The 112,846-nt window shown below is 40.7% G+C and overlaps 4 protein-coding genes across 5 annotated transcripts; all 4 read right to left on the reverse strand.

The window, feature by feature from the left end:
* Positions 1 to 10,508: 10,508 nt before the first annotated feature.
* On the reverse strand, positions 10,509 to 29,357 carry CD200 (CD200 molecule). Its single transcript, XM_064644104.1, has 8 exons — positions 23,024 to 29,357; positions 22,036 to 22,206; positions 21,274 to 21,312; positions 18,364 to 21,030; positions 16,532 to 16,867; positions 12,387 to 12,698; positions 11,721 to 11,866; positions 10,509 to 10,805 (listed from the first exon to the last, which is right to left on the reverse strand). The coding sequence occupies exons 4-8, from the start codon at positions 18,413 to 18,415 to the stop codon at positions 10,701 to 10,703; spliced, it is 951 nt and encodes a 316-aa protein (XP_064500174.1). The 5' UTR covers positions 18,416 to 21,030; positions 21,274 to 21,312; positions 22,036 to 22,206; positions 23,024 to 29,357; the 3' UTR covers positions 10,509 to 10,700.
* Positions 29,358 to 35,132: 5,775 nt separating this feature from the next.
* C2H3orf52 (chromosome 2 C3orf52 homolog) lies at positions 35,133 to 44,660 on the reverse strand. The gene is made up of 6 exons (XM_064644105.1): positions 44,209 to 44,660; positions 41,277 to 41,400; positions 39,739 to 39,872; positions 38,842 to 38,912; positions 37,254 to 37,447; positions 35,133 to 36,412 (listed from the first exon to the last, which is right to left on the reverse strand). Coding segments are annotated over exons 1-6 (690 nt in total). The 5' UTR covers positions 44,374 to 44,660; the 3' UTR covers positions 35,133 to 36,410.
* A 6,102-nt stretch (positions 44,661 to 50,762) lies between these two features.
* LOC135409067 (suppressor of tumorigenicity 14 protein-like) lies at positions 50,763 to 72,501 on the reverse strand. Of its 2 annotated transcripts, XM_064644098.1 has the most exons (16): positions 70,734 to 72,501; positions 70,237 to 70,405; positions 69,452 to 69,576; positions 68,501 to 68,568; positions 67,331 to 67,512; positions 67,196 to 67,234; positions 66,220 to 66,436; positions 63,539 to 63,678; positions 61,992 to 62,089; positions 60,940 to 61,052; positions 59,976 to 60,109; positions 55,396 to 55,503; positions 54,245 to 54,364; positions 53,447 to 53,630; positions 52,549 to 52,729; positions 50,763 to 50,893 (listed from the first exon to the last, which is right to left on the reverse strand). In XM_064644098.1, the coding sequence occupies exons 1-16, from the start codon at positions 70,809 to 70,811 to the stop codon at positions 50,858 to 50,860; spliced, it is 1,992 nt and encodes a 663-aa protein (XP_064500168.1). In that variant the 5' UTR covers positions 70,812 to 72,501; the 3' UTR covers positions 50,763 to 50,857. The 2 variants fall into 2 exon arrangements, with proteins under 2 accessions (XP_064500168.1, XP_064500169.1); XM_064644099.1 differs by lacking the exon at positions 52,549 to 52,729.
* A 3-nt stretch (positions 72,502 to 72,504) lies between these two features.
* On the reverse strand, positions 72,505 to 102,625 carry TMPRSS7 (transmembrane serine protease 7). The gene is made up of 18 exons (XM_064644106.1): positions 102,487 to 102,625; positions 100,063 to 100,255; positions 99,237 to 99,367; positions 96,987 to 97,054; positions 95,776 to 95,969; positions 94,855 to 94,893; positions 91,032 to 91,260; positions 89,566 to 89,696; positions 88,228 to 88,340; positions 86,522 to 86,628; positions 82,308 to 82,444; positions 81,374 to 81,481; positions 80,619 to 80,729; positions 79,374 to 79,490; positions 77,241 to 77,418; positions 76,797 to 77,065; positions 74,886 to 75,022; positions 72,505 to 72,748 (listed from the first exon to the last, which is right to left on the reverse strand). The coding sequence occupies exons 1-18, from the start codon at positions 102,535 to 102,537 to the stop codon at positions 72,578 to 72,580; spliced, it is 2,484 nt and encodes an 827-aa protein (XP_064500176.1). The 5' UTR covers positions 102,538 to 102,625; the 3' UTR covers positions 72,505 to 72,577.
* Positions 102,626 to 112,846: the final 10,221 nt, after the last annotated feature.

Raw genomic sequence — 112,846 nt, forward strand, 5'->3', positions numbered from 1 at the left:
TGCAAGGCATGGAGGTGGTTGGCAGAGAAGGTAAGTCTGCTTGCCACTGTTACAGTTCCATTTGGGTTCTGGATGTGTTGTATTTCAGGGGACTCATCCAGGCCTCTGTCATCCAGCCAAGTGATGGTGGGAGCAGGCTTTCCTGTTGCTGAGCAAACTGCAGCAAGGAGACCCTTGGTGGGCAGGTGTGAATCAAATTCAACAGTGAGCTCAGAAATCGCTGAGAGCAAAAAGAGAAGGTACTTTTTACAATCTGTGGTGAGTTTATGGTCAAAGCTGGATGGATCACCTCTCTGTGCAGGGTTTCTTATCCAAAAGCATCTCCTGGCTTACTTACCTTCACCTTCTCTGAGGAATGGTGTCAGTCTGGAGACTATCCACCGAGGAGATGCTGCAGCATGGAATGTCTCCATGCAGCACTGGAGGGGATAATGACCCACCCACCTCCTGACTACACCAGACCTGTGCTGAGTGCCAGAGAGTAAGAAGATATTAGTGTAAAACTTACTTTGGATGTTGAGGCGTATGTCTTTGCTGAAAGAGCCATGACGGAACACATTGAAAATGCATCTGTAATAGGACTCATCCTCAAATGTGAGATTTTGGAGGGTGATAGCTGAGGCCTTTGAGGTTGCTCCTGTGAAACGCACCTTCTTCTGAAATGACCCTATCAGCCTCAGACCGTGTACTGAGCTGTAGGTGGCTATGTTCTGAAAGAAAGACCCATTTGTCTTCTGCCAGGTGACTTGCAAAACCTCCATCGAGAGCGAGAAGTTGCAATATAAATTTGCCTCTCCACCAAAGGCTGCTAGGATGACACTATCAGATTTGATGACTTCCTCGAAACCTAGGAACAAAGCAAATCCCAAATCAGAGCAAGAGGAAAAACAATTCACTCACAGAATCATCAGAGTTGGAGGATACCTTCAATATCATCTTGTCAAACTGTCAGTGTAGCACCACCATAATCCCCTTAAACCATATCCACAAGTGCCACCCACATCCAGATGCCTCCTGAACAATTCCAGGGCACCACCGCCCTGGGCAATTTATTGCAATGTCTAACCCCTCTTTCATTCAATTTTGTTTTCTAATGTCTAATCTGAAACCCCCATGGTAAAACTTGAGATCAGTTCTTCTTGTTCTTTCACTTGGGACAGGGCAGAAGAGACCAACTCCCACCTCACTACAACCTCCCTTCAAGTAGTTGTAGAAAGCAATGAGGTTTCCCTTCAGCCTCCCTTACTCCAGGCTAAACACCCCCAGATCCCTCACACACTCTGCACGTGACTTACTCTCTGAACCCTTCATCAGCTTTGTTGCTCTTCTCTGAACACGCTCCAGCACTTCAATGTCTTTCTTGAAGTGAGTGGCTCAAAACTGAACAGAGTACTTGAGGTGTGGCCTCACCAGTGCTGAGTACAGAGGGACAATCATTTCCCTAGTCCTGCTGGCCACACTGTTCTTGATACAGGCCGGGATGCCATTGGCCTTCTTTGCCACACAGCCAGATCCTATCCAGCTGACTGTCAACCAGCACCCACAAGGCCCTTTCTGCTGAGCATCCTTCAAGCCACTCCTCACCTAGCCTGTAGCACTTCTCCTATTAACCAGGACTCCTGGTGAATGATTTCAAGTGGCTTGTCAAGCTCTCTCACCAGCTCCCTCATCATTCTCATCCAGGTCCATAGACTCGTGGTTGTCTAATTAGCATAGCAGGTCACTGACCATTTCCTCCTGGATTATGAGGGCTTCATTCAGCTCCCTGTCACTAACTTTCAGCTCTGGGTGCTGGGTATCTTGAGGACAACTGGTTTTGGTATTAAAGACATAGGAAAAAAGGCATTAAGTAACTCAGCCTTTTCCTCATCTCCTGACAGACACTATGCTACTCTACTGGGAAAGCTATAGTGCCTTGCAGCATCCCTTCACAGAGCTCTTATCTTGCAGAGCTCTGGAGCAAGGAACTCCACCACGTGGCTGTGTGGCACACTGTGAGGACTCAGACAGCTTGGTCTCACAAGTGGCTGTCGCATCTTTAGCCTGTGCTGTACATATCCTGCAGAGAGAGGAAGGCAGCATGGGAATGGAGGGTGGGCAGGCTCCTTAGGAAGCACAGCAACCACCCAGAGAAAACATCTGTCACTCCCAAGAGCATCTCTGCTCCCCTGTTGCAGGCACCTGCAGGGCTGTGGGGGGAGGCAGAGCAGCCCCGTGCACCCCGCAGACAAAGGGCTGTGCAAAGGGCTGCAGGGGGTTATCCCCCTGCTCCAGCCTGTCCCCAGAGAAGTGTGCACCACCCAGACATGTACATTAGAGATGCGAACCTGCACTATCCTTTGTACTGAAGAGCTGAGCAACAATTAGAAAGAAGGGGAATATATAGGCAGAAAATACAGCTTGAGTGCAAAGATTATCTGAGGTTCCCTCTCTGACCTGCATTTCTCAACCTGAACAACCCCGAGGTTTTGTAGCTGTTATTCCAGACACCAATTAGTATTTTTTAGTCAGGATGGGGTCTGGATCTCTCTGCTCACCAGAAAAGGCTGGTGTTGCTCTAGAGTTAACCTGGTATGGGTAAAAGACACTCCACTCACCCATCGCTGGTTCCTCTGGCTGGCAGCCTCCACAGAGCAGCAGGTGGCAGCTTTCAGCCCAGAAAAGCAGGGAGGAAAGCACCGTGGGACAAAGCAATTGCCTGAGAAAGCTCATCTCTTTCCTCATATCCATGAGGGCGGCTGGTGCGCCCAGGGGTAAAGTTGAAGATTTTCGCGCCTTTTTCAGCACGCTCCTCGGAGGCCAACAGGCAGCACCAGGCAGCAACTGTTTCAGGACCCTGGTGAATCATTAATCATTGTCTTCTGGCAGCACTGGCTCCAGAGCTGGAAACAAACAGCACCCACTTTTTTTTCTCCCCCAACAGCAAAGCTTGGTGTTGTCCCTCGCTAGCCCACTGCATCTGGGCTCTGCCACGAGCCATCTGACGGGCTTGCGCCTCACGGGGTGTAATTGTGGGATCTTCCTGGTAAGCAGGAGTGGTGGCTGGTGGGGAGGAAAGAAATGAGGGACCACAGGCCCTGACAAGCCCTGACAGCCCCTCCTCTGTTTCTCTTTGGCAGGAAAGGAAGTGTGGGCAGGGAGATGCTGCCTGTGGACCACTGCCTCTGCTGCTTGCTGGACACCACGCTGAGTGCCAATACCAGACTCCTGAGCAAGATCACTTTACTCCCCTGGATCTGGCAGAGAGAAATCACAAGCAAGAACAGATCCTTCCCCACCAAGAGGGCAGTGTGGAGACACCTGCAGATGCCACCACTTTGCTCCAACCCACAAGCAAACCAAACCCACCAACTGGATTAGGAGATGAGTCACTGCAGGGGGCAGGTTTGCCTGAAGCCTCCTCACCCCAAATGTGTTTGTGTATAATTCCAGAAAGGGAAAGCTGGGGTGTGATTGTGCTCCTGGGCTCCGAGGTGATGTCTTGTGCCCAAGGGTTTTGCTGTAAAACCACACAGCACAGCTCCCTGCCACGTGGTAACTTGGCATTGTGAAGTTCCTAATTGTACTTGCAGAAGGATGCCCACCATGCTCAGCACATGTTTTCAGTAAGAAAGGGAGAAAGCTGTCTTACAGGAAAATATGAGAAGCAAATACCATGTACACTCTCTGTTTGTCTTTGCTGTTTATAAATTTGACTCTTCCATCCATCAGGAGCAGCATCATTAAGTTCTCTAATGCTCATCAGTTCTGTGATTTCTTGCAGGTCTACATGAGTTTGCATCCTCCCACTACCACTCCCTGCCCCATCTTGTAGACTAAGTCATAACAAGGTGAGATGGACTCCAGAACACCCCTCCTGGAACCTCCACTAGTGGAAGGGGCTCCATCCAGCCTCTCCTTTAGCCTCACAACACCAGCTTGCACTGCAGGCAAAGAGCAGGGAAGTGAAACCAGTGCACACCAAACACTGTGTCAGAGCCTTTCCAGAGGATCCCTCAGGAATTTTCAGGTTCTGTTCCCTTTCTTGGTCCATTCATCTCTCTCCTCCCGTGCAGGCTCCAATCTCAGCCTCCTGTTTCCCAGACTTCTGCTCTGTGCAGAAGTGGTGGCCCTACTGCCAGCCATGCAGAAGCATTTGGGGCTTGGAGAGAGCTCCCAGGGGCTGGCTAAGTAATGCTCCACAGCAAACTCTATGACAGAGAAAGTCAAGACAACTCACTTGTTTTCCCCTTCCCAGGGGCAGAATTGCCAACCAAATTCACTACACTGACAAACTCAAAAACCTCAACAAAAACAAACATCAGAGATTTTTGCAGAAGCAGCTCAAGGCAAGAAATGATGGGAAAGGACAAGAGAGGATGCAACTATTGCTGCAGAGGTCACACAGGGAGCATTCCTGGCTCAGAGGGGCCAAAGAGCATGTGAAGGTGAATATGCTCAATGCACATGGCACTTGCACCTCTAGAGGGGCCTGGTAACAGGTCAGATTATTGAAACAGAATCTGTCCAACTTCTCACATGGTTTCCCACATCCTCCTTCCCTAACTTTTACTTTTTTCTGTATAGTTCCTAAACTTTGTACACAGAAAGGAGCTTTTTTTCACTTTTCAGTAATTTATCAAAGTTTCTAGAAGATGCAGTTCTTTGTTTCTTTAAACAGAACTATCCCAGAGGACTGCTTGTCCAAGCCTGACCTCAATGCTTTCAACTTTTCAGATAAAGCAGCGTACTCAGACTGTGAATACCGAAGGCTGTGACCTTAATTACTTAATTCTTATTTTCTGAAGAAAAAAAAAGTTTTAAAGTCTGCCTAAGTGTGCTAGGTTTGAGTTGAAAAGACAATGTCCTGAGGGCTTATTCCTTTTTCAGGCTTTAGTTTTGCTATTTGTGCTGGTGCCAAACAGGAGAATTACTAGTAAAGAGAAAGACAGTTCATCAGCAGTTTTATGACACTGTACTTCCCTCCACTCTTTGTGTTGGTTCATGTTTATTGTTCTCAGTTATGCCACAGGCCAAGGGACACCCTGCTCCTGCTTACAGCCTGGGTGAAAGGGAGAGGGGAAAAGGAAATGTTGGCTCTCTCCTGGCTGCAAGCCCAGACACACTGCTGAGCTGAGAGGGTCAGACATCAGCCTGGCAAACATCATGAGAGTAGCTTATCATCCAAAAGGTTCAGCCCCCTGGTTTCCTGCTGGTAACAGATTTTCTTCAGTTCGGAAGTTATGGGGATTTTACTCTTTTGATCACAAGCCAATTGAGGAACATGGAGTTTTGCAATACCCACTGCCAGTTCCCCAGTTGTGTGTCATCTCCCAGCTGCATCATCCTTATCTTCCAACCCTTATCTTCCCTGGCTGCATCATCCATACCCACTCTTATGTCACATGCTGGTCATCAAGGGTCAAAAAGAGACCATCCATCGCTAATTAACTCTGCAGACTTTGCAAAATAGGACACTTGCTCGTGCTCTTAAGTAGTATGCTTTCCAAGCCCTCCTCAATTCTTTTGCCAAGCCCTTGGCACATGCGGTTTGGTTGCAAAACTGGGCAAACTCCTCAAGCCAATTAGTCTGCTAATGCCTACAGAAGAGGCCACAGAGAGGTACAGATCCCAGGTAATGGTCTCAATGCGAAGCTAATCTTGTGAGAAGTGTCACTCCTGGAAGTAGCCAAAGGCCTAATCATCCATTTTCTAACAAATTGCCAACTTGAGAGATTTCCTGTGAAAATTATTCCTGCATTTGACTCCATTTAGAGAGTCAAACCCTTCCCCCATCTTCAGGCTCTGCGTGTGCCCTTTTGCTCTGATCTTTCCTTCCCTCCTCCCTCCCTAGCTCCCACTTGCCAGATCAGCCCTATGACAACACTAGATGGAGAAGAACAAGAGGTGCCCAGCAGGGTAGAGGTGATCCAGGCAGGAGGACAGTATCTTCAAAGGTATGATAAGACAGAATAACATCAGGGAGAGGAAACAACCTCAAACCAACCAGGAGAGACAAATGAGGTGGCTGGGTCAAAGCAACAGCAAAGCAAAGGACAGACTTGTTGTTTGTGGCAGAGGTATTGCACTGATTGATAGTTCATCAGGTCTGGATCCTATGGACAAGAAGAAGAGCAAAGGAGGAATAAATGTGAGAAGGGAATGAAGTAAGCTGTAGAGAATCAAATAGAGGGTCCCAGACCTTCTCACTTACCTGTCAGGAAAAACATCTGTCCCCCTACTGATGACTGGTGGCCTCTGGCTTCGGTTTTTCCAAGCTGGCCTCCCAACCCATGTCTGCCAGTTCCACAGCAGAATGATACAGAGCCACAAATCTGAGACCAGAGGAGTTAGAACTACACAATGACCACAAGATCCTTCTGCTGGGCCAGAGCCTACTGGAGAGCCTGGTACCTCACACCCCTTCAGTTTGGGATGTTATTACCTGTGACCCAGGATTTCACCTGCTTTTGTTTTGCATCCAAGTCAGAAGGTTTCCACCCCAGAGGAGCCTGCAGGGAGCTCAGCACTTTCTCTTGGTGATGCAGCAAAGTCTTGGTTTCCCTATGCAGCCTTGAGCTAGACTCCAAGGAATGTTTTCTGATTGTCTTGATGTGGTCAGAAATTGTTATAATTCAGATTTTCAGAAAGAAATGTTGAATTTATATACATAAGTACTGAAGTACTGAATAGAGAACTGACGCCTTGTTTCTACTGATAAATCCTAGAAAGTAGACAGCTTACATTTAATACCCTTAAAATGAAACCATTCTAAAGTAGGTATGCAAAGATTTTCATTCCCCCTTTTCTCCTCTTTGTGTATAGGTTCTGGTATTTAGAGAAAAACCTGCAGCAAACAATGATATTTCTTGTTACTGAAATCCACCACAATCTCACTTATGAAAATAGCTACATTCCTGTAGACAAGGAAGGCTCAGGGCACACTGATTTCTTTAAATCTAAAGTGTAAGCCTGGGTGTTTATGATGAAACACTGGACTTTCTGTAATTTATTTGAGGGAAAATATCAAATAAAATATGCTGATTGAAAAAAAATAACTTTTTTTGACTAAAAGTTTAGGGTTTTTTTTTCTGCTAACTTTTCATTGCATCTTAGTCCTTCATGTATAATTTCAAGTGCTGTTTTACTAGAAAAGCTTCCTTTTCCTCCTTTTTCTTTAGGGTGGTTAAAGACCACAGCTTCTGACAAGGTAGAGAACTCAGAACTCTGTTTATATTGTGTATGGGTTTTAGGCTGAGGATTCCCTCAGTCTTCCCAGAAATTTCAGGTAGCTTTTTTCAAAGCTGAGCAGACTACGACAGAGTCCACAAACAAAACTCTTGTCCACAAACACTTGGACAAGAGTTCAGCGCTCCTTTCACACACAGCTTTGTATGTGCAAAGATGAAAGGAGCAGAGATATGAAAAAGCCCTTTGTATGGCTTCCAAAATGTGAGTAATTACTGGTATACTGAGAGTGAAAACAAAAATATACTTAATTTGTGTCTGCCTGGTTTGATAGTCTTATTTATGAAAGAGAAAAATGTACTCAATTAGTGCAATTCTCTTATTTCAGCTATTTCCAGGGCTCAAGTGTTGAAAACTGAATGAAAAACAATAGGTCATATTTTCTTCCATTTGAGTTCATAGGAAAATTTAGTGGTGTGGTATTTAGATGAATCGTTCCCCTGGGGTCATGCAATAGAGAATTGATGAATGATGCTTTCAAGCTTCTATCATCAAAATAAGGTTTGTTTTCACTATATGAATTTAGTCCCAAAACAAAGTTCCTTTTCACTGTATGAATTTAGTCTCAGCCCACTGCGAGTAGTGGTTTCAGAAGAAGAATATTCCTCCTATTTCAACCATGACTTGTAAAATACCTAAGGCCAGCATTTCAACTACATTTCAAAGTCACATCTTCAGCCAGAGCTGTTGGGGCAATTCATTTGGACCTTACTGCTCTCTTAGAACCAGGAACCCAGTACCTGGGCAGAGAAAAATACCAACACAATAAATTTTTGAAATAGCCTGACATGCCAAAACAGGAACATGGGCATTTTATACAGCCTGAGGACCCTTCATTATATATCAACATATATATATAGATAGATAGATATAGTATACCATCAGTTAAAAAGGACACTCCTTACATGAGTTAAAACCTTAACCTAAACTGGTTAATGTCAAGATCAAAGGATCCCAGAGCTGAGAGGTGCAGGCTAAATTTGCTTTATGAAGAGAAACATGTTACCCAGAGCCAATTTTACCCATGTAAGAGGCAAGCAGGAGGGCAACGTTCTCACTTCCCTTCTTTCCATCTGTTAGGAGAAATTATGCCCTGCATCGACACCACTGTTGCCCTGGGTTGGACAAGTGGCAGTGACAAGAGGTGGCCAAAGGCAGAGTTAGGTGAGATCAACAACTGTCCAGTCCCAAAAGAGACAAACTCCTGATCTCCTCAGTCACGTGCTTGTTTGTCTTTATTTCATACTCTTCCCCCCCCCCCCAGCTAAGAGCTAGTTAATTATCCATAGTCTGTATGCTTGCATTCAATTTGTTGCTATGTGAAGCCAAACTCCACTGCACTAGCATAGAGCATCTTATGGCACTGCATCTTAGCAGGTGGCTTTGTATAGCATGAAGGTAAATACATGTATTGGTTTTAAGTGTTCTGCCTTTGGATGTCATTTGCTGTTCTCATTCCAGTATTGTGAAAGAAAAATAAATCTTGTACAGAATTTTGCTTATGGGTAAACTGCCTCATCCCTCTCTTTTGCTCAGTCTCTGGACCTATCATGCCACAAAAACTTCTCACAATTCAGCATTCAGCTAAAAAGCAAAAGAAATTGCAATCCCACAGATAAACAGATACTTTCATGACTCCAAACCCTCCTTTCCCCCACTCCAGGTGATCAGCTTGTAGAAAAGAATAGTAGGTAATCTGTGCTGTCTTCCTGGGTTTGAAAAGGTTTCTTTGCAACTTTGTTCCTTTCTTTCTTCCCTCAGAAATTCGTTTTAATTACCTATGTCCAGACTCCCTGTTTCTGTGAGAGAATACTTTCTCTCTTTTTTTTTCTTTTTTTTTTTAAGGACCCCTTAGTCTAAACAGTAGCAGAAACCCTATGTTCAAACTCAAGTAAGCCTCTCTAAATTGCAAGTGCAGACTGTGCAGAATGCAGGCTGAGGCTGCACAGCCTGCTCAGGAGGGGTGCCAGGGGCTCTCACCCCCTTCTTTTTCTCCACGAATCCAGGGGAAAAATCTGCTTCTCCCCTGGCCTCATCCCTCGCAGAGGAAGAAATAAAGCTGCAATGATGGAAAAATTTGGAAAAAACATTGCTTCCTCCTTTGAAAATTAGGGAGCTGAGGAGAAAAAAATCCCAATTGTGACAGCTGCAACCAGTTCCCCTTTCCCCTCAGTCACCAGCTGCTCTATTACTAAGTGTTAGGGAGCCTAAAAAAGCATTTTATGGCAAGGACCAGATTTATTCATTCTCGACTCACCCACTTGGTTTCATTTTAGGTTACTTGGCTTTTCGACTACAACTCAGTCTGATTCATCTGGGATGCCCATTTGAAATAGATGGATGAGGAAAAACCAGATGACATGCACTTGCTCCAGGAAGCCAGAAAGAGAGAAAAAATCCTGCACTTGCAGTCTTCATGCTCCCCACAAGCCCAACATCAGCCAGGTGGTCTCATTTCTCCTTCCCTGGGTCTATAAGGTTTCATGAGCATATGGTGCAACTCAGAGAATTACAGGAGATTACAGCTCAGAACTGACCTACAGGCTAGGAGCAAAGAATTTTCACCACAGGTAACACTTGTTGCCCTGTCATTGTGTATATCTGCCCATATGCAGCACCCACCTCCTTATGCCTAGCAGCCACCTGCATCCCACTGCACTCACTGCTACACCAGAACAAAAACAAACCACACCAAGCAGCCCTACTACCCCTCCAACTGCTCTTTTATTGCCCTGCTTCCTCCTGCAGGTGGGTGGGCTGCCCGGAAACACAAGGCAGCTGTGATGGATCAGGGAAATTACGAAGGGGGCTGTGGAAACCACTGAAGAAGAGGGGAGAAGAAAACATATTTGTGCCTTTTGCTTTTGCTTTACTTTCCAGGAAAGGCTGGTGGAAGTCAGAGTTGGCACTTCCACGTGCCTGATGACTCTTGGCTTAAAGCCTGTTGCTCCTGGCGCCTGGGTTGCAAGTTCAGGCCGGCTGCAGTCTTGGCCTGATCTCTTGTGCCCTTTGGGGAACAAGTCCAACACTTGAAGCTCACAGCAGTGTGCTGGGCTGCTCCATGGGTTTTCTGCAGCCCAGCTCCTTGCAGAGGTCTCCTTTGGCCCATCAGCAGCACTTCCCAGGCCAACAGCCCTACAAAATGCTGCTCTGTTTCAGACAATTCCCCCACCTCCTTTTGAGCTTGCAATGTTAAAATATCGAAAAGGAATAAATGTAATGTTCAAACTCCCAGAAAATATGAAGAACAAGTTTCATTAAGTGGATCCACACATCCAGCCTGAATCTCAAATAAATACTTTACATCTTTTTTCCTACAAAACGGAATATTACAGTGTAACAAAATAAATAAATATCTATTATAAATTGTCCTTTTCTGTATTACTCTTGGAAAGAGTCACAGCAGGTTTGCCTGGAAGCTTGAGGTGCCGTTGTAAGAGTTTCCCTCTTGCATGTGTAGTGTGGGTAGTTTCTCAGGTGTTCAGTGGTGCACTGGGGCTGGGGGACACCACAGGATCCCACCTGCCTGCAGCTCCATACTGCCTGCACTTCTTGGCCTTGCTACAGGCAGGAAGTACCTGATGGAAGAGAGGTTGTTTTGTTTATTTCTTAAAAATACATGGATGTTTGAAGTGCAGGGGTAAAGATCCTGGCTATATGTATTGTCAAATGGGTCCTTGCATCTCTCTGTGTGAGGGGAGCCTCAAGTTTTCCCCTTGCAATCCCACCAGCAGTCTTTAGCTTGGACCTACGGGCATAATGCCCATGGAAGACATGTATTGTATTTCCTCCACTGCTTCTTTTTGTCCAAAATGCTTATCAAAAGTCAGGGTGTACAGGCTAGGCATATCCTGCAAGGAAGAGGAGGAACCTTCTCAAAACCGGGCTGTGATTTTCTGAAACGATGCCACCTCACTCAGTGGACCCCTCACCTCAAGCTTGCACCCATCATCATCAGGATGGCCTCGGTGGACAACCAGCAGCGCCTCAGCCCCTACCACAGCATGGCACCCTGGGCTTTCCTCATAGAGGCACAGTTTTCCTCTAAGACCCCATTTTATTTGACACACGTCCTCAAAGCTGCTGCCTTTGTGAGCCGCGCTAGGAGCGCTGAGGGGGGTTATTTTAGGAGCTGCAGAAGAATGGCCCAAGGGTCTGGCCACTGCTTGCACAACTATTTTGTGCATAAATAGTAGTAGAGTGACTCTTCTGCCACAGTGTGCCTTGTCATTGACACAGTGAATATTTTCTAGCTGCCAGTGCTGTCAGGTGCATATGGCCTGGCCACGCAGAATCAGGTTTCACCTTCCCAGTGTGCTGCTGCCCAGCTCTGTGGCTGGGGGCTGCTCCCTGTGTCCCTCTCCAGCCCAGGAGCAGCCTGGCTGAGCAGTGTGTAGGCAGCCCTGGTATGGCTCGGCAGAGCTGGATCATGGTACTGAGCCCTGTGACGGTGGGGTTGAGCCCTGCTGCACCCTGGGGAAAGGCAGACCTACCCAGCATGGCCAGGCTGGGTTTCTCTCCAGGTCATGTGAGTGCCTGAGGCAGTGGCAGAGGAGACAGGTGAGAAGGAGGAGGGAAGTCAGGGGGACCAGTACTCCCACTGCAATGGCAATAGTGGGTGCCACGGTGCTGTCCGGACCTGTGGGGAAGGCAGCAGGTACTCAGTAAAAAAAAGTAAAAAACCAGCTCAAACCCCATTTCAAATATCTCTTGGCTATTCCCTGGGGTGAGATGGGGTGGATAGGGGCACTGGGACCACATGCCAGCATGACACACACACAGGTAGAAGTGCCAGCAGACCTGTGCTCGGGGTCTGATGTCATGATCAGGTGTGAGGAACCCAGCCCTCCAAGCTACCCAACACTGGCATGTCTTGTTGGTGTGTCAGGCTATGTGACAGGGAAACCCGTCAGAGAGGAAGGGAGCCTGGGGCACATCATGGCATATAGGGGGACCTAGGGAGGAGTAAGACATTGTATGCCATAGCTCAGGGCATCTGGATGTTCCCAGGCACCTCCTCCATCACTCCCAAGCCCAGTCCCAGCTGCTCTTCAGGATGCCTTCCCCACCTGTCCCCAACCCTCTGAGTAGTTTTGTGGTCTATCCCAGGGAGTGTTTCTCCACCCCACTTCAGAGCAGGAGCAGAGTTACACACTTACCTTGCTCCAGGCTGTCCGTGGGCAGGACCAGGGTCGCATTTAGAGAAGGGTGTTGGATCACACAGGCAATGGGGTACTCATGGAGGATTTTGGAGGGAGTGTGGGTGAAATTGCTGATGACAGTCACGGTCTGGTTGCTGAACTTGATGTGATATTCCCTTGGCTTCTGCTGCAGGATGCTGGGAAGGTGCCAGGTTATTTTTGGAGCTGGTTTCCCTGTTGCTGAGCAGCTTATCCCCACCACTTTCTCAGAGTCCTCAGCTTTATCTGGATTGGGTATAAGTTTAGCTTCCACTTTGGGGTCCAAGATGGCTGTAAACAACAAAATGACAAAATGCGTTAGTTTCTGCCCACATTTGAGCAAAGAGCATCTTGGAGGACAAGCTTGATATCTCATCTTACTTCCCCCCCCCCCCCCCCCCCAAAGCCCCAGCAGTGACAAATAAACATGAAAGTGATCAGGCAGCAGTGTAGAAGTGAAGAGCTAGACAAAAATGAAGGGCAAGGGGCAGAAACATCTGTGCTTCAATTCTGTTATTAACAGCTGCACTGCAGCATCCCAGCTGAGAAGTGGTGATTATGGATGGGTTAAAATCAGTAGGTAGTGAAACTATGAAACTATAAGTCTTCCTCTCTCTGGAAGAGCTGATCTGCTTGAATGAGTTAAAATTCTTGTTCTTTTCCCTTAAACTTACCTGCAGGATTAGCTTTACTGCTGTTTGAGGTGTGTAGAGTTGTGGATCACAGGACTAAATAAAGCCCGACCTCATTCATTTACTATGGTTGCGGCTGCCTAGGAAAAATAAGTGTGTATTTCTCATTTTTTGTATGACCAATAGATAGAAACTCAAACCCCACAGGGCTGCTGAAACCTCTGAGAGCAACAAGGAAAGTGTGTAGGGGGATTTCAGCTGGAACTTCTCAAAATCTCCTATGTATGAAAAGACTAGTGTCACAAACAGTTTATGTTTCAACTAATAAACGATCTCTGAACTTCTTCTTTCACTCACGAGATGCATAAAAATAACATATCCACCCCCAGCATTAGCACAGCATTCAAACATTAGGTTGCAAAATTCAAAAGCAGTCAAAGAGAGTAGTCACAGATGTTTCCATAGAGGATGAGCAAAATTGCTTAGTATCTTGCCAGAAACACGCGCACTCCATGCCTGCTCTTCTCCAGACTAAGCAGTTTTCTTTCTTCTCATGTTGGACCCCAAAGTATTTTCCTGCAGGGCCAAATTTCTCGCTAGCAAATGTCTGTAATAGATGCACTCTCAAAACCTGTAAGTGCTTGCTTTTGCATTAAAGTCTCGCTATACTGTTTGCTACTGTGTGCCCGCTGTTGATGTTTGATAACACACTTAAATTAACTGCTTCTTTTGCCTTTCATTAAAATATTTGTTTCCAGTGAAAAAGTCTTTGCAAAAAAGGTTGTGTGCAAGTACTTGCTTTAGTTGCTCTTGAAGAGAAGTAATGCAGATGTTCCCAAATTCGAGCTCTGTCAGCATTCCCAAATATTTGAAAAAGGGGGTTTCTGATGAGGTACATCACTTTGATTATCTGTAATGGCTTCTGTAATTAGAGGGAGACTATCAGGTCATGATTTGCTTTTTATGTTTAAAAACTCTTGACAGTGGTGTCATAGAGACACTATAGGCATTATAGTATGCCTCATGATGACATCAAGCCTTTTCCAACCCTATGGGTGTTCACCAGCAGCCCTGTGCCTCAGTTTCCCTGTCTAAGAAAGAGTGATGGCATTTCTCCAGTATGCTCAAGACTTCCAGGCAAATGGTGGTGTCTATGATAAAGGCAAGTCTCTGAAGACGGCCCAGCAAATGCCCAGGGAATTTTCTGACCCAGCAAGTCTTGCCCATTCTCGTGTGTCACATGCCTCTTTCTCCACACCTGCTCCCTCAATCCTCTTCCTGGATTTCATTCTAATACTCTTTGACAATGAAGGTTGACAAAACATTTCCAAAGTAAAGTGGAAGTGGAAGGGGAACAGACTGTTCAAAAGAGACCAATCAAGCATGATTGAAACTGTTCTATTCCAAAATGGATTATGATAAAGGGTTAAGAAATTTCTGCTTTTTCCTGGGTTTGCTGTTCCCAACAGGCAAGTCTGAGGTCCCTCTAGTCATACCTGTTTCTTTTTTCACAGTGTTATATCCAGTTCTTACAGGGTTTCACTTCCCCACTTCCCCTTACCACACAGCGATGGTGCCCATCCCGGAACAGTCTCTCTTGTGAGGGCTGTGTAATAGGGCAATTACCAGCTTGTAAACTCCCTGGCAGTCCCCTCTTGAGGGCAAAGACATGGCAGCGTTTCATTTTCAGCTGGTGACTCTGGCTTGCTTACTTTGCCCTGTGTCCCTGAGCCTTGGGAGATTCCTGCTGGCTTCACACTCCATCATGGGGCACCCTCTGGACTTGTTCAGACAAGTTGTTTCCATCATTATGAGTAAGGGGATAAGGGAGCAAGACCATAGCTTTTAAGTAGCATCACATGCATTAGCTTCAATGAAAGATACCATATATGAACCAAAATCTTCTGTCACAGTGCCAAATACTCAGATTGTTCGTGCTGACCTCTCCAGGACAAGTTTGATGCAGCACGTTCCAGGAAGGCCACCACGATCCCCATCAGGCAGCCCCTGGCAGTGGCCCACAAGCCATGAGAGAACTGAAACCCTTCTCAGTTGATACATTTTCATCTGAGATGCAGGAAAAGACGCTTGCATGAGTGTGTGTGTGGCAGCAGAAAAACAACTTCTTTTTTTAGAAGTAGTACTCTGGTGAAGGATGAACCAGAGCCACAAGGCTGGTGGTTTTGGTAAGAAATTCCCCCACTTGGATAAAAAAAAACAAACCAAACCAAACCAAAAACAGAAACAAAAGAAATCTAACTTTGTTTTCAATTTACATGATAAAGAAGAATGGGATTCCGCTGCAAGGCACTTCCATGTTTTTCCTGTAATGTATAGCCAATGTTTATCCTCCAAGTGACTCAGAGCTGGGTGTCTTTAAGAAACACCTTCCTCTTCATGTATGAAATATTGTATGAATTTATTGTCATTTGTCTTTTCTGGTCTAGGAGTTTTCCCAAAAGAAGGGAAAAAGCACTTTTGTTCCAGACTTGATTTTCCCCTGTATTTCCCTCCACCTTTCCCCTATAATCCAAGAGCGTCTTTTCTCCACACAGAGGACTCCAGACACATGTGTGTGGACACATGGATCTGTGTCTTTGTCAGCTGAAGGTACTAGGGATAAGCAAAATACTCTGCAGAGGTCATATCACCAGTGACAGGTCACAGACACAGATATTCTCCACATGGGACATGATCTTTGGCCAATGTCCTCACAGCAGAGTATTCCATGAGGAAGTCAGGAGCCAACAGGTTGGCCTCAGAGCACGTTTGATGTCTCAGCTTTCTCACAGGCAGCAAAGCAGCAGCCTCCTCAAAAGATAAGCAGCTTTTCACTTGTTTCAGTTGAGTTCATCTATTTGTCTTTATTTCAGCTTGTACTTGCTAGTTGATGATTAGGTACGAAGGTGACAAATATTGCCACCTTGACTCGTGATTTGTTTCAACTATCTTCTTTAAGGTAGTTAATGCTGACTTGCGCAAGATTCATGTGGCAAATCTCACGAGCCCTTTTCCTGACCCCAGCACAACTGCTGTCATTTTTACTATTGCTTCAGAATGATCTTTCAACTACTCTGGTCATGCATGTGCCTCTTTGCCTTTTGAATACTTTGCGATTTTTTTAAGACCAAGGAAACAATTGCCTGAGTTCCAGGCTTAAGATGTGAGAGCAGCAGTGAAATTAAGCAGAGGAGCACAGGGTTCATGGCTGTGGCCAGCCAGCTGTCACCACAGGACTAGAAAAACTTGGAGGAAGTTCATGGGTTGCACATCAGCTTTTGCATCTCACTGTTGCTGACTTGAAGGGGAAGAAAATTAAATAAATGTTGGACGCTGGTTTCTAGTCAGAGGTAAAACCAGAGAGGGAGAGAGAGCCAGAGAGGAAGCTGAGCCACTTTTCCCATAGCAATGTAGCAATGTCAGGGAAGGTTTTTCACGGGGAAAATTACTTGGTCCTCAGAAGAAAGTCTGTACACAATTACAATGCCTTACCGTAAACCTTGAGACACATCCTGCCAGTGACAGCCCCCGAGGGAAACGTGTTGAAGATGCATTTGTAGCATCCTTCATCTTGGAGGGTGACTCCATGGAGGGAGATGGCCGAGGCTTGTAACTCGCTGTGGGCGAAGCTCACGTGGCTGACATAGCCCTTGGCTATCTTCTGGCCGTTCATTGTACTGTAAGTCGCTATGTTGTCTTCAGGCCCATCCGTCTCCTTCTGCCAGGTCACCTGTATCACATCTTCTTTTGTGACTGACTGGCATGAAAAAGTAACGTTTCCTCCTGCCTGGACCGACTGGACTCTTCTGTTCATCACCTGCACAGAGGCTGTGAGAGAAGCAGGTGCCACACTCAGCATTTCTTACACTCATCTGCAGCCCACCCCCAGAAGAGGCCCCCACAGCCCTTCACCCTCACTTCCAACCAGAGCAACTCCAGAGGATTTCTCTGCCCCTCCATCCAGGGAAAAAAATTAAAATGCAGCTTGACAGAACTACTCCAAGAGTTTCACTGGACCTGCCACCTCTCACACCAGGCATCTCACCAGCCTGATACCTGTGCTGCAGAGAGCACCCCTGAGAAAGGCAGCTCTGGTGCTGGGAGCCACTGATTTCTTTCTGCTAGGACTGCTATGCCACGGGCACCCACAGAGAGGTTCCCTAAAGTTTCCGCTGTGCTAGTGACCAAACAGACATCAGGCCATTACCTCTCTCTTAGCCCTTCTGCGGTGCAGAGTGAAGGAAATCTGTAAAACTGCTAAAAATTATGTGTCTCACTTTACACCATGCATTCACACTTGTCAGAGACTGGCAAGAGAACAGAAAACGAGAAGGAAACAGCAAAGTAGGGAGATCAGAGGCAAACTGCATTTGTCCTGCTATCTCAGGCTTGAGGCCATGCAGCTGGAAAGCAGCTGCTGAAGAGACCTTACTGCAGGCCCACAGACAGAAAAATTCCACAGCATAAATGCCATGGTATTAAAGGTCTCCAGGGAAAAGAAAAAATAGTCTCCTCTTCCAATTTATAGACCCGTGAAAAAATTGTTAAGCGTACAGGCAAGGAAAAGGGATGCTCCCAGTCTGACAGCTCAGCTCCGCAGTCCTCTTAGGGTAATAGTTTTCAAAGTTTATTTGTGTACATCAGCAGGGAGAGGAAGATATCAGCAAGGACAGGTGCTTCACTGAAGACATATAATTCAATGTATTAGAACACTAAATATCTTTGCAGGCTTTAAAGAGAAGTGAGGTTGTCTGCAGTGCCCAGAGATACACTTGGCTAACCCACCCAACAAAGTGCTTTCAGGTTCTTGCTGTGGCCATGGCCAGGCAGATCTCCACCAGAGAGCAAGAACCCAGCTGTGAAGCTGTACCAGTCATTTTGCTGTGCCATAGGCAGAATACAAATCACGATCATGAAAGCTAGTTTGAAACTAAGTCAGCCTTTTATATATGATTTTTAAATACAAAACTAGCGTAACACAGACACACACTTTTGGTGGCCTAAGCAGATACCTACAAGCAATGTTTGGCCAGTTGCAATAAATATGTACATCTCTCTGGAGCTTATAAATGCCCTGGTGGTAAATTAAGCAGCAGATGCTGTCAATGCAACCAGCAGTGATATGCCTGAAACTCCAGGCATTGCAGACTGAGCATTGCAGTCGTGTGCCGTGCCACAATTGCTGTGTCACCTAGGGACTTGCCCCAGGGGGGTGAGAGATGAGGACTGTAGCATCCAGCAGTGCAAAAGGCTGGCAGGGCCACCGAGGTCCCTAAGGCCATTACAGTAATGACACAGACACACAGACAGACAGAAGGAGTTACCTGATGTAATGGTCCAGATGCTGGAGAGGAGCAGGCAAGCGACCATCATCATCTCAGCTGTACGCTCAGCGGGACGAAAGAGCGACTGATGCCTCGAGTGTGACTTCCCCCTTTTTATTCACTGCACTCTTACTCTAGGGACATTCCCACACCCTTCAACTACAGTAAGAGGGACCTCATAAAAACTTCCTGCCCCTCTGACAATCAGCTGAATAACAAAATTTTTGGGGGACATGACAACAAACGTCAGAGTCAGAAACTGACAATTTCCCGGCTGGGCTGCTAGACAGGCAGGGGGAATGGGTTTTTCACAAGCACCTCTTCCATAAGGTTGGGTTTTCACAAGTGCCTAAACGCAAACACAGATTTCTAAGCCAGCTGAGCAGTGCCTGTGAGTTGCAGGATGGAAGGCCACCCTGGTCCTGACCTGAGCTCTAGGAAAGGAGTTCAGGTCAGTAATCATGCTGAAATCAGAAGTGCAAATGTCCCCAACTCAGAGGACCCAGTTAGAGGTCTGCACCCTTCGTGTAAGTCAGTGGACATGCAGGAGCTGCTAATGTTGCTGTAACACAACTCTTTTTCTAAGTTAAGGAGACCAGAGCAAGCCAAGGGCCAGATCCAGGACCTAGGTCATATGTTGCCTCAGAGAAAAAGCAGAGCTTTGGTCTCCCCTTTCTTCCATTGAGGTTGCCCCCATCTCCAGAGGTCCATGATCCCTCCCCAGGCCTGTCCCTAGGAAAGACAGGGTTGCTGTCCCACAAGCACACGCCTTCCTCTCCACCTTCACTTGAGATGACATTAAAATAGGTGACACAGCTGGTTTGAGCCATTGTTTTTGTGCATTTTTGCTTTGTCATTGTTACTCCTGTGTTTCCCTTTTTTCTGTGGGTTGTGATCATATGGCCGAAACCAGCCAAACCCTCAGCCCAGGGGTGGCTCACACACCGCATAGTGGGGCAAACAGCCAGTGACACCTCATTTGCTAATCAAACTTCTACTGGTAAACTGTGCTTCGTGTTTCTGCTTCCTGATGAGGTGGCTTACATTTTTGCAAGTTCTTACTACTCCAAATGACCACGATTGCAATTAAAATGTTTTCTTTCAGTCGAATGGCTGCACAGATCAGCCTTGAATCATGCAAATAGTTTGGGGGAAGCCAGCGGGCCCAAGTCATAACTTTACACAAAAAATTCTCAGACGTGCTTACACATTTACAGTTCCTTTTCTCTTCCCAAGAGGTAATTAGTCTGAACACAGAAACAGCTCAGGTATCAATATGCCTCTAAAGAAACATTTTGGATGTGCTTTTGAGTAGGTTCAATAATTGATTCCTATCAGTCTTCAAAACTGCAGTTGCTTCATACTACTGTCTTTTTCATTTGAGGTATCTTGTTTTCCTTTCCTTATTTTCATAGTTGCATTTTCATGCAAAATTTCTGGAAGGGCATTCTGGCCTGATCAAAATGTGAAATCAACGTAAAAATGGTTCTTGTGGGGTTTGCCAGACCTTTTACAGCTATTAAGCAGCTCCAACAGACTCTGGACCAAGACTCAGGAACAAGCCAGACAGTAAACTGCCAGCTTGAAATGGAGATTCACAAGCAAATATTTAATTTCTGATTGTCAGCCTCTCAGAACTTTCAAAACTGAAAAGAAACCCCCCCGAAACCCACAACCCATTGAAGATTTGCTGCATGTCCTTTTGCAGCAGAGTCTCTTAGCAGGGTGCAAATGACCTCTGAAAAGATTCATTACAGTCTTTGCTGATGTCCTCCTCTTAGTTCTGCTACAATTTTAAAACAACAGTTTAACAGGAGAACTTCCCACGAGCTTGCAGACACTATCCTTGTAGCTGACACCACTTAGTGACCACAAAAGGAACTGCACTTGATTTTAAAAAGAATTGCAAACCCAGTTGATATATAGGAAATGTTCGTGTTGACTATAACCATCTTATTTTCTGCCAGAAACACTGTAATCTTCCAATACCCTGAAATCTGTGTGCTGCTAGAGCAAACACTTCTTGATAAAGATCAAACCTTCAGTCTTAGCAAAGGATGAAGAAAAACGGTGGGAAAAATTTCTTGGCTCCATTTGCAGCACCCCTGTATACCCAGCATAAGTGTTGATAAAAGCCATGTGTTCTGGCTGCTCTTTCCAAGCTCTGCCTTTTTCCACATTCCGAGCATGTGGAGACCTCCCTACCAGCCTACCTGGGAGGGTGTCTGCATGCACATCTGACTGCTGCAGCATCTCTGTCTGATCCCTTCCCTTTCTCCAGGGACTGGGCAACACCAGCTCTTGATTAATTACTTTAAACACAAGGCAGGCAGAAATATGAGATCCACTCATTAACCCCACCACTTATTTAAATTTTGTGAGTGTATCTTTAAGTGCATATATTCAGACAGTTCCTGCTCTGTTCATCTTTACATAGACTTTTGGTGGATTACAGACCTCTTCCTTCCTTGTCAGTCAAATCTCATGCTCCTCTGCTTCAGCATCTTCATTTCTGAGAACTGCACACCATGCCTGAGCTTCAGTCACATTTTAAAGTCAGTGAAAGCTTGGGAATAAATCAGGCAGAAGATTGTTCTGCAGCTACTGCTTGAAAAACCTGGTGGTTCACATTCATTTCTTCCTTTCTGCTTCACCAGGATGTTCTCTCTAGTTCCCAGTAAATCAAAAAAGGACATACAAGAATTAATTGCACAGTCATGAAATGCCAACTTTTCCCCACAGCCCAAATGACTAATGGAGTGACTCATATGGATGAACTTCCAGAAAATGTTCCCAATGGGAACCACTCGGGCACAATTGGAGTCTAAAACATTGTTTTGTCAACCATCAATCTAAACCACTGTTTTTTTAACCACCCAAACCCAGGTTAACAACTGGGCAGCTACCTACCTCATCAGCAGAATTCAGTGCCATCTCTCAAGGCATTGCCTGTAAAGAGAACAAAACAGGTGGGGATGGTTTCATCCACTCCTGATTTGCACTGACTTTTGGAGGGTGGTTCCCCAGTACTAGTAGTAGGTACTGCTGCTGGGAAGCAGCTTGTCAAATGCAATTGAACAGGCCTGGAACTTTATAACGTGTTTGTAGGTAATGCCTGCATCTGGCAAATCCCTCCACATCTCCACTGAGTTTGGAGAGCTGCAGCACTGGGGTAAAGACAGTATCTGCATCTACCATATGCTCCATCTAACATATGCTCCAGCCTATGTCACTGCACCAGGGTGAGCTGCAGCAGGACCTGCAATCCGCAGCCAAGGGATGCTGCAGGACTGAGTGGTGCTCATCTGGGCTGAGTTACAGACAAATTGTCAGGTTTGTGCACAAGTTTTAGATCAGAGAACATAGGGGTAGTTTATCCACAGACACAGCTGTTTATCATGTCACGTTTGGATTGGAGGTATTTGATCTGTGATCTCTCCCCAAACTGGACTTCCTCCCTCTGCTAACACACTGCTGTCAGCTAAAAGTTACAGCTGCTGCTGCTGAAATCCAGTGTGGGACTGCCTAGTAAAGTGCAAAAGAGAAGAAAAGGAGGTGGCTAATAAGCTGAGACCTAGCTTGTGGTGGTATACATCTATCTGCAAAACTACATGTTCCCAGGGGACAGCACATGCTGTCAAACTGTCCTGTTAAGTGCCCAACCCTTCTTACCTCTGAGTTTTGATGAAATTGTTGCAGACACCTAAAGTCTTACAGAGATTTGTTTTTCTTTTCCAGCAATGTACCACAATTAGAATGTGTGAACAAAAACTTGCTTATTCCCCAGACCACCAACCCTGTAAATAGTATTTCTGGTTCTTCTATTTTATTTCTTCCTTGTAGCTGAGGAGGAAGAGAAAGGGATAAAAATGATAATAATTAAAAAAAAAAGACAAAAAGGAGAGGAAGAAGCAAAAAAAGACTGCACTGGAAAGCTTCAGTAGGAAAGGCTGTGCTTCGTTGGGGTTTGAAGTGTTTGGTTTTTACCATTCAATGCGTCACACCATTTCTCAGAAGAGGGAGATGGCCAGGCATGTGGTTTCCTCTTGCCAAAAGCACCCTAAGTTACTATTTTTGGTCAAGGGAACCTAGAGGGAGTCCATGCTGCAGCCCCCTAATCACTTCATTAAGGCATTAAGGTCATCAGCACCAGCACACATGCCAGTGTCCCAGGAAACCACGTCACTCATCCATTCCACCCTTCTTCCTCTCCCACCCCCGCTCATAAGGTTTTCATGCAGTGGAGGCTTTGGGGTGGGGTTTTTTTTGTAGGTGAACAACATCTAGGTACTGCATATGTTTTACAGTGTGAGAGCTGCTTTAGCCACTGAGTTTCATTCTGTAACACAGACAGTATAGAAAACAATCTAGCCAGAAAGGAAACCACACCAAAATTGGCTACCCAAGGTGCAGAGATCCAGTGGAAGGATGGGAAACTGCCCACCAAAAATAAGGTAGGTCCAATACCATTTTGTATTTAATTACTAAACAAGAGGATTAAGAGAGCGATTCCATTAAAATTGGAGCAAATAATACCTTCAGTGTTTCAGACTTAAGAGACAATGTAAGGCACCAAGAGGAGCCTCTTGATTAAAGAAAGGTAATTTAGAAAGCAAATTAAGATGAACAATATAGTTCTTAGTATGTCAAAGAGTATTACCTCAGGATGATTCTTAGGAAGGTGACTTCATCTGTAGGCTCCCAGCATGGAGAGCATACTGAAGGGAGGATGGGTGTTCGTCCTGGTGAGGAACGCAAGGAACAGAAAGTACTTGTCATCTGCTCCAAGTTTCCAGGAAGGAAAATTACATGTAGAGGTTCACCTTGCCATCTCTTATCTGTTAGCACCACGTCTCGTAAAGACAAGCTTTTATATACACAATAAAAAAATAGATTAAACTGTACAATGTATTTAAATGCTGTACATGAGATATGTAAGTGTGCTACAGTTAAGGACAACAGTGGTTAGGAATAGATTGTCTCCTAAGGAGCTGTGAAGACAGAGGAGGATGCTCAGCAGGAGCCACCTAGGAGAGGTGGAAAATTCCCTTTCTTTTCCCTTGTTTTCTTGGTAAGTCAGAGAAAAGGTCCTGCAATCTTTGCATATTGTATCCTGACTGCTTACTTGGTCTTGCGGTGCTCAGATGAGGCACTCCATTGCCAAAATTAAATGTTCTGCTTGTTTCCAAAGAGAATCCACCCCTCATCTCCCCGCAGGTCTGTGTCCAGACATCTAAGTCATGACCGCTTTACCTGGCCTTGAGAGAAAGGGCAAAAGTCCCCAAAGCATGAAGCCTTACTCTCAAAAGCACTTTGAGTCAAGGCCAGCAAAATCCATGTGAAGCTGGTGGGTCCTCTCCTCTGGTAGCAAGGAGCAGAGATGAGCTCACACACCTTCAAGGTTTCAGCTCCAGGCTCTTTGCTCCCAGGCTGGCAGAATACCCACTGCTTTAAGTGGCTGTGTCACACTTACAGGTGGGACTTCTGATACTTTTGAAATCATTCCTGACTGCTTTTTGGGAGAAGGAATCAGAACTGTGAGCAAGGTTTGTGTAAAGCAGATTTTTCCTTCTAGCTTGACAAGGCTATCCCCATATCCCTCATGAGAGCAGAGGGGAGGAAGGACCACTGCTGTAAAAGGCAGCACCAGCATTGTGCTGTGTCCCAGCCTGTGCTCATCCACAGTCTGTTTTCCTCACTGTCAAAAACTCTAACAAATCACTGCCAGGAGAAGTAACTCAGGGAGAGCATTGACCAGCTGCCCTTGCAGGACAGAAACTGCAGTTCATCTCACTGCAGCTCCTGTCAATGAGCTGTGCCAGCCTGGTGTGACTTTTGTGTAGCATGTCACTCCTCTGTCATGAAGTCGCATCTTTCAAAAAAATCGTAGACCTCACGGAAGTTCAGAGGGATGGAGAAATAACAAGGGTAGGGTTTTTTTTGTCTGTTTGTGGCTTTTTTTTCAGTGAAATAGCCATTCCTATGCAGTGACTCAGCATCCTTGCAAAGCTCTGGTGCTGCAGAGCTTCAGTCCTAGCTGCTGCTGCTCACTAGGCAGCATGAGATGCAGAGACTGAGGGTTAACTGGGAAAGGCTCCTCTGCTCCACAGCACCGGGCAAGCTCAGAGTCAGCCTAAAGAGATAGCTCAGGTTGCAACATAAAATTTGCATGTAACTTGTGGAAGTCAGCCCATCCACACCAAATTCCTAAGGAATGAGGCTCATGCAGGTACATCATCCAGCTGTCAGTATCTCTCCTGAGTAACCTTAACCAGACCTGGAAAAAAAATTAAAGGAAAGGGGCACCTGCAGGTGGTGCAGTATCTACAAGGCTTGGGAAAATTGACAGTCGGGTGGAGGAAATAATCCCAAATTATCACTCCTGTGAGACTGGCAGGAAAAGTTCATCAGCTTCAGGTGAGTTAGTCTGTATGTTGGTGCTGAGCAGCCACAACCAGTGGGGTCCCAAGAAGGAGGGGTCAGAGCCAATTACAGGGGTGACAGGAATTAAAATGTACTGAAGTGATGTGGCATTGGGCCTTCTTTGCCAAGCAGCCAGACACAGAGCAAGAATGACACTTTTTCGCTTGGTTGGATGTGGGGATTTTTTTAGGTTTGGCAGTTTTGTGTCAGAGGTGGTGGGTTTAAGGAGTCAAGTGGGAACTGGATATTTCTGGAGGAAGGTCCAGCTATTTCTGGACCAGTAACCTCTTGTTGGGGGACACCAAGTTAGATGGAGACAAGAGCTGCAGCAGCTCCCCACTGAAGCCCTTGCTCCTTAAAGCTGGTGCTGTCAAGTCCCACAGCAGTTCAGAGGAGCATCGTATTTCTGGAAGAAGGGGGGGCTGGTGGCTTATGAAGGTGGCTCAGTGGGTCTCTGTGTGACCTTAGCAGCAGTGTCCCACCACCTCTGCCCAAGAAATCCTCCTTCAAGGACAGAAAGTGCACCCACTGCCTTGTTTGTTGGCCCTTTGGCAGTTGGATCGAAGTAAAGTCAGATTGAAAGCAATCTTAATTTCAGGTGTACAAAGCAGACCTAACACAAGCTCTTAATAGCAGGTGCTTAATGCTGCAGCTGCTGGGAGAAAACATTGCAGAGTTCAGACCCCACCATTTACCCATAGCCTCTGCTGCTTCCTCCAATTAGTTTTTTGACTTTCTTTCCTTCTTCCTATACATCCCCAAGTCTGCCATTTCATCCCTTCTGTTTGAAGAGTTCACTTTTAAGCAGCACTTCTATATTTGGGTTGACCACTTCCCGAGCATGACAGCTCATGCAGCTGCTCTGCAAAGAGCAAAGTGAAACTATAGAAAGAAAGAAAAGGAATTCTGCCTTTGTTTTCATTTTAATAGTTGAGTCACATTTCTCCTCTTTTGAGACTGCTGGTCAGAACTATTTCCCAGCAGTTTCACTGATAAGGCTATGCCTTTAACTGCCTCCAAAAAAACCCATCAAGAGCCAACCCCTAGAATCCCTCCAACCACAGGCAAGTTGGGCTCCCTTCCTCTAACTGCTGGGGACCTGCCTCAGAGAGTCACCATATCTGTGGCATGAATGCAGATGCTGAGAAATGCTTTCAATTCTCAGACCACACGACATATTTTCCCACAGGATTACATATGATTGACTAAATTAGAATTTATCTGAGAGCTGTGCAGCAATTTACAGGTCTAATTTGCTAGATCAACATATGCTATTTATCTTTTGACAGTCCTGGGGAAGAGCTACCCAAGCCCAACAGCCTTTCCCCCTGAGCCAGAGACTAAAAAATCAGAAGCCAACTCAATATAAACAAGAAAAAGTGGAATAAATAAAGATTAGAAAACAAAAATACTTAAACTCACGATGCTTGACAGTTACAATAGACTCCTAATGTGAATTACGTGTATTATAAATATACATACATATATTATTTTAAATGTATCTCATAGGAATTCTAGGACTGAATTACATGAAACAGTCCTCCTTGCATCTCCAACTAGGGTAGAGGAGTTTGTGCTCAGTGTAGGAAAACCACTACACATAATTCAGAGAAAATCAAGTAGGCAACCTGGAAGGAGGTAGGATTATAACTTTATTTTTATACACAGCTGTAATGAAAGCAATCTAAATCCTCCCACTAAACAGAAAGTTAGGAAGTTTACTAATATTTTCAAAACTTTCTGCTGGTCTTATAAAAGCACCAGAGGCATATATAGAAAGAAATTATTTCAGGCGAGTTGCCAAACGTAGATAGTATATAGAAGAAATGAGACCAAAGAGCACATATTTATCAGGGAAAGTATCAACAACAAAAGATCATGGCATCACCTATTTACCTCAGTACTGGGAAAGAAAGAGAATATGCAAATAAGCAATTAGAGACCCACTCATAATGTACCTCCTTCAGCAAGTTGGGTATATTTCTCAAGTTCATATGACTTGGCAGCTTCACACCCCTTAGTGCATTTTTATTATATATATAAAACTAAGATATAAATATTAACACTACATTGCAAAATGCTTGTACATTACAGGCATCGTACAAACACAACATTTTAAACCATAAGTGATAACATACAACCCAGCAAGCCTAGTTCTTATTACCAAGAAACACGGTAACAGCAATCTGAACATAATGTAAAGGCTCCAAATTTGCCAAATAATTTCAGTACCTAAACCTGGAAGTATAGTCTTCTGCTTGAAACAGCAAGGATTATTTCAGCTGCTGGAGACAGATGTCCCAGAAGCTGTCGTGTCTGCTAGCCTTGCACTCACCCGTGTGTTTGCAATTTGTGTGGCACAACTGCTGTGTTTTTCTTCCTTTTGCTTTTCACCAAGACACACTAAAGGTCAGATTGATGTAGATCATTTGTGGGAGCATGAGACTGGTTCTCTGCTATCTCTCTCCAATATTTACTGCTCACTCACTCATCTAGAGGTGTTTAATACAGACAAGCCCAGAAAGGCTGATTGCTCCTCAAATCCACAAACTTTGCAGAGGTACTGCCAGGCTCCCCACAGCGGGACACAGGCTGTACTTCCCACGAATAGCTACGTGCTGTAACACCTGCCAACAGCCACCAGCTTGTCCCTGCCATCCCTCCATCCTCGGACTGGTGATTTGTGCCTCTACCCCCCTGCGACAGCCCCTGCTCCTGCAGCTTCCAGGGCAGAACTGGATGCCTTGCCAGGGACTGCCTCCAGGGGAGAACAGCAGCAGAGAAGCTGAATAAAGTGCCTTATCCAAAAAGCCGGAGAAGGGGTCTCCCTATGGGAACACAGGTGCCCATGGATTGTCAGTGGGGATGAGGACTACAAAGTGCCAGACCTACCTGCTCACCTTTATTTTCATGCCCTAGGTGGAAAATACCCATCCCGATCAGGAGAAAAAGATATTCCCACAAGCAAAGTAAGTAAAGAGGCTCCTTGAGCACCTCGGGGGTGATGTGGCATCACATGGGTGGGGGCAAGGGGGAGCTCTCTGCCAGCATCCAGCATCGCTGCAGATGTGGTGGGCAGCAGCCATGACCAGGCATTTTGTACCCCAGCTGAGGGAAACCTCCTTGCATCCAGTGGGGGATATCTGTGCTCTTGATACCCCACTGTACTGGATTATTTGGGGCCTCTGGTCTATTTTGTTTCTGGAGAAGGCAGCATGAGGGGGCAGCTGTCCTCTCCAGCTACAAAACCATGCGTGCCTCAGCCACTGCTTTGCAGCTGCCTCCTGCAGTGGTGAACCTGGCCTTCCTACATCCCAAACAGGATTGCAAGCACTTGAACCAGAGCAGGGGAGCCTCTGCTATGCCTCTGCTTCATCCCCTGCAAATGAGGTGGAGGGCTGCTGAAGGAAGTGGGCTGCCAGCACAGCACAGCCTACATTTGGTCACACACCAGCCCGCATTCCCCATACACAAGCACAGTTTAGAACTTTCTCTAAACACACGTCAGTATGACATATTCTCCTAATAAAACAGTTTCTGCATATTGAATATGCAAATAGGGAAGACTCACATGATAGCCAGGATCGCATGTGTTCATGGTCTTGGTTTCGATTCAGACTGCTACATTTTTCCCCTGTGGGTAAAGCCATTCATGTAGCAAAGACATAATACTTTTACCATTTTCACGAGCTGCAGTATTTGCTTAGCAAAAAACAGCTTCTTGTTAGTCATTTACATCAGCAATTTCATGGCAGTCTTAAGGCAGCACAATAATGTTTGAAAACACCTCAAATTCTCTGAGATAGCAGCTTTAACACAATACTGAGAGACAGATGTCTCTCCTTCTGTCAGGTTGCAAAACAAGTATGCTTAAAAATCCCATTATCTTAGGCAAAAGTGAAAACGCAGCTCTAAAATTTTACAGGAGCAATCCATATTTCAATCAACCTCATAACAAGAATGAACTAGAGTGATAAAAACAAGGCTGAGAGCATGATGCAAATGACAGCCCTCTGCCATTTATACACTTATGGGACAGAGAGACAAATTTCCAGAAAGGCTCAATCCTGCCAGACCCATGCACACAGACACCCAGTGCACAGTCAGGCATGTGGCACATCATGTAGTGCCTCTGAGCCCCAGCGCCCAGCCAGTGATCCCAGGCACAATTCAGGCTCCATTGGCCTTAAAGCTAAAGCAGAGTCAGAGAATGAGCAAGCAAGATCATCCATTTCTAAGCAGACATGTACAACTGATTTCAGTTAATTAAACCCCCAAAAACAAAACAACAAAAAGAAAAACCCAATAAGGCTGCGAATCTAGGTTTTCTTGAGGTCGTTGAGCACTACTGCATGACACAAGTGTGTGTTGAACTAGAGAGAAGATAAATCATCAGATTTATCTAGCCCTCAGAGATTCAACTCTTTCCCCAACTAATGCCACATGAGCTCATGCTTTTGCACAGCCTGTGCTCCGTCTGTAGCTAAGTCCTGTGCTGCCGAAAATCCTTGTCTCATCTTGCTGCACCAAAGCATGACAATCACATGTGTTTTCTTCCTCTCTCCTCAGCAGAGACCTACAGCTATCCATCAAGTACCATCAAGGTAAAGACTAAAAGCAATTTTTTTTTTTTTGCTGCTCTCTGGGGTAACTGAATCAAAACATTAATGTATCAGAAAGACGTGGTGTCAGTCATGTTGCCATGGGAGAGAGAAAAGCCCATAATCAGTGTATTTGCTTGGGACACAGAAAAACATCAGTTTAAGCCTATGTACAAAATAAGTGTATGCATAGACAACTGTAGCATTGATACTCAGCCCCAGTCTTGGGCAGCCAGTGGCCAAACAGGCTGCAGCACTCACTCATAATTTCCAAGGCTGAGTGTAATGCTGCCTGGCCCAAATCAGACAATTCAGGAGGCTGAACCTTGGGATCACATCCTGGGTGAATGTCCCCAGCCACTGCACAAGTTACAGCTGAGGGGGTGCTTCTCTATCCTCTACCCTCCTCCCTTCTCCCTTCAGCTTTCTGGTAGCCAGTGTAGCCTCCCTTGACTACTGACATGTTTCCACAAAAAGTTTCAGTTTCAACATGACATTTTCTAAAAATCATTTAACTGGACTATGGCCAACCAGGTTTAGTAATAAAAGAAATCTTCAGCTGAAAAACAATGGGAATTTTAATGCTTTGAGGCTTAAAGGTTAATCTTTACACTGTAAATGTAATTTAAATGTAAATTTGTTGATGCCTCAACAAATGGCTAAGTCTCCGTTGGAACAGAATAAGGTTTCCCTTTCCAATGTCCCACTGACTGTAGAAGGAAGAAAAGAAAAAAAATAACCAAAAAAAATGCCCCTTCAGGTCATGCATTTAGCTTCTTATAAACCAGAATGGAGCAAATGGTTGCATTGCAGCACAGAAAAGACTGATAAACACTTTGCCCAGTCCTAATTGCCTCCCTGCTTTAGGGTTAGATTTAGGAATTCTGGCAATGCAACCCACAGTAATTTAAGAGGTAACTCTATAAGCTGGTATGTTCCCTGCTTCTGTACCCGAATTTATCATCCTGGAAGGCAGGGGTGGGGGAACAGCCACTTCTCAACTGCTGCACTCCTCAGTCTTGTGCGCTTGTTTGTCTGGGTTAATACACTGGGCTCCGAGAAGCAGCAGCTGAGTACCTGTGGTTTGCTACCTCTGCTTTGTAAATAGTTCATTTTAGCAGAGGGTTAGTGAAGTTGCCTCAAGCCCCTGATGACCAGCGATCACCAGGAGCCCTATGTACCGCAGAACAAAGCACTGCCATTTAGCAGCCTAACTGGGTTGTTTTAGGGGTTTTTTAATAAAGATGACATCAGTAAAACAAAAGTTGGTGTCCAGCAGACAAGTGGGTGTTTAGCAGAAAATTTTGAAGAAGGTGGGCAAGATGACAGAAAATGGTGTGATTAAATGAGTTCATCATTTGTACATGTAAGTGTGGGATGGATTGTGGGGGAAAAGAAGGGGGTGGAACTGTAATGGGGAACCTGCCAAGTAGCTGTCAAGTTTTGAGAGTTTTTGGTGTCCTGAGTAAAAGCTCTAGAGCATGGTTCAAAGACAGGAGCATTGTTAGTGCAGTAGGAGAGATGCCCCTTCTGAGGTTACACTTGGCCTGTGAATAATGAAGGTCTTCACTCTTGCTCCTCCTGCACCATTGGCATGCGGGAGAAATCACTCCACCTCTCCACTTTGATCTCCCCACTGAGAAGAGAAGGTTGATGATAACAGCCTTTTAAAACATGAAGACTGGGAGGATTCTGGAAAATGTGGCTATGAGCAAGTCTTGGTTAGAGACTTGTATGTTTGACAGACAAGAGGTGCTCCAGACTTCACTCAGTGGACTGGGAGCCAGTAACTCATGAAAATCAAGAGCCTTTTCTCATTTCATAGGCACATTAAGAGAAACACTGCTGTCCTCCCAATTCTTTGCAATCATAACTAGGTGAGAGAGCCATGCACTTGCAGACAGGTAGGAAATTCCTTTTCTTAGGCAAGTTTACCCTGACCGCTTTGGTCCTTAAAATTTCTGGAATTTCTAAATCTCCAAATGTTATAAAGCCCCAAATCAAAACTCAGGATTTACTTTTGGTGAAGTGTCCTCAAGGTCAGGAGATCTTTCACACAGAAATTCAAGCAGACAATACAGACAATACGATTTACATAAACTTGGAAAATCCAAGACAAATTCTGTAGGAATTTTGTTCTAAGAATTCTTTCCCACTTCTAGGTTTGAAAAATAGAATCTAACATTTTTGGGTTTTTAACCCATGAAGCAGAGACCACTGTTACACTCACAGAGTGTGAAAGGTAGCTATAAATGTCATCATGAACCCAGCAGCACTCACTTTAAAACACTACCACTACTGAGGACAATCACTATAAAGCCTGTACTTACCCACTGGCTTCATTAGCCAGTGGGTTCAAATCAAGAACACCAGAGCAAACAAATTTTTAACTTCTGGCTCCAAGTACTTAATCACTTCACATTGTCCCTTTAGATTTGATGAGTCATCCTGCTAGCTCTTTAGATGCACAATCACCCACGACCCATTAGCAAACACCTTCAAGAGGCAAAAGGAGGGACAAGTCTAAACAGAGTTGGGAAAGCATTTGCCCACACAGTCTTACCTCATCAGCTAATGGCTCTTACAGAAATTACAGCAGACAGGAGTTAGAGAATATTCTAAGTAGGAAGGGACTCTTTTTTCTCCTCCTTCTATCTTCACAGAGAGCATTAGATGAGGACTGCCAGGGAAGGGATTAGCCATCGCTCCATCTCCAGTGTGGCCAGGGCCCCTTCCAGGACAGCATGTCTCCTGCACAGACACACACAACACGCACACTTGGGGTCTTAGACCCTACAGTCTCTCTGCCAACTGGCTGTGACTCCTCTATCCCTCCCTTTATTCCTCTGTTTTCTTATGCACTTTACTTTGCAAATCACCCTGAACCCTCCCTTTAGTTCCTCCTCTAAACACCCCATGTTAAATCCTGTGCAAATCCCAAGTGCACTCCCTTCACACACATTGTATCAATGTCCCACATAATTCTCCCTCCACTCCAGTCAGCTCCCATTCATTGGTTGAGTGGATATCACCTTAGGCTCACCGGGATGATCTCCCTTATGGAACAGCCCTGGGGGGAGCTGGGGCAGGGCTGCTGGCTGCAATTGTGCTGCTGTGCTCCCTCATGTGGTGATGAGCTTTCACCATGCAAGCCACTGCTGGCAGTGGTGGTACCTCAGGACAAGAGTCAGGCCTTTGCCCTCCACCCACACCAGGTGTCCATGTGTTGTTGGGAGCTCCAGGTGTGCCACCATAGGCTGTGTAGTAGGGAAATGACTGTGGATTTACAAACCCTTCTTGGTACTGTGTATATTGGTCAATAGCACTGCGTGAGTGTATAGGCTATACTAGGCTCGTTCAGCTTCTTCAGGGTATAATCGTGTTGAACTTCACTCTTTCTCTCTTTCCTGCTTCCACCCTCAGGAACATGCTGCCAAAAGAGATTCTATGAATTCCAGTGAACTGTGGTACTCGACTCTCAGCCACAATGTAAAACATGAAGCCTCCGAGATTGATGGCAATAATCAGACAGAATACGCACTTGTCAAAGTGCCCAAGGCGAAGAAAACTATCACCAGCCCTGAAGAATATAGTGAATATGATGATGTCCTGGTAACTTAGAAGGCACTCTTTTACTTCAGTGTATGCAGCCGTGATAACCATCTTACCCCTGCTGTCAGGTCTTCAAACAAACAACTCTCTCTCTCTCTCTCTCTCTCTCTCTCTCTCTCTCTCTCGGCACCAAGCTTACATATTAGGATACATCTACCAGTCATTTCCTGTGAGACAAACCTGTCCATGAAAAGGTGATCAGAGAAAGAAACATGGACAGGGTACAGGACTTGACAACTAAACCAGGAGGAATCAGTAGCAACTGCTATCATAAAGACAACGTTCCTCTATAGAAAATGAGGAGCTTCAATGTTAGAAGCAACTGAGGCTGCACATTTTTCTGGACTTTTATAATACTTTTTAAGAGTGTGTTAAAGAACTACTGATACAAATCTCAAAAATGCAATAATAACAGGGTTATTTTGTTTGTTTGGGGGATCTTTTATGTTTTAAATGAGAGCATAAACCTTGTATTAGATGCACTTACACTTTTCCAAAGTTTTTCTGTCCTGCTTGATTAGTACTATTATACAATGCACAACTTTTATAAATAACTCATTTCTCAAATTCCCCCCTTCCCCTTTTAATGTACTACTTGTCTAAGAGTGAAGTCTTAATGAAGTTGGAATTAAATAAAAAAACCCAGTAAACTGCATGCAAAACAAATATTACACCCACTCAGAAGAGTGTGAGTACTGATGCTGCCCAGGTGACAACTACCTCTCAGTAGTGGAAGCCCAGGTGTTGTTTCCATGACACAACTCTTGCAGCTCACTCCTGCTGGAGTCTCAGGTTTGGCTTTCTGCAATGCTGGACTATAACCTCCTCAGAGCCCATCACCCCTCTTCAAGCAGTATTTCTGGACATGCGCAAAGGACTGAAACTGGTTATTCAACTGTTTACCAGAGCTCACAAAGTGATTATGTGCCTGTTTTCTTGCTTGAGCATGTTTTTTTGCTCCCTCCATTTTTGTAACAATGCAATTTGGAAGAAAATCTTGCACAGTTTTCCCGAATTTAAGTCTTCCTTTGTCTGTGATGGCTGGCTGCAGCCCTGACTTTGTGGTGTGGTGCCTTTGCCACTCCCACCTTTTCGGTGCCGGGGGCAGTCCCACGGGTCAATGGTTGCACGTAGCATGGAAGGACACAGACTGCCTGCAGGTACCACTGCTGTGACAGGCAGCTGAACCTGCCCAAAACTGGTACTGGCTGCTGTGACTGCACAGATGACTACCTGCTATGGGGTTTTAAAGGGCTGGTTGCACACTCCATAAGATGCTTTTTAACAGTGTCTCAGTTGCCTCAGTCATTAAAGTATTACCCACATTCCTTCTATTGAAATTCACATTAAGCATCCACACAAAATATCTAACTTGATGAAATAATGTGTTTTCATACTGCTGTGTCCCTAATGAACTGAATCATAATTAATACAATCTGACTGGATGTAAACTGTAGAGTTGGATATTTTCTGTTTAATATCACGTCTTACTACAACTCCACCTCCTTCTTTCCTTGGGGTTAAGGTACTGGGGCAGAGGAGGATGGCTGGCTAAAAAATGAATGCTTGTCTCCTTTTTTACCTCTCAACTCTTAATGTTCATAGGGGTATCACCATAAAGAAGTCTAATCATTACATTATTTTTCAGTTCTTAGAATTGAGATGAAGTGTTCAAGGATATGTTCAGGCGTCTTAGTAGGAGCAGTAAGTTTAAGCAGCATCTCAACAGTAACTTATTTCTTTGCTGCTGGTACTTTCATAGCCTGCTGCTTTTGGGACAAACCATACAGGCCATGAAGTTTATCCTTCCCCAGTGTAAGAATCAAGAGGAATACCTCTTCTAGCTCTATGCTGCATAGAAAATTGCAGCAAGAGAAATTATGGTTTTACAGCCAATGCTACATTTTACAACTCAAGATGGGATCAGAATTACCCACAAATAGGAGAGTTATGTGAACTACTAATTTGGTCCAGAATATTTCCCAAGTTCAGATAAAACTAACCTAAGAACAACTGTGGGTTTGAGTGTACAGCTCTGTCAGACAGAAGCTTCATACAGCTCTCAGCATTTAGAATTCCAGAGGTTATTTTCCAGTTCAAACACCTGAAAGAATGGAGCTTGAAAACAATCACTTTAAGACTAAAAATAATTTAATGCACAATAACATTGACAGATTACTCCTTAAATAAACTAGTAATATTAGAAAACACAATTTACCATAAGGTATTTCTTAAAATACAAAATGTTTCTTAAAATAAATGTGTCTGTCTATCCAACAGGCTATAAATAAACGACAAGAAGGTATACTTCACTAACATGGTAGTGAATACATTCCATTCTGCATAAAGTTAATGCTTCATTTTCAGGTCATAGTCAGGTACTGTTTATAACTCTCATGCCATGCTGATCTACATGGTCTGCTTCAGCATCTTCCTCTTGGCATTGATCCATCTCATCTGATCTTTCATCAACAAGAACAACTATTTGCTGCCTTATTAAGGCAAATGTCTTGCATCTGTTCATTTTTATCCCCAGTGCTGGGACAGGGACTACAGCTAAGGGAGTGGACTAGTTTGTCTTCAGATTTACAAATGTGGGTGAAATATCTGTCTACTCACTAATAGCAGTTAATAGTAGTTAATTATTAAAGCACACAGCTAATTTGACCCTTGATAGATTCCTGTGACATTCAGATGTGTTAGTGAACAAGACATGTTTCTTCACAATGTTTCTTCCTTCTTTTCTACTTCACACAGAAGAAGAGAAAAATAGAGCAGATATCACCTTATCCAGGAAGACTCTAGGATGAATAAGGAGAGTTAAAGCTTTCTTGAGAATCTAGTGCAAAGGTCTTTGATGTAATTAAAGAATACATATATATATATAATATACATATATATATATATATATATATGTTTTCAGGCTGTTTTACAAGAAAGGAGCAATGGGAAAACATGGCATATGAAGCTAGGAGAGAAAAAAGTAACGGTATGGGTGAAAGTGAGCATTAAAGGTGAAGCCGTGCAGATAATTTTGGATGAACTAAGAGAAGAAGAAAGCCATGTGCAAGACCACTTTTAAAGCTTGCACAGAGCATTCAGATTTAAACAAAAGGCAAGACAAAGTAGAGCTTTCAAAGTCAACAGAACATGCATCAGAGAAGATATATGATTTTCACAAGAGCAAAATGGATTATTGAGGTATCAGGACAATTAAGAAGGAGGTAGTGGTGGTGTAGGAGTGCAACACTGTTATAAATATGCCACATATTCCATTTACAATATTGCATCACAGGCAGTATTTAGAAGTGTTTCTACCTAATGAATAGCTCCCTGCCCTGGGATTACTAACAGATAGGAGATCTCATCTCTTCTCGGTGGTGATGAAGACGAGGAACTTTTCCATCATTTCTCTGAAAGTTAAAACAGTACAATATTAAAATTAAAATGAAACTTTAATATGAGTTAATCATGATATACACTGCATGCTGAAGCTTTGGCCTAGAATTATTCTGAAAGCACATAAGTTTGGCTTAGCAAACTGGGGGTGGGGGAAGAAGCTCCGTGCATTGTTTTCATTATAACTGCAAAGCCCATGGGACTTTTATACTGGCATTTCTATCAAGACAAATATAAATTTGTTGGAATCGCTGGCTAGTCACTGGTAGTCATCGGAATCACTGCTTAGAAAACCCAGGAGAATGAATATTTGGTGATTTTAAAAGGTATCTCTGTGCATAATAAATTTTCAAAAAAACCCAAACTTCCAAAAGACAAAAATCAGGAGTCTTTTTCACCCTTGATTGTGAAAAAGAAAATTGAGAAATTGAATCTCAAATTACCTATCCTGTTTTACTTGGATTAAAATTTGATTTGTAAACATTCAGAAATCAATATACAATAAGGATAAATATTTTTCATTTTTTGTCTCCCCGCTATGGTACACACACATATGAGGAGAATTTCTTTGTATAGAAAAAATGTAAGAATAGATTTAAGGAGTTTGGTTGGAGTCCATAGCTGATCAGTCTCATCACTATTCCCTTTCTCATCAGAGCACCTGACATTGAATCCTCGGTAAAAAGTTATGCATAGCAGGACTTTCTCAAAACTATTTTACAGTGTTCTTAATGTTGTTGTGCAAAATATATTTCCTAACAAATATCAACACTTTTTTAGAATTATTTCCCTTCTTTACCATAAAATGCTTCTGCTCTTTGTAAAGAAACAGTTTCTATAATATACAGCACTTACATGTGAGAGAAGTTCGGTCAAGCTTTAACTTGTCACATTCAGATGTCTCAGGATTAAAAGTATCATCTTCATCATAAATATTTTGACGTAAAATGTTCCTTATAAAATCTGGGTTCATAATGTTTTCCATAAATCCTTCTGTTGTTGGTGGTACAGAAAACACTAGCTGATAAATTACAGTGGAGCTTTCATTACTGAAAAACAAAGTCAGGTATGAATGCCTTCAAGCTCCCCCTGGATGTTTTATTTTTTTGAGAAGACTGTCTTTACATATCAATGTTGACATGTTTTTTTTTTTTTTAGAATGTTTTCTAAAGAAAAGCATTATAAAAGAAAACTGTCAACAAAGCTTCCAGTTTCCTCCTCCGACCTCCTCCCTTCTCAGAAGAGCTCTTGAAACTGGATATGTACTTGAAGCCAGCCAGGGACATGTTTTCAAATGCACAAAGGGCAGTTGGACATGTGTCCTAATCGGGTGTGGTTTTCAGCACCCCTGCTTCGCAAGTACACACTGATAAGAGATGTTGCAATAGCATGTACATAGCTTAGCTAGGAACCTGCAGAAAGGTCTGCTCTCCTGCCAGCAGTACCTGGGACCACCCAGCTGTGCTCCTAACTCAGCTCTGGAGTGGATTACACAAACCAGTGAATGGGAGACCACCTCTGGAGATTTTGTTCTACATCCACTGTCTACAATTCGACAGTTACATTTTGTGCTCACAGAACTTAAACATTACAAAAAGTAGTTGAATGTGAGAAAATAAAAGGAAACAAAGAGAGAGGCAGCAAGAGAGAGACACACAAAGAGGCAGAGAGGGAGAGATCAGCTGATCAATATATATGCAGAACTAGACCTTTGTACTTGATGGTCTAAATCATAATTTTTAGGCATAGAGGAAATAAGGCTTAGAAGCTACAGTTCACCATGGAACAGAGCTGGCACGCCCAAGGCTGGCAGTGCAAGGGAGCATATTCCCTCAAGTGAGAAAAGTGACCTCAGGACTGCCCCTTGCCACATCCCAGGGTAGTTCTTTCTCTGTCCTTGCTCTCTCAAGGGCCTTGGGACTTTGTGAATCTACTTTCCTTGATTTTCTCCCATCTTTCTAATTTCTTTTGTAATTGAGCTTTTCAGAACTCCTCGGGGAAGCTCTCTGACTGTCTTCCCTTGCCTCTATGCTATTTCTCCATGACAGGAGGCATGTATATTCCTGTTGCCTTTACCTCTTTTGGAAACAAAACAGTTCTCTCCTCCCCATGACCCCTGTTTTATTTATTTAAGACTATTTAAGCCACTTCATTTTTAAGTGTCTCTATCAATTAATTTTTCCTTTAATGAATATCCTTGAATATGTTTATTAAGGGCTGCAATTAGAACCAAAAATAACAGAGATGAATACTTTACAGCAACAAAATGCTACTGTCATATACTATTAGCAGCATTTTCCATTTACACCAGAGAAGCCTTTGACCAGTTTTGCCTACCTATAAACCTAACCTTCCCCTGAACAACCTATATATACACATGCTTATGTGTTTATTTCATCAAAAGCCTATAATTTTCAGATAATTTTGGTGACAAATTGCTTACCTGAAAGAAATCACTTGAGCTGACCTAAAGTAACGTCCTAAAGCTGGAGATGAACTGTAGACCTCTGTTAGCTGGGATAGAAAAAAAAAAAAAAGAAAAAAAGCAAAACATATTTCTTCTATTCAATCTCTCTTTTCTGCACAAAAGAAAGCACAGCAATTCATTCCTAGAAGGTATCTTATGGGCATAAACACAGCTACTGAAGGTCAAATTTCAGCAAATATCTGCCCTGGAAGAGGTACACGGTCCTGTTAAATTCGACAGAAAAGTTAATTGCACATTTGAGTGATTGCTATATAACCTTAACACAATAGAAGCATTCAGGGTGATGTAAAAGTGTATGCTCATGTTGCCATGTGCAATTCACATCGTTAGGTTTGTGATTTAATTAGTGCCAAAAAGCTGTTCTAACTTTTAAATGGTAGAGGGAAGGGTTTCTCTACTGATACTCCCTTTCCACAATGTCTAAATGAGCACTGTCATGCCTGCTGAGCTTATTTCAGCTGTAACTCAGAGCCATGATGGCTTGATGGAAATTGCAGCTATAAACCCAGGCTGTCATTGTGTACTCATGAAAGAATGCAGCAGCACACAGGATTTTGAGTGCCTATTGGCTTTAGATGACTTCCACCAGCCCCTCCTAAATTATTCAATGATTCTGTGAAAAAGGCAAAGACTGTGTCCTAACCATTAGTCAAATTTGGTGGAAAAAAATCAGATGCTCTTTTTGTGCTTAAAAGCAGACAACACTTTTTTTCTAGATCAGGACTTTAAGAAGTACAACTCAATTTTTTTGTGGACTTGCTACACAGAGAAACAGAAACTTCTTGAAAGGAAAAACACTGAAACTATGTTGTAAGCAGAATCAACTTTGCCAAGAACCACATCAAGACATACCCTCTTAGTAATGTCCTCAGAGAAAAAGTGTGGGAGACCACACATTAACTCCAATGTTCCCGAAAAATTGTGAAAATTTCCACTGTTTAGTAGTGCATCAGGATCCCAATAGTCATCCTCATCTGTGTAAACATCTAATAATAAAAGGAGATAGAAAGAAAAGGAAAAAGTTCCAGTTAGCTGAAGTATTGAAAAAAAACCTTCTTGGTTTGCTCCATGCTGGCTTTCTCACAAATTTCCTAGGTAAAGACTGGCTGGGAGTGACAGAAAGAAAGTGCAAGTGTTAGACACCAGGTCAGTTATTATTGGGTCAGAACCACCTTGTGGGAGTGTGTGTGTGTGTGTGTGTGTGGAGGGGGAACGGACGGCTCGAACCTCACGGAGTTGGGGTGGTGTCGTGTCCCTCATAGCAGGCCCCTGGAGCCCACAGGGGGAAGCTCTGGAGGAACTGTCAGTCACAACCAGCCCAGGAAAACTATAACACCCCAGAGCTCCTGCAGCCCCTCACCCAACTCAGATTGGCGGGGACAGTGAGAACACTGCCCCTCACCATGATCTGGAACCCCCAGAGTGGCTGGTGGGTCAGAGACCCTGCCTAGGGGGTTGTCCATGAGGTCCAGAGCAGATAAAACCAAGGGCATGTGTTTGCCTCATGTTGCAGCCCTGCCACTGGACTTGTGACAGCTGGTCTTCTACAAGGCTGCAGTGGTAGCTATATGATCTGTCTCTCCCTCTTTCTCCTCTCTTCTTGATCCCTCTGCTTCTCTTTCTCTGCTCCTTTCTTGATGCTTAGGGTGTTTTGGAGCTGGAGTGATTGTATTTTGATTTAAGTGTTGTTGATTTACTGGATTTTGACTTAAGTGTTGTGGATTAATAATATATGCTGAGTCAGTATTGTGGTGAAACATTTTTGTCTAGCTTGTGTGGTGTCCTTTTGAACTTTGGCCAAGTTCCCTTATTTGCTCCCCTAAATAAATAAAGAAATTCCTTGGGAACAAGCCCGTAGCTTATTCTCTTGACGCCATCTCGAGATATTAATGAACCCCTCCATCTATATATTAAAGCAAAATTCCTAGCCAAATCTGTGAGCCAGCAGCTCCCTGGGCTTGGAGTCTTACAGCAAGTCACCTGAAGAGAAGTGACAGCACGTGGAGGTCAAACACCCACCCCTATTACGAAAAGTCAGCTACTCTGGGAGCCTGAGTGACAATGACACCACTTGGGGGGATCTAAGCGATCCATGGCACTTGTTGCAACATGACAAACATAATTTCCATCCTCATCCCTGTATCTCTTATAACATTTTCTCACTTAGCTACAAACTGGAATTGCCACCTGATCAGGATACAAGTTGCTTGCTGCGTGCTAAGACAAAACCACTCACATCCACTACTCAACATACCAGCCTCTGCACTCAGTATCCCAGTCCCTTCAGCAGTTTAATGAAGGAGTTTAAAGGATGCTACTCTTGCATTTGTGTTATATTAGACTGTACATATTGTACACTGTATTACTGTAACCAAGAGTGAGATACTTACTAGAATAAAGAATTAGACTGATGAGAATGACGAGGAAGATTACTAGAAATATTGCAGTTATAACCATCCATAGTTTACACTTCCAGAAAACTACACTCCTGCAGGACTTCCAATGATCTCTCTCCTAGGTATAAAAGGGAAGGACATATTGATTAATGAAATAAGGCAAGAAAAAAATATTGAAGTGAGTCTCTACTGTCACATTTAGAAACAAAAACCCCACATAGATGGGAAAGCCACATTGGTAAGCAAATGCCCTACACCAGGGGTTCCCACCCTTGACTGCTGCTGCAGGTGGGAATGTGGACCTGCAGAAGGCAAAGGACTTTCACAGTCAGGTGATTACTTGAAAGAAAAACGTTTAATTCCCATTTGTGCAGAATTTCCAACTGAGTTGCCCTGAAAGTCAAAGTACTACAAAGGTGCATTCTTGGCTCCCTCTTTATTTTTAACTACAGGAATTTGAGTTGCATGTTCCACAAGCTGTCCTTTTAATGTTTGTCATCTCTCCCAACCAAAGGGGTGTTTATAGAGGTATTTCCAAAATCATTCACCTTTGCAATGTTGGTGATGTCAATCTGCATAGCTACTGGGTGCCAGCATCAAAGCAAAGGGGCTGCTATTCAATCCACAATAATATAACTGAGACCTTTATAGCTGACTGCCTTTTTCTGCAGAAGATGGGAAACTTGAAGGTTATTGAATATATTTAACAGAGTTTAATGGGAATCTCACCTATTCTAGGAGAGCACAAGAAAACTGTCTCCAAAGCGATTGTACACATATACATTCATATGGGAGAGAAAGGACAGTACTTGCCTGATGTTTAATTTTTAATACTATTTAAGACCATAGAAAAAATCTTTTAATTAGTTAACTTAGTGGTATGAATATTATAAAACAAACAAACAAAACCCCCAAAGCAACCAAACAATTAAAACCTCACTTAGGTGACATAGCAAAACAAAAAACTTCAACTGCTTTGTTCCACAGCCAGAAGACTGAAGGAAGGGCTTGAATTCATAAGTAGACCATGCTGCCTTTTTATTCCTTCTCCTTCCCCCTCTCCATCCATCATAAACCCAGTAGTAAACTCCACATCCTTTTTGACATTAGTACAAGTAAGGAAAAGGTTGTCTGGGACACAAGTGCAGATTGGTGGGAGACACTAATCCAGGCTACTGTCCTTTACTTTTTTAACTTTCTAAGAATCCAACATAACAGAAAGGCTTTCACTGAATTTTACTGAATCCACCAGCTGGCTAAAAGTTTTTGTGAGGGTGGCAAGGGGTCAGGGAGAGAAAACAAACACTTACAGAAAGATCTTACAAGAGTCATTTCTCCAGGAGCAGGGGCAGAAAAAGGGAAACACTCTCTGCAGACATCTCTGCACACAGAACTTTGCTTTGGTGGAGAACAAAGAGCAGAAACTGAATATGGTTTGACTTACAGCATACTTTCAGGTGTTATTATGTTTACCTATAAATTTTTTAATTTAATTTTTAAATGTGTTAGAAGACTGAAGCTTCAATTTAATACTTAACACTAGCATATCATTTTGTATTTAAAAAATTTTTAAAAGCCAGTAACTACTGCCTAGAGTGCAACTTTGAAATCAGACATAGTAGTATTGGTTGAGACAGACAGCTGTCAAGTCCAGGTTTCGATTGAGCTGCCACATATTTAGATTACCACAAAATGTAATTCTTAGAAAACCTTCAGCTCCACAACTAGTCCAAGAGCATCTGGACATTGTCCATAGGCATCACAAGACTGCTGGGGGGAAGCAACAGCAGCAGAGAAAAATCTCTCCCTGATGGGTAGGGCAGCTCTGATTAACCTACCACCTAAGCAGAAAGCAAAGCATGATAATTTTCCAGCAGTCGCTATAGGAAAGGAAGCCAATTGCCAGAATCAGCAGAAACAGAGCTTGAATGAAAACTCAGTTCTGGGAAGGGGAAGGATAAACTTAAGGGTAAAGTTTTGCAATATAGCCAAGCAGATCTAGCTCACCCCTGCCTCTCTTCCACCCTCTCCCGTTCCTCTTTGCACCTCCCTCAAATTTGTCTCACCCTGCAGCAAGCTGATTCAGCTTACCAGACCAGAGGAGAAGTAGCTGACCCCTGATATAGTAGAATAAATGGGGGTTTTGCCCAGCCAGTGGAATGGATCAGCACACAGAGATGATCAGTGGGGCTTGCACAAGGAAGCAGTTGCAGTTACTCCACTAGGAGCAGGAAGGGAGGGGTGGTGTGACTAATACAGACAGCTCTCGGGGGGCTCAGCCATGCCTAGAGAAAAGTGGGAAACATCTTTGCTCTGTCACAAATATTCCTTGAGTGAGTAATGTAAATCATTGTACAACAGTCACCCGTGAACATATATTATACCCCTGCCAGCATTAGTCTGCTCCATAGCTTTAAGCTAAGTACTGGAAGCTACCTTTCTCAGGACTCATAGTTGGTCTTGACTGAGGCTTTGGAGCATTCTATTAATACAAATTCATAATGGTTAGTAACTCTGAATTACTCAAAGATAAAAAGAAAGAGAATCCTGCATGCTCTGTTGGAGGACATTCTTGTTTTGGCAGCACTGTTTTCTGGTTAATTTGTACTGAAGGGAAGCCTGTGTTTAAAACCGATTTCAACTTTTCTGCTTTCTGATTTTGAGCCCAATCCCACTGATGGCACATGAAAATAGAAAGCAAAACTCATAGTATCAGTTGCAACTTTAGTTCCCAAGTTAAAACTTAAAATGCCACTCCAATATCAGAACATCTCACGGATAAGAAGAAAAAAAGTATGTTTTCAGCTCCTTTCCCTCTCCCTTGAACAATCAATTGAATCACCCCAGCAAGATGTTTCTGCAAAGTGTCATTTCTCTTTTTTTTCCCCCCAACAGCAAAGATCTAATGAGCAAGTAAAATTCTTACCTTTCTCGTTGGAGCATTTAGAGGCTTGTCGTGATCAGCCTCGCTTTCCTCCACATTTTCTTTTAATTCAATAATCTCATGCTCCTGAGCAGAGCTTTGCCTTTTTATTTCTTCTGTCTCTGTGCGAGGACCTCTGACTCTAAAGCAAGCACAGAGGCAACTCATTTCCTTCTGGTTTCAGGTCAGTAATAGCTCTGATACGAGGCTGGAGACACTAACAGGGAGAGTTGGGATAGTTTCCACAGAAGTGATCTCAAAACACTGATTATTAAGGGGAATTCCTTGGAAGAGCAAATGACGTCGGCTGCACTAGCTACATAGAAACAGGAGGTGGAGGAAGTATCAATTTGCCCAGCCGTGAGAACTACAGCTCTCTGCCGTGCAATACTAGGTTTTCCAGTTTGCCTGCCTTCCTGTACCAGCCCTTGACAAGCAAGTGACTAAACCTTCAGCAACGTTATCATTCGCTGAGGCAACTTTGAAAGGAACCAGAATGCTTTCCCTGCTGCTGTCAGCCAAAGCAATAAATTACTATTAATGTTTTCCATGCAGCTAAACAGATGTGGTTCTGAGCAGCACAAACTGAGTAAAGGATCATATAGATTGTGGTCTGCTTAGGCTGTGACTCTAGCAACGCTTGTAATTTTAGTCTCCCTGTATAGACAATAAAGAAATGAATGCTACTGATCTTTGGGCTGTGAATTGTCCTTTCCCTAAAATCACATCTGGTGTTAAAGAACCATTTCTGTCTATTAACATACTATCCAACTAAACCTGAGAAGCTGCTTTCAGGTAAAACAAGAAAAACCGCAAAACCACAAAGTACAGATCTGAGGAGAAGAGGAAGATGACCTTCAATTTCAACCTATGATCTACAGGGCATGTTTTTATGAAGCAGTCATGTTGATCTGGTTTGCATTAACTTCCCACGTGAACACTCTTGTGCACTTAAAGTCACTCACCGCTGCTTTCTGCAGCCAGGGCTGATTCCTCTCCCAACCTCCCCACTATCCGTCATCCTACCTCCTCTTATTTCTCCTGTTCTGACTCCACCCTCATGTTTCTCCTTCCTCCCCACAGAGCATCTCTCTCCCCTCTGGATCTAAAGGGCTGGGCAGATAGCTGTTTACTGCATTCTTGCTTACTCTTTTGTTCCAGCACAGGGAGGATCATGCATTAAGAGCCAAACAAAGCCTCTCTCAGCAACTCCCTTCTCTGCTGCCTGGGTATTCACTCAGAGCACTGCTACTTCTTTTTCCTACCAAAATCCTGGAACGCTGTCTCTCCCCATCCTGCCACTTTGATTTTTTTCTTTGTGCAACTCATCTGGCTACTGATGCCCAGGGTTCAGATTCCTGATGTGTCACAGCCACCCAGGTAAAGGCCCAACTCCACAAAATTGAGCACATGTCTTATGTTTATTCAGCAAGTAAAAAGAAATACAAATTGTATAACCCCACCTTTGGTTCTGAGAATCCTGAGGACTGAGGATGAAGCTGAGTAGTCATCAAGATTATAACATGTGTCTGGATCCACAAGATTTTACCTGGGACAGCTTCACTAGAAAAGCCTTTATGAGCTGTTTCTCAGTACTCTGGCTGGAGACCAGCTTCATTTATTTAATTTCCAATCACAGTAAAAGACATTACCTTCCTACAGAATTGTCTGAAACCAAAAAGGTTTTTCTAAGTCAAATGAGTTAATGATTATAGATCTCACCATGCACAGGCCAAAGTCCTTATTTTCTTTATATCTGTGAAGGAGCTCCCTAAAGTCTTGAGTTTCTTTCATCTGGGGCAATCTAACTTCCACACTTGGTGCCCTTCTTGCATGTGAAGTACTGGCCCTTCTGACATGTGTTGCTGAGAAATTCTTAAATAAAATGAGAAGTCGAGAACTGACCTGAACTTTCTGGGCTAAGCTTTTATCTAAAACAGAACAGCAGGAAAACTTTTCTTCTCTAGCCAAGACATCTCTGGTTTCAATATAAGGAAAAGAAACTTGTGCCTTTAAATGTGCACTTTAGTAATAGGGTTATGCTAGGCTCAGCTTTACAAAAAGAAGAAACTCCAAGGTACACATGTAGTCTGATTGCACCTGGGGATTAGGGTTTCAGAGGCACAAACAAATAAAACATATCCACTTGCAGTTTTAGCATGTGTTTATTGAAAAGGAAGATCTGAATGACTGACTAGCCATTAAAGATAGTAACCTAAAATACAGGCTTTGAGTATAGCTTATGCTGTAAGTTCGGCAGAAGCCAAGGTAAGGTGCCCAACACTAAAGTGAGAAAGGAAGGAAAAGCAATATCAGTGTTAGAAAGAAGTATCTCAGTGCATGCAGATTACAGTGGTAGCTCATTCCAGCATTTTCCCCACATGCTGCCAAGGTGGGTCTAAAACTAAAGATCACGTGTTTATGTGCTGCAGAGTAAGTGTGCTCTGTGGACAGCAATGACAGGCATTCAAATTGTCAACTTAATTTTTTTTTTTAAATACATTAAAGGTGAAAGCTAAACATTTCAAACATTGAGCACAATTTAAAGACCATCTGCATGGTCTTAAAGCCATCTAAATAAATATTTTATTAAGCTAAACACCAGTATTCTTAAGTCTCATAAGCAGTTTTGGAAATCTTAAATCAGCTAGATTTGGGATGATCCGCTCATCAGGAGATTGTAATTATCAAAACTAGAGTTACTGACAGGGTGAAAGGAATGTGGCTGCCATTTCCTTTTCTACTTTGGATGCAAGGATGCATCCAATCACATAAATCTATTTTCCTTTCATGTCCCTTTCAACAAAGTGTGGCCACATGGGCACAGGCCAGAAAGATACACAAAACAAAACTCCTGAACCTGAAACTCTGCTTGCTATGGACCAAGGAAATCAGGAAAAACAGTGAACCCATGCTTAAAATTCACAATGCATGCCATAGACAGAACTGGGGAAATACACCTGTAACAAACTAAAAACATTAAACCCTTCAGTTATGTTGAAATTGTAAAGAGAATGTAAGAAAAAGCATTAGAGTTTTTTAGTTTAATTAATTACGAGTGATTAATTCTTTCCATTTACCTAGACGTCATCCTCTTCCAGTTCTTTAAGAGAAATATCTTGCATCCTAACGTTTGTGAGCAATATATCTTATATTTTTAAGAAAACACAGTAGAGAACCTAAAAGTTACAGCCCAGAAAGTAATAGTCGGGCAGAGGGAGCATAACTGGAGGATGAATTAATCTAAGCTTTGTACACTATACACTATTTGTATTTTTGAGAAATATGAAATAATCATTTATGTTTAGAATTCTGTAACATCACTAAAGCAATATACATGAATTGAATATATATGGAATGTGGCTATGCATATGCAGATATATGTATGTGGAAACATTTAGATATATAGAGATAACAAGAGACATGGAAGAAGAGAAGACTTGCACAAGAGAGTTTTGGCTGGATTTTTGTTACAGGTTCTAATCCATTTTGTTTTGTTATTAAGGCAGTGCTGTTTCTGGTAATGGGGATAAAGAAGATGAATCCATAAGGAACCTGAAGTTGCTCTGGATCTGAACAGTTACTTCTAGGTGAACCACAAATTATAGTTTCTTCATTAAGAAAGTGTATTCTTTCACAAAGAAACAGTCAATGGCATTTTCCTGTTATGCCATCAGGTAGACTACAGGAGGAAGTGCCTTTCATATGGAGACGATGTGCATTTTCTCCTTGGCTGATCAGTTTGTGTTCTGATGGATCCAGTCGTAGAGTGCTGTCACCTTAGTGTACACACCAGGACGATTGCGCCGAGCACATCCTTCACCCCAGCTCACAATGCCAGCAAGATACCATCTATTTCCCTTTCCTGTGCAGGCCAAGGGACCTCCAGAATCTCCCTAAAATGAAGGGAGTCCGGCCATTAGTATACACACACACAAAGCACTGTAACAAAAGTTAGGTTATTTAAGAACAGTAAATACCTACCTTTCTGTTTCTCAAATTAAAACTTAATACTAGAGTCTAAATTCTCGATAGAATGTACCCAGCTAGACACCAAATTTTTTCAATTATCTTAACTTGTGGAGGTAGCACATAAAGCCATATAAATCACTGGCAAGAAGTAGTTTGTGAAAGTACCCCTTGCTAATTCCCACTACGGGATTCATAAAACAACTCAACACAGCCAACATGGGGAGAGATGATGACAGGGACAGAAATGGGGAATTCTACTACCATTTGACCATAAACTGTTCACAGGTTGAAGGCAGAATTCTCATGGTGTGTGTTAAACAGGAACAGAAAGATACCACACACCCTCAATTAAAAACAAACAAACAACGCCCCAAACAAACAACAACAACAAAACCCAACAAACTAAACCAAACCTCAAGACAAACCAGGCACAATTAAGGATTATCATTACTTTCATAGTCAAGACTGTGTCTACATTTGTAGATGGAAAGGAAGGAATAAAGACTAAGGAACACACACATAACAACCCAGTCCTCAAATGGAACATGCAGCTCTGCACAGCAATGTAGGAAAATAAAAAATTTGGTTCAGTTCACAGGATCTAAATGCATTCAGGCTCATCAACGCTTTTGTGCCCTTCATTGTTTTAACCTTGTATGTCTTCCGTGAACTGGTCTGTTCACAGAACTCTGAGCAGCTACAGTGCAGCTCCTCTCTGCAGCTGTTCCTTACGCACGCAAGGCAGTCAGCAGCCTCCGAAGTGACCCTGGGATTTGTTTGCTGCTCCCAGTTGGAGCTAAAACATGTAAAAGGTCAGAAGAAAGCCATGTACCAAGAAAAGAGTAATAACAGAAAAGCCTTCATCACCCAACCAAACAAAATTATCTAGAGATAAGAGAAAACGACAGAGCAGTTCTTCCACTCTCTCAGGCTGCTGTCCTATGAGCAATTTTAATGATCCAAGAGGCTGATCCCAAAGTGACTTGAGAAAGGAGGATACACAGTCCAGCTGATTACACAGCCTGTTCTGAAAGACCGAAAGGGTGGTATGATGGTGGCAGAGGAAGGATCCTACACAGATGAACTAAGACCAAAGAACATCCTGGAGTGATAAGAAAACAGTGTGAAAGAATAATTGTTTCATTTTTCACTGTAAGTATCAGATCCTCTAAAGATGAAAAGCGTTTGGAAGTTTCGCATAACTTGTGCAACGCATGCACAGCTTACATGTCCAGGAAGAAATGAACAAAACAGGATGACCACAAGTCTGGAACTATAGTAAGAGGGTTTCAGGGTGCTGTGGGGGTTTCCTGAACTCCCAATGTCATTCCTCTCTAGCACTGTACAGGAAATATACTAGTGACACAAAACAAAAAAATAGCAAAGATGCTACCCAGACCAAGAACTTAGAGGCCCAGAGGGCCAGCATGCTAGGATTCAAACACAGCATATTATATTGGAAACTAGCCAGTATGAGATATAGCTGAATTGCTTAAAAATGTCCATCTGAAAATTCAAGGGCATTTCTTAAGCAATACATCTTTGGAGGAACATCACACTCCTAAACCAACATGTTTTAACAAAACAACTCCAAGGTCTAAGGTTATAGACAAACTGTACGTAAAGTTAACAAAAATAATAGTTCATTGAATTAGAACTTAAGGACTGCAAGAAAACCCTGCAAATAGCCTATTCCATATAAAGAAGTTTGACCCATTTTGAGCTACAATCTTGCAAAAATTTTTCTATTACATTAAAATAGTAGAATTTGTATATTACACAAATATTATATCAAATTGCCACAGTTTAAAAATCAGTAACACATTTCTCTCCCTTTACACAGTAACTGGTATAAAAAACATGTTTGTGATTTTGAAAGTTGATATTTATCATAAGTTTAAATATTAAAAAAGTACACAACTAGTCTAATAACTGAGATGGAGGAAGAAAGCAGAGTCAGGACAATTGAAGTACATCCAAAGAGCAGTTTCTGATTGTGCGTATAAATAAGTGAGGTCATATAACTTATGATACAGTGATGTAGTCAAAAGTTGTATTAAAAGGGAACATTGCAGCTGCAGTTCCCAAACCTAGCTTAGCTTTTCTGTTTGTATTTCTTTGTAACTATAACAATACATCACTCATCATACTGTTACAGTATTTTAGCAATTACACACCCAGACACTAAAAAAGAAAAAAAGAAATTAATACAAATTAATGCAGATGGACCTAACTTCATTCCTTTTATCCTTATATTTTTCTTCTACAGTTATATTTCATATAAGAGAAGATGAAAAACAATTCTTGAAAAACATATGGCCCTTTGTCTTTGCAAAACAACATTTCTCAAGAGTCAGAGATTATCTATGCCAAATTTCCTTCCTTGTTTTGGAGAGCCTTTAGTTGTTATTTTAAGTTAACCGTACACTCACACTCAAGATCTCTCTCTCTATTACTAATAAAAACAAAAAGAAAAAAAAAAGGAAAAAAGAAAAACCACACAAACAACCCACAACTCTGAACAGCTTTCTAATGAAACCAAGTATTTCTTTGTAGTGTTTCTACAAGTTCCAGATTACCTGGCATGCATCAATGCCACCATTAAGATTCCCAGCACAGAGCATACGTGATGTAATAAGATCATCATACAGCTTGTTGCAAACACTTTGGTTAATTATTCTCACTCGAGCTTCTTGCAGTGTTTTGGCAAAATGACCTAGAAAAAAAAACAAATACAAAAACCCACAAATTTCTAATAGAGATATCACAAAAGAGAATTACTTCAAGCTCTAAGTCTATCCAGCTAATGACAGCAGAGTAATTCTGTTCCCTTCAAATGGTGCCTGACCTCAAATTTTAAAAGTTCTTGCCCACACTACCCTCTAGACACAGAGGTCCCAATGCACCACCTTTGCATTTCCCTAGTCTTTATCCTAATGAGCCTGTTCTGCCAGAAAGTAGTAAAAGCACCATGCAAACTGTAAAGTAAGATTCTACACAGAGTAACTATCTTTGAATGCCATTTCAAATTATGTCCAAAGACAATATGCTGTTATTCACACTATAGTTGTGCTCCAAAAAATGTCCAAGTCCTACAAAATGAAATTTATATGCTGTTTTCAATCCTCTCTAAACTGAGGAATAAAGTTAAAGGGGGAAAATCAAATAATTAAAAACAAAAAAAAAACCCAACAAAAAACAGCCTGCGAGTCTCACATTATGCTAAGAACTTAATTCTGTGCTATAGTATTGACATAAGTTGTCGTTGTGAACTAAAAATCCCGAGTCATGTTTTGGTCCAATAGTGTACATAAACTTTTTGATACTTGGATGATCAGAGGAAGTACAGAATTTTGGTTTGTTTGATTAGTCAGCTTTGAGGGTGGGTTTGGAGTGAAACAGATGGAAAAATATGTTTCTTTTACATATCATTATACTGAATTTGAATGTTACCCATGTAATTTTGATAAAAAGCAAGACGTATCAAGGCATCAATTGTAAAGCCATTTGCACTTCATTAGGTTTTTCTGTTATTAATGAGATTTAATTATTTTTTTAAGGCACATTAAGTAAGCCAGAACTACACAGCCTAGGGGCTTCTGACCAAACATGAGGAACTAGGTCTCAGCACAACTGTGGGGACCTCTGAAGTGCTGAGGGGCTGTCCAAGACCAGGTTTCAACACTGGCTCCTGTTTAATGCTGAGACAGGGCCATGATCCCATGGGCTCCCCCCCCTCACCTCTCCAATTCAATTTGTTTTTCTGCCTCCTTACTGCAGCATGCTATTTCAAGCACAGAGGCAAAACTCTTCATGGGGCCTACATTAAACTGCCTTTAGTTGAGACAGAGAAAACAAAAAATCCTCCACGATATTTTTGCAATTACTGCTGTTCATGGCCCCCTATTGTCACAAATGTAGATATAGAGACAAATTCTTTCTCTGCAATAGCTGCAAGTCACTGTTTACTTTACATGCAGAATACCTATTCACCAGATAAAATAAGCCATGAGCACAGGCACATTTTTGTAAATCTGTGGTCATTTGCTTTTCAATGATCTGTGACACCTGACTGTGCATTTTGTCACTTATCACCTGCCACCCAAGCAAACATTCAGAATTCACAGACTGTAGCTAAGGAGATTTTTTCTAGCTTTTTATAGACCCACTAAGTAAACCACAGAGTTGGGTTTTATTTTGCTTACAAGTATAAATATTTCATTGTTAGAGTTTAAAACTAAGCCAAACTTGTCAGAAGTATATCCAAGAAATGAACATACTATTTTCTTTTATGGCTCCCCAGCCAGTTACATAGCAGACAGTTCCATAAAGAAATACTCTAGAGGTGCTGGGTAAACAAATGGGCTGTACCAGCTCACTGAAGAATACAGGCATCTCCATTTCCAACAGGGCAATGTCATAATCTGAGATAGATTGGTCATACTGTGGGTGGACAATAATCCTTTTGATTGATCTCATAGCTACACGATTGCTCTTTCCATTAATAGTGTGTAAGCCCATATATGCTCTCCATCCCAAAGGAACAGAGTATCTGTAAAGAAAATGTTTTTAGAAGATCCCACTGGAAAGTAATGTAGTGTTAGTTCACTCCATTTTAACTACTTTTCAGTATTAGATGAGATTCATCAAAACCAAAGTGAACAGAGTAGAATAGTACTTCAGAAGATAGAAGTACTATAATCTCTGTCTCCTAAAACATTAAGTAATGTTTTTACTTGCTATTTTGAAAACAATTAATTTCCTAGAGCTCTAAGATCAATTCCATGCAATGCACCATGCTTTGGGAGTCAGAAAAGCATATTATTAAATTCTAATTCCTCCTTGTTGCGTGTAGGAGGAATGTCTTTTCAATTTGCACTGCCTAAACTGAACATCAGTGAGTTTTACACTCAATAAATAGGAACTTTTCCGGAGAAAAAAAGGCCACAGATTCTATTCAGAAAATCACTGCCTTAAGAAAAAAAAAAAAAAAGAAAGAATAAAAAAAAAGGGTGTTTACCCTAAATCTAACAAAACAGTGTTTTATCTTGCAGGATTGACTGACAATAGAAGCAAAGGAGTAACTTTGAACACTTCAGATTTTTGAAGCCAGCAGAATACAATACTGAGTGTTGATGTACTGATATGTCACAGAATTAAAACCTTAATCAGCTTCTCTAGACAAGGAATAGCTACTGCAGACTTTTGAAAGCAACACTGTCAGGTTATTAAACTGTACATACTCTGAGAAAATATAATTTCTTCATACCTCACAGAATCAGAGTCCAGGAAGCAGTGGGCAGCGGATATGAGCCACCTGTTGGAAATAATAGATGCACCACATACATGACCTTGTGCTCCCATCTGTAAACTTGCTTGCCAAGGCCACTTTCCAGATCTTGCATCTTCACCTCCAACGATTCTGTTTTTCTTAATCTGGTGTCTTCCACAAGCTAATAGAAATCATTGAATACAATAGTAACAAAGCCCACAAGGTCATTTCACTTTGCCATGCTTAACACAAAATTTTATCCGCAGACCACAAAGCTGTTGAAAAAAAAAGAGTATTTTCTTATTGTGCAATTTGTAAAAATTGTAAAATCGCTCCTCCTCACTCAATGGGCAGGTGAGATATAAGCCAATCATTGCTTATCCTCCCTTGTAGCTTTCTAAAGAGGTTAGAATTTCAAAAAGACATTTAGGCACAAACCTAAGCTGGGTTGTTTCTGAAAGTTCACTTGAATACATTCTCACATTTTTCCCTCCTTCCAAACACAGCACCTAAACTGCATTTTATTCAGCTGCAACAAGCGCTAAGACCTTCCTAATACTCCTGGAAGTGTTCATTGCTTGAAATAAGTTGTCACACACAGAATGGATGAGTGGATTTAAAAGAAACCATGCATAATTCAAGATGTACATTTTCATACCGATGTTGCTGGGAATTATTTTTTTTAACTTCCATTTGATTTAATCAATTCTTTATCCAATAGTGCTTGACCGTAACACAAATTCCTGACTCAGTTTCCCTAGTCATAAACTAATTTTTACATAAATGTTACCACACCACAGTTCATTTCATCAGATCCATCTGCACAGTCTCTCTTCCCATCACACTCAGGATTTGGTTTCAGCAAGCACTTTCCATTGAGACATTTGTATGCATAAGGGGAGCAACTTTTGTAGGCTGAAATAAGAGAGAGAAGATAGTGTCACAGGTTTGGAGTCAGGCTTTCAAATTATTAAAAAAACCCTTGCACTAGTTGTTCAAAACTACACATTCCAGTCTGCTGGAAGCCACAGCCTGTACTGGTGTAAACTGGTCCCTCTATGGAGAAGGTACAGTGGAATGTTTTACTCTGAATAACGATCATACTAATTTCGGTCTTCACTATCCATGAGGAAAAAGACATAAAAGCATTCAACTGTCTTCACTACCATTTTACTTAACTCTACACTGAATCAGCTAGGCTTGTTAGATCCGTTCTTTTACCTTCACCAGCACTATCGGCATTATTAATTATAAATCTTCACAGCACCTCTGCATTTTTAAGTGAAATAGAGAGAATTATGGAAGAACTTTATACCTCTCACCAATAATTTTTTTCTAAGGACTATCAAAGTTTACTATGTGAGAACCCTGACACATCTCAGCAATAGGCTTCCATCACTACTGTTCTTATTACCAATTGCTTACACCTCTAAACAGCGGGAAGGAGATTTTTTCAGCAAATGAAGACATACTCCTGGCTACCCCAAGGACCTAAGATCCAAAACAAGCCAAGAATTATAATGGAAAAATGCAGCAAGTCACTAAGGAGACGTTGGTAGCACTGGCAATGTCTGTAACCATTGTGGATCTACAGTAAAAAGACCATGACTGTGGCAACAGTCCCCAACCTACCATATCTCTCTCCCTTACATTATTTTGTACAGATCTGGCAGAACCTGGGGAAAAAGTGCTCTTCCAACAAGATTGCCAGCAAATGTGCTTTGTTAATCTTTCTAAAATGACTGTTATCTTGGATTTTGCTTCATTAATTGTCTAGACTCCCCCAAGAACTAGTTATACTCTGCATGTTTTATTTTCACAATTATGAAACTTTGTGCCATGAAAAAAGATTTATTTAGAAATAACACATTTATCCATTAAAATAAGCATATTCCCACTTCTGCCTTCCACCATCTTTCAGAAGGTAGCTAAAAATATATACTTACAGCAGTTGTTTTCATCACTGTCCTCCCCACAGCTGTCATCTTCTTTACAAGACTTATACTGATGCTTACACTTCCTGTCACCACAGTTCAACCATTCTGGATTACAACCTGAAGAAGAAAGGTCTGTAAATGCTTTATAATTCCAACAGCAGGCTATGAGCTATGAGCTACAAACCCTATCAGAGGTCAACTCGATGTTGCTGTGCTATCTCTGTCAGACGTTAATCTACCATGGTTTTGAGAACATCCAGTGACAGAGAGACTTGTTTCATTACCTAACTTGTGCTGTGCTCTCTGACCTTGTGTTACCTTCTGGTCAGTCTTTCCAGCATCTCTTCAGCGTTCCTTATCTTCTTTGATGTGCAGTACCCAATTTGGATACAATACTCCAGCTGAGGCCTTCCCGCCAGTGACTGGGAAGATATTTTCAAACTCCCACTTTATATCCTAGTGTGATGCTTAAAAACCCCCCCCAAAACAAAAGAAGACAACCAAAAAACAAACCACCAAGTACACACAAAACACACAAAGAATATTTTACGACTGACTCACAAGTCATCTTTTGAGCAACTATTATCCCCCCAGCCATTTTTAGCAAAAAAGCAACGTAGGCAATCCACTTGTCTATTTGATTCCCTGTGTTCAGATCTTGTCTTTATTTTTCTACATATATGTTCTCCAACTTCTCAGGAGCATTTATAAATACATCCCTCTTTCTCTTGTGTAGCACTTTCCCTATATCATAAGCATCTACTCTAGTCTATCATTTAGATCATGAACAAAAATTATGTGACATTCCATAACAGATATTGGCAGAATGACAATGAAAATATCCTTTCACTTTGGTAATTACTCTTGGCCATTTGTTCTCTGGAAACAGTTTTCTGTATTTTTTCCTCACTATGTTTTCTTCACTTACTGACAAGCTTGTCACACAAGACAGTGTGAAAGTACAGCTTCTCCTCTATTTATCCTCTCACAGTGGGGAATTAAAACAATATTTTAAAACTACATGCTGGTTTTTAATATTTTCACTGTTTACAAATAGTTTATTTGTTGTGCTATGTTTTTTTTTTTTTCCTTTGGAAGATTAACTTATAAAGGTTGGTGTAAAATTCCCTCTTCATTTTTTTGTTCTCCCACTCTTAAAAGAGTTGCATTACACAGCCTCTTCTCCAGACTTTTATATCTTCACCCACATCCCTCATGTGATCTTAAAGATCACCACCGGTATTTTAGAGAACTTCAGACAGCCTCTAAACTTCGTGGAACAAACTCTTTAAAGAAGACAACAAACAAGAAATAATTGCTCTACCACAATCTAGTTCATCACTACCATTTGAGCAGCCTTTCCAGCCTTCAGACAGATTGCTTGAAGGAATGCATGTTCTATCTGCATATCTAAGGACAAGCTAGAAAAATAAGAAGTCAATGGCACTAGAAATGCTTTTACAGTCTAAATGCATTAATGCAGGACTACACCATGCAGAAATACTAAAATGGCCGTTAAAAATTGAAGCTGGTGTCATTTATACAATAAATTGAATGTTAAAAAAGGAAACAATACCTTACTTGGCACAATCTGTCAAAGATTTTTGTCAATCAGTCTGGATCAAATTAATCAATATTCATCTAAATGGAAATTAGCAAATTAATGTCACATTAACTGCCTCACTCTGAGGGTTGAAAGTGATTCAGCACAGACATATAACAAGTACTGATAGCAAACACTTGTTTAATTTGTTAAGGGAATGTATTCTACACAGGAGCATCTAAAGAGAAGGAAAATAAAAAAAAAATCAAAACTAGGCATTCTCTTTAATATTATAGATAAATATTTCCTGATATTAAAATGTTGCAGAAACTAATCTGTGTTACTACATTCAACTGAAGGTCTTATGTGAATAAGTGCCTTATCAAACCTTTTCCAAATCCAATTTCATTATGAAACAGCCTTTCCCCAAGATTTTCTTTCACATTCACTTAAACTACCAACTAGTATAGATGGTCAGTTGTTCATTTGCAATAAATAAAAAAATGTTTGTTGTCTTCCACTTTTTCAGATGTGTCAGGGAAAAAAATTATCTGTGGAAGAACAAGTAGTCGAAAGTTCTCTTCTTTCTGCCCAAGTCAAATGAAACTTTTTTCTCATCTAGCACCATAAGCAAATTAAGAGCTACATCAGATTGAAGGACCAAACATATTTGTCCCACAGTTGTCTTATCAGTTCCAATCTGGGGTAATTTAGTCCTCTTCATTGCCTTGCATGTGATGTCAGTGGGAGGAAAGCACACACTAGGTAGCCAGCAGCGTTTCCATTTTCTCTTCACCACTCCCAAAGTTATTCAGATGATGGCTGGCATTTGCTTTCCAGGTCAACTCAGAGCAGTGCCTGTGATTTTTAATAAGTGTGTTTTAATAGGTACCCAACAATGGAAAGAAACTAATCTGAGGTGAGTGACTGCAGGTACTACAGATACGAGAGATGAATTCTTTTTCCCCCTTTTTACTTCTACAGGCACATCTGACCTAGAAAACCAGTGCTCTCAATACATGCTGCGCTCTCAGATGGTCTTCCACAAATTTCTGTAATGACTTGATACTGACACATCACAGCTATTTTACCCTGCCTGCTGAGTCTTAATGCAGATCCTTATGATCATGACTAAGACTTGATTAAATAACTTAGAGCCATCTGCTTGCTCCTCAGTGCTAGAAGCAGAGCACACGGATAGTACTAGACCCCGACAAATTAGAGGACTGGGCAATCACCAGCCATATGAAGTTTAACAAGGGAAAGTGTTGGATTCTGCACTTGGGATGGGGCAACCCTGGTTGTGTGTATAGACTGGAGAACAAGAGACTGGAAAGCAGTGCCACAGAAAGGGACCTGGGGGTCTCGGTCAATGGCAAGTTGCATATGAGTCAGCAGTGCCCTGGCAGCCAGGAGGGCCAACCATGTCCTGGGGGGCATCAGGCAAAGCATCACCAGTTGGTCAAGGGAGGGGATTGTCCCGCTCTGCTCTGCACTGGGGTAGCCTCACCTGGAATACTGTGTGCAGTTTTGGGCACCACAATATAAAAGAGACATTGAACTACTAGAGAGTGTTCAAAGGAGGGCGATAAAGATAGTGAGGGGTCTGGAGGAAGAGCCATATAAGGAGCAGCTTGGTCTGTTCAGCCTGGAGAAGGGGAGACCTCACTACAGTTACAGCTTCCTCCTCACAGGAAGAGGAGAGACAGGCACTGATCTCTTCTCTGGGACAGAGCCCAAAGGAATGGCCTGAAGCTGAGTCAGAGGAGGTTTACATTGGATATCAGGAAAAGGTTCTTCACCCAGAGGGTGGCTGGGGACTGGAACAGGCTCCCCAGGGAAGTGGTCACAGCACTAAGCCTGACAGAGTTCAAGAGGCGTTTAGACAATGCTCTCAGGGACATGGTGTGATTCTTGGGGTGTCCTGTGCAAGGCCAGGAATTGGACTCGATGATCCTGATGGGTCCCTTCCAACTCAGCATATTCTATGATTGTAATAAAGACTGGGGATTTTCTCTGTTAGGCTTAGACTCATCTTTAGCCTGTTTTTGAGGCAGTGACTGGAATAACCACAGCACATGGTATAGTCTGTAACTTTTTCTAGTACAAAGAGACACACATTGGTGGAAGCAGAAATCCCTAAAAATTGTGTTAGTCCTGTAGAATGACCAACCATAAAACCTAACACCTGTTTATAATGGAAGTCATGAAACAAGAATCTTTATCAGAGACCTTAATACATAAATGCTTCTGTGTCAACACTGAACTACGTTTGGTCAAGCAAGCTGAGGATCTGAAGAGGTTTCAAAAACTCATTTGGTCTCTTGAAATTGCAGAGAACTTTAGTTACCTAGATGTTAATTGGGTAAAGGAAATAAAAGGCATAGAAAAAATAAGATATTCCATCTTTTCTAAGAAATATCACATGTAGATATGTGTATCCCCTGAAAATTCCTGTTTCACCCTCAGAAGCCCCCCAAGACCTAATGCTGATCCAGAAGTGCATAGACAGGGGAATCAGGAGAGGGCTATAAGAATCTCAGTCATATTTCTGCAACATCTGCTAGCAAGGGGTCCTCTTCAACTGTCAGTGAAAATCTAAAGTGTTTGCATAAACCTGGAAACTGATTTAGAGCAAGTTGAGTTGTGAATTTAGAGAGAAGACTAAGTATTCGTGGTTAACTTCTGCTGGCAGAGGAGTCATGCTTAGAGGCTCTTTGCCATACTATTTTCATGTTGCAGCTTGGCTATTTTAAGGTGTTAGCAAAGTGCCATATAATTAGATCCACAGAAATGGAGAATTTTTTTTTTTACTACCCATTTTACATAAGTATTGATAAAACCTAGAAAATAAGCTTCTTAAAGCATCTTATTCTAAATGTGTACATCTATTTGTTCGATTAAAGACAGAATCATATTTTAAACATTTATCTCTTGAAATTAGGTTAAGAATAAAAGGCAGGTTGATTTGTATGTGGTTGGCCTGTCAAGCATGGTTTCTCAGAGGTTTGTCCTTAAAAATTAAAGTATGTGCTCAATAACTTACGGTCTGTGTGACTGAAGGCTTTATATTCAATATAAAACCCTCTGTGGGTGACCAGTTCATCAGAATGGAAATTGATTGCAACAGAATAGCCATATTCCCTGTTTCTGTTGTTTTCTGAAAGAGCTTTACAGTATCTAGCAAGGCAAAAGTGAGAATTATTAATTTCTAACCAAACAGACCATTACCACCCAGCTACATCTACTTTTACTGAAAGGTAATGACACCAAAAAGCTCTTAAAACAATGCAGTAAAGATCAGTTATAGTTTGGTGTTAAAAACAGCCCAACAGAAACATTGTAAAGCCTATTTACAAATGCCTTCCACTCCACACTAGCAGACTTTGAAACAAAATACAGCAAGATGATCCATGTCAGTATCTACCTTAAAAATACAAACTGCTTCAAGCATGTTTGATTTCAGATTTCCCATTTAGGTTTGCAAATCCAAGAGCTGCAAATCCAGTGAAGGATTAAATCATTCAACCAAATCCAATAGGTGTTGCTTATTTCAATATGCACCTTCCAAGAGGCAAATTACTCAGAGTAGTGGTTTTTTTTAGTGTTAGTGTAACAATTACAGTCACTAAAGAGTAAGTGGTATAGAAAATGAAAGTTCTGATGGATGCAAGCTCTTCACCCGCATCAAGACCACTGCCAGGAATTCACAGTTCATGTGCAGCTGCATAAAATCCTGTAGTTTTCTACATTATTGCTTTTAAGGGGAACAAAAGTGTAAGTGCCTGTAGAAAAACCAGGATGCCTAAATTAATGTAATGACAAATGTTTAATACTAGGGCAGGATTAAGAACATTCTACTGCTGAAGTTCTTTGGAAGCATGCCAATTTTTTGTTGAAATGTATCTTTCTGCCCTATAAGTGGTGATGCACTTTTTTCTTAAGTACAGTACATTGTGCAGAACACCGAAATGCAAATTAATATCTCAGAAAATAATGTCTTTACTCACCTAACTCCATCAATTTCTAACCAGTCTTTATCACATTTACTGGACCCTGGAGACTTCTCTTGAATTTGTATTACAAGGATTTTTAGTGACAGCTTGTAGCCAGGCAATGGTGCCTAAAAATCAAAGGATAAATACCCCGACATACATAGTCACAAGGTGAAAAAGGCCTGTGCTGCCAAGATGGCAAATCTTTGTACATATATTATTAGATTGAAAGTACTGCATTTATATTGTGCAAATTAGTGCCTTCGAAGAACCAAAAAACTTTTCCGATTTAAAAATCTATAGAAATCTTTTTAGATCCAACTTTGGCCAGACTCTGCCAAATAAAGGAGTGTGAGCATTTCTGCAGTCAGCATAAAGCACTGTATCAGAAGTTCATCCTATGTTTGTACTGCCATGTGTTCCCATTCCTTTCGTGAACAGAGATGAGAGTTTTATGCTACAAGCTGCTAATAATTTTCACCGAGCACAAGAAAGGTAGAGACTGTTACCAAGTTATATATATGAAAAGCTTCCTTTACCAGGGAAAGTAAAAAAGTACTTAAATGCTTAATGGAGCAACAGACCAACACACTGGGGAGTTGGTAAAAATCATGGAGAGATTTTAAGTCCTGCCAAAGGACTTTCTGGACATTCAGAGCTAACTTTTGAGCCAGAGAAGATCCTGTTTCTGCAGAATTCAGGGAAATACAGTGTGGTATCCACCATATGAGGCATGATTTATATGACCATTTTTTCTTTCTGAGATAGAAAAAATGTGCTGATTATTATTAATTTTCGCTGGCTGCTAGGAGTTGTTGTCTCACCCATTAATTTGGTTTTGTCATGAATAATACTCAAACTTTTGGAAGTTGGCAACGTTTCCCTTCCATAGCTGGCATCTGTACATCAGACAGGAAAGAAATGAGTGCCTGAAAAGAAGTCAGGTGCAGGAGTCCCACTAAGTTTTCTCTCTGTTCCACCCACATCAAAAGTAATTTTCTCCCAATTTTTTGCCTAATTAACATAAAACAAAGTCATCAGTACTCAAAAGAGATCCCAGAACTTACTTTGATGATCCAGCTGCAGTCAATGTTTGGTGGGTAGTAACTTGGGTAATAAGGGGAACTCAGTGTCCCGTTCCAGGAAATGTAATGACCACCACACACTGGGAGAGAAATATATCAGCAAGGAACACCGTTATTATCTCAGCAGGGTTAAAGGGCAGAGGCTACTTCACTTGCTAGGACCCTTCTCTATGTACTGAGTTAGAAGAATGGGTTGTGACAGTATTAAAGTCACATTTTGCCCGTATTAACAGGAAATCACTCAACTGCCACCTCTCCATCACACTGGATTTCTCTTATTAAATTACAGCTAAGGGTAAGTACAAAACACCTTTGACTGAAGTTTTTAAAAAATGTTCTTTCGTGGTAGGTAGAAGAAGCAACTAAATGTGGATGCAACAAACCTCCCCCTTCCAATGTGCTTCTGACCTTTCTGTAGGCATTATCAAAAATTAAAAAGCAATCAGCCCAATGAAGTGAAACCTCTGTTTAATTTCACCTAAACTGGGAAGTTTATGTGTCAGTTCTCAGTCTGAAAATTCATGCCAAATTTGAACAGTATTTTTGAGGTTTTATTTTCTACCAAGGACTCTCCTAGACATCCAGTCCTCAGTGCTCTTAGTTCCCTTTCGATAACATCACAAATGCAAACATGAATATAACAGAAATGAAGACAATTTTGAAAATAACAATATTTTGTGGCAACCCCCAATCTAAATATCATTTGGAATGCTAATCTTCTGAAAAATTAAGCCATTCTAGTTAGTAATGTGCATGGAATAGGTATTTGCCTAAGCAGCATCCACAAAGACACAAGCTCGAGTGTGTAAGATTTGGAAAAGTTTATCCCCTGTGATTTGTTCCGCAAGTTTGAAAATAGTCACTTGCTTTATTGTCAAAATTCTTTCACTTAGGCTTTACCAAATTAGTGTCACTAAACTTGACCTGGTGAAGCCCCTTCATCTCCTCTACAATACTACAGTTTATCATTACTCATAATATTTCACTAATCATCCAGAACTCATGTAAAATTCATAGTACCCCATAGGTTCAGAATATACTTCATAGGTCTTGAAACACTTTTCTTTACATTTAACTACATTGAACAGTACTTTTCAGTAAAAGAACTGTTTGCTCTTGTTTTCCATTTCCTTTAAACACACATTATACAGGCTGGGGATAGATTGCCAAAACCGATAAAAGTGCTGTTCTTTGACTGGAACTATCCAGCCTTGCCTAGACATATAGTGCCTGTAGGGCTATTTGGCTGGCTTCTCTGCTGCCACTGCTCAGTGTTTTCCATGTAGCAAGACCAATGTCTGGCAAGTATGGCTTGAGTAGTTATCAGAAAGACAAAAAAAAAATCTCCCAGACCAAAGGATTTTTCTATTCTTTGTTCAGTTCTCAAACTTCTTTCAAAGTGGGTCAGAATGATAATGCCCTGACTTATACGCCAGCATTCCCTCCCACAAGTATGTTCAAAGCAATATCAACTTTTTTAGAGGCAAAACCAGGAATACGTTAGATGCTTGTTGCTATTAATTACTTACTGATTTTAGGAATGGCTTGAAAGTGAGCTTTTAATATGCTGCTTCCTTCTCTTTGGTCCAATGAGAAGGTAAGCAACATCACATTACTAGATGAAGTTAAACGTACAACAGAAGGAGCCCAGGCCCCAGGTCCACACCACCTGGAATAGTACACAAAAAAAATGCATTAAAAAAATCCCATATTCCAGTCATCTTTGCTGAGAAACCAGGCAGAAATAACACTGATCCGGTCATCTGTGCTTCTGAAGCATTCCTTTGGCTACCACTTCCCTTTTATTCTTCCACCCCGCTGACAGCACACAAGACGCTAGAGTTTCCCGTCACTGAGGCTTAGTCACTCAGGGTGAAAAATCACCCTTGTTCTTGCTTAACGAGTGCCCCAGAGTTTTCAGACCTGCACAAGCTTCAGAGAGGGAGTGCCAGACTATGTTATTCCAGTAGTGGTAGGGGCACTGGGTCATAGAGGTTAGGCCTGAAAAGACAAGTGCCAGTGCAGCAGCGTTGAGAAGTATCTATGCAACAGATAAGCCCAAACATTTTCAATCTATTAACATTCACTTTGGTTTCGTGTCACAAGAGCTATCACACAAAATGTGAAGGTCTATGCATGGAAACTATTAATTCTTACTGATCTTCTACTTGAATAATGAGTTAATTTATAATCTTGAAGCTTGAAAACTTACTTCTACTTGGAATTTGAGATGCTATCTCTTGCATCTGTAAATTCACTCTTATATTTATTCCATTTTGAAATACACAACATATTTTGGATTTCTTTTCATTAATTGATAAATCTGTGTTAAAAATTTCTAGCAGTTTTCTCTTTCCCTTTCACAGCAAATGAAAGCAATTAAGACAAGACCTCTCAGTCTTTTCACCACAGCCCTACCACTGTCACCAAGATCCACACTGGCAGCATAAAAATAAAATTTTTGAACCTTAAACTGAAAATAGTTGTCTTTTGCTTTCCAGCAGGCTATTCCTGGTTCCCATTTCATGTGAGACACTAGATTTGCCTCTCTTGCAGACATTATTAAATCTGTTTTATCATAATAATTGACAAAACCTTTATAAAATAACTATTTGAGTCCTATCTGCACTGAAACATGGAAATCTTTCAGCATCTTCATCAGCCCTGTTGACAGCCTGGCTTATCTTCTGACTGTACCTTTTGTCACAGTATCATCAGAGTAGCAGGGCAAGCTATGAGAAGAGCTGTCCACGTGAGATGCTTATTCTCACAGTACACCTCACCATCGCAGCTTGCTCGCTCTTTAGTATTTGTCACTGAACAGCTGTACTGCCACAATTTACAGAAACTGGTGAGAATTGTTTTAGTCACCACGTGTGACCCTAGACCTAAAAATTAGGGAATAATGGCTATAAATATCATAATTACTGGCTGCCATGGCTATTGGACATATTATTAGTTCTATTATGTCTGTCTTAAGTAGCCACTAGCTGCTTTTGGCTCCAGTAGAAAACTAATAGACATATGCAACCCCATACATTTTCTATGGTGGCAAGAAAAGCAACCAAAAAAAGTCAGCTTTTGTTGAGGTATCATTTAACATAGTTTCAGTCACAAAATTCTGTTTTGGTTCTTTGATAGACAGGCACTAACGCACATTCTTGAACTTTGCCTTACAGCTCGCTGCATCAGTGTTCTCTGAATATGTTACATCACACCCCTGTGTCAGTTTTGCCATTTTCCAGGTGCTTCCATGCTCATGGACGGTTCTACATTTGTGTTTCCTAAAAATCTCAGCCATTGCTAATAATGCACAGTGGAGTAACAGTTGCAGCAATAATCCATAATCAACAGCAGAACAGATGCAGCCCAGCATCTGGAACAGGATTCTCCTTCCTAGGCTATAGTCTGAGAGTAAGTCCTTACAAAAACCATGTGTTCATTCCATGCCAACAATAGCAAGCTGTTACATTTTGTTACATGAAGAGAGAAATAAGTCTGCTAACAGAACTGAAGAGGACCACCTACTCAAGTAAGTTAAAGCACTTACTTAAAGAAGTGCATTTCAGATTCCTCCTGAATGTTCTTACAAAAAACTTTTTAAAAATTCCCCTCTTGAAACCATCCAATCTCAGATTCTCAACATGTTTATTTTTTTGATGAAGACAGATTCAATTGTGTCCATACACAAAATTTGACTCTGAAAAGTGGGCATGGCCACTCAAGTTTAAATATCATATGATCTTACTTACGCAAATGGACTACATGTGACTGAGGATGGAGCCTTCCATAGGCACAATCCTTGCAACTGGACTACTATAAAACATGTATTTTCTAAAAGTGATAGAATACAATACTATAAAAAGTCTGTATTTTTTGAGTTGTGACAGTAACTGTATGAAATTTAATCCATTAAAAATTAGTCATAAAATAGAATAAGCCTCACAGCAGGTTCCCTAGGGAAGGGGTCATGGCACCAAGCCTGTCAGAGTTCAAGAAGCATCTGGACAGGGCTCTTAGTCATATGGTTTAGCTTTAGTCCAATGAGGAGCAGGGAATTGCACTTCCAACTTTTGTAGAAGGTCTTTTCATTGCCTGACACAATATTTTTAATTAAGTTGTGTTTGGAGCCTTACATTTTATCAATTTGGTACAGTTTCAGAGAGTTTCTGTACAGTTCAATAAAACACCTTTGCTATCTCTATCATACCTGGTAATGATCTTGTTTTGCAGTGGAAGAAGGAAATCATATGCTGATAAGTGGTGTGATGCACAGCTCTCTGGAGTGACACCATGCAAAGTGATAACTACCAGTCTCACCACATAGTTAGAAGGAACTCGCAGCCTCCATTGATAAAAAGACTTTTTGGGATTCATCAGAGTTAGAGTCCTGTTGTTACCTGGCTTGGCATACAGGTCAAAGGATACTGCTATACAAAAGAAGCTAGATCAGTGGCTGAAAAAATGTTAAGCTGAAAGATAAATTAAGTTCTTGGATAAAATTTCAAACAAGGTAGAAACAATCACCTCCCCACACTTCTTGACTACTCTAATCCCCTTTTTGCCCTTTCCTTTTCAACTCTATTCTCTTTTCCCTACCAGACTGCATCACCTTCTCCAGCTCTGGTCAAGCCTCATCACCACCAGCTCATCACACACTCCACAAGCAGGAGGTGATTTGGCTGCAATTGCTACGATCTCTGTTTCACACCTACTGCTTCCTGCGTCATTTTCTCTTTGCCCCTCTCCATGCAATGAGAACACCAAGTACACAAAGCCAATCTCAAGGTATGCTTGATGTGGAGAAATCAAGCAAAGTGAATTAAAGCTCTACACTGTCTGACTGATCACTACAAAACTATCTAATCACAAGATAAGTAAGCGATATATAATTTTGTAGAGTTGTTTTTTTTTTTTTGTTTGTTTTAAAGATGCCAAGGATAGGAACCACAGCTCATTGCAATGCAGTGGGAACTATTAAATTTCAACCATTTTAGTCAGAACATCAGAATAAAAGCTGTAAGGTATTTTCATCCAGCCTCTATTTGGAACACAAGCCAGGGAGATTCCCTAGTTTGGTTTAGTTTGTAGGCCCTACAGATATAAATGGCAAACTGCCATTTTTCTGTCACAGGATTCCCCCCCCCCCCCCCCAGTGGTATCAGTTGGGATTGAAGCATAATTACCTGATTTTAGCATCACATCATATTCTGTGGAATCTGAAACTGAAATTTATTAACTATCAGCTACACAAGTCAAAGACACAAACTGGAGAAAGAAAAATAGACAGAATAGGAATTAAATGACAGGTACATTGTTACCAAAAAGCTCCATTGTAACAAGATCAAAATCTTCCTCCCCAGAAGAACTGAACAAGTGAGCTGCCTGTTTACTACACATTTCTTTTTGTTGCACTGGGGTTAATTTCTTAAGAGAAGTAACTATGTCTTGTGGTGCCCAGAATGTATTCCAGTAGTAAGCTCGAAGTCCAAGTTCCCCTTCACTGTGAAAGGAAAAAGGTGTATCATAAATACACTGTAATTACTATTATGGACATGATTTCCTCTGGTCTACATTTTTGGCTGGCACAGTTTCACAGCCAGCTGAACTGCTGTGCAAAGAGTTGCAGCTGAACATGGTGGCAAAAAGTTCTTTTGTTTAACGATTGCTTTTGCTGTACAGTAGAAATACTTCGAAAATATGCTGCTTAAAAGGTTACACACTAACACTGAAAACTACACTTCACAAAATCCTTGCAATAATTTTTATGGAATCAGATGTTTCCATCCCTGCTGTATAATTATACACTTTTAAGATCATGTTACAGCTCCAGAAACATTGTACTTTTTTTTTTTATCTGAGGTTAGCACCATATGACAACACAATTTTATGCCCATACTTTGATACATTTCATACAATTGTTGCTGAAAGAAACAATCTTTATGAGTACATATAGAAAGTATGACCTCAGTGATTCAAAGAGACAATCCATCACGCTCCTCCTTTCAAAATGGCCTGTGGACTGACCTGTCAGAGTTTTCAGAGACTACCAGGATAGTAGTAGCCATCTGCTCAGTGTATTTATCCTTCTCACCAGGAGCTTAAGCAGAATGTCTTGCCCAAAATTATACATTTAATTTTTGTTTTGATAGGTTAAAAAGGAACTTCATTTGAATAGACAAAACCAAAATAACATTCTGCAAGTGCCAAATTGTTATTTCAAAAATTAGAAATAGATGAATAGACTATAAAACAATCCATAAAACAAGGAACAATTAATTAGACTTCATTTCTCTCACCGATTCTACAGGGCAAGACAGAAATCACTCTATTAGCTTAACTCATATACTTAAGTGCATTTCTACATTTTTAATTCTCTGACAGACATCTGCATGTTCTTCCAGGTAACTCATTTAAAATGCATGAAAAAAAAAAAAGAGAAACACAGCTGAGTATTTTAAATTTATACCACATGTTGAAACAGTACCTACCTGAAAGCAGCCACCACAGACTTCAAATAGTACTTTCCCAAGAAGGAAGACTCATATGTTTCTGCCAACTGACAATCAAATGGTGGTAAAAGAAAATGCAAAGCATTATATTTTAGTGCCAATATAATCTCTTATGTTATAAAGCATTTGTCTTTTTCTTCCTTTCCTCTTCCTCACACCCCCACACATATCAAAAACACTGTCCATCACTTTCACAAAATGTATCAAATAAGGCTCATAATTTTGCATTAAATTCCACTAAAATAAAAAATCGCTTCCAAGTCACATCACATTTCAAGACCATTGAACTAGCCATGAAAAACAAGGCTTTAATAATACATTTATATTTTTGTTTAAGTCTTTAAATTTCTGCCACGTAATCTGGGCATAAGCAACTTGTATTGGCAGTGCACAAAGCAGCTTTGAGGCACTAGATTAGCTCTTCTGGGAAATACAGGCTAACAGAGAACTGCTTTGTGTTTAAGGCTGCTGTTCACGTGTACCTAGAAAACAGTATTGATCTCACAAATAGAAACTCATAAGAAGTGCAAGAAAGAAAGCATTGTTGTGAGTGATAAAGGAAAACAAAATACAAAGTCAAGCACTGAATTGGAGATATAATTTAAAAAAAAATAAAGGGAAAAATGTAGAAGGAAGAGAGTTTGAATGAAGTAAAACAAAAACACTCTCCTCTTTCTTTGAGTATTTTTTCCATAACCTTGAAACCCACAGGTTTATTATCTAGAAAACATTGACCTTACTATAAGACTCACAGCCCCATCTGTCTAGCTATGTTTCAAAATCTGAAAACTGCCAAGGCACTTGCTAGCTTTAAACTTGCAATTTTGAAGGAAAAAAAATAGTTACGACTATCCGGAATCCCCTCGTCATTCCCAGTCTGATTCTGTAAAAATATTTATAAATTATTGCTCTATTTATGTGGGAACTTACATAATTTTGGATTGCTTCTGCTTGCAGGAGGAATTTCTGTGATGTTGGATCATTGAGGTCATTTGTGTAAGTCAAATTAGGAATTTCTAGGCTTCCACCAATATAAATGAAGGAGAAAGCTGGTGCTGAGGAAAAAAAAAAAAAGATTAAAAAAATTAGCACACCTAATAACATTATAGAAAAGCTTCCAGAATAAGAGGCTTGCAGAAGCATGTATTTGTCCTTGGTGCTTGTAGGTATTAATTCTTAGGAGAAACATGCAGTAATAACCAGAATGCTGAATCACTCTCACCGACAGAGTAATGCCCAGCAGGAAAGGAGAGAAATGAGGTACAGGTTCAGACAGGTATTTTTACTAGGAAGATTTAATTGTTAAGCTTCCATTTTTTGTAGTGCTAATCTCCTGAAGAGGTATGGTTTTAATGGCTATGTGTTGAGATTTGGGAAGGTATATATGCAAGTTAGGTACCTGTCCTGTTTTTTGGAAAAGGGGAATAGAAGATAGACATCTAATTCCTGTAGGTTCTTGGGAAAGATGACAGCTATAATAATGATGGTATTCACAAACAGAGTCAAGCAATTGAGATAAAATGCATACCTTCAATATTCTTGTGCAGCTATTAACTGCTACGTACTGTGCATTTTGTTCCTTTAGCAAAGACATGAAGGAGAAGGGAAAGCCAAGTAGCTTAGGTGCACATTATGTGCTCAGCTGCTTAGTGCAGAGCTTTTCACAGCGCAGAATGTGAACCCAGCATGGTCTGGATGAGATGGGTAACACTTACAGAAAGAATAGTGCAGGACTAGCACGATTACTGTAACTGTTAAAGAAACTACAGATAATATTCCTAGAAGCCGTCTCCTCCAGAAAGAAAACTTCATCCTTTTGAAGACATGATACTTTTGACATAAGCCATCTTGGTAGGATGGGTAGTAGCACACATGTGGACTTTCCTAGAGGATGACACGGGAAGGCATCAATTAGTAAGGCAACGAAGAAGAGCTATCGTATTACATTTTAGTATATTTACTCTTTAGTTTTAAAGACATTAAAATTGAGATAATATCTTTCACGTTATCAGCTACATCACCCGTGAAACCCACAGACTTCTTGGCTGCTTGCTTGCTTAATGCATTTTAATCTACAGAAATGTGTGTGTGGGGAAATTATTATCACCTTGGTCAAGAGCAATTTATGAAGAACAGAGGTCAATGCACACCAGAGTGGACAAGGAGATCGTTTACTATGTTCCTACTATAAAGCTCAGCTGGTGCCTCTTACCTGCCCTGCAGCCCGCTCAGCGTCCGGAGCTGGAATGCTGTACACAGAAGTCCGGCTGGAGGGGAGAGCCCGTAGCATGATGCTGTGACACAAACACCTTCTGACAAACCTACTATCAAAACCCTAAACAACCCTCACTTCTGAAACAGAACTGAATAGCACGCTACTCTCCCCACCGCACACCCCGGGCATCTCTTATTTCCCCTTTGCCACACTGCCTGAAGTTGGAGCCAGCTGATCTGTGATCAAAGAAGGTTGGGAGGAAAAGCTACCATCGCTGTAACTCTTTGTTTGCCTAACTGGCTAAGTAGGATATGGATCCCACCATTTCAAAACAGGTCGCTTCTTTCAGAAATAATAGAGTACAGAAATAATTTATTATACAATGGAAAGGTCATGCAAGCAATTTACAGATAAAAAAATTCCAGAGCAACATAAACGAGGCAACTTCTAATAAACACCCAGTAGAATCCACAGAAATACCAAAGAGAGAAGAAATGCTCAATTCCACAGGCCACTTGAACTTTCCAGTCTCAAGCTGGTACCAAAGAATAACTGTAACTGCAAAGTAATTCATGTTCACATTTCCTGTTTGAAAGAAAAACTAGTTTTCAGTCAGCAAATCAACAAGTTGACGTATTCTGCATGTAAAATAAGAAAATCAAGGATGTGAGAGGGATAATAACATGTTTTATACATGTTGAGAGAGACAGCACAAAGAACAAAACCTTGAAAACTAATACAGGCCCAAGAAATCTGAGCCTCACAAAAAGAACCCAAAACAAACAAACCCCACCCTCTGAAAAAAATGCAAAGGGAAGAAACAAACCCCAACACAGATCACACAGACTGCAAAAGGGATTAACTGGAAGGCAATCCTCAGAGCTCAGAAATTCAAACTACAGCTGCAGACAGATGGCTTTGTTCAAGTCGTTTTTTTTCCCAACAGCCTGTCTGCTACACACACAACCTGCTGATTGTCCCTCCCTTTACGGAAAAGAAAAAAACACAGAAAGAGCCTAGAAGAAACAAACCACTTCTGCATAAAAATTGTATCAGGACCTTTCAGAAACATCAGCTTTACTTGGCAAGGACAAGATCATTGCAATAACTTACATCATTATATTTACTCACCTTCTTAAGATTGCCTGAAGCTAAAGAATTCAAATTCTTAGGTGGATGAACTTGAATATGAAGAAATGAAGGCAGGAAATTAAAGAGTTAGTAGCTCCAAATCATGCAGTTAATTAAATGAAGGTTGGAGGAGGAATAAGCATGGAGCAAATCACTACTCAACTCAAAATTTCTGATCTTAAAAAATTAGGGCCCTACAGATTTGAAAGGATTGAGTTCACCTTCTGCAACCTCTATTCTTCCTTGTTGCCTGTCAGCTGTTCTTGGTGTAGGAGACAGGGAAAGTAGTATTTGAAAGAGTGCAAATAGTTGATTGCTGCTCCACAGTTAATTCTGTATTGGCCTTACACATCTCAGAAGAAAGGAGTGACTAAGCCTTAAGCTCCCTCTTTATGTGATCAATTGTATCTTCAGCTTCCTGACAGAGGATTGCACCTGCATTTAGGTGGTACCTGGAAAATGAATGTAAAGTGCCAGAAGTTTATTATTGCACCTCCTCCTGTGTCTCCAGACATCTGCATAGAACAACCACCACAAGGAATAGCCTCTTCCTTATTCATGAAGGTTTGAAAAAAGGCCAATTATTACTTCCATATGTGAATTCCAGCAAGAGACCCACAAAGAAATTCCACCACTGAACAGTTTTTCCAAATATGATTTTTAATTGAGATATCCAGGACATGTTTTATTCCACAAAAACAGTTTTCACATTACAAGACTGAAGGCACATATTTGTGAATCCATGGTGCAAAATTTGACACTCTTGTGTAGACACCTGGGAAATTTGGTCTTCCACATCCATAACCCCAGCTCACTATGCCAGTCAAAAACCATTTTCCGTCTCCATTGCTTTGACACGACAATGGTCCGCCGGAATCACCCTAAAAATAACAGATTGAGTTGTATGTGTTTACAATGAAATACAAAATCTAGGGAAAAATCCACAGCAGATGTTTTGCCTGAGCAATTCCAACAGTGATTATAATTTCATATTCACATAGTTCAAACCATCGATTCTTTGTTATTTGTAAGCAGATGGATTGCGCAGTTGTACCAAAGTTTGCTCTTTCACAAGAAAGAAGGCTAACTCTCCCTCTCTAAAGACACTAAAGATATTACTTTTCATGGACTAGATTTGAAATTCAAATTTTTTTTCCTAGCTTCAAACTCACAGCTAGACCCCAAATCTGCTCCTTGCTATGTATGTAAATTCATAGATTACACACAAACAACCCAAAAAAATAGTAAGCTTTTTAAAAAAAATATAAATACAATAAATAAAATAAAATATTTAATAATTATATAACTTCTCTCAAAGGTAAATGGAAACAGATTGAATCACTCAATTGTTTTGTGTTTGTGGTTTTTTTTAGTTTAAAGAAGGAAAAAGAGCCTAATGTCGTCCTCTAGTAGATACAAGTCAACAAACAACTAACAAGTTTAAGTGTGTGTAATGTCTTTGCAGTTAGATCAGTTAAAGTGAAGTCTGTAACAGACTTCAAGGTTTTATACACTATGTCATAATGCCATAATACAGGACAAAGCAACTAGGACTCTTCTTTTATAGGATGTTCTTGTACAAATACATTGGCAGAGCTTCAGGTAAAAAAAAAAAAGTGCCACCATTTGGGGAAAATTGCTTGGACCAAGCTTATACTTTCCTGTAAGAATCTGCTGTACACACAATATCTCTGAAAAAGACACCAAGTAGCAAGTTAAACCTTACCAAAACACTGAATGCAAGAAACAATTTCCAAAAGCAAAAAGTGAGTTGGCAAAATTCAATGTTTTGCAAGAGAAGTGCCTTCCTTCTAGACATACATTTTGACAGAGCTAGAAAACTATTTTGTTTTAACGTTATAGCATGTTAGGAAGGCAGGATGGAAGGGACCTCTTCCTAGGTGCCAAGGTGACACCTCTGCTCGAAGAAGGATTAACTTGAATTGCCTGACAAAAATGTCAAGAATTTAGAAGAAAACTTTTTCCTTCCTTGACAATTATGATTTTACATTTACTGAGGTCAAATTTTCAATTTTTTTTTCTTTAATTCCTAGGACAAAAGAGAAGTGGAACACCAGCATTTTTCACACATTTTGATCAGCTCTAACTGCCAGACACAGCCACAAATCCTTTGCCCTTACAAAAACACAGCCAGAAGACCTGTAAATTATGCTTTTGCTTGGCTATATTTTGAGTGGCCTTACAGAAACAAAGTAGCTGCAGAAACAAATTCTCCAGTTAGTGAAAACAATACTTAATATCAATGGCCTCGCTAACCTCTAAAAAGCAGCTGGTGCATTACACTCCCTCAAAACCCTCAGACATTCCTTGCCTGAGACCCATTGTAGTCTCTCTGACTTCTACATAGATCACTGAAAGCTAGAACATTCCAGATCTCCATCATTAAAAAATGGTTTTATTATTATTTTAGCAGAAAATTAACTACTATTTTAGTAGTAGGTTTATATGAGTTCAGTAGAACATCTGTAATATGAAATGTTATATAAATACATATTGTATGTATACACACACAGACACACACAGAGTTTTACTACCATTCTCCAGAAGTAAATTCAGAACCTCACATTTATTATCTTTCAGCTTTTCTAGATCAGAAATAATTTACATTTGGAAAATTTATGCCCAATTATCGTCTCATTATGCACTCCAAGTTGGAAAGGAGGGATCCTGAAAAGAGTCAAGCTAGTTTATCATTTTTTTCTTCAACTGAGAGCTTCTTATGCCAAAAATTGCCTGACTTCAAGTTGTTATTGAGACTTGCAAATTGATACACTTTTGGCCTGCAACTGAAACTTAGTGATGCTACTTGTGCACATAAAGCAGCAGAACTCTGAAAGCACCCAGAGGAGAGACTTGCTGACAGACAATTCTTATATTGCTCTTTTTCAGAACTGAAACATACTGACCACAAAGTGGTCTGCCACTCACTTCTTGCACCTCATCATGCAACAAGGAAAGACAAGATACGCTCTATGCAAAGTGTGCTGAGATACATACTTTACACCCATCTCTTTTCCCAGACAATAGCCCAGCACAAAACATCCTAGCTGTGATAATCCCATATGTGGAATGACATAATGTCTGGTCAATAATTTCTACCTCCGCTTTCTGAAGAACTGCTGAACCTTCATCATCTGGAAAACAAATTCAAAGAAGGGTGATTCAACAGAGTTTAGCATTTTACTCATCTATTGAAATAGAAAACAAATCTTCAGAAAATATCCACGGATACTTTAGATCACTGAGTTTATTTCAGATTCCAAACAACTGCAATAGAGCAGAATGCTTCTTCTAATAGGCAATTGTATAATGTGGTTTTGGTCCTTTAGACACACCAAATACAATGGCATAATCACTAGGGTTGGCCAAAAAGTTTTTTCTTTGCTTTTTGCAAAAATGCCTCAAGACTTCCTTATTTGTTCTCTTCTTATTTTTAAAAGGAAATAGGATTTTACAAAGGTATTTGGATCATCACATGACAGATTTGCAGTTAGGGCAGTATATCTGAAGGAGCCAAATCCAAGATTAAGATTATGAGTCAGAGTTTCAGAAAGCAAGTTTTGGCAGCATTAAGAACTTGGACATTTCTCAAAATTCAGTTCTCTCTGTCTGAAAGATTTGGTAAAACACCTCTTTGCTGTAAGATACATACTTTCAGAAAAACAGAATTAAATCTAATTGTCCCCTCCTTTTAATGCAAAAGGTCCAATCTCATCACCAGCTGATCCTCTCAAAATCTGGGTACAGCCAAAGAAACCTCCCCTATATATTCAATTATGAAAGTGTTGGTTTACATAACAAAGCTCTGTTTCAGGATTTGATAAAGCTAGTACAATGTATACTTTAACATTACTTAAAAGATTGATTTGGTACTTATATAGTGTAGAATGATGAAGGGAATAGAGGAAAATTGGGGGATAAAACCACTTTTTTTTTTTTTTGAGGCATTGCATTTCAAGTAACCAGCTTTTACATTGTACATATGACTAACCAGCAGCCCAAAGAGAGAAACCACACCATGCATCCTGTCTCAGTCAGGTGGTTGCTCTTGGTTTTCAACCATATATTTGCTCACAGCTATTTATAGAGAGGCTGGATGTAAGTTAGCATGTGGGAATCCTGGCTGTGAGCAGCAAGTCCAAACACTGGAGGTTAATTACCTGCTGCTGCCACCTTTCACCTTGCACTGTCTGGGCCAGCACAGTGGCAGCAGCCCCGGGAGGGCAGGTGAGGCTGGCCCTGGGAAGGTGCAGACAAACCACCTGGACCATGTCCCTGCAGTGCCACGAGTTATGCCAAGGGAAGTCATCACACCCACACTGGAAGGGCTTTAGGAAGGTGGCCATGGGAGGGGCGGAAGGTACCACCATTCCCACAAGGGAAGAGGCAGGTGAGGACAAGCTGCTGGGAAGGCCAGCCCTCCCCCTGCCACGGGGCAGTCCACGATTACAGTGTGGCCGTTCTGTCAAGCTGCACTCTGAGGATGGAGCTGGCACCTCACAGCCAGGGTCAGCACCACAGGGCTGCTCAGCCTGCAGAGGCTGAAGGTGAGAGAAGGAAGACAGCAATTCCATCTCCGTGCAGCAAGCAGCACAGGCTCCAAGGGTAACAAAGGCAAAAAACAACACCACATTATTTCAGATTAAGTGTAGCTCCTTGCAAGTCTTAGCTAACAACATCACCCAGAAGGCTTTCAGATCCATAGGACCAGTAGCCAATTTTTCTGAACACATGGAGGCACACGCACAAGGCACCTACTTGCATAGGACAGAAAATTCAAAACACTATTATTTTCTGCACACCTCAGCAACACACAAAAGCTAGTGTCCTGCACACGCACGTACCAGCTGTGAAGGCTGCTGTTTACCTGGGGGGAAAAATTAGCTCAACTGAAGGGATAAAACTCACCTGTTTCCTGCTTTTGGCCCCAGCCTGTTATCCAGCACTTGTCACCACTGCGGACTTTATGGGAAAAGGGAGGCACACAGATTGGCTGGATGACATGGCTCATTGTGTCCGGCCACGGCTTGCTCAGCTGCAGCAGCGCAATGTCGTAGTCGTAGTTCCTGCTGTTGTAGTATTCATGGACTATGATCCGTCTCACGGCAGATACAAACTTTGCACGGCCTTGCATTTGCATCCCCATGTGGGCTCGCCATGCTCTGGGGTCAGCCAGCCTGCTTGGGAGCACACAGTGAAGGCATTTCTTTAAAAAGTACTCCAAAACACCTGCAGGCAGCAGGGCAGGCAAAAGGTGAGGGCAGCACCTCCATGCAATTCAAACTCTGGGATCTAAAGGCATTTGTGGATGCTGGTCGTGTTTGGGACAGAGTCAGAGGGAAGATTGCTTACTTGCTCCCTTGAAAGCAGTGAGCTGCAGACACGAGCCATTCTTTTGAAATCACTGATGCTCCACAGTAAGCAGCTCCCACAAAATGAAGGCTGACCTGCCAGGGCCATTCACCTTCCTTGGTGTTTGAGCCACCTACAATCCTAGAGATGAGGTTGCTGATCTTGCTACTGCCACAACCTGCAAGGGATATTTCAGGTTATAAACCCCATCCCTAGTGCTTTTTCTTCAGTGAGAGGGCTTCCCACACAGGGCATGAAAGAATCTTGAACTCTGAAATGTTTGGAATCTATTTCCTTGCCCTGTTCTAATCTATTTGGCTACTCTATTACTGAAACAAGAGGGTGACTTCAAGTCAAGAAAGGTACCAGTCTAAAAAAGTTCCTTTTCTAGCTCCGCTACAAGAATTGACCTCTGAATATTTCTTATGTCAGCAACGTCAGAGGATCCATTGATTTAATAAGCATCCCAATGAATATATAAAAACAGACAGTACCTTATCTCTTTTTGATACTGTCAGCCCTGACCTGAAAGGACGCCATCAGTAAGGAAGTTCAGCATCATCAGAACACTTATTTCTTGCCAAAACAGTGGGAGTGATACAAGAAAAATGTACGTGGAGATTAGACATTTGTTACTTCAGAAATAAGGTGGTCTAATCATTAATTTGTATGGAAATAACTGACAGCCTGTCAATGCCGTCTATTAGTAACAGGTGAAGAAGTCATATCTCAGCACAAAAAGCTCTACTCTAATTTGAAAAGCAAGGAAGAAAGACCCTTCTGTAGGGTCTTGTATCCATCCCTAGTGCCTGCACATAAAGCTTCTGCTCAAGAGTTTTAGTCCCACACAGAGGTGTTAATCTTTCTGAACAGTTTCCTGCGCACAGACAAAAAGTCAAATGCAGCATTAATGTTTCCAGACAAAAGTAGTCATATGGCTAGTCTTTTAAGATATCCTACTCTATCCAAGGCAGGTGCTGGCAGATTTGGAATACAGGTAACATGCCAGAAGCAGCTGAGGGCCAGGCAAAATCATAAAATCATAGAATGGTTTGGGTTGGAATGGACCTTGAAGATCATCTAGTTCCAATCCCCCTGTCATGTTCAGGGACATCTTCCACTAGAACAGGTTGCTCAGGGCCCCATCCAACCTGGTCTTGAATACTTCCAGGGATGGGGCATTCTCTTCTCCAGGCAAACTGTTCCAGTGCCTCAGGACCCCGACAGTGAAGAATTTTTTCCTTCTACCTAATCTAAATCTATCATTTGTCAGTATAAAGCCATTCCCTCTTGTGCTGTCACTACACACCCTTATAAAGTTCCTCTCCAGTTCTCTTGTAGGCCCCCTTCAGGTACTGGAAGGTGCTAAAAGGTCTCCCCAGAGCCCTCTCTTCTTGCTGAAAATCCCCAGCTCTCAGCCTGTCTTCATATGAGAGGCGGCTCCAGCCTTCGGATCATCTTTGTGGACCTCCTTTGGACTTGTTTCAACAGGTCTATGTTATATACCTCAAATACCTGAAAGCATTCAGTTTAAGCAACTAGTCCTAAGCCCACTTTTATTGCTACTGCAGTAACAATAATCTGTTCACTTCAGAGCAAAGCAAACTGAAGAGGTTGTACAGAGGTTACTTCAGGAAGATTTGAGACTAGAACATAGCTTGATACTTTGAAATACTGGGGTTTTCACCATCAGGAGGAGTGAGAGAAAGTGAAAAATTTGTGGGTTTTATCTCGTTGCAGCTGTATCATCCCTAAATCCGAATACAGTCTGACTTCAACAGAAGTACCTGACATCACTGCAGGCAGCAAAAATGCTGCCTCACCAGCTAGCCAAGTTCACTCTGCAATCAACCTTGCTTCCCCAATGCTTAACACAGCTACAATAAGCAGTACAGCTGTCTAAGATTCCCCATGTCTTAGACTGTAAACTCACCCTCTCACAAGAACTTAGGAAATTTTGCAAGCAGACCTGCAGTGACCTGATAGCTGATCATTACCCCACTACCATAGAGAGAATGCAATAAAAACTCAGTACCTGCAGCATGAGTTGTACCCACTCCAAAACAGGAATAAAGGGCTTTATTGTGCAAAAAGTTCAAAGTTCAAAAAGATGAATGTTTGAGAGGAACTTACTGCAGCTGTTCTCATCGCTTCCATCAACACAGTCCACAGTCCCATCACATTTTGCATATTGTTTCCTAATGCAAATATTATTCCTGCACTTAAATGTGTGGTTTGTGCAAGGAATACCTGAAATAGTTGTGGAGAAAAAAAAGAAAAGAAAACTGTTGGCTCAGCTTAACATGTGAAGAAATGTGTGCACAGATAAAAGATTCATACATGTATTAATTGATAGGAGGGCACATAGCAAAAAAAAGCACTTTGAATGGGATGGCTTAAGTCAACCTCTACTTAGAATAAACTTTTCAAGTAGAACTGCAACAATATCAAGGTGTACATCAATTTGGACAAGTTTGAACTAAGCTTTTGTCCCATCCTTTCCCATAGCACTAATGAACATGGATACAGTAGCAAAAATTTAGATGTACAGTGTGAGGCTAGAAAGAGAAAACATCCAGGGTTCTGGAAAGAAGCTCTCCTTTATATTTCAGTATTAAATGTGAAATGAAAGATTGTAGTAAAAGCAGTATTATTAACTGTATTCAGTAAAACTGCAAACCCTAGGCTTGGCATTTTTCTATTTCCCTGTGGCTTGCAATAAATGAGGCCACTCAAACCCAATCTATTTTTCTTGTCAATACACAGAAGTATCATGTAACCATTTACACAGACTGTCTAGTCAGACAGGTCAAAACCTTGCCTTCAAAAAGGTCACTTGCAGCACTTACCAATTGTGCTCCCTTTCATGTCATGATGTTAATTTATTCTAAAAAGTCCAAGAAAGGTCTGATTCAAGACTTTCATGGGCCTACTGCTAAATTTATAGCTTCTATAGAATTTTAAACACATTAACCTTATAACCCTGAAAACTGCTCCAGAGAAGCTATCATTTTTATAGTTATTTTACAGATGGTAAAACAGATCCAGGGAATAAATTGCACAGTTTATGCTTTAAAGAGATAAAAGCAGGGATTCAAGCTTCAAATTCCTAGATCCCCATCCTGCACCCAAAGTACTTAATTCTTTTGCCAGTATTTTGCTGAAACAGGTGTTCGTGAGCTCATTAAAAAAAAAATAAATAGTTCAAAATCAATAAGGACTTGTTTCTAAGCATTTTAGAAAATTAAACAGAATTATATAGCCTGAGTGAAATTTGATAATGCCTCTCAACTCTTTGAATGTAGCATCCAGAATTCAAGTCAGGGGGAGATAGATAATAGAAGAGAGAAAATAAAATATTTAAGAGAGCAGCCTTACTGTGGGTGCAGTTCTGCTCATCTTTTCCATTCTCACAATCACTTACTCCATTGCAGGCAACCAAATTATCCTGTATTGCGAAGCTGGAGTTACAGTTCCACTCGGGGACAACTTTAAAAACATAAGTCAAAACAGGTATAGAAGCATGCTTGTCAATGCTGACACTACTCTTCTGACTATGTCTGAGTACCACTTCATACCTTCACTGCATGGTACAAGGATGGGGGTCAGTGCCACATTATGTGTGTGGGAAATAAATAAAGTGCGGGAAATAAAGTGCGGGAGTTCAGTGACTTCCCCAGTTCACACATTGCCCCGGGGCAGAGTTGGACAAGTTCTAACCCGCTTTCATCATGGACATTTAGTATCACTTTCATATACTCTATTCACCTCCATTTGTCACTTCCCCCACAAAAATAACTCATCTCAAAATGGAACAGAACTTAACTAATAATTGCCAGCATTTATGACATGAAGAAAAACTAAAATATAGTCTATTATAGCTGGTTTTGCACATCCAAATTTCTTCCTTGTGCTCTCCAGTGCCATATTTCTTCATTCTTGGTTTTGTCTCTTGCCAATTAACTATCACTTAAGCACTGGAGACTGACTTATAGTCTGTATCTGGACATACAAAGGAAGCTGAAAACATCTTTATTTTTTTCCCCTAAAAAATGTCACCCTGTTTCAGCTGCCTTCTAGGACAAAATAATTCATTCATTTCCAGTCAAGATCTCTAATAAGTGAATACAAACCACAAAAGAGTTCATCGCTTTCGTCAAAGCAGTTGTTTATGCCATCACAGCGCTGTAGCTGCTGGATGCACAAGCCAGTAGAACACTTGAAATATCCAGGTGGACATGCTGCAGGTTAAAAAAAGAAAAAACAACTTCAAAATTTTCTTTTCCCAAATATTGCCAGCTTATTCCATTTTACAGTCACTAAGCTATTCCAAGGAATGACAAAGTTGACCTAAATGTAATAGAACTGTGTACATTGCCATCACTTAAGCTGAATTAAAACTGGGATTTGAAGAAGAGGAAAAAATATCCTTAAAGTTCCAATTCAGGTGTTCCTGGAATAGGTATCACAGGCTCACTAGGGCTGGACCAAATCAGCCAGTGTTTTATGACACAACGTGAGACTGCTTAGAATGCCATCTTCTTCTAAAGGACAGTCTTGCTTCCAATAACCAAAATTTGCAGCACTTCACAACTTTGATAAGTAACCTGCATGGTGCTGAGGTATGAACTACATCAATGCTTCCTTTTAAAATAAAAAAGAAATAAGCAGTTGATTATTTGGTACTCTCTCTTCATTACCTGGAAGCCTTTGTAGTAAGAGAAACATCACAGAAAAAATGTTGGGGATGATGACAAGGAGGACCAGCAGACTTCAATTGACTGCACCATGGTCATAGCCACACAGGAAACTTTAAGGACTGTGCAGAAGAGAGCAGACTGTACATGCAGAGCATGCTGCACATGCCCACAAACCTTAGATGCACAGCCTTGATGAGCTAGAAAAGGCTCTTTGTTTGCTAGTCATCTGATGTAGTAAGATCAGAAAAGAAAATGAACTAAAACCCAACAGGTAAGCTCCTTAATTAAGTCCTAGTGGACCCCAAGAAAACGATGCTTCACAGGTCTGAAATGCAAAGTGGGGTTGAAAAGATAAAATCCATCTTACGCTGGCTGATGTTGTAGCTGCCATACTCCACCAGAAGAGGTTTCTCAGAGACCTTCGAACTGCACTGAAGCTCGACATGGACAGAAGAACTTGTAATGTGAAAGACTGTTTGGTGATCAACATAGTAACCGCAGTACCTAAAAATGTTCAGCGGAGTTCTAAGCAGCCTTCACGTGAAAATTGCCTTACATGCAATTTAAATGTCAACAACACTGAAATTCAGCAGTACAGTCAGCTGCCATTCATTAATTAAGAACCAAAACCTGAAGCAGTACACAAATTCCCCAAAATGTTGGTCATAATCCTTTGTGACCACACGCACGCAAGCACAAAGTTTTGCCAAAAAGTCTAGAAGAACAGAGATGTAACAAACATGGGTACTTTTGTCACCATTTCTTATATCTGTTTTCAAAGGATTTTGATTTTTAAGACGACTCAAGTAAGTTTGGTGTGAGGGTAAATGTCAGCGCAGTGGGACAGCAAATTTAGCTTCTCTGATTTTGAGGATTGCTTCTAAAGAATAGTGCAGAAAGAGATTGGCATAAAATTGGTCCAACTTCATTTAAGGCAGAGGGGAATAGATTTACAGAAACTGAAAATATTCTTAAGTAGTCACCCAGCTTTCCTCCACTATAAACATTCTGGAAATTTACCTTTGAATGTCATGTCTTCAAATAACTAGTCTTAAAAATAATCTACTTAAAGCTGTCATTTTGGCAAAGAGGTTCCTTGGACTTCAGCCTAGGCACCACCTGGTTGAGAGAAACCTAAATGTTCCCTGATATCAGTAAACATTTAATTCATCCACTGCTAATGAATTCTAATATCCCTTCCCATCAAAGATGTTGCAACTAGCATTTAGATGCAGCTCTAGATGGGGGGGATACAAAAAAACCCCAAAACAAACAAACAAACAAACCCACAAAACCCCCAACAAAAAAACCCCAAGCAAACAAAACCACAAAAAAACCAAACCCCAAAATGAAAACAGGCTTTGTTTGTTTTTTTAACAAGGAAAACGCTGTTGGATTGTTATTTAAAAATTGGAGACAGTTTTAAACCAGTGAACATTGACAGTACAGGTTGTTCTAGAAGCAGAAATAAGGACCCCCTCCTCTATTCAACAAACTGCCTCAAAAATACAGCACTTATGAGAAGAACATCTTTCAGATTCCTGGCAAAAAAAAGTACTTATGAGTCTAAACAGATTTCAGAGCAGAAGCAGCAGTATTGATTTTTAGCACACTTGGCACACACTTTTGCTCGACAGCACTGCAAGGACACACATTGCTGCTAGAATAAACATGAAGAACATGAAAATGGATTGTTGTATCGTTAAATGGACTAGTGGACTATTAATCAGAGGTAAATATTTCCCTCATGTATTTTGGCCACATCAGGCATTGCACCAGGACTACTCTTCATGTCAACGAATGCAGACAAATTGGTCAGTGATTGCCATGTGGACGGGTGTTGCCTACGTGTCCTGTGCATCCCAGTGAGGTGGGATTTCAAAAATGAAACATCCTGTTAAGAGATGTAGGAGATTCTGTTCCAGCAGTGCAAAAAAAATAAAGGAAGAAAGTAATTTAAAAAGTAGACTCCTCCTAGACATCCTGAATGCAGATGCAAAAAAACCCAGCTAATTTTACAGCTTTCTACTATAGAAAAATTAATTGTAAAAAAATCCAAACCCCAAAAACCAACAAACGAACAAAAACCAAACAACAAAAAAAACAAGCCACCAAACAAACAAGCAAACAGAAAAGGCAGAACCAAGCCAACAAAAAAACCACAGCCAAAACACCAGATCTACCAGGGCTATGAGTTGAACACAGAATATTCTGAGTTGGAAAGGACCTACAAATATCACCAGGTCCAACTCTTAAGTGAATGGTCCATAGAGGAATCAAACCCACAACCTTGCTGTTATTAGCACCATGCTCTAACCAACTGGGCTAATCTCAGAGTGCAGACTTCCTACTACAGGAAGTCTAATTCTCACTCATTTTAACATCCATCACCAGTGCTCCCAATCTAAACCAGCTTGTCAAAGTACATAGCAGAATGCCACCTAACCATCTCATTGCTCTCAATTAGCCCATGGACATTTTCTGCATTTCTCCTTCTGTCAGTGACTTTGACACCTTCCCTCCAACAAACCTTAGCTCCATTTTAAAAACAGTTGCAGTCTGCATTGACCACTTGTCAGCCACATAAAACAACTTCATCTCTCCAGAAGCAGAGGATATCTGTGCCCATCTGTGAAAGAGCTGAAAAAGGTACACTGAGGGAACCATCTCCTATACACAGTGAAAAATGCCATATGCTCATGGGATTTGTAAGACAAAGCCACTGATCCTTAGGAGCCTTCTGCTGGAGTTTTACTAACCATATCTCCATGTCCAAGGCAAATGGAGGTTGCAACGCACCATCTGGAACTCTGTGCCATTGATACTGAGAGAAAGTAATTAAGGGGATTCTGTCCCATATGTTGAAGAAGGGAATGGGATACTTTTTTCAGGGGATGAGCAGATACATGCATCCTGTAGCAGAAACAATGGGATGTCGGAACAACAGTTTTAAGAAAAGTAAAGCACTGTTAAACTGTGTTCACATAAACCTCTAAAGTTTTGCTTACAGAGACTCATTGATATTTCTGCCCCTGAGAATTTTAGCAAAGGCAGTTCATCAGCTTTAACTTCTTTGACTAGGCAGTGGAACATCTGTATGTCCACTGGAAGAAAAACGAGGGAGAACTGTATGGTTGTGTTCAGTGTCTCTGGGTAGATAAAGCTGTTCCTGAAGGTCTGAAGGAACCTTATCTGCACCATCTTCTCAGTAGCAGTCTTTACTAATATCAGTGTCCTGAAGCTTCTTAACCTTTTTTACCTAAGATAACAGCATTCTATAAGCTGCAATTGCAGAAAGCTGAAAGGTGGGGTCCCACCAACCCCCATTTCATTAACAATTAAAATGGGGAAAAAAAGAAAATAAAATAACACAACATTTCATACTGTAAATCATACTATTTTTCCTTGAGAAGTAAACACAGAACAGAAAGTCAGAAGTTCAAAAGCCTTGTTTTCAGTGAAAGAGACACTTTCAAAGGAAGTCTTGTCTTAGTCTACACATATCATCAGCAACTTACAACAGAAATCAGCAACGTGTGCTCTTGTGCAGTACTTCAAAAGTAGTCCTAAGTGCATTTCTAAGTGTTATTCTCTGACATTTTGTTCTATGGAATGTATAATTGGTAGGCTTATTGAAAAACTTCTCTTTTAGATAGAGAATCCTTACAATATGAACCCATTATCATTTTTTCATCCAGCTTTTGCCTTTATTTGATATTTCAGCCCTCCCAAATATCCTGAATCCTTACAATTCTGTCATAAAAAGAACACCAAAAAACCCCACAAGCACATCAAATATGTTGTGTTTTGAGTGGTGTTTTTATGTGTCCATCTAGTCCAGCAACCAATCTCCATCAAGGCACAATTTTAAGAGCTTCAAATTAAAATTTATCTGTCTAATTAGAAGATGGTATCAAAGAGTAGAGAAAGTTTTTCTCCTCTTTGCAATTCTTTCAGTTACACTCAGAGGCCTAATTGACTTTTCTTAGTTTCAGTAATGAGTTCAGAAACTCAGTTTCAAGAATAATCTTACAGAGGTTTCCATTTGAACAAAGTTAAAAAAGATATAAAAAATCCTATGTGCAGTTTCTCTTTCAAGAGCCAGTGACTGGAATGAGGAAGTAGTTACTCTTCTATTCCCAATCATCTCATTGCACCAGCTTTCACCAAGAAGTTAACTAGATTCCCCATCCTCTTGAGCAATTATAGAATTAAGTTACACTTAAAAGGTCTGTAGCAGACCCAGTTCAATGACCCCAGAAAACCCAGAATTATTTTAGGGTTCACAGGACATCCATCTTCACCCAATTCTTTCAATTTCTCTCTCTCCAGAGAGTACCAAAGGCTCTTGTTTTCATGTTTCTGGTACTTTTCAATAGAAATATATATAAAATAATAAATGTATATATATATAAATAAATATATATAAAATAAAGATTCTGTTACATCATCAGCTAAAATGAATGCTAGGACAAGGCAGTGAGTTATTTCTGGTTTTGTGGAAACCTGAGTGAGTTGCAGTAGTAATGGGAAGGTTTACTTCTGCATGGATTATTAATGTAACAGTATCAAAATACTTACATGTGTTCATTAATTTTCCACCACCCTCGCTCACAGCCTTTAATATTCTTCTCACTGATGGTATAGTTATGAAACTTCAGAGCTATACCAAGGCTCTTCTGTGGAGTCTGTTGTGAACAAGAAAGACAGTGAAAGGAGTTTTTTCCTTTTGTGGACATAAACCACAAAAGTCTATAAACTTATCTCAGCAATCACAGACCTTGGCAGTGCCACACTCTGGGAGCTCTGAGCCAGCTCAGCAGCCAGCACTTGAGACACATGCCAGCTATTCAGTCTTGAGTAAAAGCAAAGTCTGGCACAGCCCCACCACAGCTGCAGGCTTTCTCCCCCTCTGGCCAATCGCCTTTTCATCTTCAGAAAGCCACTGGCCAAAGAAAGCAGCATTTGTATCAAGACCAAAACACTCAAACACATCCAAGTTTACTTGTGTAGGGACACAGAGACCCACTGGACTTTAAGAGCTAAGATACTGCATGGAATAACTGTGTCGTGTTACCTCTAGCACAATACTGTAGTCTTCTTCTAGTACCTGCCCAGCCAAGCATTCTTTAGTACTTTACAAAACATTTTTAAGCCCAGCAATATCATGAGTGTTCATAATTAGTTAGAGGTTACTCTATTAAAAGGAACAGAACCTTTTTGCAAGACAAGGCAATGTTCATTTAAAAACAAGGGCTGGTTCAGGGCAAAAATCCAGAAATGAAAATTTTTCTCCTCCTCTCTTGCAGAAAACATAATTTGGCAAATGAGGGAAATTTTGTTATTGAATGACTGGAAAACTAAACTGGTTTGAGCAATAACTCTTGCAAGTTGCCCATGTTAAGCACCTAGAAACCTTTTCCTCAGAAGTCCAAGATGAACTAAAGACATTACATTTAGCAAAAAAAAAAACCCAAACCAAAAACCACACCTTATCATTCTAGAAAAGGAAGAGGCTGTAGGTCATGGCTAGCTGGACTTGATTTCTGTTGGTGTGATTCAATATGGGCAACCACTAGCTTTACAAGTCATGAGTAACATAAGCAGAAAGATGGGTCAATAGTGGACATCATCATATCTATTGCCATATTCCTTAGAGAAGAAAACACTGAAGGGCAAGCCCTACTTTTAGCAGCACTAATAGAGAAATATTCATGACAGAGAAGGCATGACAAAACTTTTTTAAACTGATGGAAATTTTCGCAATTTGCTTTCAGGAAAGTACCTGAAAAGACACCAAAAAAAGGACACCAAGTTAAAAAAAGTCTGAGGGATTGTGCTGATAGGACAGACTATCCTGAAGACAAATTAAACATATTAGACATATGAGAAGACATCAGAGAAGTGGCAGTAATAATGAGGTTAGAGGAGTTTTTTGTACACAAGTTTCATCCAAATTTCTGAGAGTGGGAAGAGGAGAGTTAAAAACAGTCAAGTCTTATATTTGCTGACGTGAAGTAATTCTGCAGGCTGAACATCAAAACTTAGCTCTTCACCTTTATAACTAGACAGCTTGGGAACTATGTTCTCTCTCTTAAGAACAAATGCACAGAAAAAGAAAAAAGAAAAAACTGATACAAAACACCTGAGCACAGCCAGCTATTCAGCTCTGGTATTTCTATAAACTGCTACACTTGTAAGGATGTAGTTACTGCCTACTCAATTGATTCTGCTTAACCTCCGTGTGCCCAAAATACATAAAAGTGCCTGAGAGAGATTCATGTTACCTGAAAGTTCCATGCACAAAGACATTTTGGAGGATAATAGCTTGGGTAATAGGGACTTGTGATGCTCCCTTCGTAGCCAATTTTCTCTTTTGTCACTATTGCTTTTCCACACCCTAGGAGAAAAAAAAAAAAGGAGGCAAAATTTAAAATTTACTTCCAGTAAAGCTACTCAGTGGGCTAAAGCATCCACATTTATCAGAAGTCTTTCACTGCAAAGCAGAGCAGGTAAGGAGTTACATTTATCTGGGTTCAACTTGTAAAAAGAGACCCTTCCCATTGATGCACACAGAAGACAAGGAATTTAAAAGTCCAGGGGTGCTTGCTGGGCTCTGCAAGACCAGGAGAAAATATTGTGAAGTTTTATATTGGTTATTTTGCTGCAAACAAGCATATTGATACATCCACACTGCAGTAGTACACAAGGATCTTTAGTCTTAAAATGCAGCCAGCTAGAAGAGGAATGGAAAATGTACTAAACTAATCAGCCTCCTGAAGTCAAAATTTTCTTTTTTATGGATTTACAGAATTCATTAAAAACAAAGCACACCCAGAGAAACCAACAAAGAAAACCCAGATCTGAATTTAAACAAACAAAACCCAAACAAATGAACAAGGAACCGAACCCACCCAGCCCTGAACTTGAAGTTACTCAAGATGGAGATTTTATCACAGGCTTTTATAATGGTGTTTTAATGCTTAATTACTGTCAACATGGAAAGTATGCAGCACCTTTTTAAGCAACTTGAATTTCCTTGCACTGGATTGTGTTAGATTTTTCTCCTTGTGCTACTAGTGTGATATTCCTTGTACTATTTGTAATTATGATCTAACAACTTCTTAACGACTAAAGTAATAAAAAGCAAGTGATGGACCTGATGCACAAACTTAACTGACTCCTTTGTGTTCATGGGGAGTCAGGGACCGATAGCAAATGCAGACAAAGCCACTGAAGTTTTATTTTCTGAGAGCAGTTTTTAGTGCTGAACTCCCTCCACCTTTAACGTGATCCCGGAGTCGCAACGCAGGAGAGAAGCCAGTGCTACACCTGAAATAACAGCTCCATCTACTGGAACACTGCGGTGCTCACCAACTGAATTCAGGTCTGGTTTCAGCCTTTTACTTTCATATTTCACTTCACAGCTAGTCTACTCAGATTAAATTACTAAAGAGGAAGGGAGATGCTCAATAATGCAGAGGAGACAAAGAAGAGAGACACACGTTTATAAAAAACTGGATATGAAATATAGGAGTCATTTATCTGTAGTCGGAAATATGACACCCTTATCAGGATCTTAGATAGAAACAATAAACGCATTTCCAAACACAGAACAAACCTACTTTCTTGTGTAATGACCTCAAAATAGCCATGGAATTCCTTATGCTCCTTTACTTGTGCTGCCTTAAACATTACCAGCATGAGATTATTTGTGGACACAAGTGACACCAATGAATCAGCTGGTTCACAAGCTCTGAGGGGGAAGAAAGAAGAGCACATACATAAGAAATCAGCTAAAAAGTAAAAAGCCTAACACATTACTCTCATTCTATGCATGAGTTTTCCACTGGCTCAGATCTTACCTACTTGAAAATCTAGTAAAGATCTCCATGCTCTTAAATGCAAAAGTACCTGTTACAAGGCCAGTTAGAAACCAAATATTGGAAATCACTTCTTACCAAAAAAAGAAATTGTAAACATGAAAACTAATATGGAACGGTTTGCTCTAGGAGATAATGACTTTCAGCCTTCACTCCAAGTAAAAATAAATGAAGCCAATACTAAAGAAAGGGTTGAGAAGAGAAAGCTTATTTAATTAGACCAACAGATTTATCCACTTTTTGGGGAGTGGGAAAGACAAGAAAGTTATTCTTCAAGTCAAATTAAAAACTTGAGCCATTCAACTAGTCTCATTAAAAAAGTTACTTTCCACATGCATTACCTAGCAGACATCTTCACTCTTCTACAGATACTAACATGTAAGTGAACACCATCTGCTGTATCATAGACAAGTCAATTGGTGAGAGAGATTAGTAGAGGGCAGCTCTCAAAGAGGACTGAAAAGCCAGTGCTCTGGTTTTGAGGCTTATAAACAGACTGACAGGTCAGAGAAAAGGATTTCAGGGGTGAAAACACTGAGCTCTTCATCTACTTCATGGAAATGCTGTCTTCTCCTTTTGGACTGACAGAGCCCTGTGGAATTAGTTATCAGGAATTTCAAGCAAGAAGTCCCTAAACAAGCATATTGGATCATTAAAAAGACAGAAGGAAAAGAAAAAAGTAGTAGTCCAAATCCCTCAACCCATCACAGCTTTAACTCTAGGTTTTAAAAACCCTCTAAACAAATAAAGCAGATTAAAAAAAGCACTGACTAGTGCCAGTAAGTAAAAAATCATGAGACTGAGTTTTAGAACTTCAGTCTTCATATGAAGAGCACTAATCTTTATCTAAAAGAGTTTGCTTAAGGGAGGAAATTTTGACATTCACTTTCAGTTAACATCTATTTCCTGATAAGAAACAGAAAATTCCACTCAGTAATGTGTGACTTTCACAATTCTGTAGCTGCACTCTAGTTGAAGAATAAAAAAAAAAATTGAAGAATATTCTACCATTTTTTTTATTACTAATGTCATGTTTTCCACTTTTGTAAGACACTTAAAATTGCCAGGTGTCGTGTGAGTAATACACGAAGATCAGAATAATTGTAACAAAACAAAAACTACCAAAAATACGAATGACAAGTCTTCAGGGGGGAAAAAAAGAAAGAAAGAAAAAAAAAAAAAGTCAATGAATGAAACTTTATACTCACCGGTACAGTATCTTATCTTTGATTGGCATCAGAGAGTCATAAATGGTTAGTGAGTCAGTGATGCAGTTATCTGCTTCAATCTGGAGGGATACTATTGAAAGGCGAATAAGATGGCCCACAGATGCAATAAGCTTAAAATAGCAGATTGTTCCCTCTGAGGCAGCCCGCATATCCAGAGGAAAGTGCTGGTGTAGACGATCACCATACAGATCATACATGCAATTTGTTCCTGTGAAAACGGCACATTTTCAACACTGGACACACTCACTCCAAAACACGTAAATCCACATGGCATTAAAAAAAAAACCCAAAAAAACCAAAACCCTAAAACATATGTTAAACTAAAGCAACATATGAAAGCATATCTAACTCAGAAAACAACGTAATTGCAGAATCATAAGGTGGTTTGTGTTACAAGAGATAATCTAGTTCCTGCCATGGAGAGGGGACACCTTCCACTCAATCAGGTTGCTCCAAGCCCCTTCCAACCCGGCCTCGGACACTTCCAGGAATGGAGGATCTACAGCTTCTCTGGGTAACCTGTGCCAGTGCCTTACCACCCTCACACTAAAGAATTTCTTCTTACCCTAAACCCAGACCGACCCTTTTCCAGCTTAAAGCCATTCCCCCTTGTCCTTGTAAAGAATCTCTCTCTCGTTTTCTCTGCCACTCACTGTTTTCACCTTATTTACACATCTGTGGTCAAGGAAAAGTCTATTCATAAAAGTACAGAACATGGCCAACAGTGCTGTAACTCAGTTCTTGGAGTGTATTTGCACTAAAGCAATGCCATTTTGTACAATTTGCAGTAAACAAAGTTCTGCAGAGTCTCTATAGGATAAATGACTTAAAAAATTGTTTGCTGGAAAATATTCATCTACTTTCAAGGCATAAATCAACTGCTTGCCCCTACAGACATTAGGATATTTATAATCAATAAAATAAAAACAAAATAAAAATGCAGCTATATGACTGTATTACTTCAGCTTTTTTATTGTTCAACTGTCAAGGTTTTCAATGTTTTATCATGACTTGAGCTGTAAGTGCTACCAATAAATTCAGATTCACCAATTCCTTCAGTTTGGAAGGACTGCTAGGACTTTCTTGTTCATCGTCCTGCTCAAAGCAGGATCAGAATTAATTCAAACCAGGACTTTGTCCTGTCGAGTCTTGAAAACATTTGCAGCATTAGAAATCACTGTTAGAAACAGAAGTGCTTTGAAATACTAATGAGGCAACCTAGCCTACACAACACTTACATTAAAAAAAGAAGGTAAAAAGTTGTGTCATAATTAAGATAAGGATACCAGGAAACTGTGCTACTTGTATCCAATTTTCCAATCAAGCTGAAACAGTTGTAACTTCCAAGTCAAATACAGTGAGGTCTTTTTTTAAATTCAATATTGTAACCCGCAGTCAGCAAAAATCTTACAGATTTTTTTGTTTTGGAAAATGCAAATTAGGGAGAATAAGATCCAAAGTAAATATTTGCATTAATTTCTGCTTATTAAGAAGACAAGTCTCTGAAATAGTTACTATCATGGAACCTCAATTAGAACACTGTGAATGTTTCCTACCAATTGTTGACTCAAATTAAATACTGGCCTTTTAACCAGCAAGTAATCAAGACAGGAAGTGGCAGGCTTTGTTTGACTTCCACTTCTAATTTACAATCTTGAAACTAACGCTATGAATGTTTGTGAACAATCTCTAAGGGTCACATACCGTTCAACTGAATTACGGTTATAACTATTTAAAGCTTTGGTTGGGCCATTGTTCTTCCTTATTCCTTGTTCTTATCTCTTCCTAATAACGTTCTTTTTATAATAGTTATTTGTGCTTATTTAGTCACCCTTAACAAAACCAGCTTTGATCACAATCTCTAGAATTATGTGACTACCATTATTTCTACTAAGTAAGTAATGATGAGCTCACTGCTGGTATGGAGCAGGGTGAAGAAAATTCAGAGCTAGCTCTGGAACTACAAGTAGAGCAAGCATGTTAGCTTGAAAAGAAAGCTGGATAAAAATCTTTACCCAAGCAAACCCTGCATAGCCAGATGCCATGGCAATGCAAGCCTCTTGCATCAGCTGAATCTCTACAAGCATCTTCTCCAACAAGATTCTTCAATAAATCTGCACTCCGGTGCTGTGCCTGAACCAATGACTAGGTGTATCTTCATACCAAAATTAACTCCACTGCTCTCAAAAATACAACCAGGCAACACACATTCCTTGTATGCTGCTGCATGATCACTTTCACCACTGCACCATATTCTATAGTCCTAAGCAGACACAGTTAAAGGACCACAGAAAATGAAACTGCACAAATATAAGATTTTCTCTACTATGTTGTTGTTCCCTAGCAACTTCATTGCATACCAGCTCTATGCTTCCCACAGATACCAGCTGACATTTGTGGTTGGCTACAGCAAGTCTCTGAAAGATGTCTAGAATATGGCAGGACATCCTTCTCCCTTTGTGTGACAGATACCACATAAGTCCTAAAAAAACCTTAGCATCCATACTTGTGTTGAAATCCTCCTCTTAATTTCTTCTGTTTCAGGAACTGCACTTTGCAATAAATTGAAACACAAGCTTCGAATGTACTAATTCCTCTGCACTGGAACACTGAACTGGGAAATTAAATCACTATGCAAGTAACTACCAATATGCAAAATTTTTTTATATAAGTAAAATGCATGTCATGAGATGTGATAAACATCAATATTGTTATGCTTTGCAATTTAAGCCAGGAAAGGTTTTGAACAAGAGAGGGCTGTAGCAAACTTGACCTGAGTTTTCAGAAGTCGTGGGCTGATAGTAATCTAAATGTTGCAAACCATGGCCCAGGGTGTGTGACCCAAAGTCCACCTGTGGACCACAGAACTAGGAGACCTTGACTTGGCTGCATGGGCAAAAGCAGTTGTTGAATTCTGAAGAAGTTTGCAAGCTAAAACATTTCAAGATAACAGGAGTGAAAATCACAGATAGAAGTGCAAAAAGTTAATGTCTCGGAAAAGAAAAATACAATCATAGAAGGGTATAAAGCCCTCAAAAAACTGAAACCATGCAACTTCTCAAGATGAAGAGTCAGTCTGTGTCAAAGAGCAAGGGAGGCCAACACAATGAGCTGCTTGGCAACTGCTGGCCCAACAGAAACCTATCAGGTGTCTGCATCAAAGCTGATCAGCATACTATGGCTTAGCCTAGTAGCACATTTTTTCTAGGTACCAACTCCACATAACAGTGAAGATAGATGTGCTGTGCTTTTGAACTTCTTGTAAAGTTTCCACACACTGGCAAAGAACCCTACTGGGAGGTTTACAATATGAAACCAAGCAGGTATACAGGTTATGTCTCCCACAACCCTTGCAAAACTTGACTGCTTAAACTAATTACTGTTAGGAAATTAATTCAAAAGAAAAACTCATCATTAACCTTGGAGAAAGAGAATTAAGGAGGACAAAGTGTGGACAAAAGCATTACCACTGTTCAGCATATTAAATTCATTACTGTCCACTTTAGGAAAGGTTAATCCTTTGCTCAACACAGTGAATAGCAAACAATTGCCTGAGTTTATTTCCTACCATGCAACCAGGTACATCTAAAAAATTTACCAGGCAGATTAAGGGTAGATAGCTTCCATAGTTGTCACGTGCAAGACTCCTGGTCATTCTTATAGCAAGTCAGGACTTAAATACCAAGGCTGAATTTAGCCCTCTTAAATTAACACTGAACAGTGTCTTTGAGTCTAAGTCATGAACTGAAAGCTTTGTTCTCCACCTCTCCACTGCCAGGAAGTTGCCAAAATGCTGAATTACCTGTTCCTGTTGTCGACCAATAATCTGACCGAAGACCTGCTGCATAGAAAAAGAGTTGTGTGAGTCTTCTTGTTTGCCTGAAATCCAGAATTCAGGGTTTAATTCAATCACAGTTCAGTCCTAACACTAAACACACAGGACAAAACAGATGTCTCAATGAGGGGGGGCTACCCTTTATTTCTGCAAGTTCTGCAAGCGGCTTCAAAGGTATCATGTCCCCAGACATCTCAGTGCCTGAGGCAAGAAGAGACTGCATGTCAATTAAGCAGTCATATTCAATTAAAGAACTAAGACAGAGGTACCCCAGGGAGTCATTTCCTCATCCTTGACCACAAAGTCTTAATCAGCTTTCAGCTGGACAGAGTTGTTCCATCCCATGTTCATAGAAATGAAAATCATAAACCATTTTGTAGTTAAATACATCAAACAGATACTTGAATCTCACAGTTAATTTGTTCCCCAGACAGGAATGGCACAAGAGTTGTTTAACGAAGGGGCAGGTTTTTTATCTGTTTTTTAGTTTTTAATAAAGGGATGACAAGAGTCTCATTTACAGTGTGGGGACTAAAGTTTGATCCATTTGGAAACCTTAACCCTTCATCTTTTTATACTTTTAAAGTCACAGAGTGAGCTGCCTACAAAGCGTCAGTCTTAGCTCCTGACTATGAACATAAGCACTCCAAGTACTCAAAGGAAGTTTTACAATCACTGTTTACAAGGACACTTTTTGACCTCAAATCTGGGGTTTAATTTTCCTTTTCTCTCTCTCTTTTTTTTTTTTTTTAAATTATAAATTTAGTATTAGAAGCTAAAAATGTAGGATAAAACTTTCAGTTTATTTATAGAATTTGCTACTCCAAGGTAGAAATGTTTGCTTAGCAAAGTGTTTCCTCTGGGATATGGGTATGTGCTAATACTAACCACTTAGTACAATAGAGTCCATGTCGACTGCAAGGCCCTGAAGACTTCCCACCGAAGTCCTGTTAATGATACTTGTCTGAATAGAATCCTTTAAAATGGCAGCCACACAATCCTCACACAGCACTTGGCCCTTCGCCTGTGGTACCACAAATACGATCCAGAAATGAATAAGAAGGCCTCCATTGTTGTTGTTACTGAAAGAAAGAGGTCCTACAGGTTATCATCATGTTGAAAGTTCTCTGAAGACTAGACTTTTAGCCCAAACTTCTGAAGTACAAATTTAGAAGCGCATGGCTCATTTTCATCTTTCCTAATTACATTAACACACTGAACGTGTATTTTCCTCTTGGAGGGGGAGGGGGAAAGAAGCCCAAAACAAACTCTTCATATCCAGTTGGGATTCTTCAGTATGTTGATTTCCTGAGGGTTCCTGACTTTTGAGATCTATGGAAATGATATTATCTACTTGAATTAGGGCTGAATTATCTTCTAAAAATCAAAAGAGAAATAGTAGAACAGAAATAGAATTATCTCCAGAAATGCAGAACTCTGCACTGGTATGCATTTCACCCTGTACTGTGTGCTTTGGTATATGAGATACAGTTTCTAGACTATTTAGGTAACACATTAGAGATGTACAGTCACCCCAATCTTTACCTTCAGGTGGGGAGAAAAATCATTAAAACAAATGTACCCTAGAAACTCCTCTACCTGAACCAAAATTGTATTTGATTCAAGAGGATGGTAATAACTAAACTTTTAATATTAATTGCAAACCTAATATTAGAGTAAGGGTACTCTATTGCAGTATAGAGATTTTCCCCTTCTGTCAGTAGAAAAGAGTTTTATATCAATAAATTACTTACAAAATATGTGTGACTTAGTCAATAACACAGTTGTACTTCAATAGCATGTTTAACTGGTTAAAATTCCATGTGACCTATCGGCCAAAGTATCACCAGTCCTCTTTAAAGACATTATTTCTGTTCATCTTTGATTGTACTCCTGGCAGACAAGGAACTGCTTATATGACTTTAGTTTGCCCTTACTTTTGTTAAGTGAATTCTTATAGGTTATCAGCGTATTTTGCTATCAGTACAAGTACATAGCAAAGACATTATACCATAACCACCAAAAATAGGCTTCTCTTGTGGGCTCATTACATTATATCCTACCTGGCAGAAAGGCAATTACATTAACTGCAGTTTTACCTGACTTCTGAAACGGTGGACTGCTTATAAAATTTGGAGAAAGAAGAGGTTGTGTAGACCAAGTTCATCTGAAAGAGAAGGTATAAAGATTTAGCATTTCTGAAAGTCAGTCCTACCTAGTAATGGCATATGTCTGGCCTTTCCTAAGAACAACCTATTTTCCTCCAAGACTATGCAACATGCAAGTATTTCCAGACATAGATCAGCCAAGCTAGGCAGAGCAGAAGACCAGCTGTTTATAACAAGTCCAATATTCCCAGGAAACATCAGATCATCTGCCCATGGCCAGCTGAAGGGTACAGCAATGTTTTTTCCAAATAAATGAGTTTTGAAAAAGGTGCACATTCTTTGCCCAGCAAATTCCAAACACAAAGGTTTTCCCTGTGCTGATGCTGAAACTTGGGGCCAAACTTCAAGAAATGTGCACACGCTCCTACCATTCTTTGTGTTGCTACTGAAGTGCAATGAACAGCACAGGGCTTTTTCCACTGAATCAGAGATGGTCTCAGACCTCTGGAGACCATCTCAGTGCTCAAAGCAGGGTCAACTACACCTTGTTGCTCAGGGATGTTTCCAGTTGAATATCTCCAAGAATGGAGACTCCACAGCCTCCCTGGAAAACTGCTTTAGTGTTTGATTACCCTCACAGCTAAATAGCTCTTTTTCTCTGCTTGTGTGGAATTTCTTGCATTTTGATTCAGTTTGTGTCTATTTTCTTCATCAACAGTTCAGTACTAGTGTATTTCTTTCCAATAGACACAGCATAAGATGTGTGGAGAAGCAAAATCTCTGCCTGATCATGCTGTGGGATGGCCTTGGGTTATTTTGAAGCAAAAATCACATCAATATAAATCCCTATTAATGTTTGACACAGGAAGTTTGAACAATACTTTCAATGGCCTAAATAAAATGGGTGGACTTCAATTTTTTCTCCAGATTAGGCTACAAGGGATTTTATATATTACTGTCACTACAAAAGAGAAAAGGAATCTATCTTGAGACATTCTTCTACTACCACTTTTGGTCTCTGGGCCAGTAATCATGAACAAAAATGTTTAAAGGCAAAAAACCAAACAAAATCCCAAATCCCCCACTTCCCTACTAACAACTTTAGTCAATATTAAAGGTTGGCACAAAGCTCAGCTTCAGCTTTGCAAAATCCATTGGTGAGTTCAGGCAAAATTTACACATAAAAAATAGACTTCAAGTTACATTCAAGTAGGAGGTGGTGACACTGGCAGCTCAACACCTTCTTTCTGACACCTCTGTGTGACGAGGGCAGGATGCTCTGGGACAAGAGCAAGACACAGGGCTTACATCAGGCTAGAGCTGCTCCATGGAGTGCAGGGGAAGGATATGCCCTGCACTGGTTATCTGCTACCCCTCCTGAAAGCACTTCAGTTATTAACATGCAGGACTGGGAAAACTAGACAGTCAACTTTCAAGTCTTTTGTGAACCAGCTAGGGGGAGGGAGGAGAAATAGAGCTGGAAAATGAGAAAATGAGTTGATATTATGACAAAAACTTAGCAATTATTAAAAAATTTCTCGGTTGCATCTGACATTTCTTTGTTATTTGTTTAGCAGTTTTCATACCATTGTTTGAATCCTTATGTGGCCAGTGCTGCATTTCCTGCTGCATTAAAGTATTTTTGATCCCTACACCAAATGTCTTCAAAGTCACATTCCCTTTTAACTAAGATTCCCATCCCTTTCTTCCCACTGTGGAGCAGCTTTAACTGCCTACCAACAGAGTGCTATCTCTGCATTGACTGATGCAAGGCGTTCAGGAAAAATAATGGCCTTTAGAATACCTAGCATCAGAAGGAAATGGAAATGTAAATATGTTTGGGAGCTCTGGGGTAATTATAGATGCTTTAAGGCAGAAGACTGGCAGAAGATATCAATTTAAATGCAAAAGACTTCATCAGTTCAATGTCTCAAAAGTGGCGATTAAGTTTTAAAAGACTTTTGCAGAGTTCTATTCATAGATCCTGATTTGTGGGGGAAAATACATAAAATTTTTAGTAAAATGTAGAAGTCAAAGAGACCTATTTATACCTCAGTTTGTGATTAACAAGCTGAAAGTAGTCAGTTCCTTCATACCTCCAGATAGCCACTCTTTGTATATAATCCTCTGAGGGGTAAAAGGTGGAAAGCAGAACACCACAACAGACTCAATGGCACCCGAATGTCCCACCTTTTGTTCACAGCTCTAATCTTTACTAACCAAGCAACACGCTCATCTTACCACATGTTGCACAGTCTGTGCCATGGAGAGGAATTCCTTTGACTCTTTTTGCCTATATTCTGGGAGAAACTCTATGTTGGCAACACGAAACAGTCCAACAAAATACAGTGCATCTTTGTTTTCTGCCTGAACTGCAAGAAACAAAGAAGACAACCTTTTTTTTTTCCTCCCAATAACAATGAGGTGTTTTTTTTTTTATTAACTTCTAACCCAAATGAATCTATTTGGCCTTACAGTGCAAACAGCTACCAAAAGAACACTGCACTTTTTATAGCCAAACTGCTATAGATGTGTACAAAATATGGTTTATTGAGCACCTGTTCCCTACACAGAAGATAAGATACCACCATACAAATGAGCCAGCATAATGAAGGCAGCATCAACATCCAGATTCTGAAGCATCTCTAAGGAACCTGAAGCAGTATTAGCATCATGAGTCTAAAGAGGAAAACATGGTTTTTAATGCCCAATTAGACATGTGCTTTTTAATCCCCTTTTATTTCTTTAATTCTATTTTGCATACAAGATAAAGGACTTGGATTTCATAAGGCCAAGAAACACAGTGAAAGGCAAAATTTCTGAGCAATCAAGTTCATAGAAACTATCAAGTCTGCACAATCAACTTGCACATAAAAATGTTTTGCATACCACTTAAAAAAAAAAAAAGTCACACTCCCTAAAGCCATCAGTTATGCCTGCTCTTATAATTACTTTTTAAGTCTTTAACAAAGATGCACAAAAAGTACTATTTTTTTTTTTAGAAACGGCTGAAAGTACTACTGAGGATAGGGATGTATGAAATTGGCTTGAGCTTTCAGGAACTCACCAATGAAGAGCCACAGTAATGTCCAGGTTACAACTCCTAAAATGAATAGAATGAGGGTAAAGAGAATTATTTTGTTTTGAAAATTCCACAGTAACTTATCTTTTTTCTTCAATTTGGCATGTTTTTTCCTTGCCAGAATCCTCTTTGCCAACTTATCTTCTGCAGATACCATTTGGACTGAAATGTTGGCTACCTAAAATAAGGTGAAAGACAACAAAAAATGTGGAACATTTCTAACAGCAATTGATGGACCAACAACTAGAAGAGATTCCCACATACATTTGCCTGTTACTGCCTGTACATAACTATAATTAACTTAGCAGCAGTCTAAGACTCCAGTCAGAAAGCAAGGGCCTTCTTTCAAGACACTTGCATTTCACTCCTAAGCTGACATCATTGTGGGATGTCAAGTTTAATACACTGGCTACAAAATCCATGTGTTGATGGAGCTTGTCACACAGGAGATGACAAGCATAACTACCAGCCATTTGCAAAAGTAGCACTGTAGGTTATTTCACAATAAGTGGTTGTTTCCTTTTGCCCAAAAGTAGAAGATCCACATCTGTGTCCAGTTTTTGGCCCATGAGTATAAGATAATCCAGTGTGATTCCAGGGGAAGGTCACCAAGCAGTAAGGGGCTGAAGGGATGTGCAGCAAAAAGTTGAGAGCCCCAGGGTTGTTCAGTTAGAGGCAAGAAGGCAAACACAGTGTGAGTAAACCTAATGATAGATTTCCTTATCTAAAGTGGGTTATGGAAAAGACAGAGACACACTTTTCTCACTGATGAACAGTGAAGAGACAGTCACAACAGTCACATACAGCAGCAGGGGAAATTCCAGCTAGAGTGGAGGAGGGGGAAGAACGTATTTCATCATGAGGGCCACGCGTGTGAGCCATGCCCAGAGAGCTCAGGGAACCTCCATCCCTAGGGGTATTCAAAACTCAGTGGATCAATGTCCCAAGAAATCTGTTGGCTTTGATGTTAGCCCTGTTTTTTAAAAAAATTAAAAACATTCAGAAATCCCCATCAACATAAATTTTTCTAATATTTCTCTGATATTATGCACTAGCAATGGTCTCAAGAAGAGAGCTCTGTGTATCCTTACAGAGGTAGCATAAGAAACATCACCAGAAATATCCTACTGATCCCATAGTCAAATACAGCAGATAGCAGTCTTTGACCTCAGAATAGAGGATGTCCAAAGAAAGCTTGGCAATAAGTAATAACAAGTAACAAGACCCAGTAATACCCTTTAAAATTTCCTCAAGCAAAACCTGAAAACAAAGAACTGGAAGATTTCAGACTAATATCTTCTATCTGGCTAATTAACTGCACTTGCTTGGTGTGTTCTCCACTCAATTTACCCATCTGCCATAATTTTTAAAAACCTTATCAAGTACACGCCTCTTTAAGAATGCAAATCAAACTACCTGTTTGTTTAAGGCTCCTCACTGTCAGGTAAAGTTCCTGCATACACTCAGGTGTCCAATAGAACAGCTCGAGGCAGCTCAATGAATGCTTGGCTCTGACATCTGAACTTTGGGCCACTTTGATCAAGATTCCCCCAATAATATTTTATATCTAAGTTCTCCCATTTCAGTCCTCTTTGCAGCTATGGACCTAACCAGCCAGACTTCTTCTTAAAACTGGGTTGTGTCAAGGACCGTTAAAAACTGCACTAGATTGACACAACTGGACTATAAGTATGAACTTGAAACAACTAACGTCTTCGTTGCCATTACTGCAATTCTAACTTCATTTTTTTTTAAAAAATGCACTTCATGTATCAAGGTTTGCATGGCAAAGTTCTCTGCTATGCAGGATTCACAGGAATACTGAATGCTGTGTGCTACATTATCTATATTTTCCAAGGTAATAATAGTCTGCCATAGACATCTTATAGAAAGGAAAACCAAGGCAAAGTTAAGCTGCTCCCTTCCCTCAGTAAGGGCCATAATTCCTAATTCACCTTTCCTCTCTACTGCAACTTAGTTCTTGTATTCTAGAACTGGTTTCCATCTAAAGCTGTAATTTGACTATCACCATACACTGAATTATTTAATTACTTCTTTGTCATGAGTTAACACTCATGCAATAATCCCCTGCTGCATTTTCTCAGGAAAAAGCAAAACACTTTGCCTACTTTAATGTTGCCTTTTTGTCTAGAATTTGACTTCTTTGTTGAAAACCTGCTGCCATGACACCAATATAAACTTTTCATATCGTCACACTGACATGTTCATTATTTCAATTGTCTAAAAATTCATATTATTAGCAATCTAAAGATATGCAAACACACGTTGACATTTTCAAATGTCAAATCTACCCATGACGTTAAGGTTAATACTTGATAATCAGATCACAAGAGATCTAATAGTGTCAAGAAGCGCATAAAATCAAGAATGCTTAAGCCACCTACTTACACTTCCTTCATCCTCAGGTTTAGCTGTTGGGTCATCATTTTTTCCATCCATTCCAGCAGAATTAATTTTATCACTTGTCCGAGCTGAAAAAGAGCCTTGCACCTTTCTTCAAGCACCACTTCTACTCCTGAAGCTGAAGACAGCTAACAGCAATGTCCAGGACCAAAAGAGGCATCAATTTACTTTGATGAGTTTCCAATTGTAATCTCATCTGCCCTATTGCACCTTTGTGAATGTTAGAAGGCTGCTATCATGTAACTTTAGACTTCCAAGTCAGACTGCTTAAATTAGGCTTTTCACAGTACTTTCAATGCTGAAATAGACTCCATCTTGTTATAAGATAAAATCACAGTGCCAAAATCTATACTACACTAAAATTTCACAAAATTAGTTTCATGAACAAGAAAAGTAGCAAGCAAAACATAAATATGAAAGCAAAAACATGCCAAAAGAAGGAAAATAAATACAGGCACCTTGGATAAGCATATTACAAATAGTAGATAACTGCAAACCAAGAGGAGCATTTTGACTCTCTTCTAGAATTTTATAATGGATCTGTTGAACACTCAAATTTGGTTATTTTATTGTAACTGAGAAATTAACTGCTGCAGGCTACTTATTTAATATTGTTAAAATAGATCAGGCTTCAAATAGAGAATCCTTTTTGTAATCAGATGCAGGAAGTGACTTGTATTATAACAGTTCCATCCTATTTTCTTTGTTAATTAAATATTAATAGAGGATGTAAACCAGTACTTTCCTCAATGGATGCTAACTATAGAGCTGTCTTTACTTTTAAGTGATTAACAATCCTGATGCCTTCCTTGAATCAACTGGAGAAATGGCACTGGAGAAATACCATTTTTATTAAAATAATAACCCTTCTATGAATTTATCTTTGAAGATATAAACCGTAGACTATCAATCAAAAAAAATTAGCAATACAGTAGAGATATAGAATAGAAAAGGTGTAGTCAGAACTCAGGTGAGCTCCAGGAGTGATCTATGCTCTATGTAAGCAGCAATAAATTACTTCAACTGCAAGGCAAAAAATCCTAGAGTTAGATAAAGTACTAGAAAACTATTTCTTATCTGCAGTAGTCTTTGGCTTATGCCCTGAAGCACAACAATTTTGTCCTCAGTTGTTGTTTGTTCTAGAACTGCAAGGTAATTTAACCATATCAAGTGATACGTTAAGCTCTGGGCCTTAATAATGCTTAGTCACATAGGAAAATCTAAGAATGACTATATATAACTCCTTCAGAGTTCCACTTTTTGGTTTTTTTTTTAATCATGAGTAATTTTTTGGGGATTACTCTGGTCTCTTAAAGTGTTAATCTAATTTCCAAAAGCCTCCAACTACCCTGTGCACAGGGAGATCCTGTGATATAAGTGGTACTTCAGAAGCTGGTCCATAGATTGAAAGAGCATTGTACATATAAATACTTCAGCCTGTGAGGGAGATCATGCTGGAGCAGATTTTCCTGAAGAACTGTGGCCCACGGAAAGCAGATGTTGAAGCAGAGGAAAAGCGTGAGAAAGAAGGGGCAGCAGAGAGAAGTTACTGAATACTGACCAAAAGTCCCCATTCTCCTGCACTACTCAGAGTTTGGAAGGTGAAGGGGGCGGGTAAATAGAAGAGAGGCAAGTGAAGAAATGGGCCTGAGGAAGGAGAAGGAACAACTTTTTTTCCACGTTTGCCCTTTGGTTTCCCACTACCACATTAATACTTTCGTATTTAAATTTGCAATAAGTTCAATAATTTTTCCCCAAGTTGAGTATGTTTTGCCTGTGACAGTAATTGACAAATAACGTCCCTATCTTCAGCAGAAACCACTATTTTTCTCTCCTTCCTTTTCCTCCCATTTCTTCCCCCAGTCCTGCTGAGAAAAGGAGGTAGAGCCTGAGCAGCTGGGTGAGAGTTTGGCTGATAGTCATGGCTAACCAAAAACTGTGTTGCAGTATATGGTACTTACTTCCCTCTCTCCTCCTCTTAAAAAGCAAGGGTTTGAGTTTTGCTCAAGATAGCTTTACTTTGAAACAGAATGCAGCAAGAATAAAGAGGTTGACAAACTGAAATGAAACATGAAACTCATTAGAAATAAAATCATCTTATGAAAGTGAGCACTGTTGTTTCCTTCTGCTTAATTATTGCATGTTCCCTATATAAAAAAAAAAGTCTGAAGACTAAAAAAATTCAAAGCCAATGCAAATCATAGGCTCAGTCTCTCAGGTCCCCTGATAGATACCAACGATTCCAGTTCAGCCTGAAAAGTTACCATGACCCAAGTATTCCAGTTCTGAGCTTTTGAAGAAATGCATTTTGACTTAGGTCCACCTGAAAGGGCTATTGGCTTTAAGCCATTACTTGGTATGCATGTGCTGGTATTAAGCACCTTGATTTTTATCTCCTGTAAGTAATGCATAAGAAAACATGACATCTCTTGCTGACCCAAATCAACATAACCGTTTCAGAAGTGTCCCATTTTCTTGCCCTTGTCATAGCTTCCTGACCAGTTCCACTTCCTCATGCTTTTCTTCTGCAAAACCCACTCCCACAAATCACAGACTTCTCAGATCATTCACACACTGATAGTGGCACTTGGTTTTACTCACATCATTCTCTCTTAGGGGCATAGCTTCCTCATGTACATCTGTTTGGCAGCCTGACTTTCTGTTTCCCATCTCGCACAAGACACTCACACAACCAGGGGCAGCTTGTCCATCTAATCTGTGCCCCCCATGATGGTGATGAAAGACAGTCAAGGAAAGATAGTCTGGTCTTTGATGCATCCTTCCCTACACACCCAAACACGTCTCTCCCTTTCCAGTCTTCTGGGCAACGTGGTTTGCCCCAAGATAAGACCACCAGGTGGGTATTTGCAGGAGAAACTGTCAGGAGGCTCACATAATGAATGCATTCCAGAGATGGGGCAGTCATGATGTTTGCATTGTTGTTGGTGTACACTGGCTTGCAAAAGGGTATAAAATGCTTCTGGAGACCAGCCAATCAGGGCAAACTGATGTCCTGAAGCTGTCAGCACATTCTGGGTGGATTCCTTTAGCAGGGAAGACAGAGAGCAGTCACTTTTGGATGAGTGACTAAAAGTGCTAAGATCCCGATAAATACAGAGCTAAAATCTGAACTAGCTACGTAAGGGCTTTGTTGCTTTGTAACTGTGAATTCTTCAAGACTGAAGACTGCAAATCTGTACATTTTTAATCAAACTTTCTCATATTATAACCCTTTAGACACTGTAATTCATTGTCATAGATCATAGAGTTGTTATTTAGATGCTGCATTGGCAATATTTATATACTGTACTGGCAATAAATCTAATCATAATCATCCATGTGATGATTGTGTCCTACTTCTTGTACCTGGCTGAGAACCTTCTCTCAACTACTCTGCTACACCCCCCAGCCCACTGAGTCCCTCATTAAGGGAAAGGTTACAGCAGATCTACGCAACAGCCTCAAGCCACAGCGGAGATGTCTGCCTGTATTACATGGATATATCGTGGAGGAAGCTGGGATACCAGCAATTCAGCCTTGTAGGAGAAAAAGTCTGTCTTGTGCTGCACAAACCTAGTGCTCTGCCAGGGGAGAGGTAGGGCTCAGCTCACCTGTCTCAGACTGCCTAGATGTTAGGCATGTAAATCCAAGTTTGTTTTCTAGACTCAGTCTATACACGATGGTGACAGAGAAGCATTCAGAACAGAAACGATGAATCACACTTTCACAACTGAGTACAGATAGGAAAGAGGTTATTATCTTAGCAAACCTGCCATCTACAAAATCATCTTTGTGTAATAGAAAATTTTTCCCTTCTGACCAAAGCTGCCTTCATGATCAGTTCAGAGACAGTCCTTGCCCTTTAAATGACGGGAGCCTAGAACCAGCTTGACAGCATCAGCCCACTAACACAGCAGGGTGCTCCAGAGAGCTACTAACCTCAGCGTGACACTTTTTCCAAACTGAACATTAAAAGTGACAGAGTTTGCTTGTATTGCAGGATGTCCCTTTGCTAACCAGCAATGTCTAAGAAGCTGCACAAAATCATTGGAGGAAAGTCCCTGCACAATGCAAAGGTAATTCTACGACAACCTGGTTTTGGTACCTATAAGAATTCTCTTGCATATTGCTTTTATCTGTTTTTTCTTTAATCAAAACTCAGGTAAAGCACGTTTTAACATGTCTGTGAAAAATAAACAAGAGTTTAAGTGACAGTTTATAATGACATTTCAGAAGGCATCATAAACATTCCTAAATCAATCAATTTTTGTTGGTACAGAGTCACACTGTCTGATTGCATACTTTGTACCCCAAATAATTTCTTCAAATTACAGCCAAGATTACTTCTAACAGAGGAAGGAAAGGTTTTGGCTGTCCTTCCTAATAAACCAGCTGAATTTGTAATTCAGTTTCATTTTGAATATATGCCAGGTCAAATACCTATACCTTCAATAAGCACGTACCAGTAACTACTATGGTATTAGTAGTCTGCAAAGATCTGCATACACAGGCAAGACATTAATATTTTTGATACAGCTCTTCCACCACAGAAGACAGAACCAGCCCACAATAGATATTACTTCCATTTTTTTAAAGCTAAAATGGTAAGCAAGTAGAGGTGAGGCTTTCATCAAATTATGAAAGTGAGTGGCAATTGATTACTAAATACTAAATTATTAATATGTGTCTTCTAACACACGCTTCAATATCAACTTGGAACCTTTTTTCCCCTCCCCCACTGAATGAATACCATGCTGCTTACTTTCAAGATCTTTGTCATCTAGAGATCCAGCTTCGAATCACAGCACTTGTATTTATTTTTTTCTCCTTGAGCTCTCACTCGGTTTCTGACTGTTGACAATCCTTGACTATGCACTAGAGGTCTCTGATGTAGCAAAACATTTTCCAACAGACAAAATCACCTTGGAAATTACAGGCAATTGAGCTGTCTTCAAGGATCGAGAAACAATATATCTGCCATTGAAGAGCACATCATCCGAAATGAAGCAGAATATAGAGCTAATAGAGCTATTTCACCTCTGAGACTCAGACTAAGGACAGCTTAGTTATTTGCATCCCCATCAATTTAAATTAAATTTAAAAGGCTAAGTGAGCACATCCTTTGGACACAACATCCCTTTATAAGTCTGTGGCATTTTAAGAACAGCAAGCCCTGCTACTCCATCAGTTAATGGTCTTGCATTACTTGATGCTCGTTGGGGCCAGCATTTTATTCTCAATTTCTCTCTTCCTTGTATGAAACTGGACTGCTGTGTGAGGCAGGGCAAGGAGCAAGACAAGCAATATTGACACAGCATAATAATACTGCTAGATTAAATGACTTTTTAGGACAATGACAGACTTATGAAACCTGCTGCATTTCTAATAAAATAAATACTACAAAAAAAAAAAAAAAAGGATTTCTACAATAATGAGTTTGACCCAGTTGAACTAGTGCTGAAGCCAAAGATAACATCCTCTACAGAATCCAAGTCAGGGCAGCTCTTCAGCCAAGCAAAAACAATGCTTGTAGCTTTTCAGGTGATTTGCTGATGTGCAAACGCCTGTCTATCACATGTACTTGGATAGGTCAGGCCTGAGCGGGGTCTGACAAGCCAAGTTCAAAGTACTTTTACTGGTGAACGTGTCTGTGTTCATCCCTGCAAATCACACTCAGATGGTGACCTGGTCCTTAACTGGTGACCTATTAAAAGTGAACAAATATGAGATTTATACAGGCATGGCTTCAGCTTACAAGCAGTGCTGTAAAAAAGCACTGGGTCATGAGGCCAAGACGTCCAGACACTGTTCTGGTTAATAGATACCCTGTTCTTGATCATCAAACTCTATGTGCCACATGGAACACAAAGAGGGAAACATCTCTCTTCCCTCACTTTCTTAGCAATCACATCTATTCCCATTGTGGATGCCCAGCTGAAGCAAGGCTAATATTAAGTGCAAGCAAACCAAAGATATCTTATTCATGCTTGCAGGATTAAATCATCTCCCCAGGAAACACTGAGCCCAAGGCCTCATGCCAGCCTAGCCTCAGTGTTTGCCAGAAATAAATTCACCTATAAAATGCTAGTATAATCTACTTGTTCTGCCTTTCCACAGTTGTATTTTCCTTGCAATTAGGCAGAGAATATCTTTCATACCCTGGAAGAAAACCAGCACTGGAAGTTTAACTTCTTGTCTTCCCTCCTCCGTCTTTCAAAAACTACTCATGCCTCTTCCTTTCAGTCTTGATCTCTCACCTCATTTCTATTTCTCTAATCATCTTCTAAGTAGAAGGACAGACCAAGAAATCCTGGGAAGAAAAAATAAAACACAACACAACCCCCAAATCCTAGAGCTTTTTCTGCCTTTATTACTTTCTCTTAAAAGACTCCAGCAGGGCATTAAGGCCACCTGTGATACTTTTATCTCCACTCTCACAATCTTTTGATGTTATCATCCAGGTAGTGAGACTACAGCAAGCACAGACAACCTCAAACTGTTAAGGAGCAGAGCAGAGTTTTGTTGTTTTGGTTTTTTGTTTGTTTGTTTGTTGTTTGTTTTTTGTTGTTTTGGTTTCTTTTTTAAACTTCAATTTTAAAGCAAGTAACTCAAACTAACCTACTATTAAACAGATTATTTGCACTTTCAAGTATTGAACAAGCTGTTTCACTCAGTCTGGTGAATTTGGGGTTTCAGTTTCTCTGTTCAGGAGTTATGGGGCAGCTCAACATTTCATCCCTGGAAGTGACTGACACTGCTGTTCTCATCTCTCACCCATCAAAGATTTTGATAAGTAGAGTACCCAGAAGACCTATAGTGACTAATTAAAGAACTGAAAAAACATACTTGACAGGAAGGGACACCAGGAAGTTAATCCACCTAATTTGATAAGGAAAAGTTTAAACAGAAGTATTTTTAGTGTTCAAATAACATAGCTCTCTTGTTGGCAGGCTCATCACCAAGACAAAGAAAATCCTAAGTGCCAGCAGAAGCAGGGCAGTGCAAAGAGATAACTTACAAAGAAAATCTGATGTTCAGAATAAAAAGCACACATAAGCACAGACAAGCCAGTTGAGAAGAACCACTAGTGAGGGCTGTTAACCATGAATACAACTGACCAAGAACTGCAATTACTCTTTTTCACCAAATTGCACAGTCCCCTGTTGAAATCTTTTTTTCAGAGATGCTTTTGATGTTCTAGCTAGGTCAACGCAATCCCCTCTGACCTTGACATCTTTGGGTACTGCCAGGCAACTGCTCTATCTCAGCTGCAGGGACACTAATCTTCATTAGGGGTTGATCACCAGCTTGAATATCTGCTCATGCCCTTGGGCTGAGTGCAGGGAAATAACAGGCAGAAGTTAAGAGGATCTGGACTGATGGAAACAAATGAAAGTCTAAATATAAAACTTGTTACTGTGATCCACATAAGCTGCATTTTTTCCCCTGCCTGCTTCTGGGTTCTGCATTACAGAAATTGCTGTTTGTGTGTTGGTTAGAGAAGCAGGACTTCAAGGGTTGGATGTGAACATGATCTGCACATGGCAGTATCTTTATACATTCACTGCCCTGTGAAGAAATTGCAAGAAATAAAGAACCAAAGACCTATTAACAGGAGGGAGGTACAGCCTTGTCCGTTCCATTTACAGTGTCACTGCTAAAAAAAAAATAATTTCTTACCACAGTTACAGGTTTTGACCAAACAGGACAGACACCTTGTGTGTCCGCCGTGTGGAAGTTCAGCAGAGAAAAGCACCATTTCCAGTGTTGGGTCTGCAGCCTCAAATCAAAGAACTTATGAACCTTTCTTTAGCACCATCATGGTATCCAGCTCCATCAGTCAGCATCTCACAGCAACACCACTTGTGCCAGCTGTGTGAACAAAAGCTTTACCACAAGCAGGCTCTTCTTTTCAAGGAGCTCAACTCTCCTGATGTTAGAGCCAATCACCTCATAAAGGATAATATGGAGCTAATCAAGACAAGTCAGTCTGGTCAGCAATTTGCCAAACTAGGCAAGCCACCTGAGATCTGTTTAAGGATCAGTACTTGAGGAACAGGTGGATATCACAGCAAACATAAGCTGATCACACATGTACAAGTACAGTGCCTAGTAAGGATAGCTGGTCACATTAGCTGCACTTGCCTACTGCAGTGAAATTTCAGTATCCTTTGTTGTCTGGAAAGCATGGGATAAGATCCCCAAACTAAATCCTTTGTGTACAGTAATGTCAGAACCTGCAAAGACTGCACTTCCTCCATGTAACAGAGTAGTGCTGAATGTCTGTGTGTCTTGACCTTCAGACACAGGGAGCTCCCTATATCCACTTCCATGTTGGCTGGTCATCTATCTACCTTTTGCCTGTCCAGACTTGTAGTGGATTTATTTTAACAGGCGAGATGGATTCCTCATGGTGCTTTGAGTCAAAAGGAGGGGAAAGCTAATTTAGGATCATATGGGATGCTGGCAGAGCCACCTATTTTTACTGCCACGGCCATATAAAAATAGAAACAAGACAAACTAGACTTCTACATGGACAGCCTGGACCCCTCCTCACATAGCTTAGGATCTTGTGCAGCCTCATCATGTCTTGGCTCTCAACTTTGCAAGTGACATACAGGGCTGTCACTATTTCTCCTCCAGAACCATTACGAGGAGGCAGCTTTAAAATCCCTAATACCTTACACTGACCCCATCACAAGACATTAAATCTCTGAACTTGCCTCAGCCTTATCATTTCTCAAACTTTTCTCTCATAACATTTTTAAAAATAGATTTAGACTCTAATTTCCCCATTTCTTTGGGGAAGGGCAGTGGGGGGGGATGGGTCACGACACAGGGAGATCAGGACATAAACACATGACTATGTAGATGATTCCTATGGTTTTAAACTGATGATAGAAATTGTATTTTTCAATGACTCTTCATAATACATTGCATTTTCAGTGCAGCCCTCCTCCTGAGGATTTTAAAGAAGTCCCAGACAATGATAAGTCTCAAAAATGCTTTGCCTTTCTAATGAATCCTGAGGGAGGAAATATGATTCATTCTGTAAAACGCCAAGCAAGTGGCAATAGCCACATCCTTTACCTCAAAGGACAAAGTGTAGTTACAAGCACACAGCTCATAAGTAAATAGTTCTATAAAGAACTATTTTTGGAGTTAGTTTTCCTCGCTCCAAGGAGCAAAGCAGTTTTTTAAAAAAAATAGATTTAAAAAATGTTCTTTTAGAGGTCCTGGTTGCCTTTGGATGGATAGACACTCATCCATCCTGGAATAAAAACATATCAGTAGGAGCACTGTCTTTAGCTTCTTTGTTCTTTCAGTAGCTCCTACTGGACACAGGAACAGTTTGTCCCAGCACAGCAGCTCTGCTGCTGCACAGAGGTGAGGATCTGAAGAGAGCATGTGCATTTTGATGCTCATTCAGTCTTATTTTTAGACAGCCAAGTAAACAAGCAAATGCCATTTCTCTTTGAGCAATGTACACTACCGGTCTCCACTATGAACAGCTTCCCACTAATGTGAATAAAGATCTGTCTTCCCTCATTCCCAGCCAAGACAACAGGGCTTTCAGCTTCACTTGCTATATATGGATTTAAATTAGAAATATTAACTGAGAATATACAAACACTGACCAAAGGAACAACTAAAATTTGAGACTTCTGGTGACCCTATGACAACAGAAGGGGTATTGGTGATGTTAAGTATGACTGTTTTATGTTTCCATTTGTAGAGGTCATCATGTCCCTCTTCTCCCAAATGAGGGTGATCTTTCTTTTTTCTATGAGAACAGCTGGTTCTCCTCTACTGTAGTCTTTTTTTCCCCAAGAACTTATTTTGTTCTGTCCATCTGTATTTCATGAGTTATTTCAAGTCTGGTCACAGGAAAGACAGCTTTATATCCATCTATTCTTCTAATTAATTTTTCTTTCTAATTTGCTTTTTTCTTTTCCCCCCCAAAGACCCACCACATGTGTAAAACAGGCAAGTTAGCAGCAGGTAGGAAATGTTTGCTTTTAGTTTTTATTTTCTATCAGATCACATCCCCTCCCCTTTCCAGATTGAAACAAGGAGTCCAGGAATAAAACAAAAGAAAAAACCAAAAAGAAAAAAACACCAAAAGGAAAAAAACACCAAAAGGAAAAAAACACCAAAAGGAAAAAAAAAAAAACCACAAAAAAAAACAAAAAGAAAAAGAAAAAAAGAAAAAGAAAAAAAGAAAAAGAAAAAAAGAAAAAAAGAAAAAGAAAAAAAGAAAAAGAAAAAAAGAAAAAGAAAAAAAGAAAAAAGAAAAAAAGAAAAAAAGAAAAAGAAAAAAAGAAAAAGAAAAAAAGAAAAAGAA

Source organism: Pseudopipra pipra, chromosome 2 (genome assembly GCF_036250125.1).
Source record: "Pseudopipra pipra isolate bDixPip1 chromosome 2, bDixPip1.hap1, whole genome shotgun sequence".
In the NCBI taxonomy this organism is placed as follows: domain Eukaryota; kingdom Metazoa; phylum Chordata; class Aves; order Passeriformes; family Pipridae; genus Pseudopipra; species Pseudopipra pipra.

What these genes read in the sequence shown, in the direction of transcription:
- CD200 (XM_064644104.1), bottom strand. Translation starts at nt 18,415, where the DNA reads ATGATGATGGTCGCTTGCCTGCTCCTCTCCAGCATCTGGACCATTACA. An exon ending in GATGTGTCTCAAGGTTTACG is followed by an intron (nt 12,699 to 16,531) that starts GTAAGGCATTGT and finishes TGTTGTTTACAG; the next exon opens with CCATCTTGGACCCCAAAGTG. An exon ending in ACCCAGCCTGGCCATGCTGG is followed by an intron (nt 10,806 to 11,720) that starts GTAGGTCTGCCT and finishes CTCTTCCATCAG; the next exon opens with GTACTTCCTGCCTGTAGCAA.
- C2H3orf52 (XM_064644105.1), bottom strand. Translation starts at nt 44,373, where the DNA reads ATGAGTTGCCTCTGTGCTTGCTTTAGAGTCAGAGGTCCTCGCACAGAG. An exon ending in CAGTCTAATTCTTTATTCTA is followed by an intron (nt 39,873 to 41,276) that starts GTAAGTATCTCA and finishes TTTTATTATTAG; the next exon opens with ATGTTTACACAGATGAGGAT. An exon ending in CTGAGGACATTACTAAGAGG is followed by an intron (nt 38,913 to 39,738) that starts GTATGTCTTGAT and finishes TTTCTATCCCAG; the next exon opens with CTAACAGAGGTCTACAGTTC.
- LOC135409067 (XM_064644098.1), bottom strand. Translation starts at nt 70,811, where the DNA reads ATGCTACGGGCTCTCCCCTCCAGCCGGACTTCTGTGTACAGCATTCCA. An exon ending in AGCCTTCAGTCACACAGACC is followed by an intron (nt 55,504 to 59,975) that starts GTAAGTTATTGA and finishes TTTCTTCTTCAG; the next exon opens with GTTGTAATCCAGAATGGTTG. An exon ending in CAGTGATGAAAACAACTGCT is followed by an intron (nt 54,365 to 55,395) that starts GTAAGTATATAT and finishes CTCTTATTTCAG; the next exon opens with CCTACAAAAGTTGCTCCCCT.
- TMPRSS7 (XM_064644106.1), bottom strand. Translation starts at nt 102,537, where the DNA reads ATGGATGGAAAAAATGATGACCCAACAGCTAAACCTGAGGATGAAGGA. An exon ending in TTGGTCGACAACAGGAACAG is followed by an intron (nt 91,261 to 94,854) that starts GTAATTCAGCAT and finishes CCGTTTTCACAG; the next exon opens with GAACAAATTGCATGTATGAT. An exon ending in AAAGATAAGATACTGTACCG is followed by an intron (nt 89,697 to 91,031) that starts GTGAGTATAAAG and finishes CTTCCCCCTCAG; the next exon opens with AGCTTGTGAACCAGCTGATT.